At 42.9% G+C, this 123,280-nt stretch overlaps 2 protein-coding genes and 1 long non-coding RNA gene across 3 annotated transcripts; 1 reads left to right on the top strand and 2 right to left on the bottom strand.

Annotated features, from left to right (window-relative positions):
- The first annotated feature begins 22,569 nt into the window (after positions 1 to 22,569).
- Positions 22,570 to 49,583, top strand: LOC115619187. The gene is made up of 5 exons (XR_003994944.1): positions 22,570 to 22,581; positions 29,227 to 29,228; positions 35,536 to 35,546; positions 45,241 to 45,246; positions 49,142 to 49,583. It is a non-coding gene; the product is annotated as an uncharacterized LOC115619187 (long non-coding RNA).
- LOC115619186 (protein arginine N-methyltransferase 7-like) lies at positions 27,687 to 39,786 on the bottom strand. Its single transcript, XM_030511233.1, is given in 9 exon segments — positions 27,687 to 27,696; positions 28,494 to 28,514; positions 36,335 to 36,439; positions 36,726 to 36,811; positions 36,814 to 36,902; positions 37,046 to 37,287; positions 38,338 to 38,450; positions 38,734 to 38,842; positions 39,705 to 39,786. Coding segments are annotated over 7 exon segments (783 nt in total). The 5' UTR covers positions 39,750 to 39,786; the 3' UTR covers positions 27,687 to 27,696; positions 28,494 to 28,514; positions 36,335 to 36,340.
- A 4,188-nt stretch (positions 49,584 to 53,771) lies between the features above and the next one.
- On the bottom strand, positions 53,772 to 111,667 carry LOC115619178 (Y+L amino acid transporter 2-like). Its single transcript, XM_030511225.1, has 9 exons — positions 111,100 to 111,667; positions 91,254 to 91,379; positions 89,253 to 89,397; positions 87,400 to 87,523; positions 62,944 to 63,047; positions 62,189 to 62,285; positions 61,785 to 61,934; positions 61,033 to 61,216; positions 53,772 to 53,866 (listed from the first exon to the last, which is right to left on the bottom strand). Exons 1-9 carry the CDS (start codon positions 111,629 to 111,631, stop codon positions 53,772 to 53,774), a joined length of 1,557 nt encoding a protein of 518 aa, XP_030367085.1. The 5' UTR covers positions 111,632 to 111,667.
- Positions 111,668 to 123,280: the final 11,613 nt, after the last annotated feature.

Below are 123,280 nucleotides of genomic sequence, written 5' to 3'. Positions count from 1 at the left end.
CTGCTCATGCACTCCCACGGCACCTGGTCTCAACATGTTTTATGCCTCATTTTCCAGTCCCAGCATCCCTTCAGCAGAGACTGCCTCTAAACAGTATACCGTGCCAAACCATGGGGTAGTCTGCAAGCATAACCATGGGGACTCCAAAATGGAACCAGACCAAATTCCCCTTTTTGATAAAATTAGGAATTCAAGTTTACAGCATCAGAGACTCGAATGTGCTGTCCCAGTGCACCACCACTTTCCCACTTTGTATGTTTCTCTTTATACAGAGGGTGCACATATGTGCAATGTGTTTTTCCAGTTTCTTATCTCCCCACCCAATTCAGAAAAACTTGTACCTAAAATAATGCTTTTAACCCTATTTTCTACCTTGCTTGTGTTTTATTAACCTTTTTTAAAAAAACAAATGGTATCCATAGCAATGTGTGCTGTCCAGCAGCTATTTCTCAGTAGTAAGATTAAATATAAGGTACAGTATTTTTAATAGCTTTCCTATCAATGTAAATTACAATTTGATATCCACTTCTCTAAGTATCAGTTGCAGGAACTGAATTTGGCACCGTGGGGGATATAATCCTAGAACTACTGCCAAACAATGTTACATTATTTACAGTAAAACTAACATGGTCTAAATTACTTCAAAATCAGTTCTGTGGCTTTGTACTGACTAAAAACCAGGCACTTTTGTCAACTTTTTGAGATATGCTGGGAAATATTTTTTCAAATTTGAACTGTTTTAGATTTTGATGTTCTTAGTTTCTCAGTGATCATGAAATGGATAGTTGTAAAATGTTCTCTCGATACAATACACATACATTTAATCAGTCTAGGTAGTTCTTACTAATTTACTGTCTTAAGGATCAACCTTGTAAGAGCACAATGCTGGGAGGTACAGCATTGTGGCACCACTGTATAGATGCTCCTTGCTTTTGTGCATCAATCCTGTGCCTTCTGACACCTCGGTATGCTTGCAGGAGTCAGAGAGCGTATGTACTGCTAAACTGTAACAAACAGGCTTTCCTTTCCAGAGGAGCAACCTCCTGGAGAAAAGCAAGTTTGTCTACACCACTACTACCACAGTTCCATAGACTGACTGGCAGAGAATGACTAGGATGACGCCTGTACCAGCAGGTATCAATCATTACAAGCCTTAGACAGGTACTATGTAATAGAATATCTGCATTAAAAAAAAAAAGGGGGGGGGGGGAAGTGTCATGGAGAACATGCCCAGGAAATCAAACCCTGGATAGCTTTTTCAAATGTCAATCCCACCTCGCTTAAGGATAGCATAAGCCAATTTATTAGTAGGATGTTATTTATTAGAAGTTTGAGTTAGGCTTACTCAACTATGCTGGCTCCCCTTTGTACAAGAATTTCAGGTATCTTCAAGAAGTGGGTGATAACACTATTCTTGGTTTAATAGCTGCCACTCAACAGGGATACTGTAGATGAAGCATCATCTGTTTTTATGAAAGCTAGGTAACATCTCCTGTTTCTCATGTTCCATTTGCATTTTACAACAGCACTGCTAGAACAAGTGAACAGAATACACAAACAAGGATCGCCGAAAACTAAGAGCTCCCAGAAGTTTCAAGGATGTCAGATCCTTACAAAGTCAGTACCTTTTGGTCACTTCAAAAACACAGCCTACAGAACGTAGCCTCTTGGGCACATCCAGATCCAGTTAATCTGTTCACTATTTGTCTGAGGGACATGTGATCCACCTGCTTTGCAGCCACTGAGGACCAGTAGTAATGCCTAGTGTACTATATCACTATAACCAATTCAAGTGGTGGCCAGCTAGTTTTATTCCATCACAAACTGGATGCTTAATAGCAGCTGTATAAAGCAACCAAACTGTGCCACAGACTGGCTCCAACATGCAGCCCACTGAGCTGTGGCCTGCTGTAGAGAAACCCTGGAGAAATCTGCCTGGTATAATGAGTTTACCTGCCTTGTGCTAGTAGCATGATGAGGTTTTGTCCAGGAAGCATTCAGCCAGTCTGGCTAGACCCTCACTCCTACTTGTTGGGTAAGACAGTAACATTTAAGGAACTTACAATTCCAATAGAGATTTTTTTTTTTTTTTAATGGCTTTTGTTTGGTGTTCCCGATTAAGCAAATTGGCTGTCCCCAGTTTGGTCTCTGAGCTACCCTGGGATCACACAGTAGCACATCAATGTCAGCACATATCATCAGCTCAGAAATGAAGCATTTTTGCCTCCTTTTGACACTACAGGAGAACAGAAATACAGTTCAAGCACTTTGAAAAACTCCCAATTTTATCCATTGCAATGAGGGTCAAATTGTTACTGAAGGTCTCATTTTTCCATGCCATCTTGTTTTAAATATAATCTTGATGCTTTTAAAGACTTGTATTATTGCTGAGGTTTAGAAATCCTATACTACGAATAACCTTTTTTATTTCAATGATTTTTTGGTATCGTATCCTTCTGGAACCTAATGGTTTTATATGGTAAGCGTGCACCTTCTGACATTTTGTTATAAACATATTAAAAAAAGAAAAAAAAATTAAATATTTTCATTGGTTTCTTTACCTGCAAGAAAACCACAATCTCAGACCTGATAAAAACAAGTTATTTTGAACAATAGGGAGAGGTTTTTGTCTTTTATTGGTGCTGAAAGGAATAACTGGTCGATGAAAACAAGATAATAAAATTTCAAGGCTCAAATGATTCTGTGCAGTCCACTTTTTCTGGTTTTGTGATGCGGAGTCTGACATCACTAACAAATCTGACTCTAGGAGTCCAGTCTCCCTGTGCTACACCTGTTGTAGTGAATCTGCAGAAAATAAAGGCTGAAACAAATAAGTGCTTTTAACTCGCCCTCCATGGCTCAAACATCCCCCCTCGCAGACACCCTGCTCAGTGTTTCACACAGGCATTCACAGTGCCTGCTGTTGGCTGCAAACCTGAACCCCCATCTCTCCACCAAGGACAAGGATATCCACTCTGCATTGCATTCTGTTGGTGTTTAATATAAGGCCACTTCACAAGAACAATTTCTTCTTATGCAGTTGTACATCTTGACATCTCAACAGTTATCTAGTCCCTGAACTAATGAGAGCAGGTTTTTATCTTTATACTGTCCAGCCAAAGATAATTAAAAACACACACAGACTCTGTACATTTGTCCTTAATAAATCCAGTAATAAAACAAAAGTCAAGGGAAAGGAATCCATTCTACTGGTTCAGTCTTTCTGAACAGTCCTCAGAGTCCTTTATAAAAGCCAGTAGGAAACCCCACCTTGAAGAATTTATTTTCTCCACAAGCAGAAAGGAGGAAATCAATGCAGTGCGAGTGACAGAGGAAGAGCACAGCAGACATTTCTTGCCATTAGCTCAGGAAGGAATCGCTTTTGAGACAGGATGTTAGAGCTGGATCTCTGCAGCTTTCTCCACTGCTGTACAGGTAATTTTTGTCTGCATTCTGATGCTACCATAGCATTATCCTTTGACAGACTTAATTTTCCAGTGGTAGATTCCTAGCATGTGCCTCTTCTGCAATACCTGACCTGTTTTCCATTGTTGCAGTTTGCATTATCGTGTGAGCAGCTCATGAGTGGCTTCCCCTCTATGAAGTGCTATAAAGCCACAAGGTAAAACACCATTTCTTGGACAGTTGGCGCTGTCCAGACATTTAACTAAGAAGAACAAGTATAGAAAAATCATTACTCCTTCCTGCTCCCCCTGCCCCAGGAGTTGTAGTGTAGTTTACTGTGAACCTGTGCCTGGAGGTCAGCACTGTAACTAACTGAAATGCCGTCTGCCTCAGGCTATTTTACAGATTCTTTTAGCAAAGCACCCATTAAAACAGAAACCTCCCTATCCCACTGAAATTCCTGCTAAGAATGCTGCTGAAACCACTACTCTTCCAGCCCTTTTCTTTGACTGTTTAATACTTTGATGTACCAATCCTCCTTGCTGCAGCAAATCCAAGTTGCTCATCTACATTTTCATGGCCTTTCAGAAGACATGCTCTTACCCTCTACCATCGTTTTTGACTACCCCAAATTTCCCATCTGCCACTCCTAAATCTGCAAGCCCATTTTCTTCCATACTTTCCCTGACATTTAGGGAAGGCTCCAATCAGCCATTTGTGAGATCAGTGAGTGGGGCTTACTAGGAAGACTGGCAGGAAAACAACAATCCTCCTTCTCATCTTTTTTGTAATGGCAGATTTAACAACTGCTCCTTCCAACCATTAGATGTGGACAGGAAGAGATACACATTAATTGCAGGTAAGACTACAAGAAAATGGAAAAAGGAAAAAAAAATATCCGAGGATAGTTACACATTGGGTCTATGTACCCAAAAAGATCCTGGAATCTCCATCAACATTTAACCTGGGCCATATATTCACTCTTTTTCCCTCCTCCCCACAGTCCCCAAAACCCCATTATAGGCCTGTGGGAGAGGATGGAAACTATTTCATTATTGCCAGAGAGAAGTAACTCCTTGGCTGGAGAAGAAAGAGTTAAAGAAGAAGCAAAGTACACTGTGTGATCAAGCAGAGCAACCCAGCTGGACAGAAGTAGGAGAACAGAAAGATAAGGAATTGGTTATTCTGGGACTGTTTGTGAAACAACGAAGAATGTTGAAAAAAACCCAAAACTGTAAACCAGGAACTAAACATGATGTGATAAAATAGTTTGGCATAAGAGTTAGAGCAATAGGCTAAAGATAGCTTTGCTAGAATGGTATAAAAGCTAGAGCAATAGGCAATAAAGTGATTCGCTGCATGAAGATGCTCTGAGTCCGTGCCTTGCATACGCCACATAGGCCTGATGAACATTTTGAACTATTGCAAATCATACAAGCTGCTGAGGTTGTGCTCAGCCCTACAGAGGCTGCAGCACCTACACTGGTACCATTGCCTCTCACACTAATAGACACTTCTCCAACCTGGGAGCCTGGTTCACCCACCTTCACCGTTTGGTATGTCCTCTCACCCTCCTCCTGTCTGACTCACAGATGCCTCAAGGCAGAAGACCATGTCACTGTCCTGTCTCTTACACAGCACCCAGCACTACAACATCAAGGAAAATGGTTCCCAGGCACCAGAACCATCTAAACAGTAAACTACTCAAAAGAGGAGATTAACTGTAGTAGAAAAACGCTACAGCCTTCCTGTGTGCTTTAAAGGATGAGATAATTGAATATAATCACATAAAATACAGGGACATTTTCCCATGTTTCTATTAACACACTAGCTTACAGCTGGCTTTCCTGTCTGTAAATTGCATAATTCTTGCAAAACAGCCCCTGCTTACTCTGTTCCTCTGGAAACGTCCATAAGCTGATGTTTCACCTTCTTTTGCTCCCATCAGCATCTCGTACCCACCATGTGTTTGCACAGTTTCTACCACTGCCAAGCCCCCTCTTTCCCTTTTGTAAGTAAACCTTTGATGTCTCCAAGGCCAAACCAGCAGAACAACTCCAAACTGCCCCACGTGCCACAGTCCCCAGTTGGTAAGCCACATGTGCCAGAATATCCTTTATCTGTATAAACACTGCAACAAAATCCTAATGTTTCACAGTAGTTATTACATCTGTTACAAGTTCTTTTACAAAGCTCTGCTAAAGCTCCTCAACTCATGGCAGCATGTGTCCAAAGCAACCAGGAACCTTAAAAGTCCCATTCCTATTCGCAAGTGTTTTGACTCTTCCAGATCCCAGCAACAAGATGCATCAGTCTGATGAGCTCAACAGAGACCTTAATGTGATCCTGAATGCTGTACTGTCATTAGTGTACTGAATATTGAGATCTCTGACCGCTTTCCACCCTGATAAAATGGAATTTGCTTCACAGATGCACACATTAAACACCGTATTAGCTAGTAACTGATATAAATCCTTCTGCCTCGATACAAAATGGAGGATGATGGCAAAGACATTGCAGTGTTAGACGAGGGGAACAGAGCTGCCTGCAGAAAGAACTGTAGCATGTCTGTAAAGCGTGCACACACAACCTACACATTGAACCTGTGAGCTGCAATGCCACAAATGCCTAGCAGAATGACTCGCACTGAGTTCAGGATGCACCTATAGTAAGAACTGCTCTATTCCACAATGGTGTTTCTATAATTTTTTATATTCTGGATGATGCAGTAAAAACAACTGAAGGGGTTTCCAGTGCTGTTGCAGCAATGCTTACCCTGGTGAGACCCCTCTTGCCCACAGCTGACCTTGAGTGTCCTTCTGCCTCACTGCAAAAACCTCAGCCTCACCATTCTGCAGCTATGTGTTCCAATGTTAGAGCAAATTAGAAGCTGTAAATGTAGCATTTATTATACCCTGACAGAAAGAATCGCTCAGTCTGGTTAAGTGCTGGGCAGTGGCTCCATACACAGTGTAAAAGGTCCTTGTCCAGGCCTGGCTTCCAAGGGACTGACAATTAGAAGAAGGTTTCTGACCACAAGACCAGGCAAGTTCAAAACCAGCTTCCAACTGACCACAATGGAATGTGAAACAACCAACCAAACAAAAATTCCTCTCTGAAAACCCACTGCTTTTAAAAAAGAGTTTGATCTATTTTTAAAGAGAGATTATATGCGTGAGCCCTACTACAGGAAGGGACTATACAGAGCAACCCAGAAGGTCCCACTCAGTCCTGCACTTGGTTTGAGGATGGGGGAAAAGTACAGAATTTCTTCTGCTTCTGAGTAACGATTATTTACAAGCACAAGCCTAATTATCTGTTTGGGACCCTCAATTTCTTCTTTTAAAAAAAGAATTGATATTTCTATTCACTTTTTAAACATGGACAGGACTGGCACTTACTAGCAGAAACTAGCAATGAATAGCTCCCTGTAAGAAGACTATACTTAAAGTGTGGGGGGTAAAGGAGAATGGAAAATAAATGAATGGAATGAGGAGCTACTCAATCTGCAGACATACTATAAAGACACAGGAGCATCTAAAAAGAAAAAAAAGTAAACTGCAATTAAAAAAAGTTAAAAACATTAAGAAAGATTAAATAGCCCTTAGTTATTTGGGAAACATTCCACAGTATGTACATTGCTGACTAGTTTTGTTGGTGACAAGCATGACTACACCTTGCCTTTAGTTTTAGAGATGCTTTTTTATTAAATCTTATTTTAAATATAATTATTTGATTAGCTGTTGCCCAGCCAACCCAGGGAATGCAAATACAGACTGTCTCAAAAAGAGTCTCAGCTTTTAAGGGGAGGTAAACAATGGAGCAGTGTATCTAGCTCCCAGCTAGAGGCAGAGACACAAGTGGAATATTCTCCCCATAAGCAAAGAGATACGGGCAGCAGCATCCAAGAAAGCAGCAGGAAGCTGGCAGTGGATAGAAGGCATTGCATCAATCTGAACAAATGATCTCCTGTGAGAAAATACCTTTATTTATTCAGGCAGACTACATGGCCTGGCTGACTGGCACTGTGACAAGCACAAAAATGACAGCATTCTAAATGGGGACAAGCTCTGCCAACAAGGAAGGCTTCAAAGAAAGAGAATGGGCTAAACAGCACCTGAAAGGGCTGTCACATCCTCACCACAGAACTCCTGTTGATACCTGATGACTGCCACTGTGGAGCAAGGAACATGCTGCAACTACATCTATATGTTAGCCTATCTACAATGGATAATGAGAGGAATTCAGCTCCCTGCAACACAACCCTGACTCTAATCTGGTTTAGGAAGGAAGTGTTTAGATGATCCAAGGTGCTGATTACTCTTTTGGAAGGCAAGTGCTACTTATACCTCTACCCTGCTGTTACATTCATATCACCTATAAACATCAAATAAACCCATAGCCTGGCAGTGCAGGCATTGCACACAGATACAGCAAGAGACTGGCCTTGAAAGGCTTATGGCCCATAACAAGCACAAAAGAAAACCCACAGAAATTTAATGTTTTGTCAGTATATACCCATGAAACCTGTGGAGCAGAGCACCCTGCTACAACAAGCATAAAGCCTATTTTGTATTGAAATATGAAGACACAGTCTTTCCTAGATTTTTCTTTGCCTTCTTCCCTTTTTGGAGACTTTTTTGATGTATATTGCAGGGTACATGCCAAGATAATACAAGAAAAGGTGAAACTGTTACATCTGACATGGAAATTGACCTTACGGTTCATTTATTCTGCTGTGCGACACAGAGGGAACTCCTAGCTTTTGTTGAGCACTAGTCAGTATTACACAAAAACAGAAAGGGAGGATGGGTGGGTGTATCTAAACTCCTGAAATCTAAAAAAAGAATAATTATTTAATGCATGAAGGAGATGCAACTTCCCTGACAGTTTCATATCAAACAGAAACATATACTAAGCCATCAGAATGCAGCTTTCAACACAAGACCATAATATATTAACATACTGCCTCCATCGAGACCTCCATCCTTTGGCTTGCTATGCCTAAAGACTCAGGATTAGTGCTCTCTAATGACACACAGGCTGCATAAGAGAACTTTGTTGTGATCTTACCACACTTCCCCCCCATGCCTCATCACTGCCTTCAGATAAAGTTTTGGTTTTATGCTTCAGTTCCAGAAGCATAAACTTTAGATGATACATTTTTGTAGGCAAAACCACCTCTTGCTAAATAGAAGTTCAGGTCCTTGCCTAATCCTGGAAGACTTCCTGGCTTACTTTTCAGTTAGCCTCTGAAACCTCTGCTCTGCTCTCAGGATAGACTGCCTGGTCAACAGGGTGCAAGGGAGGTTGGAGGAACAAGAGATGGCCATTGATTTAAAGCAAGGCCAAGGCTTAACAAGGAGCAATGCCAAAAGGGTCGCTTAAGGGACCCTCACTTAAATTCTCTTACCAGAATGAAACTACTAGATTTGGAGTCCAAAGACCATTTTAATCACCCAGACGAGAACACACTACCAGAGACACATAGTAACAGAGCAAGCTGTATATGTGGGCAGCTGAAGCTAATCTGTGTCACTTAACACAGAAGGTATGATAAAGCTGCTACAGTTGTTTGCTTTTAAAATGGGGGGGGGGGGGAATGTTTTAAAACAAACCAGGGATGACTAGACTTTAACATAAAGAACCCTTCCCCTGAGTTTTCAGCCTTGCATGTATAGATTACAAAAGAATTAACACTAAATTTAACCCAAAACTGGGCTCTGCAACTACTATTTTCCTTTCATCCCCCACTGGACTCTCCCTTCTTCCCCCTAAGGCAAGGATAGCTATGATATAAATGCTATCCATAACACAGAAAGGTATCTAAAAGGGGGCAGAATCCACAAAAAACTCCTTTGTCTTTTTGTCAGTCAACATGGCTTGAAAAATAGCTCTTTAGATTTATTATTTGTAAAGACATATCTAGAAGAAAAAAAACTAAGTTTACAGCAAATTAGACCTAAAAGCTATTAGCTTTCAGTGATACGAAAACAAACAAATTAAGCATTTTGTTTTATATTGTCACTGAAAGTCAGAAGAATAAAACTCCTTAATACCAATGTAGCATTAAGAAGCAGGCATTATTTATTATGGTGTCGGATGCACAGGGGATATAGCTCCTCCTAATGTGCATGCCGACTCTTACAGGTTTCTTGCTTATAAGCATTCATCTCATACATATACATTATAATTCCCAGAAATCTTATACATATTATAATTTCTTCCCAGAACTAATTAACATAGGTTACTACCCACTAGAGCATGTGCAGTTTATTTTGAGTGAGGGTCCCAAGGGTCTTTGGGACCCCTGGTGGTCGTATCTTTGTTGACCTTTGGCTGAACTCTTGTCTTCCTTTTATGGTCTTAGGTTGGCTTCTCTTCTGACTTTGTGAGGAATGGTTCTCAGTTCAATGAGCTGGATAGGCAAAGAATGTTCTTTACCTGTTGTCTTGTTCCTTCTTGACATATGTATGGTTTTGTTTAGTTAAAGTTCAACTTGGTGGTTTGCTTCAGCTAACAATCAGTAAAACAAATCCTCTCCTATCAATACCTCTTTCTTTAGAGGCCAAGTGCATTCAAGACATTTCTTCCTCTTCATGAGCTTTCCACTAAAAGGCCACAAGACAGAGGCTCCACTCACAGCAACCAGGCTATGAGAAGCATTACAGAGAACTCTTAAACCACATCAGCTGAGACCCTAAATGCTACTGATGTTTCAAAATACCAGGGCACGAACATGCAATTCTACAGCCCCTGCCTTGGTCCTCAGTTTACTCGCTACTTCATACAACATCTCAGCACTCCAGGATACATACACACACGGCAAAACAGCAAGCAAAGATATGTGGTATGAATATTCTTTTCATACCAGTCCGTTACCCATGTTCGTGATTGGTTTACTCAGTCTGAAAAGTCACACAGACACACTCAACAAATGAACTTTTGCTTCAGAAGTCCCACTAAAAAGTTCTAAAAACAGGCCTCTACGCCAAAGTTTCCTCCCTCATGTAAACCAGTGGACTGGAAACAGGTGCCGACACAATTTAATTTTACATCGGAAACAACCAGGCTTGCTGGGAGGCACAGATCCACAGCCACAGCGCAGTACAAAGGGCCACCGCAACGAGATGGGCAAGGGCCCACCTGGCTTGCCTCACAATGGCAGCCCGCGCCGCCATGACTGGAACCACTCTAGCGCTTGGTGCCCCGGCCCCCCCACTGCCGCCACAGCACCGTGCCTCCCCAGCCCAGCTTACAGTAGCCTTCCTGCAACACAGGCACCAGCCAGGGCTCCCTCACCACCTCCTCCGCCGCAGCAAGGCCGAGGGAGACAAGAACATAGCTATCCCCTCCCCTGAGGCAGCAGGAGGACAAAATGGTACCCAGCCGGCCTGAGGAAGGGGCTTGGCCAATCAAGAGCGGACCCCCACACTCCTGGAAGAGGTGACCTCGGGGGTGTGGCGAGTCTGGCCGCGGTGCGGTGGCAGCGGCAGCAGCGGTGGCAGCAGCAGCCGCCGCCGCCCAGCCGCCACTGGGACCGGCAGCCCCGGGAAAAGGAAGCAGAGCAAGGGTCGAGGCACCCTGGAACGAATGGCCACCTTGCTGCCCTCCATCACCTGCAGCGGCAGGCTCCAGGGGAGTCAGTTTATTACTAATTAATTCTGGGTGTACTCATGGCTCTTTCCAGCTGAAGCAAGTGACATGATCGCAAGCCCTTCGTTACAAATGCTTTTGCAGTTGTCTGTGGGGTAGGTGTGAGATTATGCAGGTAGACCTACAGTACAGTCACTTCAACCATTCCTAGAAACACTGCAGTTGAGAAGGAACATGACATTTTCAAGTGCTGCAGCAAAGGCTGTTTGTTTCTCCCTCCCACGCCATTAATTGCCGCAGCTTGACTTATTTACTGACTCTCAGGGTTGTGAGCAACTGGTTTCTTAGATACTCTAGCATGAAGCAGGCAGTCACTTTATGGGAGTACAGATATAGCTGGATCCATCAGCCTTGAGAAGCAGGAGTCCACTCAGTAAGCTGCAGCACCCACTCTTTCTTCCAGAGCACAAGTGTGATGCTTCACCGAGTGATGTGCAAGGCAAGGAAGAGCAGAGGCTGTGGAAAATAACAGGAGTGAGAGACCAAACCCACAGCAAACAAGCTGCTGCTGCAGTACATCATGCAGCTGTACTTCAGCAACACCCTGAGGAAGGAGCAGTGGTTATGTGGCCAGGCTCCTGTGTGTAACTCAAGAGCTAAGATACCCTGGGACTGTGCCCACACCACTGCCAAGAGCATGAGCAGACCTGCAGCTGCAGGGCTTTCCTTTTGTCTACAGGAAGATAATCAGCTCTCATTCTTTCATTAGTCCACAAAAGAGGCATCTTTAGGGCTCTCAAATCCTAGACAGAATCCTGCTAGGAAAAAAAAAAAGTGGGTCATCTTCGCGATAGCCTTTCAAAACAAAACCAAAGCCCTATAGCCTTATAGCCTTATAAATATATACATAATCTATATATAAAAATATAATTTATATATATTATATATAATTTATGTTATTTAAGATATGTTAAAAAAAAGCATGGTTTTAATTACTGAGGTATCCAAGGATTTGCTGCCTCTGAGCCTTTATCTGCTGTATCTCAGTCAAACCTCATAAGGCTGCATTTGAAATCACACTGCGCTAAGAAAACAAATTATTAAAGCAGAGCAAGGGAGCCAGGGGATTAGTTTATTCTGCATGGCCTTGAGCAAATAATTTTTAGCTCTGAGGCCCTAATCTTATAGTGAGCCTGGGGCAGATGAAACATTTGAACACCCACACAAAGCGCACTTAGTTTTTTCTCATCTAAAAAACAGGGATAACAAGACACACCTCTCTCTGAGAAGCTTCTTAATCATTAATCTGCAGTAAATGCTTGGAAATGTCTTGGAAATGTGAAGTTTTAAAATGATTAAGTACCAAACCAAATTAACATTTTGCAATGCCATCAGAGTCAATAAGGTGGACTGACAACACAAGCACCCATTGTATTCAGCCCACAATCGTCACTGGAAAAATCTAACACTAAGAAGCTGTAATAGTCTCTTCCCCTCCTAACAACCAGCTGTAACTACAAAATAGAATACAAAAGAGTGACTAAATGAATTAGTCTTGAACTGCATCCTCTATCTCGTTAAATGCAGGAAGGCAAGACAAAGCAGTTTCAAAGGGACTAATAAAGGAGAAAAGCAAGCTCCAGGATCTCAGTCCTTGAATTGCCCAGCCTTCAGACAAAAAGTACCAGTTCTGCAAATAACAGTCAGCTGTCACAACTTAGAAAACACCCTTAAAATGCAAGACTTGTCATTCATTAGGACCATGACAATTTCACTGTCATAAGAGTACTATTAATTCCCTGTATTCAGCATGAGACACTTTGTTGCCTGCCTGCTTTTTGTGGTCTGTGTATTAGCCTTACTACAGTTTTCATTTTTTGTACTAGTTTTCTACTTCGGTGCATGTATGTACAGTGTATCTCATAACATCACAAGCGTTTTATTTGTGCATAAGATGAGACAGATGCATTACAATCTGTGCACTTTACCTCATTAGAAGTTAACGTGATCTGAAAACACGCTAGAAATGTAAAAGTGGATTCTCAGCACCCTCTCGTGGATTTCTGCTGTGATAACCACCAAGTATTAGTAAAACTTCCATTACAGTTCAGAGCTACAGAAAAGTTACTATTTTTGCAGCAAAACTACAATAGGGAAGTTAAATGTGAATGGCAAAACATGGTAGTTCATGATTATTTTTAATACCTGAATAAAATCTGCATCTTTGGTGCAAGCATCTCTTGTGCCACATTAAAAAATCTGCCAGTGGCACACTGGGTCTCAGGCAATATATGAACTGTAATACTGTTGGTTCAGTGGTGACAGGAGATCCTGTTTCTATTAAAACACGTGTCTATGCCTCCAGGCCCAGTCAAGATCAAAGCTGTTGTCATTTAGAAAAAAAATTGCCTGTGGTGGCTGTACAGAATAAGATCCTTCCAAGAGAAAATAGGATTCTGGCTCTGCTTATTAAGATGCCAGTAGCCAGAAGCTCTTCCAAATCAGCACATCATCGCAATGCTTCTGTCAGGTCTGGGAATAAACAGGGGTCTGAATGCTGCTACTGGGCAGATGTGTTTTTCTGATCAAGTGGCTTTCCTCCCCCATGTGTGCGCTTGCAGTAAAATGCCCTGTGGAGGAGGACAGAGATAGAAGTACTTGTTTTGGTTTTGCATACATGTATCCGGAATGGCTGCTATCTCCCTATAAGCAGCTGTTTTCCACATAATTTACAGATCACACTAGGGTTTTAAGTCTGTGAAGAATTCACAGAAGCCAAGGAAGACTTGATACATACACTAAATACTCCTAATCACAAATGAACAAATCTTTCCCCAAGTCACCCAGATTAGTATCAACACAGCTATGTTTTGTATGTACCGGAATTTAATGAGTGGTGTGACCTTTGCGAAAACATTCAATCCATACATATGGGTAAAGGTTTCCTCCAACGTAACAGCTTCCAGCATGTTTTAACCAAATCCTCCAAGCAGTTTCAGTGCCTGTTAAAATGCCGAAGTATAACCAGCAAGGATTAGTAATGTTGATCACACAGTGAATTAAAACACACACAAGGTTTCTCGAGCACATCCATCAGATTTTGTTCCTGTAAAGAGCCCACAGGTGCTAAAATACACTCAGTGTTCCATCCTTTTTAATTTTTTTTGGCAGCAGCAATACGACTTCCACTCCGGGTATACTGAAATTTAAGATGTTTTTCCTCACATGCAGATAGTATGATCCATATTAATTGCACAGTTCAGTTCTGGAAGCACAGTTCTGCAGATGCTAGCTACTACATTTACCTTATGCCCTTCATTTTCACTCCACCCCCCTCTGAGAATCTCAATAGTCTCAAGTCTCACAATACCAAGAGAGTTCAAAAAGGATACCTCTCAGTCACCATGCCTAGTTTCTACCGCAGTGCCCACACATCTTCAACATACATAACACTGATAATAAAATACAAATTCCCATCAATGTGGATTTCTTCTCCTTGGCATTTTAGCAAATTTATCTGGTTTATTTTTTCTTAGGAAGCATGATTCAGGCCCATACATACACGGTAATCTTTAAGAAAATTAACAGTAGACATTAAAATACTGTAAATTCAGTTGTGGTTTTGTTCTATCTTTTATTTTTCAAACATATAAATTCTAATATATTGCTGTCTATTAGTTCTGTGTTCCCTTTGGAACACTGTATGCTTCTGTTAGGTCCAGAATAATTTGTGCAGTCAAATGCAAAGCATCTTCAGAAGCTATTCCTACTGCAGAACAAGAACAGCAACTCATGCTTTCTGTGTCAGACCACGAGCAAACACAGGAGGCAGCATCTGTGGTTTTTCTGCTGTGTTATCTCCTCCAGGAGAAGAGAAGTTATACAGTGCAGACCTTGCACATTCATACTCACACAACTGTCTCTGTGCCTTTTTTTTTTTTATAAAATAAATTTTAAAAGCCTTTACCATTTAAAAGGCTTGGCCATATTATTGTTCCCTTTACAATTGTACAGCTTATGTTCCCAACATATTAACAAACAGATTTGTGCCACCATACTTTCTGTAGGCTAGGCACAGGATAGCAAAATTAGAAACAATTGTTTAATGAACAGCAACCTACATATTCCAGCAAAGTTTTTAAGAAATGAGAGTCTGAAGTTAAGCATCTTAAAAGTACAGTTTTGAAAAGTGAAATCCACAGATCTCAATAGGAGCTGCAGGGTTCCTGTTCTAGTGAAAAACGTTAGTCACGTATTTCACTGCTTCCTTACATTTATTAAGTATGAAGACCTTCATCAGGAAAATAGTTCTGAGAAATTTAGGAATATTTCAGATGGCTTCCAGGTCTATAAATGTGATCACATGCTTAGGAAGAGAAAGAGGAAAAATTCCTACTCACCAGAATTATGTATCAGGGTGACCAGGAAAGCAAAACTCCTGCTCCCTCATGGCTTCTTTATGGCATTCCTTTCACTTTGCTGAAGTTGCTGCTCAGAGGAAACAGGAGTAGCTTTGGTAAGCAGAGCTATGCCAGTGGCTGGCTGACATAATTTAGGACAAGTAGTACATTGATTTTCTATTTATTTCCCTTAATAGGTTAACATACAAAACAGATCCACCAATTGATTGTTCATCTAAAGTAGAATTAATTGCACACACTCCAACTTCTCCCAACATGATTTGGAATGCAACTAAGTAAACCTCGGTTGTGGACGTGTGCTATAGAACGACATACAACTCAGCTAAACTGGAAGATACTATTTAGACCTCTGGTGGAATGAGTATAAGGCCACATTTTTGACCAGATAATGCATATTACGTATCTCCTAAAGATTTGTAAGTTTTTTTACACTACAGCTTTTTCTTTTGTTTCTGGTCAGACTACCATCAGTTTGTCACTTCCAATTAACCCGGATATGTACATTTTCTAATTTCCAGTTACACTTTTCCTGACATTGGTCACTGTTTGGCAAATGTCACTTCAGAAATGCAGCATCTCAGACTCCAGTAGAACGTCAGTGCATCATACTGAACATTTCAGTTAAATACTAGCCATAAGTGACAGAAGTCCGTGAGCACCCTATTAAGTGCACTAATATACATATGTAGCTTGACCTGGGATTTCTTTTTGTGCACTCCGAAGATTATTTCCCATTTTATAGTGACAAGAACAAAGCCTAGAAATAGATGTAACTCACTTTTATGTCATGTTAGTGTAAGGTTCAGTGTCTTCATCCACTGATATGCCATGCAATAACCAGGAAGTCAACTGTTTTGTAGCTCCATAACAGTAATCAAAACCCAAAAATACCAGTTTCACACTGAAACATATGATAACAAGCATGTGTATATATGTATGTAAACCCTGTCAGGAATATCTGTCCTTATGAAAAGGTTCCTCTCTACCTCCCTATCTATTTTGAAAACAAACCCAAAAGGTTTAAAGTGTATTTCAGAAATTTCAGAACAATCACTTTGCTCTCTGAGCACAACAACAACAAAAAAAACTGCTCTGCTGTACAAAAAAACCCCCAACTGTACAAGTTTATTACAATTTGGGAACATGAGTAAAAGGAAAGTATTTTACAGTAGCTTAAAATCCATGGCAATATCTCATCTGTCTTTGTGTTGAAATTTATAGCATATGTGACAGCACTAGGAAGGTCTGACAGAATTTCTGATTCAATAACAGAACTGAAGAAGTAGACAGCTTGCTCGCAGTGGGGATTCCACTCACAGTTTCCCTATAGGAGAGAGTTAAAAGTGAAAGCAGTCAAAACCTATTATATTATTACTAGATAGTAATATGCAGTAAGAATTCTTGTTCCCAGTCCACTATCCAACGATCAGATAGTGATCACTTCCATTGCCATCCATTCCATTATAGGAACACATAACTTGAAATACCATATGCTACACTACACAGTGAGGTAGTAAAAATATGGATTTCTATTTAGATAGAATACTGAAAATATTATTCTTTCCTCTTAAAAGTTTTGCTTTTGTTAAACTGAGAAAAGGGATTTGTATGAATAAATTCTACTTTGAGCTAGCATCATATTCATGTTCTGAATGTGTTTCAAAACTATGGGAGCATTTGGATTCAATCCAGACTCTCCCATTTCAAGCTACATCTGCTCCCCCAAAAAATACAAACAGATAGTCTTACTGGTTCTGTCTACATTGTATTCAAACAGCGTAACAAAGAGCACTACATAAACCCATTATTCAGCACTGTAATCTTATAGACTTTGGCATAATGAATTAGATATTGAAGAAATAAATACCTTTTCATTTGAGATTTGCATCAGTCCTATACTAATGGAGATAGCAGCAGCAAGATGATATTCCATCCACAGAACTGCTCCATGGCTCTTTCCTTTCCTAGGGAGAGGTGGAGGATCAAAACCTTTTAATTTATACTACTGACAGCTTAAATGCTGCACCCGTTCCTCACATAGCTTAGGTGAGAGCTGTAAAAGCATGACTAACTTGTTTCCTTGAAAAAAAATTCAAGACCTGAATGACTTGGTAAATGGGTAGCAACTTTTAAAGTGTTTGCAGACATGAAATCTAAAAAAGACAAAGAAGAGGAGAACGTCATAACTAACTAAATCTGCTCAAAATCTCATTCATTTAACAGGCATTTGATAACATGGCATAAATTATATGGCATATTTGAAGAATACTTCCTTCAGAGCCCGCAGCATCTATGGTTTCTGAATTGTGAGAAAGTATTTACCACACACACCATCTCACTTCGAGTGTCTGCTCCACAAGAAGCAGAGGTCATGTTAGTGTGTTGCCAGTAAATACAACCAGTGCAAAGGCACAGAGACCCCATGCGGATGGTCCTGGATTTCGTGAAACCTTGAATTTTGTTTCACAAAGAGAAACATATAATTACAGCAGCAGTAGTAGCAGTAGTAGCAGTAGTAGTTTTGTATTATACCTTAGTTACTGGACTGTTCTTATCTCAACCCGTGGGAGTTAGATTCTTTCGATTCTCCTCCCCATCCCTCTGGGAGCGGGAGGGGAAGGAGGGGGGGAGTGAGCAAGCGGCTGTGTGGCTGTGAGGGAGGAGGAGAAGCCGGGAGGAAGCAGAGACAGGACACCTGACCCAAACTAGCCAAAGGGGTATTCCATACCACGGCACGTCATGCCCAGTATATAAACCGGGGGGAGTTACCCGGAAGGCCCAGATCACTGCTTGGGTTGGGCTGGGTATCGGTCAGCGGGTGGTCAGCAACTGTATCCTCTCCCCTTGTTATTTCACTAATCATTATCATCACTGGTGGTAGCAGTAGTGGTTTTGTATTATACCTTAGTTGCAGGACTGCTCTTATCTCAACCCGTGGGAGTTACATTCTTTCGATTCTCCTCCCCATCCCTCCGGGAGCAGGGGGAGGAAGAAGGGGAGGAGTGAGCGAGTGGCTGTGTGGTTCTGAGTTACCGGCTGGGCTCAAAACACGACAGTTCTTTGTGGCGCCCAACGTGGGGCACGAAAGGTTGAGATAACGACAGATCTGACCAGAGTGTGTCTAATCATATTCGTGATAAGCATTCATTGTTACTACTCGTCACAATGGTGATTATTTGGCTCTCAGACATGTTGCGCTTGATTTCAGAGTTTCAGCATGTTGTACCTTACTTACGGCCACTATTTGCTGTTTTAGTGTTTATCGGCTGGGGGGCCTGGGCTAAGGTTATGGTTTCACTGTACTTCATGGTAATGACTTGTATAACAATAGACTCATTGATCATGAAACTGGTCTGGTTTGTGCTTCCAGTGTGGCCATCACCTCTATACTTTGGGAGGTATATAATGAAATATTTTAGCAATTGCATATCTTTTTTTTTCTCCTCGGGGGGTAAACTTATGAAGGAGGCATTCTCTTTCACCCCCTGTTCCCCCACCAGCGTTTCTGCAACAGCATTTGAGAGTTCTGAAGGTTTTGGATGGCCTTTGAATACCCTTGAGACCTGCCTGCTGATTGTGCTGGGGATCAGCATGTTGGCAAACATACGGAGTGTGTTTTACCCACGGCCATCCCACCCTGGGAACACCCTATTTCGTTTAATCTCGAAAGTTAAGCAGTATCGGGTTCAAATCTGGTCTTGGGGTAGACGACGATATAGGAGGACCACCAAGAGATTTTCCCTGAGGCTGGACAGTCATGAGTGGCAGGGTGTGTGGGATAGTATGGGCAAGTACCTAGGCCAGTGGGCCCCTCCAGTGCTTTGGAACTTCACCACTGAACAAGCACAACATCCGGAAAAACTAGTAAAACACTTAAACGAGGTGTGCTGTCGTCCTGGTTGTACCAGAGAGGGACAACACGCTGCAATGTGCTGGGGCTTGCCCTACGCCTACAGAGCCCTGCTCAACACTATCCAGCACCTTCAAAGGGAAAAAAATGTCTCTGGATCTGATGGCAAAGCAATAGACAAGGCAGCTACTCCAACTCCAAGCACAGCAGCTACTCAAACCCTGACCACAACAGTCAACACAGCTACTCCAAGTACAGCAGCTACATCAACCCCAGTGACAAGCACAACAGCTACTCAAACCCTGACCACAACAGACAACGCAACTACTCCAACTTCAAATACAGCAGCTACACCAACCCCAGTGACAAGCACAACAGCTACTCAAACCCCGACAGCAACAGACAATGCGGCTACTCCAAGCACCGCAGCCACACCAACCCCAGTGACAAGCACAGTAGCTACTCAAACCCCGACAGCAAGAGTCTATGTGGCTACTCCAAGAACCGCAGCTACATCAACCCCAGTGACAAGCACAGTAGCTACTCAAACCCCGACAGCAACAGACAATGCAGCTGTTGGCGTTACTCAACTCCCAAGCACAACAGCTGCACCAACCCCAGCAATAGACATTGCAACCACTCCAATCCTAGTGGCAGGCACTGCAGCCACTCCAACCACAGTGACAAACACTGCAGCTAAACCAAATGGCCAGTTTGTGACAATGTCTGTTGCCCCTGTAAGCAAAAGCAGACGAGAGGCACAAAGAGCAACCCGCGAAGTGAAGAAAGATGAAGACCCAATGCCATTACTACACGGAACAGAATCTGAACAAGAGTTACTACTATGTGGATCAGAGGAAGAGGAGGAAGAAGAAGAAGAGGTCACTTCTCGACCCCGGACCTCAACCGAGCTGTGCAATATGCGAAAAGATTTCACCCATCTTCCAGGGGAGCACATTGTCACCTGGTTGCTCCGATGCTGGGACAATGGGGCCGACGGTCACGAACTAGAAGGTAAGGAAGCCAAGCAGCTGGGATCACTTGCTAGGGAAGGAGGAATTGACAAAGCGATTGCAAGAGAGAAGAGAGCCCTCAGTCTTTGGAGGCGGCTCCTGGCAGCTGTGAAGGAAAGGTTTCCCTACAAAGATGATATTACGAGTTGCTCAGCCAACTGGACCACGATAGAGAAAGGCATCCAGTCCCTGAGGGAATCAGCCATTATAGAGATGATCTATCGTAGGCCGGATGCCAGGAACACATCCGTAGATCCAGATGAAGTCGAACGTACACGACCCATGTGGCGGAAACTTACACGGAGTGCGCCATCATCATATGCCCACACATTGTCATCAATGACCTGGAATGATGGAATATCACCAACAGTGGATTGCCTGATTCGTCAACTCTGAGAGTTCGAAGACAATCTCACCCCTTCCATCATTTCAGGTGTGGAAAAACTGTCCCAGGAGTTCAAACAATTGAGAGACGATTTATCTGATATACCCAGCTCCCCACGCGTACCAACCCATGTCTCAGCTATTAACAGAAGGCGCCCTACTGCTCGAGAAAGAAAATATAGGAGGTACACGCCCCGGGCCACCCTATGGTTTTACCTGCGGGATCACGGAGAAGACATGAGAAAGTGGGATGGAAAACCTACTTCAGCTCTGGAGGAACGGGTGCGTAAACTGAAGAGGAGAACAATGGTCAAGGATGATCCTCCCAGGAAAGCTGCTGCTCCAGTCTCTGGTGAGCAGTTTCCCAGATGGAGTGGAAGAGCTGATTTTACTCCAGCTCCTGTGATAAGGAATACTAATCCCTTTCTACAAGACAGAAGTGGAGAATTTTATGATCACTATTAGAGGGGCCCTGCCTCCAGCCAGGTGGAGGAGAGGGATAATCGGGTTTACTGGACTGTGTGGATCAGATGGCCTGGCACATCAATCCCACAGAAGTATAAGGCTCTAGGAGATACCGGTGCACATTGTACTCTGATGCCATCAAGGTATCAAGGGGTGAAACCCATTTATATTTCTGGAGTGACAGGAGGATCCCAAGCGTTAACTATACTGGAAGCTGAAATCAGCCTGACTGGGAGGAAGTGGCAAATGCACCCCATTGTGACTGGTCCAGGGGATCCATGCATCCTTGGCATAGACTCTCTCAGGAGAGGGTACTTCAAAGACCCAAAAGGGTACCAATGGGCTTTTGGTATAGCTGCCTTGGAGACAGAGGAAATTAAGCAGCTGTCCACCTTACCGGGTCTCTCAGAGGATCCTTCTGTTGTGGGGTTGCTGAAGGTCGAAGAACAACAAGTGCCAATCGTGACCACAACAGTGCACCGGCAGCAATATCGTCCCAACCGAGACTCCTTGATTCCCATCCATAAGCTGATCCGTAGATTGGAGAGCCAAGGAGTGATCAGCAGGACCTGCTCACCCTTTAATAGCCCCATATGGCCAGTGCAAAAGTCTAATGGAGAGTGGAGACTAACAGTAGACTATCGTGGCCTGAACGAAGTCACACCACCATTGAGTGCTGCCGTACCGGACATGCTAGAACTTCAATATGAACTGGAGTCAAAGGCAGCCAAGTGGGATGCCACAAGTGATATTGCCAATGCATTTTTCTCAATCCCTTTGGCAGCAGAATGCAGGCCATGGTTTGTTTTCACTTGGAGGGGCGTCCAGTACACTTGGAACCGACTGCCCCAGGGGTGGAAACACAGCCCTACCATCTGCCATGGATTGATCCAGACTGCACTGGAACAGGGGCAAGCTCCAGAACACCTGCAGTACATTGATGGTGCCATCGTGTGGGGTGACACAGTGGAAGAAGTTTTTGAGAAAGGGAGAAAAAGAACCCAAATCCTTCTGAAGAACAGTTTTGCCATAAAACGGAATAAGGTCAAGGGACCTGCACAGGAGATTCAATTTTTGGGAATAAAATGGCAACATGGAGGTCACCAGATCCCCACAGAGGTGACCAAAAAGATAACAGCAGTATCTCCACCAACTAACAAGAAAGAAACACAAGCTTTTTTAGGTGTTGTGGGATTCTGGAGAATGCACATCCCAAATTACAGTCTGATTGTAAGCCCTCTCTATCACGTGACGCAGAAGAAGAATGATTTCAAATGGGGCCCTGAGCAACAACAAGCCTTTGAACAAATTAAACGAGAAATAGTTCATGCAGTAGCCCTTGGACCAGTCCGGGCCGGGCCAGGCGTGAAAAATGTGCTCTATACCGCAGCTGGGGAGAATGGTCCTACCTGGAGCCTCTGGCAGAAAGCTCCAGGGGAGACTCGAGGTCGACCCCTTGGCTTTTGGAGTCGGGGATATAAAGGATCCAAGGCCAGCTACACTCCCACTGAAAAAGAGATACTGGCAGCCTATGAACAGGTTCGAGTTGCTTCAGAAGTGATTGGAACTGAAGCGCAGCTCCTCCTGGCACCCCGGTTGCCTGTGCTGGGCTGGATGTTCAAAGGCAGGGTCTCCTCTACACATCATGCAACTGATGCTACATGGAATAAGTGGGCTGCACTAATTACGCAAGGAGCTCTAACAGGAAATCCCAGTCGTCCAGGAATTCTAGAAATCATCATGGACTGGCCAGAGGGCAAAGATTTTGGGATGTCACCAGAAGAGGAGGTGACGCATGCTGAAGAGGCCCCACCATATAATGAACTGGCAGAGAGTAAAAAGCAATATGCCTTGTTTACTGATGGGTCCTCCCATATTGTGGGAAAGCATCAGAGATGGAAGGCAGCTGTGTGGAGTCCCCTGGGACAAGTTGCAGAAACAGCTGAAGGAGAGGGTGAATTGAGTCACTTTGCAGAGGTGAAAGCCATCCAGCTGGCCTTGGACATTGCTGAACAAGAAAAATGGCCAGTACTTTACCTCTATACTGACTCATGGATGATGGCAAATGCCCTGTGGGGGTGGTTGCAGTAATGGAAGCAGAGCCACTGGCAACACAGAAGTAAACCCATCTGGGCTGCTGCATTGTGGCAAGATATCGCTGCCTGGGTGCAGAACCTGGTGGTGAAGGTATGCCACGTAGATGCTCACATACCCAAGAGTCGGGCCACTGAGGAACACCAGAATAACCAGCAAGTGGATAAAGCTGCTAAGATTGAAGTTCTCAGATGGACCTAGATTGGCAACATAAGGGTGAATTATTTTTAGCCCAGTGGGCCATCAAGGCAGAGATGCAACATATAGATGGGCTCGTGATCGAGGGGTGGACTTAACAATGGACACTATTGCCCAGGTTATTCATGAATGTGAAACGTGCTGCATTTAAGCAAGCCAAGTGGTTAAAGCCTCTCTGGTATGGAGGACGATGGCTGAAGTACAAGTATGGGGAGGCCTGGCAGATTGACTATATCACACTCCCACCGACCTGCCAAGGCAAGCGCTATGTGCTTACCATGGTGGAAGCAACCACCAGATGGCTGGAATCATATGGTGTGCCCCACACCACTGCCCGGAACACTATCCTGGGCCTTGAGAAACAAGTCTTGTGGCAACACTGCACCCCAGAGAGAATCGAGTCAGACAATGGGACTCATTTCCGGAACAACCTTAGAGACACTTGGGCCAAAGAGCATGGCGTTGATTGGGTATATCACATCCCGTACCATGCACCAGCCTCTGGGAAAATCAAACAATACAATGGGCTGTTAAAAAGTACACTGAGAGCAATGGGTGGTGGGACTTTCAAACACTGGGATACACATTTACCAAAAGCCACCTGGTTGGTCAACAGTAGGGGATCTGCCAACAGGGCTGGCCCAGCCCAATCAGAACTTTTACCTACTGTAGAGGGGGATAAAGTTCCTGTGGTGCACATAAAGAATTTGTTGGGGAAGACCGTCTGGGTTATTCCTGCTTCAGGTAAAGGCAAACCCACTCGTGGGGTTGCTTTTGCTCAGGGACCTGGATATACTTGGTGCGTAATGCGGGAAGTCCAATGTGTACCTCAAGGGAATTTGATTTTGGGGGAAAACAGCCAATGAACTCAATTGTACACTGTTGCCTGCTCTATAACACTTTTATAGCCCACCAGCTAGATATCTTCATGTCACCAGCAACTGACCCTGACTTCCCTCCGATCATCACCCCAACAAAGAATGAATTTTGAGGAAACCAGACGAGCTCAGCAGTGACCAGATGAGTTTGGCAGTGTCATCAGCAGGCAACAACCCAACACTACGTACCGTCCCTCCTGCCCTGAAAGACTATTACAAGAGATGGAGCCTGACATCATGGACTGGATGAATTCAGCAACTTTGTAGGGATTGGTCCATGGACTAGGGAATGATATCTTTCTCTTTGTGTGTGGGTGTGGGTGTATATATATGTCTATATATGGGACAGGGACGATGGTGTGTTGAGAGATGTGGGATCTGAGCATGACGTGAATGGTATGGAATAAGGGGTGGATACTGTCCTGGGTTCAGCTATAGCAGTCATTTTTCTCCTTCTTAGTAGCTGTTGCAGTGCTATGTTTTTTTGACTTTCAGCCTGGGAACAATGCTGATAACACTGATGTTTTTAGTTGTTGCTAAGTAATGTTTACTCTGACCAAGGACTTTCTCAGTCTCATGCTCTGCCAGGGAGGAGGGGAAGCCGGGAGGAAGCAGAGACAGGACACCTGACCCAAACTAGCCAAAGGGGTATTCCATACCACAGCACGTCATGCCCAGTGTATAAACTGGGGGGAGTTACCCAGAAGGCCCAGATCACTGCTCGGGTCGAGCTGGGTATCCGTCAGCGGATGGTGAGGAATTGTATCCTCTCCCCTTGTTATTTCACTAATCATTATTATCACTGGTGGTAGCAGTAGTGGTTTTGTATTATACCTTAGTTGCAGGACTGCTCTTATCTCAACCCGTGGGAGTTACATTCTTTCGATTCTCCTCCCCATCCCTCCGCGAGTGGGGGGAGGAAGAAGGGGGGGAGTGAGCGAGTGGCTGTGTGGTTCTGAGTTACCGGCTGGGCTAAAACCACGACAGATGGGTGCTCTCACATTCCACTAACCCTCAGAAACAAACACCTTGGTTTTTATCACTAATGCAATGAGGGCAGCAGAGCAGCAGTTCAAGCAAACAAGCCAACAGGCACCTGCAAGTAGAGATCAAGCAGTGGCAACCATAATTCCCTCTGATCAGCTCAACTTCCCCAGTGGCCTATTCAGCTTGTGGCTAAAGCTGTGAGACTGGATCTATCTCCGACAGGATGTATTCCTCTAAGTATCTGCATAAAGCTCTGTACAAATACCAGGAAAAAATAAGAACTCCCCCTCTCCAACATATCCTACCTCCCACAGTGTTGTCAAACTCTACGATCAAATGCATTCATTAAACTGATTTAACCTCCAAGCAGTTGATGCAAGAAGAATCCAAGGCATCAGCTCTGGCCTTAGAAATGCCATGAGTTCATTTACTGCTTTAACAGAAAACCAAATACTCACTTTTTCCATGACAGAACAGGACACAGCAGAGTTTTCTAATGTAAATACCTGATGTAAAGAAAATACACAAGTTAGTCAAACTAGCTTTATAATTTTTGATTAAAAGAATATGGAAATGAACAATGAAGGAATGATTTTAATGCCGTAGTGAACACAGTTCATAACAACCATGCATCTAATCCACAGCCCACAGTCATGCACCTTTTTAACAGCAAAACCACCCCCAATAACTACAGGCTAAATGTTGTTTTCACAGCCATATGCATTTATTGCTGAACAAACACAAGCATACTGCCAGTGTGCTGAACCACTCTCCAGTGGTGCTTACTCCTTGTAAGCATTGTTTAACACGGTCTGACTGTATCAGCTGGAAGAGCTCAGATGTGCAATGCAGCACACCAGCCTTTTGAAGTAAGAAAAAAAATTAGGTTTTATTCAAAACTGGTAAATAGTTAGGCAACAGGCTGCTACAGGGCTAGGAGAATATTATGGAAATCTATCTATCTGCCCTATTCATTTCCTCTCTCCTTAGTAGTTGTCTGTGACTAGCCACTACTAAGACAAAAATACAGGGGCCATGGATCACTAGTTTAACTCATCATGGTTAGTCATTTCTACGAATTGCCTAGCATCTTTCTCAGGATATTACATTACACATTCCCAAATATTCTGTGCAACTGTAATGTATTTTACTTTGAAGAGCCCCATGAGAGAACACATCAAGTAACATATATACCTAAGTGAGACAGCCAGGCAGCTCTCATTTACACACAGACTCAGTATTCTTATTGCTTCCTATCTTGCTGTTACAAGACCTTCCACTTCAGACTAGATATTAAATGTAATTATGGAATTGCAAACATAAAAAAAACCCCAAACAAACAAAAAAACCCCAAACCTGCCAGACATTTAGGTTGGTAGAAAAAGTATTTCCAAAAGCGCCAAGAGACAAGATGGCAAACAGGAATCAGTGGGCAATGAGAAACACCACTTGCATTCAAGGCTACACAACAGTAAACATCAAAACTGGCAATTATCTCCTCCCTGGACTTCAGCTTGATCAGAGATGAATTTAACCTCCACTTCAACACAGTGGAAGCCTCTTTCTCACTTATCACTGAAGCAGCACTGGAAATAATAATGGGATGGAAATACTGAACTATGAGAGAACTAAAAATACCAAGTGAAAACACAAAGATCAGAAAAACAGGAAGTACTGTACCTGCTTTGCTCCAAGATAGTGAGCCAGCACAGGCAGCAGACTGTCATCACTGATACAAAGGCAAACACTATCTGTTTTCGGAACCTACAGAATATAAACAGTCATTGTTATTCCTACTCTAGATGAAAAAGTTTTAAAATTCTAGACATTTTGGTGGTGCTTTTTCCCACTTTATGCACTTCATATCAAATAAGGACTGTGAGATTCAGTGATTAATATAACCACTTCAAGCAGAACAGAATAGTCTAAGAAATGTTCATGTAATCCACTTGTTTCAGGTCATAAAAAGTTTGCACAAAAATGTACTGGGTGTCTTTATTCAACTACCCATGCTCCTTCTAACAAATATACAGAGCTGCTACAAATTCCTATGCAAAAATGGCTGCTTACAATTAAAAAAAAAAAAGTAGTATCAAAGTTTTCATGGCAAAATATAACTTGCATCTGCTGATATAAATAAAATATACTTTGTGAGCAAAGTCCTTTAGCAGGGGAGAAACAAATTCCATAAATAATTACTGCAAATAAACAATACATGCCTCTATCATAGAAGCCAAAAAACCTATAGGCAACATGCACTCACTTTCATCAGAGACTTGATGTATTGGCATGTTCAGTTCTGATAATTTAATTGCCCAAAGCATGGTCTATTCCAAAGAAAATGAGCCCAACATCCACAAACAGGAGTCTCAACACGAACATCTGCTTTGTTCTCCTCTTCTCCTCTGGAAAAATAATTCAATGAAGTATTAATTGTGGCATCAGTAACACATTTTTGCAAACAGGTACATTTATGAATTTTGTCTGGTATGTACATTAATGCATATGGACTCCACTGTTACATGTTCAAATTTACTAGTCCTCCAGGGACATTTTTATAGCTTTGCATTTCTGAATAAAAATAAGAGAAAGGCCTGATTTTCACATTTTTAAAAGACAAAACCAAGAACCCTCCAACCTTTCCCGCTAATTGTGATGGTTAGGTATTTTAGGCTTTGATTTGGATTCCTAGGTAAAAAAGGCACATAAAATTCAGACATTAATTTTTAAAGCTGACACTGATTTTTAAAAATGTTAGCTGCTATTGTAATCACAGCCAACATGATTAAGCTCTTTTTTAATTTGAGCAAAAGGCATTAATCTCAAAAAGACAGCGCTGACTAGGAAAAGAGAAAATGGAGACAGAATGGCAATTATTTTTCTCATTTACCCATATGCCAGCTCAGCTGAGATGTGTTTTAGGATTTCCAGGAACCAACCATGAGTGTTTTTGGTTTCTGTGTCACAGAATGCTACCAGTTAATTAAAAAAAAAAAAAGCAGGAGCCTGCAGTATAAACCTCAACTGTGATTTTACGTATAACATGGGTTTTTTAGATGTGCATTGCACATGAAGTGGATTTTAATAATTTTCTAATTTTTAGGTTCTTATCTTGCTCTTCTACAAAATAGCTGCTCTAAAAACAGCAAATACTTGATCTTGGAGTAAAATACCACCCTTTTTCACACATATGTATTGTTACCTGGCTTTCTGCAGCTTATACCTGTCCTGGGTTCAGCTGTACAAATCATTTTTCTCCTTCTTAGTAGCTAGTGCAGTGCTGTGTTTTGGCTTTAGTCTGAGAACAACACTGATAACACCGATGTTTTTAGTTGTTGCTAAAAGTAATGTTTACTCCAATCAAGGACTTTCTCAGTCATGCTCTGCCAGTGAGGAGGTGCACAAGAAGCCAGGAAGAAGCAGGGACAGGACACCTGACCCAAACTAGCCAAAGGGGTATTCCATACCACAGCACATCATGCCAACTTTATAAACTGGGGGGAGTTACCTGGAAGGCCAGATTGCTGCTCGGGTCAGTGTCCTGGGTTCAGCTATAGCAGTCATTTTTCTCCTTCTTAGTAGCTGGTGCAGTGCTGTGTTTTTGACTTTCAGCCTGGGAACAACGCTGATAACACCGATGTTTTTAGTTGTTGCTAAGTAATGTTTACTCCGACCAAGGACTTTCTCAGTCTCACTCTCTGCCAGGGAGGAGGGGAAGCCAGGAGGAAGCAGAGACAGGACACCTGACCCAAACTAGCCAAAGGGGTATTCCATACCATGGCACGTCATGCCCAGTATATAAACCTGGGAGAGTTACCCGGAAGGCCCAGATCACTGCTCGGGTCGGGCTGGGTATAGGTTGGTGGATGGTGAGCAATTGTATCCTCTCCCCTTGTTATTTCCCTTATCATTACTATTATTAGTGGTAGAAGTAGCGGTTTTGTATTACACCTTAGGCTTAGTTAATGGACTGCTCTTATCTCAACCCGTGGGAGTTACATTCTTCCGATTCTCCTCCCCATCCCTCTGGGAGCAGGGGGAGGAAGAAGGGGGGGGAGTGAGCAAGCGGCTGCATGGTTCCGAGTTACCGGCTGGGCTCAAACCACGACAGTTCTTTGTGGCACCCAACGTGGGGGCCGAAGGGTTGAGATAACAACAGATCTGACCAGAGTGTGTCTAATCATATTTGTGATAAGCACTAACTGTTACTACTCATCACAATGTTGATTTATTGGCTCTCAGAGTTGTTGCATTTGATCTCAGAGTTTCAGCATGTCATACCTTACGTAGAGCCAGTATTTGCTGTTCTACTGTTTATCGGCTGGGGGGCCTGGGCTAAGGTTCTTGTTTCACTGTATTTCATGGTAATGACTTGTAATACAATAGACTCATTGATCATGAAACTGGTCTGGCTTGCACTCCCGGTGTTGCCATCACCTCTATACTTTGGGAGGTATATAATGAAATTTTTTAGCAATTACATATATTTTTTTTTCTCCTCGGGGGGTCAACCTATGAAGGAGGCATTCCCTTACACCCCCCATTCCCCACCAGCCTATTCGCAACAGCATTTGAGAGTTCTGAAGGTTTTGGATGGCCTTTGAATACCACTGAGACCTGCCTGCTGATTGTGCTGGGGATCAGCATGTTGGAAAACATACGGAGTGTGTTTTACCCACAGCCATCCCACCCTGGGAACATCCTATTTCATCTGATCTTGAAAGTCAAGCAGTAATGGGTTCAAATCTGGTCTAGGGTTAGACAACGATATAGGAGGACCACCAAGCAATTTTCCCTGAGGCTGGACAGTCATGAGTGGCAGGGTGTGTGGGATAGTATGGGCAAATATCTAGGCCAGTGGGCCCCTCCAGTGCTTTGGAACTTCACCCCTGAACAAGCACAACATCCGGAAAAACTAGCAAAACACTTAAACGAGGTGTGCTGTCATCCTGGTTATACCAGAGAGGGACAAATCATGGCAATGTGCTGGGGCTTGGCCTGCGCCTACAGAGCCCTGCTCAACATTATCCAGCACCTTCAAAGGGAAAAAAATGTCTCTGGATCTGATGGCAAAGCAATAGACAATGAAGCTACTCCAACTCCAAGAACAGCAGCTACACCAACCCCAGTGACAAGCACAGCAGCTACTCAAACCCTGACCAGAACAGACAACGCAGCTATTGGTGTTACTCAACCTCTAAGCACAACAGCTGCACCAACCCCGACAACAGACACTGCAGCCACTCCAACCCTAGTGGCAGACGCTACAGCCACTCCAACCCTAGTGGCAGACACTGCAGCCACTCCAATCCTAGTGGCAGACACTGCAGTCAATCCAACCCTAGTGGCAGACACTGCAGTCAATCCAGCTCTAGTGGCAGACACTGCAGCCACTCCAATCCTAGTGGCAGACACTGCAGCCACTCCAACCACAGTGACAAACACTGCAGCTAAACCAAATGGCCAGTTTGTGACAATGTCTGTTGCCCCTGTAAGCAAAAGCAAACGAGAGGCACAAAGAGCAACCCGCGAAGTGAAGAAAGATGAAGTCCCAATGCCATTACTACACGGAACAGCATCTGAACATGAGTTACTACTACGTGGATCAGAAGAAGAGGAAGAAGATGACGAGGTGACTTCTCGACCCTGGACCTCAACCAAGCTGCAGAATATGCGAAAAGATTTCACCCGTCTTCCAGGGGAGCACATTGTCACCTGGTTGCTCCGATGCTAGGACAATGGGGCCGATGGTCACGAACTAGAAGGTAGGGAAGCCAAGCAGCTGGGACCACTTGCTAGGGAAGGAGGAATTGACAAAGCAGTTACAAAAGAGAAGCGAGACCTCAGCCTTTGGAGGCGGCTTTTGGCAGCTGTGAAGGAAAGGTTTCCCTACAAGGACAGTATAATGAGTCGCTCAGGCAAGTGGACCACAATAGAGAGAGACATCCAGTCCCTGAGGGAATCAGCCATTATAGAGATGATCTATCGCAGGCCGGATGCCAGGAACACATCTGTAGATCCAGATGAAGTCGAATGTACACGACCCATGTGGCGGAAACTTACACGGAGTGCGCCATCATCGTATGCCCACACATTGGCATCAATGACCTGGAATGATGGAATATCACCAACAGTGGATTGCCTGATTTGTCAACTAAAAGAGTTCGAAGACAATCTCACCCCTTCCATCATTTCAGCAGTGGAAAAACTGTCCCAGGAGTTCAAACAATTGAGAGACGACTTATCCGGTCTATCCAGCTCCCCACATGTACCAACCCATGTCTCAGCTATTAACAGAAGGCACCCTACTGCTCGAGAGAGAAAATATAGGAGGTACATGCCCTGGGCCACCCTATGGTTTTACCTGCGGGATCACGGAGAAGACATGAGAAAGTGGGATGGAAAACCTACCTCAGTTCTGGAGCAACAGGTGCGTGAACTGAAGAGGAGAACAATGGTCAAGGATGATCCTCCCAGGAAAGCTGCTGCTCCAGTCTCTGGTGAGCAGTTTCCCAGATGGAGTGAAAGAGCTGATTTTACTCCAGCTCCTGTGATGAGGAATACTAATCCCTTTCTACAAGACATAAGAGGACAATCTTGTGTTCACTATAAGAGAGGCCCTGCCTCCAGCCAGGTGGAGGAGAGGGATAATTGGGTTTACTGGACTGTGTGGATCAGATGGCCTGGCACATCAGTCCCACAGAAGTATAAGGCTCTAGTAAATACTGGTGCACAGTGTACCCTGATGCCATCAAGGTATCAAGGGGTGGAACTCATTTATATTTCTGCAGTAACAGGAGGATCCCAAGAGTTGACTGTACTGGAAGCTGAAATCAGCCTGACTGGGAGGAAGTGGCAAAAGCACCCCATTGTGACTGGTCCAGTGGCTCCATGCATCCTTGGCATAGACTATCTCAGGAGAGGGTACTTCAAAGACCCAAAAGGGTATAGATGGGCTTTTGGTATCTCTGCCTTGGAGACAGAGGAAATTAAGCAGCTGTCCACCTTGCCCGGTCTCTCAGAGGATCCTTCTGTTGTGGGGTTGCTGAAGGTCAAAGAACAACAAGTGCCAATTGCGACCACAACAGTGCACCGGCAGCAATATCGGCCCAAGCGAGACTCCTTGATTCCCATCCATAAGCTGATCCGCAGACTGGAGAGCCAAGGAGTGATCAGCAGGACCCGCTCACCCTTTAATAGCCCCATATGGCCAGTGCAAAAGTCTAATGGAGAGTGGAGACTAACAGTAGACTATCGTGGCCTGAACGAAGTCACACCGCCATTGAGTGCTGCCGTACCGGACATGCTAGAACTTCAATATGAACTGGAGTTAAAGGCAGCCAAGGGGGATGCCACAAGTGATATCGCCAATGCATTTTTCTCAATCCCTTTGGCAGCAGAATGCAGGCCACGGTTTGTTTTCACTTGGAGGGGCGTCCAGTACACTTGGAACCGACTGCCCCAGGGGTGGAAACACAGCCCTACCATCTGCCATGGATTGATCCAGACTGCACTGGAACAGGGGCAAACTCCAGAACACCTGCAATACATTGATGATGTCATCGTGTGGGGTGACACAGAGGAAGAAGTTTTTGAGAAAGGGAGGAAGATAATCCAAATCCTGCTGAAGGCCGTTTTGCCATAAAATGGAATAAGGTCAAGGGACCTGCACAGGAGATTCAATTTTTGGGAATAAAATGGCAAGATGGACGTCGCCAGATCCCCACAGATGTGATCAACAAGATAACAGCAATGTCTCCACCAACTAACAAGAAAGAAACACAAGCTTTCTTAGGTGTTGTGGGGTTCTGGAGAATGCACATCCCAAATTACAGTCTGATTGTAAGCCCTCTCTACCACGTGACCCGGAAGAAGAATGTTTTCAAATGGGGCCCTGAGCAACAACAAGCCTTTGAACAAATTAAATGAGAGAGAGTTCATGCAGTAGCCCTTGGACCAGTCCGGACCGGGCCAGATGTGAAAAATGTGCTCTACACCGCAGCTGGGGGAGAAAGCTCCAGGGGGGACTTGATGTCAGCCCCTCAGCTTTTGGAGTTGGGGATACTAAAGGTCCGAGGCCAGCTATGGTCCCACTGAAAAAGAGATACTGGCAGCCTATGAACAGGTTCGAGTTGCTTCAGAAGTGATTGGAACTGAAGCACAGCTCCTCCTGGCACCCCAGTTGCCTGTGCTGGGCTGGATGTTCAAAGGCAGGGTCTCCTCTACACATCATGCAACTGATGCTACATGGAGTAAGTGGGCCGCACTAATTACACAACGAACTTGAATAGGAAATCCCAGTCATCCAGGAATTCTAGAAGTCATCATGGACTGGCCAGAGGGCAAAGATTTCGGGATGTCACCAGAAGAGGAGGTGACGCGTGCTGAAGAGGCCCCACCATATAATGAACTGTCAGAGAGTGAAAAGCAATATGCCTTGTTTACTGATGGGTCCTGCTGTATTGTGGGAAAGCATTGGAGATGGAAGGCAGCTGTGTGGAGTCCCCTGGGGCAAGTTGCAGAAACTGCTGAGGGAGAGGGTGAATCAAGTCAGTTTGCAGAGGTGAAAGCCATCCAGCTGGCCTTGGACATTGCTGAACAAGAAAAATGGCCAGTACTTTACCTCTATACTGACTCATGGATGGTGGCAAATGCCCTGTGGGGGTGGTTGCAGCAATGGAAGCAGAGCAACTGGCAACACAGAAGTAAACCCATCTGGGCTGCTGCATTGTGGCAAGATATCGCTGCCCGGGTGCAGAACCTGGTGGTGAAGGTATGCCACGTAGACGCTCATGTACCCAAGAGTCGGGCCACTGAGGAACACCAGAACAACCAGCAAGTGGATAAAGCTGGTAAGATTGAAGTTCTCAGATGGACTTAGATTGGCAACATAAGGGTGAATTATTTTTAGCCCGGTGGGCCCATGACACCACAGGCCATCAAGGCAGAGACGCACCAAATAGATGGGCTTGTGATCGAGAGGTGGACTTAACAATGGACACTATTGCCCAGGTTATTCATGAATGTGAAACATGTGCTGCAATTAAGCAAGCCAAGTGGTTAAAGCCTCTCTGGTATGGAGGACGATGGCTGAAGTACAAGTATGGGGAGGCCTGGCAGATTGACTATATCACACTCCCACCGACCTGCCAAGGCAAGCGCTATGTACTTACCATGGTGGAAGCAACCACCACATGGCTGGAAACATAAGCTGTGACCCACGCCACTGCCCGGAACACTATCCTGGGCCTTGAGAAACAAGTCTTGTGGCGACACGGCACCCCAGAGAGAATTGAGTCAGACAATGGGACTCATTTCCGGAACAACTTTATAGACACTTGGGCCAAAGAGCATGGCATTGAGTGGGTATATCACTTCCCCTACCATGCACCAGCCTCTGGGAAAATCAAATGGTCCAATGGGCTGTTAAAAACTACACTGAGAGCAATGGGTGGTGGGACTTTCAAACACTGGGATACACATTTACCAAAAGCCACCTGGTTGGTCAACAGTAGGGGATCTGCCAACAGGGCTGGCCCAGCCCAATCAGAACTTTTACGTACTGTAGAGGGGGATAAAGTTCCTGTGGTGCACATAAAGAATTTGTTGGCGAAGACAGTCTGGGTTATTCCTGCTTCAGGGAAAGGCAAACCCACTCGTGGTGTTGCTTTTGCTCAGGGACCTGGATATACTTGGTGGGTGATGCGGGAAGATGGGGAAGTCTGATGTGTACCTCAAGTGGATTTAGATTTGGGGGAAAACAGCCAATGAACTTAACTGTACGCTGTTGCCTTCTCTATAACACTTTTATAGCCCACCAGCTAGATATCTTCAGGTCGCCAGCAACTGACCCTGACTTCCCTCCGATCATCACCCCAACAAAGAATGAATTTTGAGGAAACCAGACGAGCTCAGCAGTGACCAGATGAGTTCGGCGGTGTCATCAGCAGGCAACAACTCAGCACTACACACCATCCCTCCTGCCCTGGAAGACTATTAGAAGAGATGGAGCCTGACATCATGGACTGGATGAATTCAGCAACTTTGTAGGGATTGGTCCATGGACTAGGGAATGATATCTTTCTCTTTGTGTGTGGGTGTGGGTGTATATATATGTCTATATATGGGACAGGGGCGATGGTGTGTTGAGAGATGTGGGATCTGAGCATGACGTGAATGGTATGGAATAAGGGGGTGGATACTGTCCTGGGTTCAGCTATGGCAGTCACTTTTCTCCTTCTTAGTAGCTGATGCAGTGCTGTGTTTTTGACTTTCAGCCTGGGAACAACGCTGATAACACCAATGTTTTTAGTTGTTGCTATGTAACGTTTACTCCAACCAAGGGCTTTCTCAGTCTCATGCTTTGCCAGGGAGGAGGGGAAGCCGGGAGGAAGCAGAGACAGGACACCTGACCCAAACTAGCCAAAGGGGTATTCCATACCATGGCATGTCATGCCCAGTATATAAACTGGGGGGAGTTACCCGGAAGGCCCTGATCACTGCTTGGGTCGGGCTGGGTATCAGTTGGTGGGTGGTGAGCAATTGTATCCTCTCCCCTTGTTATTTCCCTTATCATTATTATTATTATTAGTGGTAGCGGTAGCAGTTTTGTATTATACCTTAGGCTTAGCTACTGGACTGCTCTTATCTCAACCCGTGGGAGTTACATTCTTCCGATTCTCCTCCCCATCCCTCTGGGAGTGAGGGGAGGAAGAAGCGGGGGGAGTGAGCAAGCAGCTGCTTGGTTCCGAGTTACCGGCTGGGCTCAAACCACAACAGTCGGGTTGGGTATTGGTCAGCGGGTGGTGAGCAATTGTATTCTCTCCCCTTGTTATTTCTCTTATCATTATTATTATTGGTGGTAGTAGTAGTACTTTTGTATTATACCTTAGTTACTGGACTGTTCTGACCTCAACCCGTGGGATTTACATTCTTTCGATTCTCCTCCCCGTCCCTCCAGGAGCAGGGGGATGAAGAATGGGGGGAGTGAGTGAGCAGCTGTGTGGTTCTGATTTACTGGCTGGGCTTAAACCGTGACAGTACCACACATTACTCATCACAACAGGCAGTCAGGTACAACTTCTCACCCTGGAGAACTGGCTCATCATTTGCAAGAAAATATACACACTGCATCCAGTGAACTAGCCACTGAAAAGGGTTGATAAACAAAATCCTAGGAAGTAACTCATAAATAGCAATTGGAAAGTAAACAAGTAACAGGAAATTAATTAGTAAGAATGCACACAACTTTGAAGCACTGATGTACTACTAATTGAAAGAATCTTGTTCACGTTAGCAAGACTGAATAAAGAAGAATACTGTAAATTGAATAAACATACTATATATAGATTTCTTACAACACCCAGAATGGCTTTTACTCCACATAGTTACTGACAGTCAGCTGATGATAGTATCTGAAGGCTTGGTATTTTACCTGGAAAGCAGAAGTGGGTTTTACCCAGTATGGAGCCATTGTGCAATTTATCGTCCCAGAGGGGTCCATTTCAATATCCCACCAGAAAGTACAATTTGTGCCTTGCCAGATTTTACAGGCTCCAGCTGTGCTCTATAGTAGGTAGAAGCGCTCCTTACTGGCTTACCGAAATCCATGCTGCAGAGAAGCAGGATAATTGTAAAAAGAAATAGTTCAGCATTCTTCGGAAGTTCTCACTAGCTTCCTAAGTTGAATACAGAACTTTTATATAAGGCATTAACAGGAAAATTCTATTTTGAACAAAACAATGCCTACCTTACCTGAACATTGTCACCACATCACTAAGTATAGTGAAGTCACTTGAAGGCATCTGGTTCAGTTGGATATCACAAACAGAAGGAACACCTGGACAGTTCTCCATTTCTGAAGGGGAGACAATAATTTTTTCACCATCCTCTGCTTCCACATGAACAGGAAACAGTTTGTTCCAGGCCCACATTCTTTTGGATTCCACTAATTGGACATATACTGTTGCTCTGTGAAGCACTGCCTCACATCCTTCCTGTGTGTTCAAAACAAAGAGTAAAAGCATTCAATGTTTGACTTATTAACATGCGTGAGAATTAAATCAATGGAATGTGAACCAATTTAAAGAAAAGTTGTCCTGGGAACTTTGACATCTTACACATAAATTATTTCAGAGACTTCTGTAACATCAGAACATTTTTTTTTTGTGTCTCTATCTGTGAAGTACAATACACGTATCTATCCTGTTCAGTGTGGTTCAGCAAGGCCAGGTTACTTTATTAACCATGCAACATTATCAGTTTACTAGCCTCAGTTAAACTTGCATTTCCATTCTCATTCTGAAACAAGAGATCTATCTTGAGTTTCTCAAGGAAGAAAACTACTAAGATATCAATATTAAAACAGAGTTTGTGATTGCAATGAATAAAAAAGAAAAATGTCTCAAATATTTATGCAGTGACACCTTTGATCCATGTTTAAAGAGTAGAAAAATATAAGTTATTCTAAAGCTAAGAGCTAACCGTGAAGTCCAAGAACAATGCTTTTATAATTACGATTTAGAGTTATATATGGAGACTAGTAAAAAGTTAGAGTGCTATATGTAAACAGGTGAAATGAAACCTAGAAACCTAAATAAAGTTTTGCCATCCACATTTTAATTAAAGGAAAAAATTAGAAAGTGTAAAAGAGAAAACCCTAAAATTATACCAAAATATTATATGTCAAAAAAAAAAAAAGAGGTATTAATTTGATTACAGTGTTTAAAGTATTTCCAGAAGCAAAAAGCATGCAGAGTAGCAAGACCTCCTTAGGAAAAAAAAACAAGAACCAATGCCTGGGAGGTGAAATCCATCACATTTAGGAGGGGAATTTCTTTTTTAAAATATCTTGGGACAATATGAACTCCAACAGCTAGGAATGAATCCAGTAACTTATTCACTGAATATGATATTAGCACAGTTAATGGTGTATTCACAAAGGATACAGAAGCCTAAATCAAGTGCAATCTCTATCCTACTCCAAAAAAGACAGAAGAGGTTCTCTAGGGATAAATGTGACACACTATCAATGTCTGTTTTCTTACCTGTACAAGATACTTGTGTGCATGCTCATAGGTTGGTAAAGCTCCTTCTCCTATCAGCTCTGTATCAAATAGTTCTGTTACCAGGATTTTTGCATGACATTGCATATCTCCATCTAAAAGGCAAAATTTAATATTTTAATATTAAGACTTTGATATAAGTCTTTTAAGGAGATGCTATCCTGAAAACACAAGTAATTAAAAAAATGTATTCCTGTAAGAGAACCTGATGAGGACTATTACAACACTCCCTTTTGAAGTAAATTTCCAATGTTACTTTCTAGAAAGTAAAGGATTTGCTTGTTTTAATAAAAAACATATGGAAAATAAGAATAAGACATATTCCTTCATGGTTTTGAGGTACTTGCCAATTTTTTTTCCCTAGCCTATTTTTCTCACCTGGGCCAACTGTGACTTCAGTAGAGTGCTTGTTGATTATCTTGATCTTGTCACAAAAAACATTTTTCTCCACTATCTTCACAGCAGCATTAGCCATGGGGTTGAAAACCTGTAAACAGCAAGAGCGTAACAAACTGGTAAGCTATGATTAGCTTTCAAAACTGAAAGGACACAAACACAAAATGCAGTAAGGCAAAAACTTCACATCTTCTGTATCTTTAATTATGTTTGAAGTTCATTACCATGAAACAAGACAGCAACAACCCTAGATTAAAAAAAAAAAAGTAGATTTCTGCTTGGGTAAAAATCACACAGCACTCTTTCAGCTATGACCTATAGACAAGTGAATCTTCTCTTTGTTTCTTCAAATGCATTAAAAAAAAAGCTAAACTGGCCAAAATGTTCCTGTTGTTATCCTTGATATAAGTAATGGCTGCTAATGACCATCAGGATGTTTCTTAACTGCCAATAAAAAAGGAGATGCTCTATCTAATCACCAAGAGATGGAAAAATCACTTGATGAAACAGTCTATTACTATGTCGTCCATGGTATGATTAAGTGGTCTGAGAACCCATCTCCAAGAGTTGAAACTTATGAAGATCAGCAATATGGTTAGAGAATACTCATGTTTTTTAAAAGCTTGGTTAAAGTTTTCCATATTACACTTGAGTTTTGAAAAGAAGTAGAGAAAACAGAATACTATAAAACTCAACTTGGTAATTTTAATCTGTACATTTACAGAAATTGTCCCAAAAATGAAAAGTGTGCTATACCTTTTCAACTATATTTTTGTAAGACGTAAGTTGTTTTGACACATAAAAGTATGAAGCTTGCACTTCAGAAGCCACAATACAAAACAGCAAGTGCATCTACTCCACTGATCATGCAGACAGAACAACTGCACCAAAGCTCTAAAAAGAGGCTATGAACACACCTGCAGAAGTATGTGCAACCCACAACAAACACTCACCTCAACTGCATAGCAGAAATCTGCACCTGCTGAAGCTGCCATCATAGACAGGAGTCCTGTGCCAGTCCCTATGTCTAGAACAATTGCTCTATCATCTCTTTCATTTATTCTGCTCACTGCAGCATGAATACCTCGGTAATATTTTTCATTCTGTGGAGAAGAAAATAAATAAATAAATCAACAACCTTTTATCCATTTATACTTTTCACTCAGCTATTTATAGCACACGCATAATTTACAAATGCAATATATTTTCTGGAAAAAATAATAATAAGATCCATGTGAGATACTACTGTTTTTCTGATTACTCTTCCCCTGCAGCACCACTCAAATAGTGCCTATGCCAGCAGAGTAACTAAAGTATCTTGGATTTAGATTCCTTTCTACATCTATGGAAAAAACATTCATACATGAGAAACAACATGCGTAAAAACTGGCTTTTGGTTATGCGCCATTAAGTGGGGCTACAAGCATACCACCATTCACAACAGGAAAATAACCAAATCTTGTCATCTGTCAGCTACAGTATGCATACTGAAATATATGCATATATTTAGTCCATAACAGCCTATTGTAAGACATTGCTTTCCAAATGATTTATTAAGCCTTTCCAAATATGCTATCATTGGACATCACAAATTTGGAAGGTCTGCTGGATCCCTTTTCAAACAACTTTAGTTAACACTTTTGATATATAATTCCAGTAGAGTTGTTTTCATTACTTAGACACAATTTGCTGTCTCTGCATGGCCTATTAAATGCATGATCCCACTGGCATGTTTCAATTCAATATGAATTCAAGACTCATAGTGTAGGCACCATAGAAGTCTTTAAAAAGGTCAATGATGAAATGGTTGCTGAGAAAAATTAGAGGGAGAAAGGAAGCTTATAAAAGGTGGAAGCGAGGACAGGCAGACTGGGAAGAATATAGGGACATTGTCCAGGAAGCTAGGGATCAGGTCAGGAAAGCTAAGGCCCAGATAGAATTGAGTCTGGCAAGGGATGTGAAAGATAACAGGAAGGGCTTCTATAGGTATGTCGCAAACAAAAGACAGACTAGGGATAATGTGGGCCCTCTCTGGAAGCTATCAGGAGAACTGGTTACCCTGGATTTGGAGAAGGCTGAGGTTCTCAATGGCTTCTTTGCCTCAGTCTTCACTGGCAAGTGCTCTGACCATGCCTCCCAAGTCTTGGAAGGCAGATGCAGGGACTGTGAAAATGAAGACTTTAGGCCCACTGTAGGAGAGGATTGGGTTCGAGACCATCTTAAGAACCTGAACGTGCACAAGTCCATGGGACCTGATGAAATCCATCTGCGGGTCCTGAAGGAGCTGGCAAATGAAGTTGCTAAACCACTGTCCATCATATTTGAAAAATCATGGCAGTCAGGTGAAGTTCCTGATGACTGGAAGAAGGGAAATATAACCCCCATTTTCAAGAAGGGGAAAATGGAAGACCCAGGGAATTATAGACCAGTCAGTCTTACCTCTGTGCCTGGTGAAATCTTGGAGCAGATTCTCCTGGAAAGCATGCTAAGGCACATGAAAAACAACAAGGTGGTTGGTGACAGCCAACATGGCTTCACTAAGGGGAAATCCTGCCTGACCAATTTGGTGGCCTTCTATGATGGGGCTACAGAACTGATGGTCAGGGGCAGAGCAGTTGACGTCATCTACCTGGACTTGTGCAAAGCATTCGACACTGTCCTGCAAAACATCCTTGTGTCTAAACAGGAGAGACATCAATTTGATGGATGTACCACTCGGTGGATAAAGAATTGGCCGGATGGCTGCACACAAAGAGTTGTGGTCAATGGCTCAATGTCCAACTGGAGATGGGTAACACATGGTGTCCCTCAGGGGTCAGTGTGGCGACCGATCCTGTTCAACATCTTTGTTGGTGACATGGACAGTGGGATTGCGTGTGCCCTCAGCAAGTTTGCCAATGACACTAAGCTGTGTGCTTCAGTTGATACACTAGAGGGAAGGGATGCAATCCAGAGGGACCTTGACATGCTTGTGAGGTGGGCCAAGGCCAACCTCGCGAAGTTCAACCAAGTGCAAGGTCCTACACCTGGGTCAGGGCAATCCCGGGCACAGTTACAGGTTAGGCAGAGAAGAGATTCAGAGCAGCCCTGCAGAGAAGGACTTGGGGGTGTTGGTTGATGAGAAACTTAATATGAGCTGGCAGTGTGCGCTTGCAGCCCAGAAAGCCAACCATATCCTGGGCTGCATCAAAAGAAGTGTGACCAGCAGGTCAAAGGAGGTGATCCTGCCCCTCTACTCTGCTCTCGTGAGACCTCACTTGGAGTACTGTGCACAGGTCTGGTGTCCTCAACATAAAAAGGACATGGAGCTGTTGGAGCGAGTCCAGAGGAGGGCCATGAGGATGATAAGGGGGCTGGAGCACCTCCCGTATGAAGACAGACTGAGGAAGTTGGGGCTGTTCAGTCTGGTGAAGTGAAGGCTGTGTGGAGACCTCATAGCAGCCTTCCAGTATCTGAAGGGGGCCTATAAGGATGCTGGGGAGGGACTCTTCCTTAGGGACTGTAGTGGTAGGACAAGGTGTAATGGGTTCAAACTTAAACAGGGGAAGTTTAGATTAGATATAAGGAAGAAGTTCTTTACAGTGAGGGTGGTGAAGCACTGGAATGGGTTGCCCAACGAAGTTGTGAATGCTCCATCTCTGGCAGTGTTCAAGGCCAAGTTGGACGGAGCCTTGGGTGACATGGTTTAGTGTGTGGTGCCCCCGCCCATGGCAGGGGGGTTGGAACTAGGTGATCTTAAGGTCCTTTCCAACCCTAACTATTCTATGATTCTATGAAAAAAACCCGAATTTAGTGTCTTCTCATCTACGCAGATGATTAGGAATGTCATCTGTACACACGATTCACTCAAGGAAAAGATATTTTTGAGCATCCCCTTCTCATAATCCTGGTGTAAGGCTTTATTATATATTTTGTTTTTAGGACTCTAGATGTTCGATAGGCTGCTTAAGCTGCTACATCCTGTTTTCCTTAGTATTATGCGTTAAGTCTGTTTTCATTTGGCAGAATATCTGCTTAATATCCATCATAGCTTTAAGTATGAAGAAGCTCTGCCTTCTGTGTAGGGTTGCCCTGTATACAGCGTTAAGAAGATTTTGTATTAGAGACTCATAACCATATGTAAAAGAAGGTCAGATGGCTGTGTGTGCCTTCTGTAGTAGTTCCTTCACTGTATGTAAGTACATGCGGATGCTTTACTTATGCAGCCCATCACAGTTGTGAGGAAAACTTAAACGCTTGATGTTAAAGAAGATAATGAGGGTGAGGAAGAACCTAACCAGCTGTCACCTTTCAGCATTTCTTATAGGTTATTTCAGGGCCTTGCCATCAGTCTTCAGTATGAACTCTCACTTTCTATCAAGCAAGTAGTTCAGACATTTGAGATGTTAGTTAACTGTTATCAATCACTCTGCTGATTAGAAAAACAGAAATTAAACTGAGGTAGTATCAGAATTTTCCTTTTACTCTTTTAGAGCTAGCAGTAGGTGTTGAAAGCAAGAAGTAAGCTTTCTTTTCATTCTGTATTTAAAATGAATGAAAGGCTGGTCTGTGGCTGGTCTGTAGCTGTTCCTCAGAATTACTTAAGTAGTTTAGGAGACACCACTGTGGATTGAACAAAATATTCTGAAAAGATCTAGCAGAGAAAAAGCAGCAAAAACCTGACTGTGTAGACCTTCAAGTGCAAGTCACTAAAGCAAATACATTGCAAATAATTTATTAGGAAGGAGAAAGCATGAATAAATATCTTCTGTGTCAATATTCAAGTGAGGAAAAAAAACACATCTGTAGGGCTGGTCAGCCTTTTCCTGTTAATGTGTCACATTTTCATTTTTTCTCCTGCACACTTTGTACATGTCCTGGATTCAGCTGTAGCAGTCATTTTTCTCCTTCTTAGTAGCTGGTGCAGTGCTGTTTTTGACTTTCAGCCTGGGAATAACGCTGATAACACCAATGTTTTTAGTTCTTGCTAAGTAATGTTTACTCTGACCAAGGACTTTCTCAGTCTCATGCTCTGCCAGGGAGGAGGGGAAGCTGGGAGGAAGCAGAGACAGGACACCTGACCCAAACTAGCCAAAGGGGTATTCCATACCACAGCACATCATGCCCAGTATATAAACCGGGGGGGAGTCACCTGGAAGGCCCAGATTGCTGCTCAGGTCAGGCTGTTTATCGGTCAGCAGGTGGTGAGCAATTGTATCCTCTCCCCTTGTTATTTCCCTTATCTTTATTATTATTGGTGGTAGCAGTAGTAGTTTTGTATTATACCTTAGTTACTGGACTGTTCTGACCTCAACCCGTGGGATTTACATTCTTTTGATTCTCCTCCCCATCCCTCTGGGAGCGGGTGGAGGAAGAAGGGGGGGAGTGAGCGAGCGGCTGCATGGTTCCGAGTTACCAGCTGGGCTTAAGCCACCACAGTCCTTTGTGGTGCCCAACGTGGGGCACAAAGGGTTAACACAATGACAGATCTGACCAGAGTGTGTCTAATCATATGTGTGACAAGCATTCATTGTTTCGGATTAGTAGTCACTGGTCACAATGCTGATTTATTTGCTCTCAGAGTTGTTGTGTTTGATCTCAGAGTTTCAGCACGTCACACCTTACGTAGAGCCAGTATTTGCTGTTCTACTGTTTATCGGCTGGGGGGCCTGGGCTAAGGTTCTTGTTTCACTATATTTCATGGTAATGACTTGTAATGCAATAGACTCATTGATCATGAAACTGGTCTGGCTTGCTTTCCCAGTGTGGTCATCACCTCTATACTTTGGTGGGTATATAATGGAATTTTTTAGCAATTACACATCTTTCTTTTTCCTTTCCTTGGGGGGTCAACCTATGGAGGAGATATTCCCTCACACCCTCCGCTCCCCCACCAGGCTATTTACAGTAGGAGTAGATTCTGGAAAAGTTAAAGATCTTGAATATCCTTCCAATGCCCTTGAAAGCACCCTGCTCCTTTTGCTGGGGATCAGCTTGTTGCTGCATATGCTCTCTCTGTTTTGCCTACGACCACACAACCCTGAAAATGCCCAATCTTGTCTGATCTCAGAAGTTAAGCAGGTTTGGGCTCAAGCCTTGTCTAAGGTTAAATGACTATTTAAGAATACTACCAAAAGATCTTCCCAGGGGCTGGACAGTCATGAATGGCAGGGTGTCAGGGATCGTATGGGTAAGCACTTGAGCCAATGGGACCCTCCAACGCTTTGGAAGCATCAGAGATGGAAGGCAGCTGTGTGGAGTCCCCTACAGAAAGTTGCAGAAACACATGAAGGAAAGGGCGAATTGAGTCACTTTGCAGAGGTGAAAGCCATCCAGCTGGCCTTGGACATTGCTGAACAAGAAAAATGGCCAGTACTTTATGCTGACTCATGGATGGTGGCAAATGCCCTGTGGGGGTGGTTGCAGCAATGGAAGCAGAGCAACTGGCAACACAGAAGTAAACCCATCTGGGCTGCTGCACTGTGGCAAGATATCGCTGCCTGGGTGCAGAACCTGGTGGTGAAGGTACGCCACGTAGACGCTCATGTACCCAAGAGTCGGGCCACTGAGGAACAACCAGCAAGTGGATAAAGCTGCCAAGATTGAAGTGGCTCAGATGGACTTAGATTGGCAACATAAGGGTGAATTATTTTAAGCCCAGTGGGCCCATGACACCTCAGGCCATCAAGGCAGAGATGCAACATATAGATGGGCTCGTGATCGAGGGGTGGACTTAACAATGGACACTATTGCCCAGGTTATTCATGAATGTGAAACATGTGCTGCAATTAAGCAAGCCAAGCAGTTAAAGCCTCTCTGGTATGGAGGACAATGGCTGAAGTACAAGTATGGGGAGGCCTGGCAGATTGACTATATCACACTCCCACCAACCTGCCAAGGCAAGCGCTATGTACTTACCATGGTGGAAGCAACCACCGGATGGCTGCAAACATAAGCTGTGCCCCACGCCACTGCCCGGAACACTATCCTGGGCCTTGAGAAACAAGTTTTGTGGCGACACGGCCCCCCAGAGAGAATTGAGTCAGACAATGGCACTCATTTCCGGAACAACCTTATAGACACTTGGGCCAAAGAGCATGGCATTGAGTGGGTATATCGCATCCCCTACCATGCACCAGCCTCTGGGAAAATCGAACAATACAATGGGCTGTTAAAAAGTACACTGAGAGCAATGAGTGGTGGGACTTTCAAACACTGGGATACACATTTACCAAAAGCCACCTGGTTGGTCAACAGTAGGGGATCTGCCAACAGGGCTGGCCCAGCCCAATCAGAACTTTTACGTACTGTAGAGGGGGATCAAGTTCCTGTGGTGCACATAAAGAATTTGTTGGGGAAGACAGTCTGGGTTATTCCTGCTTCAGGTAAAGGCAAACCCCCTCGTGGGGTTGCTTTTGCTCAGGGACCTGGATATACTTGGTGGGTAATGCGGGAAGATGGGGAAGTCCGATGTGTACCTCAAGGGGATTTAGATTTGGGGGAAAATAGCCAATGAACTTAATTGTACACTGTTGCCTGCTCTATAACACTTTTATAGCCCACCAGCTAGATATCTTCAGGTCGCCAGCAATTGACCCTGACTTCCCTCCGATCATCACCTCAACAAAGAATGAATTTTGAGGAAACCAGATGAGCTCAGCAGTGACCAGATGAGTTTGGCGGTGTCATCAGCAGGCAACAACCCAACACTACACACTGTCCCTCCTGCCCTGAAAGACTATTACAAGAGATGGAGCCTGACATAATGGACTGGATGAATTCAGCAACTTTATAGAGATTGGCCCATGGACAAAGGAATGATATTTTTCTCTTTGTGTGTGGGTGTGGGGGGGTGTGTGTGTATATATATATGAGACAAAAGTGATGGTATACTGAAAAATGTGGGATCTGAGCATGAAGTGAATGGTATGGAATAAGGGATGGATACTGTCCTGGGTTCAGCAGTAGCAGTCATTTTCCTCCTTCCTAGTAGCTGGTGCAGTGCTGTGTTTTTGACTTTCATCCCGGGAACAATGCTTATAACACCAATGTTTTTAGTTGTTGCTAAGTAATGTTTACTCTGACCAAGGACTTTCTCAGTCTCATGCTGTGCCAGGGAGGAGGGGAAGCCGGGAGGAAGCAGAGAAAGGACACCTGACCCAAACTAGCCAAAGGGGTATTCCATACCACAGCACGTCATGCTCAGTGTATAAACTGAGGGGAGTTACCCGGAGGCCTCAAATCACTGCTCGGGTCGGGCTGGGTATCAGTCAGCAGGTGGTGAGCAATTGTATCCTCTCCCCTTGTTATTTCCCTTATCATTATTATCATTGGTGGTAGCAGTAGTAGTTTCGTATTATACCTTAGTTACTGGACTTTTCTTATCTCAACCCGTGGGAGTTATATTCTTTCGATTCTCCTCCCCATCCCTCTGGGAGCAGGGGGAGGAAGAAGGGGGGGAGTGAGCGAGCGGCTGTATGGTTCCGAGTTACTGTCTTGGCTTAAACCACGACAGTACGTTGTGATCTGCTTGCATATTTTTTGTGCTGCTGAATGCACATCTTTCCTGCAGTGTTGCAAGTGTAATACTCTACAAAGCACAGGCTGGCTTAAAAATTATTTTTTCAACCAACCTGTTATTAGAAACAGATGTACAATTCTATGGGATTAGTCGTATCCCCTACGGTAGTTTCTAATGACTTGTCCCAGAACTTTTCTCCAATTATCTGAAAGAAGGCATGGCTGCACAGTACTACAGTACTTGGAAAATTTTTTGCTCTTTCTAAGGGAGCTGAAAATTGAAGCAGCTGCTGCCAAAGTTTTGCATATGTCTGCAGAGAATCCTTCTGACAAATACTTTTTTATCCTGCCTATATGACACATGTTCCCAAAGTGTCCTGTTGCAGACCGCATCATCTGTCAGGGGGTCTTTCACATGATAAGGATAAGCATAAAAGTATTTACATGAATTTTCATCTGGTTTGGGAAATAATTTTGCTTTGGCTGTGGTTTGCTCCCCAATTGCAGTCCATGAAAATTCTGTGTGGACACTGGGTTGGGGAAGACTTTTGGGAGTTGTGAGGGGAGAATTAATTTTTTATTTAGCCAAAAAAATTCCATATTTGTGCCATAAGTAGCCACATTATTCAGTTACAGGACAGAAAAAATGTTGTCTGAGTGACATGACTAATCCCAATAATGATTCCTGATTTATAAGGCAGAATTAGAGGTGTCATGGTTTAAGCCCAGCTGGTAACTCAGAACCATGCAGCCACTTGCTAACTCCCCTCCCTTCTTCCACCCCCCCCGCTCCTGAGGGATGGGGAGGAAAATTGAAAGAATGTAAATCCCACAGGTTGAGATCAGAACAGTCCAGTAACTAAGGTATAATACAAAACTACTACTACTACCAGCAATAATAATAATGATAAGGGAAATAACAAGGGGAGAGAATATAAAACTAAAATGGGAAAAGGAAAATAAAACAATAAGCACAAGTGATGCACAATACAATTGCTCACCACCCACCGACCAATACCCATCCCAACCCGAGCAGCAATCTGGGCCTTCTGGGTAACTCCCTCCAGTTTATATAGTGGGCATGACATGCTGTGATATGGAATACCCTTTTGGCTAGTTTGGGTCAGGTGTCCTGTCTCTGCTTCCTCCTGGCTTCCCGTGCCTCTTCTCACTGGCAGAGCATGAGACTGAAAAGTCCTTGATCAGAGTAAACATTACTTAGCAACAACTAAAAACATCAGTGTGTTATCAGCATTGTTCTCAGACTAAAGCTGAAACACAGCACTGCACCAGCTACTAAGAAGGAGAAAAATGACTGCCACAGCTGAGCCCAGGACAAGAGGTTACGCTTGTTCAAGGGATATGTAAACCCTGCTTTTTGTTTGTAACTCAGGTATGAGTAATTAATGCTTTGCATTAATTCAGTCCTGTACTGACAGCTCTGTGGCTATCTATGGTAGATTTCCACTACCAAATATTTCCCAGGGTTCCAAACAGGATCATGATACCTATGCTCCCACCATAAATTTTTGCTGCAGCCAGAGCTGGTTATTCCACTTCTGACACATCCATACCAGCTGCAATCATGTTCTCCAGTACAACAAAACCTTTAAACATATTTTCTGGTCTAGTGGAAAGTATCCTGTGGCAGGGGGTTGGAACTAGTTGATCTTTAAGGTCCCTTCTAACCCAAACCATTCTATGTTTCTATTTTAGCTTGATAATGTTCTAAATATCAGCATTACAATGGGGAAGTGTTTTGGTCTAAGATTTCAGACTGTCATCCTTAGCTAGCTGTTTGTTGGCTACTGTCTACAATGAAAACTGTTGGCTGTAACTAAGACTGTCTGTGTGGCTTCAGTGGAAATAGCCATTTTTTATTTTTTCTCAGCAGAACACTGATCCAGATGTGATCCTCTGCAATGCAGTAGAGATGATCCGTGAGTGTTTAAATGTTTCTGAAGATAGTAAAAAAGAACACTGTGAGAAAGAAGATGAGTATGTTTATGACATCTACTATATGGAATCATCAGCCCCTGGTTGGATCCAAAATATCCTTTCTGTACAGCCCTACATAGAAGAATATGAACTGGTAAGGTCATGGGAAAACAGCTTTCTTAAATAGAAAGGTCACAAATAAACATGCTTGAAGTCCTATCATTAAAAGTTGCCATGCCAAGAAAGATCCTTTGAGATACTACACCTATGCTCAGGGACTTCTGTGTTGGGCTTTTTCTAACTGCCAATCCTGTGTTCCTGCAGGTTACTGTTGATTCAAGCAAATTATGTTATGACAATGAAAACTAAAGGGATATTGCTCATACTCAGAAGAATGTGTCTGGCTTCAAATTGCCAAATTTTGTCACACAAATGAAATCTTAAGTAATACATGTCTCGTGATTAGGAGACAGTGATTAAAAAGTAGTTGTAAATATGGTTAAGTGAAAAAAAGAGCAAGGGGACACACACAACTTTTTCCAGTATTTGAGGACTTGACTTTAATCTTAATATGAGATACTTTCTTGCAATAGAATTGTCCTTCAGTGGCTGTGGAGTTAGGAAGTTAAATATAAGCTTTAATCTTTCATTGTATAGATACTGTGATCAATAGATTTGCAGGTCGGGAACCTGAAGCTACTTTTTATTTTCCTTGATCTACTGCTGAAGTGAATAGGATTAATTTAGACATTAACCTTAGCATTTAAATGCTGAAGTAAATGCATGACTTAGTTGATTCTATGACTTAACTGATTTTTCACCTAAAGCAGATTGCTGTGTTATGGTGAATATACTGACAACACAAATGTTTCTGCAGTGCCCTTTGTGCAACTGCAGAATTACTTATGCATGCCGTAGACAAGTATCTCTTGGCTCTTTATTATCTGTACAGGGTGGTATAGGTGGATGAAAACCAGCATAATGCCAAGTGTCTGTATTTATAGTGAATGTTATCTTTTGTGTTGACATGCAGGTAGATGATGGCCATGTTCCAGGGGAAATATATGAAGATGAAGATGATGAAAATGACAAAAATAACTGGTGCAATGATTATCCTGATGAAGATGAATTCTTACCTGAGGAAGATGGTGATGGAGAAAAAGGCATGCCTGTCAAACACTGTTTGCTTTCATGCTGTGCATGTATAAATCTCATCCTTTTTACATGCCATCTCTAAAAAAGCAACTAAGTGAGCACTGCTGGGGTAGTGTTTGGCTCTTGTAATGGGTTAAATCTGCTTAGAGAAGGATAATCTGTCTTGGAACTACGAGGGCTCTTAGTGTTTTTGCAAAGTCAAAGTCAAAATTGAGAACTCCATTGCAGGCTGCTGCAATTGCAAAGGATTGCTTGTTTTGAGAAGGAATCGATGACTTGGTTCCCCATGCTTGTGAAATAGTGCCTCTGCTTTCTTAACTCCCAGTGCACTCCATGCACAGTTCAAACCTCACTTAATACAGAAGTCGTTCAGACTTTGTATTTGTTAGTTACTCAAGAAGCTTAAAGTAGTCTGATTGACCTAATTGCTTAACTAAAAAAAAGGAACGATCTAAAAGTGTTGATGCATTTTTTATTTTATTTTTTTTTTAAGAGTCTGAAGACAGCTTCAGTGATGAGGACCAATGCAGTGATGAGGACCAATGTTACAGAAGAACATGGAACAAATACCGACAAGAGGTTCTACAGGAATTTGGTTATGATGAGATCCAGGATTTGGATTCATACTAACAGCCCTTTTTTGAAGATTAAATGCATACTGAAGATGAAATTCTACTGTTGCAGTAGAACTGAAAATCCAGACAGCTGCTGATGATAGATATTTGAAAGAATTTTGAACTAAACTAGAAAAGAAAAAAACCCAACAACAAATCAACCCAAAAACAAAACCAAAAAAACCCCGGAACACCACTTTTCCGTAAAAGTTGTGCTCATTGGTACAGTAGGAAACCAGTCTTTACATGGATGAGTTTTAAGTTAAATTTTTTGCCCATGTGACCTTCTGAAACTGTTGGTGACTAGCATTGTTCAGCCTAACACTTACTGACTAGGCTTGAGATTAGATACAAGACTGGGACTCCAGTAAATGACAAAACCTTTTACTGTCTGAGCAGCCAGCTTCAGCTTCTAGATATTAAACAGATGGGTGTGAATATGGCCACTTGACATTACAAAGTTTTGTACCAAGCAAAAGATACTATATGCTTTAAAATATTTTTTTGCCCATTCTGTGATGCTGAAGTTCTGAAGGAACTTGTTTCTTTTAAAGCTGCATGCCCAAGCATCCACATTATATATGAAAGTACTGTTGGCAGCAGCCCTTCTGGTCATGACTAATGATGTGCCAGGTTTCACAAGAAGATCAACGTGTCTGCCGTGGTGGCAAGTGGAGGTCCTGGAAAAGGGCACTCTGTCCTAGTGCTTTCTATTGTATTTGTTCCTGAGTTTCAAGTTACTTTCCTTGCAAGTGTTTGAGCATATAAAATGCCTTGTGACCTGTCCATTTTATTGCTGGATCTCTCTCCAGTAATTTTGCTATTGGAGTAGAACAACATATGTACATTTAAATTGTAAATAAAGAATTTTTGACTAAGTTTTCTTTACTCATTTAAAGATCATAGGAGTTGGTACAGCTGAAGCAATGTCAGTATTTTAATTTACATTTATACATCTTTAATTTTATCATCTTACCTGTTTGGACACACAAAGTATTTCAGCACTCTCCTACTTGAGTCTGTAAAAAATAGCTAATAGGATGTTAGATCAATGCCGTTCATGAGCTGTAGGTTGCAACAAGGACTTTAGGTAAATTAGTTCTGGCTGGTGATGTCAAGGTAGTGGAGGCAAAATATTTTTTCCTTGGTTTTACAGAAAGCTTAATACTGCTGTTAACCTATGCCACAGCCCTAGCCTGTTAAAGCTATGCTTGCCTACTGGACAGATGTCTCAACTCAGATACTGAATTAATTCTAATCATATGCAAGATTAAAAACTGTATTATAATAAGTAAATGCTAATTTTCATTAAATACTGAAAGACCCTACATGTTTACATGCCAACTAGGCACAAAGTTCCTCAGCTAGAATTTTAACTTATAGGGATTTACAATCCCTATGCTGCTTCATGAAGACTGCCCAAGACCCTGTTTTATGTTAGTCCTCACCATCTACTACGATTTGCCATTATCTGTAGCTTTTTGTTTAAGACAACCTTGATCAGGGAGTCAGTGCAAGAATCCAAATACCCTCACTATTATTCAAGTGGCTGATGCAAATGTGGTGCAGCATTTGAAGTGTGCATTGCTTCATCCATAATCTTGTGATTAAAAGATTTAGTTCAACTTAAATGCACAAAAAACTTCACATATGGACAAACTCAGGTAAACCGAGGTAAACATTCTGAACTAAGGTAAGAATTCCAGGTATAGTTTTGAAGTGTACCTCGCTCTGCTAGCCAAACAGGCTGGCTTCATCTTCTCTTTTGCTGCAACAAAATTCAGTATCAAAGTGTCCTGATATTAGACTTACGGCTTTGGAATTACAAATACTACTAATTAGCATCAGTCTGTATTGCGATAATACTTTTTATTTCTGTTTTATTCCTATTTTCTCTCCTTGTGTCCTAGGTTCAGCTTTCAAGATACAGTTGCTGCCACAGAACTTCTGCTGTAGAAGAAAAAAAGAAAGTGGTTTATTCTGTGAAATTTAGAAAGGGAGTTTTGTGACTGCTGAGGTAACACTGCTGATATGTGCTCACTGAAAAAGTTCAGAAACAAATGCTTACAAGCTTCAAACACCATTTTAATTTTGAAATTTTCATAAAGCCTATCAGAAGTTGACCAAGTGCTAAGAAGCTAACAGGAAAGAATCATCAAACGTTAATCAAATCTTTGGTGCCAAGGTGCTTTCTTGATTAAATCCTTGCCAGTCAGATAGCATGCTTCCACATAGTGTATAGAATAAAATACTTATCTTTAAGGGAGAAAGGTTGGTTCAGTCTTTAAATAATGTAGCACAACTTTATTTCATTTTTCTGCTAATAATGACTAATAAGGTAGTTTGTTGTAACCAGTTGTCTTCTATGATCAGAAGTGAGATAGCACAGCAAATAATTTCATGCAAGCATCCAATCACAATTAAGCTGGAAATGACTTTTGGTCTTCTGAGTCAAAGGGGTTTTCAGTCTAACTTACAAATGCATTACTTCACCACCTGGTTCTGAAGAAATCTAATTTGATCCATTAACTCTTACAATTCTGAATAAGGAACAGTACTGACGAATAGCTTGTGTGCCTGAAATGAGCAGGTAATCAATATCCAATGAAAACATGCCCTGAAAATATGCCACAGTTTAGAAGGGTGAGGCGAGGGCATGATCTGTGTGGAATCCAACTGCAAGTAAGTACATTTTCAGTGTTTCTGAAAGACCAATGGAAACGGTTTTCCTATTTTTTTTTCAGTTTCACCTCTTCCCTTTTGTTGTCATAATTACATTAGCCTCCCTCCTGTTCTTGTAATGGCTTGGAAATTTTAGTTGGATTTGATTTGTAACTTCTTTCCTTCACTTGGGTCCATCTCTGTTAGAACACAGTAACAGAGCAGCTGCACGCTTAGTGTGACTGTACCTGCATAGAAAATTTGAGATAAATCAGAACAGCCACGTAACTAAACTTGAACTACACAACATGCATCTGACTAAGGAAAACTAATTGTCAAGAATGCTGCCACACCACTTAAGAAAAACAAATGATAAAAGTTAATACAGAATATTGTCTTTGTCGTGGTTTAAGCCCAGCTGGTAACTCAGACCCATGCAGCTGCTTGCTCACTCCCCATCCTTCTTACCCCTCTGCTACTCCCGCAGGGATGGGGAGGAGAATCGAAAGAATGTAAATCCCACGGGTTCAGAAAAGAACAGTCCAGTAACTAAGGTATAATACAAAACTACTACTACTACAACCAATAATAATAATGATAAAGGAAACAAGGGAGAGAATACAGAACTAAAAGGGGAAAAGGAAAAAAAAACAATAAACATGAGTGATGCACAATACAATTGCTCACTGCCCACCGACAAATACCCAGACCCACCCAAGCAGCAATCTGAGCCTTCTGGGTAACTCCCCCCAGTTAAGATACTGGGCATGACGTGCAGTACTATGGCTAGTTTGGGTCACGTGTTCTGTCTCTGCTTCCTCCCGGCTTCCCATGCCCCTCCTCACTGGCAGGGCATGAGACTGAAAAGTCCTTGTCCAGAGTAAATATTACTTAGCAAGAACTAAAAACATTGCTGTGCTACCAGCACTGTTCTCAGACTAAAGCCAAAACACAGCACTGCACCAGCTACTAAGAAGGAGAAAAATAACTGCTACAGCTGAACCCAGGACTGTATCCACCCCTTATTCCATAACATTAACATCGTGCTCAGATCCCACATTTTTCAATATACCATTGCTTCTTGTCTCATATATATATATATACACACAGACACACACAGAGAGATAGCATTCTTTAGTCCATGCACCAACCCTATAAAGTTTGCTGAATTCATTCAGTCCATGACGTCTGGCTCCATCTCTTGTAATGGTCTCTCAGGGCAGGAGAGACAGTGTGTAGTGTTGGATTGCTGCCTGCTGATGACACCACTGAACTCGTCTGGTTTCATAAGTTTATCGTTTGTTGGTATGATAATTGGAGAGAAGTCAGGGTCAGTCAATGGTGACCTGAGGACAGTTCAGCTGCTGCTGTCAGGTTTCTCATGACTTTTATTATCTGCTAATGGTCATGACAGCACGTATCTTCTCTTCAAAGCCCAGAGTAGTGGAGATGGGCATTTAGCTGATGGGCTATGGAAGTGTTATATAGCAAGCAACAGCATACAATTGAGTTCATTGGCTGTTTTCCCCCACAATTAAATCCCCTTGAGGTACACATTGGACTTCCCCATCTTCCCGCATTACCCACCAAGTATATCCAAGTCCCTGAGCAAAAGCAACCCCACGAGTGGGTTTGCCTTTACCTGAAGCAGGAATAAGCCACACTGTCTTCCCCAACAAATTCTTTATGTGCACCACAGGAACTTGATCCCCCTCTACAGTAAGTAAAAGTTCTGATTGGGCTGGGCCAGCCCTGTTGGCAGATCCCCTACTGTTGACCAACCAGGTGGCTTTTGGTAAATGTGTATCCCAGTGTTTGAAAGTCCCACCACCCATTGCTCTCAGTGTACTTTTTAACAGCCCATTGTACCATTCGATTTTCCCAGAGGCTGATGCATGATAGGGGATGTGATATACCCACTCAATGCCATGCTCTTTGGCCCAAGTGTCTATAAAGTTGTTCCGGAAATGAGTCCCATTGTCTGACTCAATTCTCTCTGGGGTGCCATGTTGACACAAAATTTGTTTCTCAAGGCCCAGGATAGTGTTCCGGGCAGTGGCGTGGGGCACAGCGTACGTTTCCAGCCATCCACCATTGTAAGCACATGGCACTAGCCTTGGTGGGTCGGTGGGAGTGTGATATAGTCAATCTGCCATCGTCCTCCATCCCAGAGAGGCTTTAACTGCTTGGCTTGCTTAATTGCAGCACATGTTTCACAGTCATGAATAACCTGGGCAATAGTGTCCATTGTTAAGTCCACCCCTCGATCACGAGCCCATCTATATGTTGCATCTCTGCCTTGATGGCCTGAGGCGTCATGGGCCCACCGGGCTAAAAATAATTCACCTTTATGTTGCCAATCTAAGTCCATCTGAGTCTTAGCACCTTTATCCACTTGTTAGTTGTTCTGGTGTTCCTCAGTGGCCGGACTCTTGGGTACATGAGCATCTACGTGGCGTACCTTCACCACCAGGTTCTGCACCCGGGCAGCGATATCTTGCCACAATGCAGCAGCCCAGATGGGTTTCCCTCTGCTTTGCCAGTTGCTCTGCTTCCACTGCTGCAACCACCCCCACAGGGCATTTGCCACCATCCATGAGTCAATATAGACATCAAGTACTGGCCATATCTCTCTTTCAGCAATGTCCAAGGCCAGCTGGTTGGCTTTCACCTCTGCAAAGTGACTTGATTCACCCTTTCCTTCACCTGTTTCTGCAACTTTTTGTAGGGGACTCCATACAGCTGCCTTCCATCTCCAATGCTTTCCCACAATATGGCAGGACCCATCAGTAAACAAGGCATATTGCTTTCCACTCTCTGACAGTTTAATATATGGTGGGGCCTCTTCACCACACATCACCTCCTCCTCTGGTCACATTCCAAACTCTCTGCCCTCTGGCCAGTCCATGATGACTTCTAGAATTCCTGGATGACTGGCATTTCCTGTTCGAGCTCGTTGTGCAATTAGTGCGGCCCACTTACTCCATGTAGCATCGGTTGCATGATGTGTAGAGGAGACCCTGCCTTTGAACATCCAGCCCAGCACAGGCAACCGGGGTGCCAGGAGGAGCTATGCTTCAGCAACAATCAGTTCTGAAGCAGCTCGAGCCATTTCATAGGCTGCCAGTATCTCTTTTTCAGTGGGAGCAGAGCTGGCTTTGGATCCTCTGGATCCCCGACTCCAAAAGCTGAGGGGTTGACCTTGAGTCTCCCCTGAAGCCTTCTGCCAGAGGCTCCAGGTACGACCATTCCCCCCTCTGCAATATTGTCCTGGGTTCAGGAGTAGCAGTCATTTTTTTCCTTAGGAACTGGTGCAGCACTGTGTTTTGTACTTTATTCTGGGAACAGTGGTGATAAAACACTGATGTTTTTAGTTCTTGCTAAGTAATGTTTACTCTGATCAAGGACATTTCAGTCTCATGCTCTGCCAGTGAGGAGGGGCACAGGAAGCCGGGAGGAAGCAGAGACAGGACACGTGACCCAAACTAGCCAAAGGGGTATTCTATACCACAGCACGACATGCCGCTATATAAACTGCGGTGAGTTACCCAGATGGCCAGATTGCTGCTCGGGTCAGGCTGGATATTGCTCGGCAGGTGGTGAGCAATTGTATTCTCTCCCCTTCTTATTTCCCTTATCACTATTATTATTGGTTGAGGTGGTAGTAGTTTTGTATTATACCTTAGTTACTGGACTGTTCTTTTCTGAACCCGTGGGAGTTAGATTCTTTCAGTTCTCCTCCCCATCCCTCTGGGAGCGGGGGGAGTGAGCAAGCAGCTGCGTGGTTCTGAGTTACCTGCTCGCCCTAAACCACGACAGGTTTAAAGCACATTTTTCACATTTTGCCTGGTCCAGACTCGTCCAAAGGCTACTGCATGAACTATCATTTAATTTGTTCAAAGGCTTGTTGTTGCTCAGGGCCCCATTTGAAATCATTCTTCTTCCGGGTCACGTGATAGAGAGGGCTTACAATGAGACTGTAATTTGGGATGTGCATTCTCCAGAACCCCACAACACCTAAGAAAGCTTGTGTTTCTTTCTTGTTAGTTGGTGGAGACATTGCTGTTATCTTGTTGATCACATCTGTGGGGATCTGGCGACGTCCATCTTGCCATTTTATTCCCAAAAATTGAATCTCCTGTGCAGGTCCCTTGACCTTACTCCGTTTTATGGCAAAACGGCCTTCAGCAGGATTTGGATTATCTTCCTCCCTTTCTCAAAAACTTCTTCTGCTGTATCACCCCACACGATGATGTCATCAATGTACTGCAGGTGTTCTGGAGCTTGCCCCTGTTCCAGTGCAGTCTGGATCAATCCATGGCAGATGGTAGGGCTGTGTTTCCACCCCTGGGGCAGTCGGTTCCAAGTGTACTGGACGCCCCTCCAAGTGAAAGCAAACTGTGGTCTGCATTCTGCTGCCAAAGGGATTGAGAAAAATGCATTGGCAATATCAGTTGTGGCATCCCACTTGGCTGCCTTTGACTCCAGTTCATACTGGAGTTCTAGCATGTCCAGTATGGCAGCACTCAATAGTGGTGTGACTTCGTTCAGGCCACGATAGTCTACTGTTAGTCTCCACTCTCCATTAGACTTTTGCACTGGCCATATGGGGCTATTAAAGGGTGAGCGGGTCCTGCTGATCACTCCTTGGCTCTCCAATCTACGGATCAGCTTATGGATGGGAATCAGGGAGTCTCGGTTGTTGTGATATTGCTGCCGGTGCACTGTTGTGGTCGCGATTGACACTTGTTGTCACTGGCCTAGATACTTGCCCATACTATCCCACACACCCTGCCACTCATAACTGTCCAGCCTCAGGGAAAATCTCTTGGTGGCCCTCTTAGATCGTCGTCTAAACCTAGACCAGACTGGAACCCGACCGTGCTTAAGTTTTGAGATCAGACAAAATAGAGCGTTCTCAAGGTGGTATGGCCGTGGGTAAAACACATGGTGTACTTGTGGCAAAATGCTGATCCCCAGCAAAAGTAGGAGACAGGTTTCAGTGGTATCCAAAGTCCATCCAAAACCTTTAGAACTCTCAAATGCTACTGTAAATAGCCTGGTGGGGGAGCGGAGGGTGTGAGGGAATGTCTCCTTCATAGGCTGACACTCCGAGGAGAAAAAAAAAAAGATGTATAATTGCTAAAAATTCCCATTATATGCCTCCCAAAGTATAGAGGTGATGACCACACTGAGAACGCATGCTAGACCAGGTTCATGATCAACGATTCTATTGTATTATACGTCCTTACCATAAAGTACAGTGAAACAAGAACCTTAGCCCAGGCCCCAAAGCCGATAAACACTAAAACAGCAAATACTGGCTGCAAGTAAGATATGACATGCTGAAACTCTGAGATCAAACACAACAACTCTGAGAGCAAATAAATCAACATTGTGACTAATGACTATTAATCCGAAACAATGAATGCTTATCACAAATACGATTAGACACACTCTGGTCAGATCTGTCATTATCTCAACCCTTCGTGCCCCACGTTGGGTGCCAAAAAAGGACTGTCATGGTTTAAGCCCAGCCAGTAACTCAGAACCTCGCTCACTCCTCCCCTTCTTTCCCCTGGCTCCCAGAGGGATGGGAAGGAGAATCGAAAGAATCTAAATCACACGGGTTCAGATAAGAACAGTCCAGTAACTAAGGTATAATACAAAACTACTACTGCTACCACCAGTAATAATAATGATAAGGGAAATAACAAGGGGAGAGGATACAATTGCTCTCCACCTGCCGACCGATACCCATCCCGACCCAAGCAGCGATCTGGGCCTTCCAGCTAACTCCCCTCAGTTTATATACTGGGCATGACGTGCTGTGGTATGGAATACCCCTTTGGCTAGTTTGGGTCAGGTGTCCTGTCTCTGCTTCCTCCCGGCTTCCCGTGCCCCTCCTCACTGGCGGAGCATGAGAGATTGAAAAGTCCTTAATCAGGGTAAGCATTACTTAGCAACAACTATAACATCGGTGTGTTATCAGCACTGCTCTCAGACTAAAGCCAAAACACAGCACTGCACCAGCTACTAAGAAGGAGAAAAATAACTTTTATAGCTGGACCCAGGACAGTATCCACCCCTTATTCCATACCATTCACGTCATACTCAGATCCCACATTTTTCAATATACCATTGCTTTTTGTCTCATATATATATATAGACACACACAGAGAGATATCATTCCTTAGTCCATGAGTAACTGAAGTAAAATCTTTTTTCTCTACAATTAAGAGTGTAAAATTGGTAGAACGAAAAAATAAAACGTATAGTACACAGGAAAGTGACAAGAGTACTGAGTATTTACATATTCACTAGCTGCAGCAGCACCACATCCTGTTGCATTCTAGCATTATGCTATAAACCCTCCTTTCCACATCCCTCATCATAGTTTTCTCACATAGTAACAATACCAACTGTGCACTGCTGGAGAAAAATGTATAATTTAACTTCAGCAATTCAGTAGAAAGTAAAATTCCATCTGACTGATGTAAAACCTCTATGTCTTCAAACAACAAATTCAGTAAAGACAGACATCTTGCATTACCCATGTCCAGCCCTTTTACAACTTTGCTTAAGAAAAAGACTTTTAATGTACTTGATTAAAGAGAAATGTATAAAAAATGAGGACAAAATCTGTACAAAGTGGATGGTCTTTTAAATATACAGCAAATAAAATCTGTGTGTAAAAACATATACATATATATATAAAAAATCACTATACCCCTTTACTGGGTCTGGCTGGGATGCAGTTAACATTCTTCATAGTGGCCCATATGGTGCTGTGCTTTGGATCTGTGGCTCAAACAGGGTTGTAACACATCAATGTTTTGGCTATGGCTGAACAGTGCTTGCACAGTATCAAGGCTTTTTATATTTTTCCCCTCCCACTCTGCCCTCCCTGCAACCAGCAGGATGGGGATGGGCAGGAAGTTCAATGGGGAAATGGCCAGAACAGCTGACCCAAACTAGGCAAAGAGATATTTCAGGCCATATATTGTCATGCTCAGATATAAAAACGGGTAGAGGAAGAATTGGGAGGATGTCCTCCAAGGTGACTATTGCTTGGAGTCTGGTTGCATATCCATCTGCTTGTGGGAAGTGGTAAGTGATTGCCTTTGCAGCAGCAGGTTTTCTTCCCCTCTTTCCTTTACTTACTAAACTGTCATTATCTCAACTAACAAGTCTTCTCACCTTTGTTCTTCCTATTCTTTCCCTCATCCTGCTGGGGGGGTGGTGGTGGTGGTGGTGCTGGTGAGCAAGTGGCTCTGTGGGTAATTAGCTGCTGTTAGCTGCTGGTTGGGGTCATCTGACCACAGGCTTTTTCATCAACAAACTGAGATTCACTTATTTAATATTTTCCCTCTTTTCTCTCTTTCCTAACACCTCTGTCTACAAAGAAACTTACCTAAAATCTTGTTGATAAACTGAGGTCTCCTTGATGCGGGTAAATAGACTCCCAAGAAAAAGGCTGGAATTCCAGATAAAGCAATGGCAATTCCAGTCAATGAATTTATAGTATCTCTATAGAGTGGCACTACCACCAGAAATACTGTGCATATACAGAATATTATTGGGAAAGCCACACTCAGCTGGAGAGAGAAAACAACAGAATGTTATTGCAGAAGTAATCAAGTATGATAACTCTGCTCTGTTGACAGAAACTGTATAGCAGCATGAATTTTTTAGAAAAATCCAATAAAACTCAGGAAACAAGAATGACTTTTTCGTGCAGAGTATCAAGTTAAAGTATGAGAAGGTGGTAAGAGGATCAGATATTGAACTGAAACACCAGAGCTAAATGTGGTCCACATTGACAGAATTAACTTTAGCATTTCTAATTAGAGATTACAAATACAAGAAAAAAGGCTAACAACTGCTACATTAGCCTATTGAGACATTCTCCAGTTGACAAGAGAGAAGGGCTACTGATTGAACCAATGGTCAATAAGAGTACATACACTATCACAACAATCACTTATTTTTATCTATCTAGCGGACAAGCTAGCTTTCATGGCAAAATATGAAATGGAAGTCGTTTTATGTCCTGTTCAATTTGTAATCTTTAGACATAACATGTATGGTCTAGATTTTAGACAGTACTTTTACATTATGTGGAAGACAGGTATTTTAAACAATTCTGTAATAAATGAATACTACCTTAAGAGGCCTGGGTCGATCTGGTTCCTTCCAACGTATATATAATTGCCCAGCAATAGACAGACCAACAAAAAACCAGTAACTGAAACTGAAGTAATTAATAAGCTTGAAGACATCTTCCACAGCCAGGTAAATAAGGGTCATAGCACACTGTCAGAAAAGAACAAGAGTGAGATGAACATCAGAAGTTTGAAACTTATTGTTTATGCTGCTTTTTGCATTAAAGTATCACCTTACACAATTTGGTGTTTGGCATGATTTTATGCCTCAAAAAATCACTCTCTCAGAAATCACCTCGATGACAGTAAATCTGAAGTTCTCTCATGATTTTTTTTTAAGTTTTCTTTTAAATAATTCCTATAGTCACATCTGAACAGCTGAAAAGAAAAGCAATAGTAACTTACATTAAAGAGCAGTGCAGGCACAGGTGTGAACCTGCCTATGTGGATCATAGACAACAGATCAGGAAGGTGACCTTCTCGAGATCCTACAAAAAATAGCCTGGGGAAAAAAAACCCAAAACAGAAAACAGATGTTGAGGCCACAGATGAGAGACAATGTATTGCAAAAAATCAAAAGGACAATACCAGTCAAAATCATACATACATTCAATGGACAGGAAGGATCTTAAAATGCCTGAATTAATCTATTTAAAACTCTCATTAGTCACATCCATAATCAGTGCTCAGAGGCAAGCTTCTATACTGTATCATAAGCTTTTTGGCTGCAGCTTAATAACAGCAGCAACTTTTAAAATCTTTTACTTGGAAAAAACCTTAAAGATACTGATTTTTAAAAGTTAGTAAGTTTTAAGTAAATACATTTGAAAACAAGAACTTGCAGGAATTACTGTATAAAGTAAAATGGAAGATAGCTCAATCCAAATAATCAGAAGGCCTGAGGACTCACCACACAGACAATATTCATTTGATCTTTAATTGTACTCTGCATACAGTTAGGAATGCTTTGGGGAAGTAAGGCAGTGTTATGGGTGTATGTACACATGCACAGAGGTTTATTTAGGTCTGTTATTTTATTGTGGCTATTCATTATAGTTTCAGTTACAAAACTATTTTTGCCACTCATAAATAGATGAGCATAACAGTAACATGTAAAAATACTTGCAAACGTTTGTCAAACAGAAAGAGGTATGCACTACCTTGATGATGCTAGAATTGAAGCATTAAGTCCACCAAAACAAGAAAAGGCTACAGCAATGGGAATTGTCCAGCTGAAGATACCAAATACCTGGTTTGCAAATGTCTGATGAAAGGGAAAAGAGAAAGGAAACATGAAAATATCTGCAACAAAGCATACATAAAATAATGACATCGGAGCTTTTGTAATAAGTTTGTATGGAAAAATAGTATTATTGTAAGGACAATCCATAATGCAGTACAAAGAATCACACAGCTTTTTTATTTATTTATGGATTCTAAATAAGCACAAACTTCTTTAGCCAACCACCTGAACTCACATTTTCTGCTCAAAAAGGAAAACAAAATGGTTTTAGAATTTTCTCACCAAACCTAGTATGTTTTATTATCTAACTGAACTACAGATCTCAAGTGGAACATAGTGACTACAGAGAATAAAGGACAAAAATATTCTTACATATTCAAAAAGTGCCATACTGCAGATGACAAACATAGCCACCATCACACCTACTGTTTATTCCTAATGTAGATTCTATATTGTAGATTCCTAGATTCTAGGAATCTATTTTATTTTCCTTCTTTCTCAATTTCCTAAGCAACATCTTTTCCTTTAGCTCCACCAGCAGGGCCTCTGGGCTCCGTCTCACAACATGGCAAATGACAGAGCAAGTATCTGATTAGCAGTCATTTGTTAGCGTTGCTAGACAATACTGCAGGCCAACTGCAGTGACCTTCCACCATAGAGCTCTGAAACCAAGATGCCAGGAGCATCAAAGTTTCACAGTGTCCTGGGTTCACCTATAGCAGTCATTTTTCTCCTTCTTAGTAGCTGGTGCAGTGCTGTGTTTTTTAACTTTCAGCCTGGGAACAACGCCGATAACACCGATGTTTTTAGTTGTTGCTAAGTAATGTTTATTCCAACCAAGGACTTTCTCAGTCTCATGCTTTGCCAGGGAGGAGAGAAAGCCGGGAGGAAGCAGAGACAGGACACCTGACCCAAACTAGCCAAAGGGGTATTCCATACCACAGCACGTCATGCCCAGTATATAAACCGGGAGGAGTTACCCATAAGGCCCAGATCACTGCTCGGGTCGGGCTGGGTATCGGTTGGCAGGTGGTGAGCAATTGTATCCTCTCCCCTTGTTATTTCACTAATCATTATTAACATTGGTGGTAGCAGTAGTGGTTTTGTATTATACCTTAGATGCGGGACTGCTCTTATCTCAACCCGTGGGAGTTACATTCTTCCGATTCTCCTCGCCATCCCTCCGGGAGTGGGGGGAGGAAGAAGAGGAGGAGTGAGTGAGCGGCTGTGTGGTTCTGAGTTACCGGCTGGGCTCAAACCACGACAGTTCTTTTACTCATCCAGTCCATGATGTCAGGCTCCATCTCTTGTAATAGTCTTTCAGGGCAGGAGGGACGGTATGTAGTGTTGGGTTGTTGCCTGCTGATTACACCGCCAAACTCGTCTGGTCACTGCTGAGCTCATCTGGTTTCCTCAAAATTCATTCTTTGTTGAGGTGATGATCGGAGGGAAGTCAGGGTCAATTGCTGGCGACCTGAAGATATCTAGCTGGTGGGCTATAAAAGTGTTATAGAGAAGGCAACAGTGTACAATTGAGTTCATTGGCGGTTTTCCCCCAAAATCAAATCCCCTTGAGGTACACATCGAGTGGGTTTGCCTTTAGCTGAAGCAGGAATAAGCCACACTGTCTTCCCCAACAAATTCTTTATGTGCACCACAGGAACTTTATCCCCCTCTACAGTACGTAAAAGTTCTGATTGGGCTGGGCCAGCCCTGTTGGCAGATCCCCTACTGTTGACCAACCAGGTGGCTTTTGGTAAATGTGTATCCCAGTGTTTGAAAGTCCCACCACCCATTGCTCTCAGGGTAGTTTTTAACAGCCCATTGTACCGTTCGATTTTCCCAGAGGCTGGTGCATGGTAGGGGATGTGATATACCCACTCAATGCCATGCTCTTTGGCCCAAGTGTCTATGAGGTTGTTCCGGAAATGAGTCCCATCTTGCCACAATGCAGCAGCCCAGATGGGTTTCCCTCTGCTTTGCCAGTTGCTCTGCTTCCACTGCTGCAACCACCCCCACAGGGCATTTGCCACCATCCATGAGTCAATATAGACATCAAGTACTGGCCATATCTCTCTTTCAGCAATGTCCAAGGCCAGCTGGTTGGCTTTCACCTCTGCAAAGTGACTTGATTCACCCTTTCCTTCACCTGTTTCTGCAACTTTTTGTAGGGGACTCCATACAGCTGCCTTCCATCTCCAATGCTTTCCCACAATATGGCAGGACCCATCAGTAAACAAGGCATATTGCTTTCCACTCTCTGACAGTTTAATATATGGTGGGGCCTCTTCACCACACATCACCTCCTCCTCTGGTCACATTCCAAACTCTCTGCCCTCTGGCCAGTCCATGATGACTTCTAGAATTCCTGGATGACTGGCATTTCCTGTTCGAGCTCGTTGTGCAATTAGTGCGGCCCACTTACTCCATGTAGCATCGGTTGCATGATGTGTAGAGGAGACCCTGCCTTTGAACATCCAGCCCAGCACAGGCAACCGGGGTGCCAGGAGGAGCTGCGCTTCAGTTCCGATCACTTCTGAGGCAGCTCGAACCCCTTCATAGGCTGCCAGTATCTCTTTTTCAGTGGGAGGGTAGCTGGCCTCGGATCCTTTATATCCCTGACTCCAAAAGCCGAGGGGTCAACCTCGAGTCTCCCCTGGAGCTTTCTGCCAGAGGCTCCAGGTAGGACCATTCTCCCCAGCTGCGGTATAGAGCACATTTTTCACATCTGGCCCGGCCCGGACTGGTCCAAGGGCTACTGCATGAACTATTTCTCGTTTAATTTGTTCAAAGGCTTGTTGTTGCTCAGGGCCCCATTTGAAATAATTCTTCTTCCGGGTCGCATGATAGAGAGGGCTTACAATCAGACTGTAATTTGGGATGTGCATTCTCCAGAACCCCACAACACCTAAGAAAGCTTGTGTTTCTTTCTTGTTAGTTGGTGGAGACATTGCTGTTATCTTGTTGATCACATCTGTGGGGATCTGGCGACATCCATCTTGCCATTTTATTCCCAAAAATTGAATCTCCTGTGCAGGTCCCTTGACCTTATTCCGTTTTATGGCAAAACCGGCCTTCAGCAGGATTTGGATTATCTTCAGCCCTTTCTCAAAAACTTCTTCTGCTGTATCACCCCACACGATGATGTCATCAATGTATTGCAGGTGTTCTGGAGCTTGCCCCTGTTCCAGTGCAGTCTGGTAGGGCTGTGTTTCCACCCCTGGGGCAGTCGGTTCCAAGTGTACTGGACGCCCCTCCAAGTGAAAGCAAACTGTGGCCTGCATTCTGCTGCCAAAGGGATTGAGAAAAATGCATTGGCAATGTCAGTTGTGGCATACCACTTGGCTGCCTTTGACTCCAGTTCATATTGAAGTTCTAACATGTCCGGTACGGCAGCACTCAATGGTGGTGTGACTTCGTTCAGGCCACGATAGTCTACTGTTAATCTCCACTCTCCATTAGACTTTTGCACTGGCCATATGGGGCTATTAAAGGGTGAGCGGGTCCTGCTGATCACTCCTTGGCTCTCCAGTCTACGGATCAGCTTATGGATAGGAATCAAGGAGTCTCGGTTGGTGCGATATTGTCGCCGGTGCACTGTTGTGGTTGCAATTGGCACTTGTTGTTCTTCGACCTTCAGCAACCCCACAACAGAAGGATCCTCTGAGAGACCGGGCAAGGGGGACAGCTGCTTCATTTCCTCTGTCTCCAAGGCAGCGATACCAAAAGCCCATCTATACCCTTTTGGGTCTTTGAAGTACCCTCTCCTGAGATAGTCTATGCCAAGGATGCATGGAGCCCCTGGACCAGTCACAATGGGGTGCTTTTGCCACTTCCTCCCAGTCAGGCTGATTTCAGCTTCCAGCATAGTTAACGCTTGGGATCCTCCTGTCACTCCAGAAATATAAATGGGTTTCACCCCTTGATACCTTGATGGCATCAGAGTACACTGTGCACCGGTATCTACTAGAGCCTTATACTTCTGTGGGACTGATGTGCCAGGCCATCTGATCCACACAGTCCAGTAAACCCGATTATCCCTCTCCTCCACCTGGCTGGAGGCAGGGCCCCTCTAATAGTGAACAAAATTCTCCACTTCTGTCTTGTAGAAAGGGATTAGTATTCCTTATCACAGGAGCTGGAGTAAAATCAGCTCTTTCGCTCCATCTGGGAAACTGCTCACCAGAGACTGGAGCAGCAGCTTTCCTGGGAGGATCATCCTTGACCATTGTTCTCCTCTTCAGTTCACGCACCCGTTGCTCCAGAGCTGAGGTAGGTTTTCCATCCCACTTTCTCATGTCTTCTCCGTGATCCCGCAGGTAAAACCATAGGGTGGCCCGTGGCGTGTACCTCCTATATTTTCTCTCTCGAGCAGTAGGGCGCCTTCTGTTAATAGCTGAGACATGGGTTGGTACGCGTGGGGAGCTGGATAGATCGGATAAATCGTCTCTCAATTGTTTGAACTCCTGGGACAGTTTTTCCACAGCTGAAATGATGGAAGGGGTGAGATTGTCTTCGAACTCTCGGAGTTGACGAATCAGGCAATCCACTGTTGGTGATATTCCGTCATTCCAGGTCATTGATGCCAATCTGTGGGCATATGATGATGGCGCACTCCGTGTAAGTTTCCGCCACATGGGTCGTGTACATTCGACTTCATCTGGATCTACAGATGTGTTCCTGGCATCTGTCCTACGATAGATCATCTCTATAATGGCTGATTCCCTCAGGGACTGAATGCCTTTGTCTATCGTGGTCCAGTTGGCTGAGCGATTCGTAATATCGTCTTTGTAGGGAAACCTTTCCTTCACAGCTGCCAGGAGCCGCCTCCAAAGACTGAGGGCTCGCTTCTCTCTTGCAATCGCTTTGTCAATTCCTCCTTCCTTAGCAAGTGATCCCAGCTGCTTGGCTTCCCTACCTTCTAGTTCGTGACCGTCGGCCCCATTGTCCCAGCATCGGAGCAACCAGGTGACAATGTGCTCCCCTGGAAGATTGGTGAAATCTTTTCGCATATTCTGCAGTTCGGTTGAGGTCCGGGGTCGAGAAGTGACCTCTTCTTCTTCTTCCTCCTCTTCCTCTGATCCACGTAGTAGTAACTCTTGTTCAGATGCTGTTCCGTGTAGTAATGGCATTGGGTCTTCATCTTTCTTCACTTTGCGGGTTGCTCTTTGTGCCTCTCCTCTGCTTTTGCTTACAGGGGCAACAGACATTGTCACAAACTAGACATTTGGTTTAGCTGCAGTGTTTCTCACTGTGGTTGGAGTGGCTGCAGTGTCTGCCACTAGGATTGGAGTGGTTGCAATGTCGATTGCTGGGGTTGGTGCAGCTGTTGTGCTTGGGAGTTGAGTAACACCAACAGCTGCATTGTCTGTTGCTGTCGGGGTTTGAATAGCTACTGTGCATGTCACTGGGGTTGGTGTAGCTGCGGTGCTTGGAGTAGCTATATTGTCTGTTGCTGTCGGGGTTTGAGTAGCTACTGTGCTTGTCACTGGGGTTGGTGTGGCTGCGGTGCTTGGAGTAGCCACATTGTTGCTGTCGGGGTTTGAGTAGCTTCTGTGCTTGTCACTGGGGTTGGTGTGGCTGTGGTGCTTGGAGTAGCCACATTGTCTGTTGCTGTCGGGGTTTGAGTAGCTGTTGTGCTTGTCACTGGGGTTGGTGTAACTGCTGTATTTGAAGTTGGAGTAGTTGCGTTGTCTGTTGTGGTCAGGGTTTGAGCAGCTGTTGTGCTTGTCACTGGGGTTGGTGTAGGTGCTGTACTTGGAGTAGCTGTGTTGTCTGTTGTGGTCAGGGTCTGAGTAGCTGCTGTGCTTGTAGTTGGCATAGCTGCGTTGTCTGTTGCTTTGCCATCAGACCCAGGGACATTTTTTTCCCTTTGAAGGTGCTGGATAGTGTTGAGCAGGGCTCTGTAGGCATAGGCCAAGCCCCAGCACGTTGCCAAAATTTGTCCCTCTCTGGTATAACCAGGACGACAGCACACCTCGTTTAAGTGTTTTACTAGTTTTTCCGGATGTTGCACTTGTTCAGGGGTGAAGTTCCAAAGCACTGGAGGGGCCCACTGGCCTAGATACTTGCCCATACTATCCCACACACCCTGCCACTCATAACTGTCCAGCCTCAGGGAAAATCTCCTGGTGGTCCTCCTATATCGTCGTCTAACCCTAGACCAGATTCGAACCTGATACTGCTGAATTTTTGACATTAAACGAAATAGGATGTTCCTACGACGGGATGGCCGTGGGTAAAACACACTCCGTATGTGTGCCAACATGCTGATCCCCAGCACAATCAGCAGGCAGGTTTCAAGGGTACTCAAAGGCCATCTAAAACCTTCAGAACTCTCAACTGCTGTTGCAAATAGGCTGGTGGGGGAACGGGGGGTGAAAGAGAATGCTTCCTTCGTAAGTTTACCCCCCGAGGAGAAAAAAAAAGATATGCAATTGCTAAAATATTTCATTATATACCTCCCAATGTATAGAGGTGATGGCCACGCTGGAAGCACAAACCAGACCAGTTTCATGATCAATGAGTCTATTGTATTACAAGTCATTACCATGAAGTACAGTGAAACAAGAACCTTAGCCCAGGCCCCCCAGCCGATAAACACTAAAACAGCAAATAGTGGCTGTAAGTAAGGTACAACATGCTGAAACTCTGAGATCAAGTGCAAGAAGTCTGAGAGCCAAATAATCACCATTGTGACGAGTAGTAACAATGAATGCTTATCACAAATATGATTAGACACACTCTGGTCAGATCTGTCGTTATCTCAACCTTTCGGGCCCCACGTTGGGTGCCAAAAAGAACTGTCATGGTTTAAGCCCAGCCGGTAACTCAGAACCACACAGCCGCTCGCTCACTCCCCCCCTTCTTCCTCCCCCCGCTCCCGGAGGGATGGGGAGGAGAATCGGAAGAATGTAACTCCCACGGGTTGAGATAAGAGCAGTCCCGCAACTAAGGTATAATACAAAACCACTACTGCTACCACCAATGATAATAATGATTAGTGAAATAACAAGGGGAGAGGATACAATTGCTCACCACCCGCTGACCGATACCCAGCCCCACCCGAGCAGTGATCTGGGCCTTCCGGGTAACTCCTCCCGGTTTATATACTGGGCATGACGTGCTGTGGTATGGAATACCCCTTTGGCTAGTTTGGGTCAGGTGTCCTGTCTCTGCTTCCTCCCGGCTTCCCCTCCTCCCTGGCAAAGCATGAGACTGAGAAAGTCCTTGGTTGGAATAAACATTACTTAGCAACAACTAAAAACATCGGTGTTATCAGCGTTGTTCCCAGGCTGAAAGTTAAAAAACACAGCACTGCACCAGCTATTAAGAAGGAGAAAAATGACTGCTATAGCTGAACCCAGGACACACAGCAAGTGGTAGGAGTCATCGATTGCCAGTGACCTGGGACCTATAATGAAAATAGGTAATAATTTGCAAGATATTGTCCTGGTCAATTCTGTTCAGCCTCCTGGGTGGAGAAAAAAAGGAAGAGAGACTTAGAACATCAGATAAAATGTTTGAAAAATCAAGAAATTTAATACATGAAGATTGGCAGCTATTCCAAATCCCATCCTGGTCTGAGCAGGTCTGAGTACATGGTCTGAGTACATGTCTGAATATTAGCATGTTTGGAATTAAGCAGAAATCTGCTCATGCTGTGTCCAAAGGACGTGGATGGAAGCCTACCTATCCCTATTCTTCCTACTGATAGCTTAATTACATGATTTCTTTTACAGATGCAAAGTAACAGTCATGGTAGCAAAAGGATCGTGTCTACATTAGACAGCATGAAATAACTATTTATAGAAACAGAAAGGTATATACTTATGTATAAATGATATTCAAACAAACCCCAAAGGTTTTGTGGGTATGAGAACATTTTACACCTCAGCAGGTAGTAGTAATCTAATATTTTTTATGAACCTTTCTCTAATCACTTTCTTGGTTTTCTCTTTTTTTTTCAATTTCAAGATCCTCAGACATAAAAAGCATATATATTAGTTCAGCTTTCTGCAGGCCTGTCTTTTCTATTACAAAAATTTTCTTCAGTTTTTAATATTTTAGTATTTCCAAACACCTCCCCCTTGACCTCCCTACCCTTTAAACTACTAGTCTTCATCATAAGATTTATGAGCTAAGTGTGGCGTATTGAAAGCACGAACTCAGGTCGGTGAGGATACTGAGACAAACTTTATTACAATCAAGCCCCTTTTATTCCCTCATTCAGTACCTTCTCAACATGCCCGGGCATGCCATGCTTTTCCCGTCTTTCAACATCCTGGCTTATCTGTCTCTCAACATCCTGGCCCATCAGCCCAAGGCTTGTTAGGTATCAGGACCTCATAGCTTGCATTCAGAGTGTTGCTCAAGCTCATCATGCAGATCCTGTAGCTTTCACCTCCCACAGCTAAGGAGTTCAGTTAAAGTGAATTAACATTCAGAACCAGCCTCTGTTTGTATCATATAAAGTTATCTGGATTTAACAGTGGTCAAATTTTTATTTCATTACTCCAGGAACAAGATCACTAAGAGCAGTGCATTATGATCTGTTTTCTGAATGTTTTTGTAGGTCAAAAAAGACAAAATGACTTAATAAAGTGGGGTGATTTTTTTGTGAAATGAGTGATTGATTTTCATGAGGCAACACTCTTCATATAATGTCAATCTTTAAACCATAAAATGCAGAAAAATTTACCAATGTAAAACAAAGCTTGGCCAGCTAAAGTTCCCTGTTCTTTATCTGGGCTGACAAAAAGTGCTTTGTTCAGCACATTATCCAGGTTCAGAATCCAACTCTGCTTAGCTATATACCATCATCTCCACTAAAAAGCAAAACTTGCTCCATCCTTTTGTGTGGATCAGCAAAGGCAGATAGGATTTCCTGCTGCTAAAGGACAATGTAAAAGCATATAATCACTTCAATGGGAACCCTGCCAAAGGTTCATCAGAACATCGATTTAGCAAAAGACCATGCCATAAGAAATGTGTTCTGTATACCATGAATTACTCATTTTCAGTCAATTGAAACTGAATAAGCAACTCCTAAGTTTACATTACTGTATATAAAAGATTTCTGCTGCTCAAGAATAAATAATTACTAGAACCCACAGTGCTTCCTTCAGATCCTTGTTGGATCTAAAGACAGCTCTGAGAAACCCAGTCTCCCAAAACAGAATGTAATTCATAATGATTCAGTGAATGAATTAAGACAACTTCTCCAGAACAATGAGGACAAGATGAAAATTTTAATAGGCAATTGTTGCAATGCTTTAAAGGATGATTTAAACCTGTACTGCTGATTTCCAAAGTCAAATAGCAAGTGAAATTACTAGACACCAAACTTCAAACTTCCAGAGCTTTTTTTTTTTAATATACAAAACTAAGATGCAGAACTCACTCAAGATGTTAGAGAATTAAGATGCTTAGTAAGGTTGCCTAAAGGATAAGCATTTAGATAAGTAAAATTAACAATTAAAGTTAAAAAAGAGAGAAAATGTATGAATGTAATCTTATGCTGCACGATGCAAATTAGCTATTATGTCCTTTGGAGAAACTTTTTCCCCCCAAAGGCAGGTTTTCTTTGCAAGCATTTCCCATCTCCTTTTGAAACATCTAGTAACAGGCCACTATGGAATGCCAGATGTGGGACTAACTTAAAGGCCACTTCCATGCTATAATGTATGCCCAATCTTTCCAAGATATGCTAATACTGTTACACACATCCTGGAAAGCAGCAATCACTCAGATAAGAAGTTAAAACCACAAAGAGTTAAGACAAAGCAATGATATCATTGCCAAAAATTATACACAGATCAACATGTTAAAGATTCAATGTAGAATCATAGAATCATAGAATAGATAGGGTTGGAAAGGACCTTAAGATAATGTAGTTACATCCCCCCTGCCATGGGCAGGGATGCCTCACACTAAACCATGTCACCCAAGGCTCTGTCCAACCTGGGATTGCCCCGACCCAGGTGTAAGACCTTGCACTTGGCTTGGTTGAACTTCATGAGGTTGGCACTGGCCACCTCTCAAGCATGTCAAGGTCCCTCTGGATGGCAACCCTTCCCTCTAGTGTATCAACTGAAGCACACAGCTTAGTGTCATCGGGACGCTCAATCCCACTGTCTATGTCGCTGACAAAGATGTTGAACAGGATCGGTCGCCACACCGACCCCTGAGGGACACCATGTGTTACCCATCTCCAGTTGGACATTGAGCCATTGACCACAACTCTTTGTGTGCAGCCACCCAGCCAATTCTTTATCCACCGAGTGGTACATCCATCAAATTGATGTCTTTCCAATTTAGAGACAAGGTTGTCATGCGGGACAGTGTCAAACGCTTTGCACAAGTCCAGGTAGATGATGTCGACTGCTCTGCCCCTGACCATCAGTTCTGTAGCCCCATCATAGAAGGCCACCAAATTGGTCAGGCAGGATTTCCCCTTAGTGAAGCCATGCTGGCTGTCACCAACCACCTTGTTGTTTTTCATGTGCCTTAGCATGCTTTCCAGGAGAATCTGCTCCAAGATTTTGCCAGGCACAAAGGCGAGACTGACTGGTCTATAATTCCCTGGGTCTTCCATTTTCCCCTTCTTGAAAATGGGGGTTATATTTCCCTTTTTCCAGTCATCAGGAACTTCACCTGACTGCCATGATTTTTCAAATATGATGGACAGTGGTTTAGCAACTTCATCCACCAGCTCCTTCAGGACCCGTGGATGGATTTCATCAGGTTCCATGGACTTGTGCACATTCAGGTTCTTAAGATGATCTCAAACCTGATCCTCTCCTACAGCGGGCCTAAGGTCTTCATTCTCACAGTCCCTGCATCTGCCTTCCAAGACTTGGGAGGCATGGTCAGAGCACTTGCCAGTGAAGACTGAGGCAAAGAAGCCATTGAGAACCTCAGCCTTCTCCAAATCCAGGGTAACCAGTTCTCCCGTTAGCTTCCAGAGAGGGTCCACATTATCCCTAGTCTGTCTTTTGCTTGCGACATACCTATAGAAGCCCTTCCTGTTATCTTTCACATCCCTTGCCAGACTCAATTCTATCTGGGCCTTAGCTTTCCTGACCTGATCCCTAGCTTCCTGGACAATGTCCCTATATTCTTCCCAGTCTGCCTGTCTTTTTTCTCCCTCTAAGTTTTCTCAGCTGCTCCTTATCCATCCATGGAGGCCTCCTGGCCTTCCTGCCCCATTTCCTTCTTATTGGGATGCAACCCTCCTGAGCTTGGAGCAGGTGATCCTTGAATATCAACCAGCAGTCTTGGGCCCCCCTGCCCTCCAGGGCTTTATCCCATGGAACCTTACTGAGCAGGTTCCTGAAGAGGCCAAAATATGCTCTCTTGAAGTCCAGGGTAGTGAGTTTGCTGCATGCCCTTCTCACTGTCCTGAGGATCTCGAACTCCATCATCTCATGATCGCTGCAGCCAAGGCTGCCTTGGATGTATTCTGGATGCAAGTTATATGATGTATAGCAACTGTTAATCCAGCTCAAAGTCTTAATAAATACTTTCCCTAGATCTGTACAAGTCAGACTCCTCAGAAGAGAGAATAACCTAGTGACAACCTTTACCAAACAATGTCATTTCAAATGTACTTTCTAATGTTGTGGTTAGACTACCTGGGAGCAAGGGGTGGAGCATTAACTTCAGGAGCTTAACTTTTCCCTAATGAAGTAATGCAAAAGAGTATTTTAATTGAGAATGTTCTAAAAATTTCAGCTTGGTTTCCCAAGTAGATCTGCTTGCAAAATGATCTTTCAGCAAAACAAAATTGAAAGGTACTTAAGTTTAGATAACCTTTCTGGTGATATTAAATAACTTAACATGACAAATATAGACCCACCAGCCTTCATGCAGGTGTTTTCTGACATGGTTTCACCCTCATGTCTAACACAAAAATCAGACAAGTTCATGTATTACTACTCAGACAATAAACACACCTTTGTACTTCAGAGTACACATTTATAAATCCTTCAACACCTCCATTTTAACAGATGCCAAGAAATGTCTTCTCCAAAGCTGAGCTACACTCTCTTGTGAACAGTGAGAAAACCAAAGATCTCTACAGTGTTTCTTGCAGGAGATCTCTACAGTGTTTCTTGCAGGAAGCGTTACTGAAGTGTAAGTAGAACTGGCCACAATAACCACTCAACTGTGTGGATATGTGAGAAGGTTATTTTGTATATGAAGGAAGACCAGAGAAAAGTACAAAGAGCAATTAAATTATGAAGCACATTGTCGTGGTTTAAGCCCAGCCGGTAGCTGGGAAGCATGCAGCCGCTTGCTCACTCCCTCTCTTCTTCCTGCCCCCGCTCCCAGAGGGATGGGGAGGAGAATCAAAAGAATGTAAATCCCACGCGTTGAGATAAGAACAGTCCAGTAACTAAGGTATAATACAAAACTACTACTGCTACCACCAATAATAATAATGATAAGGGAAATAACAAGGGGAGAGGATACAATTGCTCACCATCCACCAACCTATACCCAGCCCAACCCGAGCAGCGATCTGGGCCTTCCGGGTAACTCCCCCTGGTTTATATACTGGGCATGACGTGCTGTGGTATGGAATACCCCTTTGGCCAGTTTGGGTCAGGTGTCCTGTCTCTGCTTCCTCCCAGCTTCCCCTCCTCCCTGGCAGAGCATGAGACTGAGAAAGTCCTTGGTCAGAGTAAACATTACTTAGCAACAACGAAAAACATTGGTGTTATCAGCATTGTTCCCAGGCTGAAAGTCAAAAACACAGCACTGCACCAGCTACTAAGAAGGAGAAAAAATGACTGCTACTGCTGAACCCAGGACACACATACACCAGGTGCACCGTACCAAGGGGAAAATAAAAAGGAGGAGGGAGAAGATTTAGTGGCTGCTTTCTGCTAAAACCGCAAGTGTACAATCATAGACCCTCCACAAATGAGGAAGACCTGGGCTCTGAACTGAGCACCTGACCAAATCCACTTTAACTACTACTACTTCTGGGAGTAATGAAGTGCATTTATAAAAACAAATGTGCTGGCAATAGGATTAAGACTGGAGGATTTGCAAGGGTGTGCAGAGGATGACAGAGGAGCCTACCTGGAGGTAGATATAGCAGAAGCATTTAGTCCACCATAACAGGAGAAAGCCACCACTATGGGGATGGATTTCTTCTCAGGTTTCTTCTAAGAAAGTCTAAAGAGCAAGAAGGATTAAGAGATTAAATTGTCATCTCTGATACAGTCCGACAAGTCCTGTAGTTCAGACTTGAACTATAACTGCTTCTAACAGCTAGGAAACAGAGAATTCAGTGGATGATAAAGCACCTGCAATTACAGATTGAAGTGGATTAAGCCCAGCCGGTAACTCAGAACCACGCAGCCACTCGCTCACTCCCCCCCTTCTTCCTCCCCGCGCCCCCGGAGGGATGGGGAGGAGAATCAAAAGGATGTAACTCCCACGGGTTGAGGTCAGAACAGTCCAGTAACTAAGGCATAATACAAAACTACTACAGCTACCACCAATAATAATAATGATAAGGGAAATAACAAGGGGAGAGAATACAATTGCTCACCACCCGCCGAGCGATACCCAGCCCGACAAGAGCAGTGATCTGGGCCTTCTGAGTAAATCCCCCAGTTTATACAGTGGGCATGATGCGCTGTGGCATGGAATACCTCTTTGGCTAGTTTCGGTCAGGTGTCCTGTCTCTGCTTCCTCCTGGCTTCCCCTCCTCCCTGGCAAAGCATGAGACTGAGAAAGTCCTTGGTCGGAGTAAACATTACCTAGCAACAACTAAAAACATTGGTGTTATCAGTGTTGTTCCCAGGCTGAAAGTCAAAAACACAGCACTGCACCAGCTACTAAGAAGGAGACAAAAAGACTGCTGTAGCTGAACCCAGGACTGTATCCACCCCTTATTCCATACCATTTACGTCATGCTCAGATCCCGCATTTTCAATATACCATCACTTTTGTCTCATATATATATATATACACCCACACCCACACACAAAAAGAGTGATATCATTCCTTAGTCCATGGACCAATCCCTATAAAGTTGCTGAATTCATCCAGTCCATGATGTCAGGCTCCATCTTTTGCAACAGTCTTTCAGGCCAGAATGGACAGTGTGTAGTGTTGGGTTGTTGTCTGCTGATGACACCGCCAAACTCGTCTGGTCACTGCTGAGCTCGTCTGGTTTCCTCAAAATTGATTCTTTGTTGGGGTGATGATTGGAGGGAAGTCAGGGTCAGTTGCTGGTGACCTGAAGATATCTAGCTGGAGGGCTATGAAAGTGTTATAGAGCAGGCAACAGTGTACAATTGAGTTCATTGGCTGTTTTCCCCCAAAATTAAGTCCCCTTGAGGTACACATTGGACTTCCCCATCTTCCTGCATTACTCGCCAAGGATATCCATGTCCCTGAGCAAAAGCAACCCCACGAGTGGGTTTACCTTTACCTGAAGCAGGAATAAGCCACACTGTCTTCCGAAACAAATTCTTTATGTGCACCACAGGAAATTTATCCCCCTCTACAGTATGTAAAAGTTCTGATTGGGCTGGGCCAGCCCTGTTGGCAGATCCCCTACTGTTGACCAACCAGGTGGCTTTTGGTAAATGTGTATCCCAGTGTTTGAAAGTCCCACCACCCATTGCTCTCAGGGTAGTTTTTAACAGCCCATTGTACCGTTCGATTTTCCCAGAGGCTGGTGCATGGTAGGGGATGTGATATACCCACTCAATGCCATGCTCTTTGGCCCAAGTGTCTATGAGGTTGTTCCGGAAATGAGTCCCATTGTCTGACTCAATTCTCTCTGGAGTGCCATGTCGCCATAAGACTTGTTTCTCAAGGCCCAGGATAGTGTTCCGGGCAGTGGCGTGGGGCACAGCGCATGTCTCCAGCCAGCCGGTGGTTGCTTCCACCATGGTAAGTACATAGCGCTTGCCTTGGCAGGTCGGTGGGAGCGTGATATAGTCAGTCTGCCAAGTCTCCCAATATTTGTACTTCAGCCATCGTCCTCCATCCCAGAGAGGCTTTAACTGCTTGGCTTGATTAATTGCAGCACATGTTTCACATACGTGAATAACCTGGGCAATAGTGTCCATTGTTAAGTCCACCCCTCGAATGTGAGCCCATCTACATGTTACAAGTCTGCCATGATGGCCTGAGGTGTAATGGGCCCACCGGGCTAAAAATAATTCACCCTTATGTTGCCAGTCTAAGTCCATCTGAGCCACTTCAATCTTAGCAGCTTTATCCACTTGCTGGTTGTTCTGGTGTTCCTCAGCGGCCTGACTCTTGGGTACATGAGCATCTACGTGGCGTACCTTCACCACCAGGTTCTGCACCCGAGCAGCGATATCTTGCCACAATGCAGCAGCCCAGATGGGTTTACCTCTGCGTTGCCAGTTGCACTGCTTCCATTGCTGCAACCACCCCCACAGGGCATTTGCCACCATCCATGAGTCAGTATAGAGATAAAATACTGGCCATTTTTCTTGTTCAGCAATGTCCAAGGCCAGCTGGACGGCTTTCACCTCTGCAAACTGACTTGATTCACCCTCTCCCTCAGCAGTTTCTGCACCTTGTCCCAGGGGACTCCACACAGCTGCCTTCCATCTCCAATGCTTTCCCACAATACAGCAGGACCCATCAGTAAACAAGGCATATTGCTTTTCACTCTCTGACAGTTCATTATATGGTGGGGCCTCTTCAGCACGCGTCACCTCCTCTTCTGGTGACATCCCGAAATCTTTGCCCTCTGGCCAGTCCATGATGACTTCCAGAATTCCTGGATGACTGGGATTTCCTATTTGAGCTCGTTGTGTAATTAGTGCAGCCCACTTATTCCATGTGGCATCAGTTGCATGATGTGTAGAGGAGAACCTGCCTTTGAACATCCAGCCCAGCACAGGCAACCGGGGTGCCAGGAGGAGCTGTGCTTCAGTTCCAATCACTTCTGAAGCAACTCGAACCTGTTCATAGGCTGCCAGTATCTCTTTTTCAGTGGGAGTGTAGCTGGCCTCGGATCCTTTATATCCCCGACTCCAAAAGCCGAGGGGTCAACCTTGAGTCTCCCCTGGAGCTTTCTGCCAGAGGCTCCAGGTAGGACCATTCTCCCCAGCTGCGGTATGGAGCACATTTTTCACATCTGGCCCGCTCCGGACTGGTCCAAGGGCTACTGCATGAACTATCTCTCATTTAATTTGTTCAAAGGCTTGTTGTTGCTCAGGGCCCCATTTGAAATCATTCTTCTTCTGCGTCATGTGATAGAGAGGGCTTACAATCAGACTGTAATTTGGGATGTGCATTCTCCAGAACCCCACAACACCTAAGAAAGCTTGTGTTTCTTTCTTATTTGTTGGTGGAGGCATTGCTGTTATCTTGTTGATCATGTCTGTGGGGATCTGGCAACGTCCACATTGCCATTTTATTCCCAAAAATTGAATCTCCTGTGCTGTCCCTTGACCTTACTCTGTTTTATGGCAAAACTGGCCTTCAGAAAGATTCGGATTATTTTCCTCCCATTCTCAAAAACTTCGTCCACTGTATCGCCCCACATGATGACATCATCAAAGTATTGCAGGTGTTCTGGAGCTTGCCCCTGTTCCAGTGCAGTCTGGATCAATCCATGGCAGATGGTAGGGCTGTGTTTCCACCCCTGGGGCAGTCGGTTCCAAGTGTACTGGATGCCCCTCCAACTAAAATTGAACTGTGGCCTGCACTCTGCTGCCAAAGGGATTGAGAAAAATGCATTGGCAATATTAGTTGTGGCATCCCACTTGGCTGCCTTTGACTCCAGTTCATATTGAAGTTCTAGCATGTCCGGTACGGCAGCACTCAATGGTGGTGTGACTTCGTTCAGGCCATGATAGTCTACTGTTAATCTCCACTCTCCTTTAGACTTCCACACTGACCATATGGGGCTATTAAAGGGTGAGCGGGTCCTGCTGATCACTCCTTGGCTCTCCAGTCTACAGATCAGCTTATGGATGGGAATCAAGGAGTCTCGGTTGGTGCGATATTGCCACCGGTGCACTGTTGCGGTCGCGAATGGCACTTGTTGTTCTTCGACCTTCAGCAACCCCACAACAGAAGGATCCTCTGAGAGACTGGGCAAGGTGGACAACTGCTTAATTTCCTCTGTTTCCAAGGCAGCAATACCAAAAGCCCATCTATACCCTTTTGCGTCTTTGAACTACTCTCTCGTGAGATATAGTCTATGCCAAGGATGCATGGATCCCCTGGACCAGTCACAATGGGGTGCTTTTGCTACTTCCTCCCAGTCAGGCTGATTTCAGCTTCCAGTACAGTTAACTCTTGGGATCCTCCTGTCACTGCGGAAGCACTGCTCTGCTTGTCACTGGGGTTGGTGTAGCTGCTGTGCTTGGAGTTGGAGTAGCTGCGTTGTCTGTTGCTTTGCCATAGCATCCAGAGACATCTTTTTCCCTTTGAAGGTTCTGGATAGTGTTGAGCAGGGCTCTGTAGGTGTAGGCCAAGCTCCAGCACGTTGCCATGATTTTTCCCTCTCTGGTATTACCAGGACAACAGCACACCTCGTTTAAGTGTTTTACTTGTTTTTCTGGATTTTGCACTTGTTCAGGGGTGAAGTTCCAAAGCACTGGAGGGGCCCACTGGCCTAGATACTTGCCCATACTATCCCACGCACCCTGCCACTCATGACTGTCCAGCCTCGGGGAAAATCTCTTGGTGGTCCTCCTATATCGTCGTCTAAACCTAGACCAGACTTGAACCCGATACTGCTTAACTTTTGAGATCAGACGAAATAGGATGTTCCTAGGGTGGGATGGCCGTTGGTTAACAAATAGCGTTGTTCCCAGGCTGAAAGGCAAAAACACAGCACTGCACCAGCTACTAAGAAGGAGAAAAAATATCTGCTGTAGCTAAACCCAGGACACAGATAAAGACCTTTTATGCCCTCCCATCCATTGGACATGTAAGATATTGTCATGGTTTAAGCCCAGCCGGTAACTCAGAACCACGCAGCTGCTTGCTCACTGCCCCCACTCCCAGTGGGATGGGGAGGAGAATTGAAAGAATGTAACTAACTCCCACGGGTTGAGATAAGAACAGTCCAGTAACTAAAGTATAATACAAAACTACTACAACTACTACCTATAATAATAATGACAAGGGAAATAACAAGGGGAGAGAATACAGTTGCTCACCACCCGCCGACCAATACCCAGCCTGACCTCAGCAGCAATCTGGGCCTTCCGGGTAACTCCCCCCACTTTATATACTGGGCATGACATGCTGTGGTATGGAATACCCCTTTGGCTAGTTTGGGTCAGGTGTCCTGTCTCTGCTTCCTCCCGGCTTCCCCTCCTCCCTGGCAGAGCATGAGACTGAGAAAGTCCTTGGTCGGAGTAAACATTACTTAGCAAGAACTAAAAACATTGGTGTGTTATCAGCATTGTTCTCAGGCCGAAAGTCAAAAACACAGCAGGTTGGAGTGGCTACAGTGTCTGCCACTAGGGTTGGAGTGGCTGCAATATCTCTTGTCGGGGTTGGTACAGCTGCTGTGCTTAGGGGTTGAGTAGCACTAGCAGCTGCACTGTCTATTGCTGTCAGGGTTTGAGTAGCTGCGTTGTCTGTTGCTTTGCCATCAAATCCAGAGACATCTTCTTCCCTTCGAAGGTGCTGGATAGTGTTGAGCAGGGCTCTGTAAGCTTAGGCCAAGCCCTCACATGTTGCAGCAAGTTGTCCCTCTCTGGTATTGCCAGAACGACAGCACACCTCGTTTAAGTGTTGTACTTGTTTTTCTGGATGTTGCACTTGTTCAGGGGTGAAGTTCCAAAGCACTGGAGGGGCCCACTGGCCTAGATACTTGCCCATAATATCCCACACGCCCTGCCACTCATGACTGTCCAGCGTCATGGAAAATCTCTTGGTGGTCCTCCTATATTGTCGCCTAACCCTAGACCAGACTGGAACCCGATACTGCTTAACTTTTGAGATCAGACAAAATAGAATGTTCTCAGGGTGGGATGGCCGTGGGTAAAACACACTCCATATGTGTTCCAACATGCTTATCCCCAGCACAATCAGCAGGCAGGTCTCAGTGGTATTCAAAGGCCATCCAAAACCTTTAGAACTCTCAAATGCTGCTGTAAATAGCCTGGTGGGGTAGCAGAAAGTGTGAGAGAAGGTGTGAGGGAATGTCTCCTTCATAGGTTGACCCCTCCCCCAAGGAGAAAAAAAAGATGTGTAAATGCTATAAAATTCCATTATATGCCTCCCAAAGTACAGAGGTGATGACCACGCTGGGAACACAAGGCAGACCAGTTTCATGATCATGAGTCTACTGTATTACAAGTCATTACCATGAAGTACAGTGAAACAATAACCTTAGCCCAGGCCCCCAGCCGATAAACACTAAAACAGCAAATAGTGGCTGTAAGTAAGGTACAACATGCTGAAACTCTGAGATCAAGCGCAACAAGTCTGAGAGCCAAATAATCACCATTGTGACGAGTGACTATTAATTTGAAACAATGAATGCTTATCACAAATATGATTAGACACGCTCTGGTCAGATCTGTCGTTATCTCAACCCTTCAAGCCCTATGTTGGGCGCCACAAACAACTGTCGTGTTTTAAGCCCAGGTGGTAACTCAGAACCATGCACCGCTTGTAGGTGAGGTCTTTGAAGTCACTGCAAGATGGTCCAGCTTTTATATAGTTGAATAAACATGGGCAAAACTTCAAGTGTGGAAGCATCTGGTGTCACACCCCCCCCCCCCCCGTTGGATTCTGTCCAAAGCCTGGCCAGGGTTTAAAGAGAAGCCCAAGGGACTATATTCATCTATTTTAGCTTTGACCCCGCATTTCTCAATAAGGGAGTACCTCTATCTATTTTCTCAACACAGCCAGACACCTGATTTCACAGCCTTGCAGTACGTCTCTAAATAAAGAAGGATTATTTTGTGGTTACTCTTACACAGTGATTTGCTTTATTGTACTTATTCACTATATATAGAGATATTTACCTAATTCACATTAGTGTGCTTATTTGCTTTAGTGTACTTGTTTAATAAACTCTGCATATTATACAGCTAGTGTGTGATCACTTTGTTGCATACCCTGTCTGTCAGCAGAACACCTTGACATAGACAGTAAAATAAGCCTACTCTTTTGTTGGTGTCTGTGTCTTTTCTGTTGACTCCATCAATTGGTAAAACATACAAACATACGCTTACCCTGAAAGCTGTACAGAGCAGTGAACATATATAAGCAATCTGACTATTATCTTGGAAGTGCAATGAATTCTGCTTTGACTTTTCTCTTGAGGCAGAGTATAAATACATTCCCACATAATAGGAAGATTTGGCAGTCAGAACTATGGTCTGTTTTCTCAATTTTTAGCTTCTCAGGCCTTTAAGGAGCTACTTCCTAAAGGAAACAAAGCAGCTCTGATTTATGCCAGTCAGGAAGCCACACATACAAAAAAGCCACTGAGTAGATGAAGGTTCCTTCTGCTGCCATAATTACATTTGTTAAGATACTGTATGACATCAGTTCAGTTTGACCAAACTGGATTTAACATCACATATATTAAAGAAAGGAAAGAGTGCACATCAACTGAAACAGAGTCAGGCGGCTGTAAAGGTGCAAAAGAAAGCAATTTAAATGCTCAGGTTTCCTGCAATTCTTGTTTCAACCACTGTTCTGTTGATTGATTCTACTCAGACATAATTCTCTCCTCGTATTATTGGCAATGCCTTTTCTTGAAGAAAAAGGTACCAGAGCAGTGCAAGGTCCAGTCTCTTCATCTTTAGGTCACTCAATACAATGTTATGGTAAGAGAAAAAGCACTACTTTACTCCATTAATATACTGCATGCACACTGCATGTAACATATCTCTTCTGCATGGCCCACATTAAGATTACAGATGCCAGCTCCAACAGTAAAACAGTTTCTTTTATGTCTCCATGGAGGTGCTGAAGATCTAAGCCTTCTCAGGTGTTCATGCTGTTCTTAGCATTTTCAATAGCTAGCTGTAGAATAAGAGTTCAGTGTTTTCCAAAGTCTCTTACCTTCCTCATATTGAAAATATTATGTATCACTCTTTTGAGTTCTAGCTCAGGTTTTCAGCTTGGCCTCCAAAGCCAGAGAACTTAATATAACTGGCAACAGAAGTGCTAGCTCCAAGAAAGAAGGCAAATGACTCACTAACCAGCTCTCTTCTAAATGCAACTGCCTGGCCCAATGAAGAGTTCTTCCATGATAAGGTATAGAATGTGCATTTCATCCAAAGGAACCTTACTGGAAGGTGCCAGTGTGAGCAAAGAAGGGGGACATGACACTGGCAGCCAAAGACAAGCAGATTTTCCTCTTCAGAAAAGAAACCAGTGATTGGCCAAATGAAGTAAGAGAGTATCCAAAAGATCCAAGAGTAACTTAAGAATTTCTGGCTGAATTCAGTTAGAAAACAGACACTCATCATCTGTTAAACTATATGCCAAAGAAGAATAAAACAGCTAAAACACAGCCTTCCACATTCCTGGTTTAGTGAGGAAGAGGGCATGTTGAAGCAAAGCAAGTCTGCTCTCCAATATGAGTACACTAGGGTAAATTGGATTGATCAAATGGTACTCAAAGATGCAACTGAAGTCGTCACCTTTATCCCAAATCTCCTGACAAAGCTGTACAGCTCCAAGAAAGATGACAGCCAGTTATGAAGGACAACCGTTTGCTTCAACCAGGAATCATTTTTAGCTTTTCCAAGTAAAAGACCTTCCATTCTAGAACAGGCTAAATTGGAAGATGAACTTTGAGAACATACCTATGGCACTCCCTTACTGCAATCCAACCACACATAAGCATTCAGTGCACAGGACCTCATTAGAGATAGTGCAAAGCAAAATACTGCTGAAGTATGTATAGTGCACGTGTCAGATCCTGAGTGTCAACTGTTCTGCTCTACAGACATCCTGTCAGAAGTCCACACTACTTGCTAATGTATTAGTAGACCAAGCTTAAAGTTGGCTTCATAAAAGTGGATAATTAATTTCATATCAGGAATGAAAAGGAATCTTTAATGAATCATGTGTTAAGTATTAAACTTCAGCTGCACTTTCACCTTACCATTCTAAAAGCGATATAAGTAGTGATAATCAGAAGACCATTGTTTGCCAGCTGATGAGACGTCTCAGCAAAATGCTTTACATAGAACAGTAGTGCAGGTATTTGGCAATCATCTTGAGATCTAATGAAAAAGCACAGTTCTAGAATTCCAAAGCCATTCACTTGATTGAGTTCCATTAAAACTAGCACAAGAAGCGAATCCCCTAATAACTTTAGAAATCGCAAACATATTTTTTCATTCTTATCCTGGTTGCCCAATATCTTTGCATGTAATTAGATTGACTAAAGACTATATCATTCTTAAGTCTTCCTTTTTTCTCCTCAATATCCAAATGCATTCTTTACTAGAGAGGAAGACCTGATCTATCCAGTTCTGAGTATTACAATTTCATGTAAAATTACATAGCACGTGTATATACATAAATGTATATACACAAACAAAAATAAATATATACTCACTTCTGGTCAAGATCAATGTCAAAGAACTAAATGAAGTGTACATAAAATAATAAACATTTAGGTCTGGGTTTCACATGTGTAGTAAGGTTCAGGCATCCGTCATCCCTCCTTCATCTGGCCACCAATTGCTGCTGCAGAGCTACCACTTGCTGTGTATGGTAACATAGATTGGACAGGCCCACAGTGAATCATTCCCCCAGTCTCCCAGGGTGGATCAGTTTTCTTGATCCCATTTGCCATATGGGTGTATAAACCTCTGTGATGACAAAGGGCAGGAGCAGCAGAGTAGACACAGAATACTCTGAGAGGATAGGCTGGATAGAATTTCATTGCTGCCAAAGGAGTGGATTTTCCAAGTCTTTGTTAGCAAAAACCAGTAGCATGTTGCTTTACAGAAGTCAGGATGGACAAGGGACTGTGTATTGGCTTTTAGTTTTGTCTAGATTAAGTAATTATAGGCAAGAATTAAAAATTCCATTATCAGTCACTGGAAGGTATTTTATATGGGATACTGTAGCCAACAACAGAAATAAATATTCCTGGAGATTTTATTACCCCTTAGCATATGCTTATTCAAAATTAAATATTCTCTGTCCTTGTCTTGTTTTATTTCCCTCTGAAGTGTTTTACCAAGTTTTTCACAATATATTTTATGACAACTTTGTATTTCCATATTCCAGCTAAAAAGAGGCAAAGAATTCAAGTTTATTTACTTTCAATATATTTTGAAATAAACATCTGCATAATTACATTTGAAATAACAAGATATAGCCCACATTTACCATAAGCTATTTTGAAATCTTACATTAAATATAAATGTTTCTCAAGTTTGAAAGAAAGTCAAATAAGTGCTTTTGCAGAACCATCTGCCTAAAATCTGCAACAAGACTTTGCTGATTTGCTAAGCCAGTTTTTAATCATGATAAACCTCGGTGGGAACAGAGTGAATACTTCCTTCATTTTGATGTATTTAAAACTCTCTGTCCATTGTCTAACTACTTATATTTTAGAAGCCAGTTAGGAATGTATAATGGAGGAAAGCTATTTTTTTCCTCCAATTTAAATAACCAGAAGATGATGAAATTTACTATGTCCTTTAGAGTTGAGACTTGGAAATCAGAACTACCCAATTAATTCACTAGCTGCAGGGCAAAAAACCCCTTCACTTCTGTTTAATAATTAGCTTTAAGTTTAAAACATGTTTTGACCAGCTTTTACTTTAAGAAGCTTATATATTTTAATCAGATTCAAACTTCCATCCATATAAAAAATAATGACTCTCTTAATATTAAAAGCTGTTAGAATCAATACATCATTTGGCAGACAGTGATTTAAGTTAAAAGGAGATACAAAGCTAAACCTTGTCATAGCTGAGCTGTAACACATCCATGTACAGATATGCATTGCACCAATTATTAGCTCAATAGAATTCAGCTCAGTGCAACTCTGTTCTGCTTACTGCTCCAGCTTCCTAAACACTGCATCATGAAGGAACAGAGAAGACAACTATGTACTAACGAGTCTAACTTACAATCAGCTCAACGTACACAAGTTTAATTAGTATCTTTGCAAAATACACCAACAAGATGCATCTGTGCTTGTTTTAATAAATCTGTTAATATATTATTGTTATATGTGATTTCATTAACTGCTTTTCTATTAAAGATTAAATTATTCATGAGGAGTTGTTTTGCCCTCCTGTAATCAGGAAACTAGGGATTTTTCCTGGTTTGTTCCTCAAAATGAAATGCATCCCTAAAAGGCAAAAAGTGCATAATATAGTGAAACATCACATGGTCAACTTACCACTGCCACAGCATCACTGGAAAGAACAGCTTTGACATCCAGCACTGTATAGTAAGCTATATTGGTCATAATATAGATAACAGTCACAATTGGCATAGACACTGCAATAGCCAGTGGCAAGTTCCTGTAAAATAAAAAAAAACCAACCAACCAACCAAAACCTGAAACAACAAAACAAAACTCACAACCCAGTGGGAAAAAAATAATCTATTAATAACGGAATAAACTTATTTATTTGCATCCTTTACATTAGAGATAAAAAGATATAAAGACAGAATAAAGATTTCAAAATAGGTATCTCTGGCAGAGTTTCGTTTCTTTTAAAACTAGAAATTCTAATATATAATACTGGAAAAGAAATCTAATATTTTGCAGTAACTTAAAACCTAAATTAAGTCTAAAAATGGATTCTGTGCAATTGCTCTTCAAGTACCCTAACCTGAGGTTTTCCAGATCCATAATATCCTTCAAATTTACATGCTTTAAATTATTTCCTACTGGCCATGTTAATTACCACTAGAACCCAAAGGGCAGAGCTCTGAGTCACTGCATTCATTCTCCCTGGGGAATGCTGCTGTTCTTCTAGCATCTACTTCTACAAATGATGCAGGGAGGTCCACTAAACCAAACCCCCAATTTTCTCATCTGCACTCATCACTGCAGAGAACAAACTAACTGGGCAGTGCAACTGCAGAAAAGAGAGATGCAGAAGGCAGATCTAAAATTGCTACACAGCCGTGAATCTCAGGATGTGGTGTTCCTTACTAGCAATCACATCTAGAAAGTAATACAAAAAAAGTCTAGCATAACATGAAAACACTGCAAACCTCTAGATCTAAACAGATAAGATTTAAATTAAAACTGAGATAAACTCACAGCTCTGAGTCTGCAGCGACACAGGGATAAACTGCAGAGCAGAAGCAAACTTTTAGTTTTAGGCTTTGGCTTTTCTCAGCCTTATTCTTTCCCCAAAGCTCATGGGGATATTCAAATGTCTTAAAAGGGGAAGCAGAACTGAGAGTGTTACTCTCGCATTTGCCCAGTTTGAAATCAAACACGGGATGGTGACATGGATGAGCATTTGCCATGAAAATGGTTTTCAACAACAACAAACTAACAAAGCAGAAAAATGAAATGCACTTTGGAAGTTTCCTCAAAAATTTCAAGAGGCCCAAAACTCCAGCTGGGTCTGTCTGATGCCGTGGAAGTAGAAAAACACACACACACACAACAACCCTCCATATAAATCAGTAAATTAGTAACTGGGAGTTCTGACTCTGCTTCCAGGTTGTATACTCACAGTAAGAGACCTGTGAACCTCAGCAAAGAGAAGAAACAGAATTAGAAAAACACTTAGAAATTAACTCAGAAATGTTACATAATGTAACAAAAAGCTGAAATGGCATTTTAAGGACTTTGCATCACCCAAGATTAAAGCCAAGGGACTTTTTCAAATTTGATTTGTGGATTTAACTTTTGACTGGACAAGCATGAGGGTACTATGAATCAAGTGAATATGAAAAGTAAGTAATTCTTGGAGTAATTTTATAGAAGTCTGGAACATCTCATTATTCCCAAGAATTGACAATGTAGAAAGCTGAAATTTTAAGTTCACTTTATCAGCTCCAACTGTTACAAGAATGATGTAGGTACTGATGCCTATAAATAGCAAATGTTCTTACCTTCCCCCCTCCCCTGCCTTCTTTTTAATGGAGTTTAATAAATCTTTGCTAGTGGCTGTGAACAGCCTTACCAAGTATAGAGAAGTTCTACTCATTTCTGTATAAGCTCAGAACAGCCACAAAACGAGTAACTTGGGAACTATCCAGGTTTAGAAAGCTCAAATCACTTACCTTTCTGGGTTTTTTATTTCCTCTGTTACAAAATTGAGCATATCCCAACCAGAGTAAGAGAACAAGGCAGAATAGAGTGCAAGGGAAATGTCTCCGATATCAAAAGAGGATCCCTCAAAAGAGTTCTCAAAGTGCGATGAATGTCCTGTGTGTGGAAAAGATGCAATGAGGTACAGGATAATAAAATACAGCAAGTAATTTTTTTTTATTCATTTTGGCATACAAATACAAAAAACCTCAGAAACACTAATTCCTTCAAAGCTGCTTATTAAGCTTTTTTCCAATTCTGCTCTGTGCTTCAGCCATGACAATAAGCATGGCATTTAAACTACTAAAAATTATGCTCTGTGGATGATACTGTTCTATAATTAAACACTTTGTCCACAATGGCACAAAAAGTTCAGGAACATTAAGTACAGACTAAGTTACAAACAACTGGCAATGACTCAGGCTACGGGTATTTTATATAACATATATATTTATAATCTACTCTATCCTTCTACACCCTTTTAAATTTTCAATTGTTTAGCCTACTCAGAAAACAAGTATTACAGTTGATTTTGGATAACTGTAACAAAAAAACCAAACAAAAACAAAAAAACAAACAAAAAACCAACCAACCAAAAAAACCCACTAAATGGATTTTTAAGTTTTAGCTATGAAAAATAGAAAACCAAGAGCAATTAAAAGAACATAAAATATTATTGTTACATGATAAAATTTTCCCAAGCACCAGTATTTGTGAGAACTTGTGCCATCTTTTGCCTTTAAGCAAGTCAAGACAAACTCATCAATAGCATTTTTTATATATTCAGACTATTTTACATATACAGGCACACATGAACAAAACCAAATACAGAAAGGTGAGTTACTATGTAATTTCAAAACGTGCCCTGTACTGTGCATCCTGAAATATTTAGACTTCATCAAAACCAGCCAAGCAAATATTTCAGGCCTCTAAAATATCTTCACTTATTTCTCTTCCCCACTTTTTATCCTCATCAGACATTGCTATTCCCTTGGCACAGATATAGGCAGAGTAACTGCTGAGTTAGAAACAGAGAAGGGAGACAATGTCAAGGAAATTAGTAGTGAACAAGCTCAGTATCTACAAAACAAGGGATGGGCAGATGTGCTAAGGATTAAACACCACAGCATGGTGCTCACATGTTCTTGTTCCATTCAGAATAATTACCTTGCTCATGGACTTTCAACAATGACTGTTTAGAGCAAAGGATACAAACTGCCAGGGAAGACCTTTATGGAAGCTTTGAAAGCAGAGTAGCTTTGTTTGTTTTTTTTTTAAGCTAACACACCAATTCTCCCTAAAGGAAGGGCTAAGAACAAAACTAAGTTCAGAATTCCTCTAACTTGAAGGCTTAATGCCCAACATACACATAAATTAAAAATAAAATAAATTTTAAAAAATCCAAAACCCCATCAACTTTCTAATTCTCAACAGCTATAACAGAACTCAAGATATGAACAAAAAAGAGCTATAGTTTCACAGACCTACTTGCATGTTCTTACAAATCTATTTTTGCTTTAAGTTAGTCACTTTCAGACTTGCACAAAATTCATTTTGGAAACAAAAAAAAGACAAAAACAAACAAAATAAATTCAGTTGATCTCACTGTAAAGCACTATGTTCCTTACAGAAATCTACAGCTTTCTCTGCTCCCATTGTATTTTGCTAGCTCTGTATTTTGCTGTTTTCATTTCCTTTATTATTCCATACTGCAAGCTGTAAATTCCACAACATTGCTGAGCAATCAGTTACCTTCTTTTACCCAGTTCAAAGTCAACTGAGATAGGATAGCTTCTCATGATATAATATCATGATAATGCCTAACATTGGTATTACTGGTGTTTTCAAAGTAGCTATATTATGCTTGTACCAAGGCATTTGAGAATACATACAGAGGTATTTTACAGTCTTTAGACTAGTTACTTAGTTAAACTGAAAAAATACAAACCTTTGCTTTAATTTTATAAGCTTACCCTGGCATATTTTAACAAGTCCAGTTATGATGATGACAATAAGAGCAGTAACTTTAGCATAAGTAAATATATCCTGTACCCATGTTCCCCATTTAACGTAGGCACAATTTATAAATGTTAGAAGACCTGAGAGAGGGGGGAGAAAAAAAAAAAGAAATGAAAAGACTATCTGAACAATATTCAGTTTAATTCATTATTCAAAGATTTTAAATTGCAATCTAAATATGCACTTACATGTTATACTAATACTTAGGTTAAACTCAGCAAAATACACCGGTACTGAAAACAAAGTTCTTAAACAAAACAGCAGGAAACAGATGTTCTAAACACACTATTTTGAAAGATGGAAGGAAAGAACTTCCCCTTCTCTGATTATATGCCCATTTTATTAACACTACCCCTCATCAGCTGCACTCCGCAACTATCTTGAAGCTAAAGAAACCACTAAATGAAATAATTAAATTCAATATATCGATATTGTTCTGTGGGACAGGATTTGGATACTCTCAGCAGGACTCCCAGTGCTGTTCAGCTGATAGAAGGAGACGTGTTGGAGCTTGTTGGTCGTAAACCATGGGAGGAATAAGATAAGGATAAAAGCTTGGCTGAAAAAGAATGGCCCAGTGTTTATTTATCAATCACGGGTTGGAAAGGTTGAGAGAGAAGGGAGTAGCCGACCTTGATGAAGAGGAGCTAACTCTTTGTGTAAGAAAAGATGTTGCTGGGGGAAGGTAAATGCTTGATTAATAGTTTGTCTTATGCTAGCCAATCAGTGTGTGCCTTCTGTAAAAGATAGACCAATCAGTATGAGACACGCTAGGTAGGAACAAGTATAAATGTGTATGGATAACTGTAATAAAACGACATCTTGCTTGCATCAAGCTGCGTCCCGTCTCTCAATCACGGCAAATTGGTGACCCCGACGTGATGGGTCGATGAACCGCCTAGCTGAGCGGCTTGCTGCAAGTCCCACAGAACTTTGAATGAACTGCTGAAAGGAAGCAGGAGCTGGCCAGCACTAATCCCTCCGGAGTAGAGAGGTGAGCTGTGGGAAACATGGGAAATCAAGAATCTTCCCCAGAGAGAGATGTATATGAGCTTATGAAAGCTCTCCTGCGAAAGCATGGGAAAAATGTTCTTGGTCATGACCTTAAAGCAATGCTTAAATGGGTGCAGGTGAAAATACCCACTGTGACTGCATCTAGTATTTTTACGAAGGAACTTTGGGACGATGCGGGGGTGAAATTATGGGATGCAGCGACAACTGGGAACGCCGAGGTGCAGCGCATGCTCCCTTGGTGGAGAAGCATTTTTGAGGCTTTGAAAGTCCAGGAAAAAAGCCACAAAGATGTAGCGGAGAGAGAAGCAGACTCTCCCACGATACCTCCGCTGTCATCGGAGGACTGAAAAAACCCCAGGCCTTTGGAGGTCTGTGCCGCGGGTTACTCCCCAGAGGAATATCCCTTTGATCCGGGACCAATGGACCCTGAAAAAGAGCCAGACCTCTACCCCCCTGACCCACGCGATGTATGGGTTAACATAAGACAACAAGCCTTGAAGGAGGGAGATCTGGAAATTGCCAAGACAATTGTAGCCCCCGTAATATATCAAGGCCGGGGGGCACAGTGGGAGGCTTTGTCTTTTCCAGTAGTTAAGGAGCTGCGCCGCACTGTTACCGAACATGGGCTTTCTTCCCCGTATTTTGCGAGCTTACTATCTTCTGTCTTTGATACTTATGTTATGGCTCCACATGATCTAAAATCCCTGGCGCAATTGTTATTGGCTCCGATCATCCTCCAGACCACCCTTTCGAGCAACAAATCGGTGAACCTCCTGAGAAGAGCCAGGACAACATGAATTGAACACCGCAAGCAAGGAAGGACTATATGAATCAGTGTAAAGAAATATCAACTGCAGAAATCGTTTGTATTTTATGTAAAACTTGTGACTTTAGAAAAGAAAATTGATGTAGCAAAAGTCTTAGTTGTCACAGGGCACGAATTGTTAGGAAATAGCCGTTATTTACATAGTTGTGTAGACTGGTCTCATTTAGTGTATAAAAGGTCGAAGGAGGTGTTAGCTTGTGGTTTAGAGTGTAGTAGAACAAACCTAGTTCCTGCTATATGGCCTGTCCTTAAACAAGATTGGGCTCGAACAAAAGAAAAATGCAGAAAACGATTTGCGTGGAAGCTAAAGGCGGGCAAAAAACTGTTTTTAAAGTAGTGCTTATCCTTATAGCAGCAGTAAGGACTGAGCAGAGCTATCCATTTCTTCCTGCGCTTCCTAAGGTTAATGTATGGGTCACGCTAGCAAACATAACTGGTCAGGACACTTTGTGTCTTGCAACCGCCTCGCCTAATAACCCTTTCTCCACATGTCTCGTGGGCCTGCCGCTAGATAAGTGGCCGATACCTGCGGGATTGAAAACCGTTTTTCCAGCTCTATCACGAAATCTGACGGATTATTGGGATGCGTGGGTCCCCTTTCTCCCACAGGCTACCCTAGAACCACAAGAGATTGAACTCCTCAGATCGGTAAAAATGGATTTTTGTGTTAAGTTTAACTATACAGGAAAAAATCAGTCTAGGGCATGGGATGTCTCTCCTGCCCATCCTGTTTTCAAAAATGCTAGTGTTTGGTGTAATTACACAGCAACAAACTTATCTAGATCTAGCAATGTTCCTCTTCTACTACCGTTGGGAATATTTTTTATCTGTGGAGATAGGGCGTGGCCCGTTATCCCTTCTCATATAAAAGGAGGTCCATGTAGCCTCGGACGCCTTTCTGTCCTAACTCCTAATACATCTATGATTTTACAACACCGTCTTTCTCACAGAGCAAAATGTGGCATTCATGCATATACCCCTGATTGCGATGATAGCGCGGAGTTTTGGTCTTTTAGTCAACGCTTTGTTACCTCTGTTCTGATACCTGGGCTTGCCGCTGGGAGAGCATTAGCGACTCTAGATAAACTTGGCTGCTGGCTTGCTAAACAGACTAATGCTACTAGCAATGCATTATCTGGTCTTTTATTAGATGTAGATAGTGTTCGCCATGCTACATTGCAGAATAGAGCTGCTATAGACTTTTTGCTTTTAGCGCAAGGCCATGGCTGTGAAGATTTTGAAGGCGTGTTGTATGAATCTCTCCGATCACTCAGAATCAATCCATGCCAGTATTCAACAGCTTAAAAAAGGAGTCTTTAAACTCCGACAAGACGATAGTTGGGATTGGTTAGATAAACTCCTTGGGGGATGGGGGCTATCAGGATGGTTAAGGAGTTTGGTAAAGACAATTGTTTACGCCTTGGCTGTCTTTGTTCTCCTGTTAATCCTTTTACCCTGTTTGTTGCAGTGTCTACAGAGATTGATAGAGCGTTCCATGAAAAAAATTCTTTTTGTGCAACAGGAAGGGGGAGATGTGGGACAGGATTTGGATACTCTCAGCAGGACTCCCAGTGCTGTTCAGCTGATAGAAGGAGACGTGTTGGAGCTTGTCCGTCGTAAACCATGGGAGGAATAAGATAAGGATAAAAGCTTGGCTGAAAAAGAATGGCCCAGTGTTTATTTATCAATCACGGGTTGGAAAGGTTGAGAGAGAAGGGAGTAGCCGACCTTGATGAAGAGGAGCTAACTCTTTGTGTAAGAAAAGATGTTGCTGGGGGAAGGTAAATGCTTGATTAATAGTTTGTCTTCTGCTAGCCAATCAGTGTGTGCCTTCTGTAAAAGATAGACCAATCAGTATGAGACACGCTAGGTAGGAACAAGTATAAATGTGTATGGATAACTGTAATAAAACGACATCTTGCTTGCATCAAGCTGCGTCCCGTCTCTCAATCGCGGCATTGTTCTGATAAATGAAAGATTACCTAGAAATTCCTTTAGGCAAACATATTAAAATAGTGTTTAAGAATTTTTTTTATCCTCCCTTGTTAGGCTGAGTTCAACATCCGTGGAGTTTTTGCAATACTGAATATGGTCACAGGTAATTCAATAATCTTTTCCAGTTGTATTAAACTGCATTAAGTGAGGTTAGAACAGATCTGACCAAATAACATTACAGCTAATGCAATATTAATCTGGATTTTTAAGAACTGGTAGTAAGTAATGAGTATTCTGAGTATATTTCTCCCTCTATCCCAAAATAGTGTCAGACCTATTTCACAAGATTGTAATGGAACTTGAAATGAGACTCCTTTCAACAGATTTCACAAATATTTTAGTAACAGTAGCTGATTAAACTTACTCATATGATCAACTTCCCCAAAAAACGCTTTTCAAACTATTGTTTGAATATGTTGTTCTCATAGCTTTCAACAGTTTGCTTTTGCATTTATTACTTTTTCCTCAAATGGAGAGCCAGCCAACCTCTGCCTGAACTCAAATGCTGAATATTGAATATGATTCAGTATCTTCAATATTCTTTACTGAACAAAATACATGTTTTTGTTATCCAGATTATCATTACATTATTCATTCTAATCAGGAAATTTAAGTATTACCCCCAAATCTCAGGTTTTTCTCTAGCTAGTAAAAACATGGTTATATTCTACTGTACTTTTTATCTTCAAACAGTTTTCTTGTACTATGTATTTTAAATATGCATCTAAATGAAAGTTGTGAGGAACATAGGAGTGATTCGTGTCAACAAATAGGAAATCTTAGTGATCATTATGTGTAAAAGAATATGATAAATGTCCCTGTCGACATCACAGTAAGAGGGAAGAAGGGATAAGGGAATAATTCCTTGGTTAATCACACAATTGCTAAAATAAATGTTTTGTTCCTTGTTTGGTTGCTTAGATGCTTTTAGGGGGTTAGGAATGTGTTCTGTTGTTGAATGTTGTGGAACCTAACCATATAAAAATGGAATGTGTGAGGGCTAAGATGGTGATAAGACTTGTGATGGACATCTGTAATGTATGTAGTTCCTATGTTTGCAAGGTCGTCTAACAGGCATTGCAGCATACCAGCCTAAAACCGGTTGGGCCGGTTTTGCTGCTAGCCGACGCGGGAAAAGCTGGAGACACGCCTATCCCTGGAAGGTCGCTGCTAGCCGAGGCGGGAAAAGTCCGAAGCGGGAAAGTTTGAGACACGCCTATCCCTGAAAGATATATAAACCAGGGGCGGGAACTGTGGGGTGTGCGTCTTGGTGGGCAGAGACTCCCGGTGCACTCAGCGCTGTTTGCTTGCCTTTATTCGTTTAATAAATTCTAAAATTCCTATTTGGGACTCGACTAATTTATCACAAAGCTAAACTTGATTGTTTAAGGAGTAAGGAAGTAGCAATCAAAAGTAAATGAAAATGTGATAAATTATTTCCTTTCCCATAATCCAAGAATAATGCAATACTATTAAGATAGAAAAGTAATAATTTATAAAAGATAACATAAGAAAGGTAATTATCTCAAAAGCATGGCACTATTATACCAGACAATCTGGCCAAGTGGAATAGCTGAACGAGATTCCACTGAGCTTGGCATGATGAGAAGAAAAAACAGTTGTATCAAATTTCAAAAGTCAGGACTGCTGCAGCTGACAGAGCCCTCAGGAAAAAAACAACTCTGCTTGGTCTCTGCTCTTCAGTTTTCATGATTGGTAATATCTATGGAGTATTTGCTCACAGGGTTTATTTCAGCCATTAATTTATTTTTTTAAAGCAACTTTCATTAGGAGTAACACTGTTAGAAATCATAACGTTTGATTAACAGAAGTTTAATCAAGTTTTAATCTATATATATATATAGTATTTAGCCTTACTGATTTGGTTGATTTGTGTTTTGTTAAGTTTGTTACTAGGTCAGAAAGGCCTAGTACCTAGGATGTGGATGTAGATTTATGAGACTATTCAAGCGATATCCTTATGGGGTGGTGGTTTGGTAGGAACAGTACTTTAAAGATTATTCAAGTAGAACTTTTAATTGTGTTAAGAAACAGAGTTGTATACTAAGAACCAGTCAAGGAGAGAGAGAAGAATACTGGTGCAAGCACAATCATTGGGACTTATCCAGGACTCTAAAAGGTAAAAAGGACATAGCGAGGAAGACGTCTTACTTCAACTGAGGAAGACTACTTACTTCATCCTGACGACCACCAGAAGGGGGCTGCGCAAGCGCAGAAACAACTGATGATGTAATCAGGAGATGATGCAATTTATAAATACATATGTATGAGAGGAGGATGTAACCTGTTGAATATACATTAGATTGTGAAATCTCAATAGGATAAATTGCGGGCGCGTTGTGACGGTCTTTGGAACCAGATTTGGGTGCGTACCCCTGGTTCCCGGGGCCTCGAAATAAAGCACCACATATAACCTCCTTAGAGTGGTTATGTGTTCTTCTCTCGGCTAACAGTTTTGGCGACCCAGATGGGACCTCGCGAGCATTGTTGAGGCGGCTCGGGCATCGATCCAGCTCCAGCCGGCACCGAGTGATTCTCGGGGAGCCATCGACCGCGACCGACCTCCGGTGCTCTCGACGGACCAACGGCATTGGTAAGAGACGATGCTTTATTATCTGGTATTGGTACCATTTTCTGGTCTGGTAAAAGCCTGCCTGTTAGACACGGCGAAAGCCGTGCGTGGTTGGGCTACGGAGCTCCAAGGAAAGCCTAGGCGCCGTCCGTCAGACAGTGGCGAAAGCCCTGCAGGTTCGGCAACAGTGGTCTGGTCTGGTAAATCGGTTCGGCAACAGTGGTCTGGTCTGGTAAATTATTCGGTATATTTTTTTATATTTTGTAATTTAATTTGTCTGTATTTAAATAAGCTCAGAATGCCACCGATACCAAAGTCGTCGCCGTTAGGGTGTATTTTGAGTCATTGGAAGGAGAGACGGTTTGGACAAGAGATGCAAAAAGGGAAATTAATTGACTACTGTAATGTGTGGTGGACGCAATATAAATTAGAGGATCAAGTCCGCTGGCCGGAGAATGAAACTTTAGACTATGATACGATTATGCAATTAATGTTATTTTGCAAACGGGAAGGAAAATGGGACGAGGTCCCATATGTGGAACTATTCTTTATGTTAAGAAACAATGATGAATGGAGAAAGGCGTGTGGAATAATGGTTGTTAGTACAAAATCGAGTGAACAATGTAAGGGCTGTGTGGGTGAGAAGAAATGCATGGGATGCATGGCTGTGAATAATGTTTTGCAACATCAGAGAGAGGATGATGATTTTGATTTGTTGATAGCCCCATCAGCTCCGTCAGCCCCACCTGCTCTAAAAAGCGGGGAAGTAAGGGATGACGTTGATGATGAGAACCTAGAAGTAGATAAAGGATGTGAATGTAGAGAAGAACAGGAATATCCCGTCACCCCAATTTCACATCGGACCCGACAGCGAGATATGCAGGGTAAAGAGGCAAGGATTCAAACGTCCAGTGACTAGAATCGGAAAAGGGTGAACCACTAGTAAAAATAAGGCTGGGGGAAGAGGAGGTACAATTTTTAGTTGATACTGGTGCAGCTTATTCTGTGTTAAATGACCTGTATGGGAAAACAGGGAATAAGACTGCCACAATAATAGGGGCTACAGGGAGAGAGGAAGTGCGGCCATTCATGCGACCCCTGGAATTACGGTTTGGGGGAAAGGAATTGATACATGAGTTTCTATACATGCCAGACTGTCCTGTTTCCCTGTTGGGACGAGATTTATTATCAAAATTAAATGCCAAAATTATTTTTGAAAATGGGGAATTGATTATGCAGGTACCGGAATCACAATCCGGACAGATACTAGTGTTAAAGGACAGTCCAAAGGCCCGAATACCTAGGGAAGTAGAGGAAGCAGTGATTCCCACAGTTTGGGAAACAGAAATTCCAGGAAAATCAAAGATAGCTCAGCCGGTAGTAGTGGAATTGAAAGAAGGGGCAAGACAGGTACAGATGAAACAATATCCCATAAAATTAGAAGCACGATATGAGATAGTAAAAACAATTGAGAAATTTTTAAAATTTGGAATTTTAGAAGAATGTGAATCAGAATATAATACACAAATTTTTCCAGTAAAGAAACCGAATGGTGAATACAGGTTAGTACAGGACCTAAGAGCAATAAATGAAATAACAAAGGATATCTATCCAGTAGTGGCTAATCCATATACATTGCTGACATCTGTAAAAGAGAAATATAAATGGTTTACAGTAATCGATTTGAAAGATGCTTTCTTCTGCATTCCCCTCGACAAAAGCAGTAGGAAACTCTTTGCCTTTGAATGGGAAAACCCACACAATGGACTTAAGACTCAGTTAACCTGGACGAGACTTCCACAAGGATTCAAGAATAGCCCGACGCTTTTTGGAAATCAGCTGGCAAAAGAATTGGAACTCTGGGTAACTCAAGGAAAAATTCAGGTACCAAGGACACAATATCTCTTGTTGCAATATGTAGATGACATATTTATTGCGACTGAACAAGAATCACTGTGCATACGAATAACAATAGAGATTCTGAATCAATTGGGACTAAATGGGTATAAGGTTTCGAGGGAGAAAGCCCAGATTGCCTGCACTACTGTAATGTATTTGGGCTGTGAAATCTCCCAGGGACAACGGAGGTTGGGAATTGATTGTATAAAGGCAATTTGTGCTATTCCAGAGCCTCAGAATTTACATGAACTGAGAACATTCCTTGGAATGGCGGGTTGGTGCAGGTTATGGATATCGGACTATGGACTGATAGCTAAACCTTTATATGAGGCACAGAAATCTCAGCTCCTTAAAAGCTTCCTTTTGGGACCCTTCCCAAACGAAGGTCTAAAAGAAGCGTTAATAAAAGCACCCGCCCTGGGATTACCGGATTTAACCAAGGACTTCCAGCTGTTTGTGCACGAGAGACAAAGATTGGCATTGGGAGTCCTGACGCAGAGACTGGGAAGCTGGAAGCGACCAGTGGGATACTTCTCCAAACAGCTGAATCCGCTTTTCTAGGTACAACTACAGAGGACGGCATATTAGAACACGATTGTGTGGAGACGATTGAATATACATATGCGACGAGGACCAATTCGAAGGATACCCCACTTGAGCAACCTGATCGGGAACTTTTTACTGATGGAAGCAGTTTTGTGGAAGGTGGGGTCCATTATGCTGGGTATGCAGTAACCACACAAAACGCCCTAATAGAAGCAAAAGCTCTGCCCCCAGGGACTTCAGCACAATGGGCAGAGATAATAGCTCTCATCAGAGCTTTAGAACTGAGCAAAAGAAAGCGGGTAAATATATGGACAGATTCGAAATATGCATTCGGTGTGGTCCATATACATGGAGCTCTATGGAAGGAACAAGGGCTCCTATCCTCACAAGGGACAGATATAAAATACCAAGAGGAAATTCTGAATTTAATAACTGCTGTGCAATTACCAGAACAGGTGGCTATCATGCACTGTAAAGCACATCAAGGAGGAAATTCTAAGATAGCCGAAGGAAATACATTTGCGGATCGGATGGCTAGACGAATTGCACGACAGGTACAGACTGTTATGGCCCTGGTACCAACGAAGGTAAGCCCATTACAGAATTATATGAATCAAAGACCAAGATACTCAGAAGAAGATGTTAAATTAGCTGAAGTAGTAAAGGCTCGATTAAATCCGGAAGGATGGTACGTAACCACTACTGGACAAGTGATGGTACCACCTGCCATCATGCGGACAATTTTACAAACCGAACATCAAAAATGTCACTGGGGGGCAGAGGCATTGGTAACATATTTAAAACGAGGAATAATCTATACACAGATGTTAACAATGGCAAAATCCATAGGATCTAAATGCAAAATTTGTTTGAGAAACAATCCAGTAGTCAGAAGGAAAGTAGAAATGGGACATATCAGAGCAGGTATGGAGCCGGGTGACTATTGGCAAATTGATTTTGTGGAATTACCCAAGACACATGGTGTCGTGGTTTGAGCCCAGCGGGTAACTCAGAACCACACAGCCGCTCGCTCACTCCCTCCCTTCCTCCCCCCGCTCCCGGAGGGATGGGGAGGAGAATCGGAAGAATGTAACTCCCACGGGTTGAGATAAGAGCAGTCCCACAACTAAGGTATAATACAAACCACTACTGCTACCACCAATGATAATAATGATTAGTGAAATAACAAGGGGAGAGGATACAATTGCTCACCACCCGCCGACCGATACCCAGCCCCACCCGAGCAGTGATCTGGGCCTTCCGGGAAACTCCCCTCTGGTTTATATACTGGGCATGACGTGCTGTGGTATGGAATACCCCTTTGGCTAGTTTGGGTCAGGTGTCCTGTCTCTGCTTCCTCCCGGCTTCCCCTCCTCCCTGGCAAAGCATGAGACTGAGAAAGTCCTTGGTTGGAATAAACATGACTTAGCAACAACTAAAAACATCAGTGTTATTAGCGTTGTTCCCAGGCTGAAAATTAAAAAACACAGCACTGCACCAGCTACTAAGGAGAAAAATGACTGCTATAGCTGAACCCAGGACAGTATCCACCCCTTATTCCACACCATTCACGTCATGCTCAGATCCCACATCTCTCAGCACACCATCACCCCTGTCTCATACATACACATATATATACAACCACACCCACACACAGAGAAAGATATCATTCCCTAGTCCATGGACCAATCCCTGTAAAATTGCTGAACTCATCCAGTCCATGATGTCAGGCTCCATCTCTTGTAATAGTCTTTCAGGGCAGGAGGGACGGTACGTAGTGTTGGGTTGCTGCCTGCTGATGATACCGCCAAATTCGTCTGGTCACTGCTGAGCTTGTCTGGTTTTCTCAAAATTCATTCTTTGTTGAGGTGATGATCGGAGGGAAGTCAGGGTCAATTGCTGGCGACCTGAAGATATCTAGCTGGTGGGCTATAAAAGTGTTATAGAGCAGGCAACAGCATACAATTGAGTTCATTGGCTGTTTCCCCCAAAATCAAATCCCCTTGAGGTACACATCGGACTTCCCCATCTTCCCGCATTACCCACCAAGTATATCCAGGTCCCTGAGCAAAAGCAACCCCACGAGTGGGTTTGCCTTTACCTGAAGCAGGAATAACCCAGACTGTCTTCCCCAACAAATTCTTTATGTGCACCACAGGAACTTTATCCCCCTCTACAGTACGTAAAAGTTCTGACTGGGCTGGGCCAGCCCTGTTGGCAGATCCCCTACTGTTGACCAACCAGGTGGCTTTTGGTAAATGTGTATCCCAGTGTTTGAAAGTCCCACCACCCATTGCTCTCAGTGTACTTTTTAACAGCCCATTGTACCATTCGATTTTCCCAGAGGCTGGTGCATGGTAGGGGATGTGATATACCTACTCAATGCCATGCTCTTTGGCCCAAGTGTCTATGAGGTTGTTCCGGAAATGAGTCCCATTGTCTGACTCAATTCTCTCTGGGGTGCCGTGTCGCCACAAGACTTGTTTCTCAAGGCCCAGGATAGTGTTCCGGGCAGTGGCATGGGACACAGCGTATGTTTCCAGCCATGCGGTGGTTGCTTCCACCATGGTAAGCACATAGCGCTTGCCTTGGCGGGTTGGTGGGAGTGTGATATAGTCAATCTGCCAGGCCTCCCCATACTTGTACTTCAGCCATCGTCCTCCATACCAGAGAGGCTTTAACCGCTTGGCTTGCTTAATTGCAGCACATGTTTCACATTCGTGAATAACCTGGGCAATAGTGTCCATCGTTAAGTCCACCCCTCGATCATGAGCCCATCTATATGTTGCATCTCTGCCTTGATGGCCTGAGGTGTCATGGGCCCACCGGGCTAAAAATAATTCACCCTTATGTTGCCAATCCAAGTCCATCTGAGCCACTTCAATCTTAGCAGCTTTATCCACTTGCTGGTTATTCTGGTGTTCCTCAGTGGCCCGACTCTTGGGTACATGAGCATCTACGTGGAGTACCTTCACCACCAGGTTCTGCACCCGAGCAGCGATATCTTGCCACAATGCAGCAGCCCAGATGGGTTTACTTCTGTGTTGCCAGTTGCTCTGCTTCCATTGCTGCAACCACCCCCACAGGGCATTTGCCACCATCCATGAGTCAGTATAGAGATAAAGTACTGGCCATTTTTCTCGTTCAGCAATGTCCAAGGCCAGCTGGATGGCTTTCACCTCTGCAAACTGACTCGATTCACCCTCTCCTTCAGCAGTTTCTGCAACTTGTCCCAGGGGACTCCACACAGCTGCCTTCCATCTCCAATGCTTTCCCACAGTACGGCAGGACCCATCAGTAAACAAGGCATATTGCTTTTCACTCTCTGACAGTTCATTATATGGTGGGGCCTCTTCAGCACGCGTCACCTCCTCTTCTGGTGACATCCCAAAATCTTTGCCCTCTGGCCAGTCCATGATGACTCCTAGAATTCCTGGACGACTGGGATTTCCTATTCGAGCTCATTGTGTAATTAGTGCGGCCCACTTACTCCATGTAGCATCAGTTGCATGATGTGTAGAGGAGACCCTGCCTTTGAACATCCAGCCCAGCACAGGCAACCGGGGTGCCAGGAGGAGCTGTGCTTCAGTTCCAATCACTTCTGAGGCAGCTCGAACCCCTTCATAGGCTGCCAGTATCTCTTTTTCAGTGGGAGGGTAGCTGGCCTCGGATCCTTTATATCCCCGACTCCAAAAGCCAAGGGGTCGACCTCGAGTCTCCCCTGGAGCTTTCTGCCAGAGGCTCCAGGTAGGACCATTCTCCCCAGCTGCGGTATAGAGCACATTTTTCACATCTGGCCCGGCCCGGACTGGTCCAAGGGCTACTGCATGAACTATTTCTCGTTTAATTTGTTCAAAGGCTTGTTGTTGCTCAGGGCCCCATTTGAAATCATTCTTCTTCCGGGTCACGTGGTAGAGAGGGCTTACAATCAGACTGTAATTTGGGATGTGCATTCTCCAGAACCCCACAACACCTAAGAAAGCTTGTGTTTCTTTCTTGTTAGTTGGTGGAGACATTGCTGTTATCTTGTTGATCACGTCTGTGGGGATCTGGCAGCGTCCATCTTGCCATTTTATTCCCAAAAATTGAATCTCCTGTGCAGGTCCCTTGACCTTATTCCATTTTATGGCAAAACCGGCCTTGAGCAGGATTTGGATTATCTTCCTCCCTTTCTCAAAAACTTCTTCCGCTGTATCACCCCACACGATGATGTCATCAATGTATTGCAGGTGTTCTGGAGCTTGCCCCTGTTCCAGTGCAGTCTGGATCAATCCATGGCAGATGGTAGGGCTGTGTTTCCACCCCTGGGGCAGCTGGTTCCAAGTGTACTGGATGCCCCTCCAAGTGAAAGCAAACTGTGGCCTGCATTCTGCTGCCAAAGGCATGGAGAAAAATGCATTGGCAATGTCAATTGTGGCATACCACTTGGCTGCCTTTGACTCCAGTTCATATTGAAGTTCTAACAAGTCCGGTACGGCAGCACTCAATGGTGGTGTGACTTCGTTCAGGCCACGATAGTCTACTGTTAATCTCCACTCTCCATTAGACTTTTGCACTGGCCATATGGGGCTATTAAAGGGTGAGCAGGTCCTGCTGATCACTCCTTGGCTCTCCAGTCTGCGGATCAGCTTATGGGTAGGAATCAAGGAGTCTCGGTTGGTGCGATATTGCCGCCGGTGCACTGTTGTGGTCGCAATTGGCACTTGTTGTTCTTCGACCTTCAGCAACCCCACAACAGAAGGATCCTCTGAGAGACCAGGTAAGGTGGACAGCTGCTTAATTTCCTCTTTCTCCAAGGCAGCGATACCAAAAGCCCATCTACACCCTTTTGGGTCTTTGAAGTACCCTCTCCTGAGATAGTCTATGCCAAGGATGCATGGAGCCCCTGGACCAGTTACAATGGGGTGCTTTTGCCACTTCCTCCCAGTCAGGCTGATTTCAGCTTCCAGCATAGTTAACGCTTGGGATCCTCCTGTCACTCCAGAAATATAAATGGGTTTCACCCCTTGATACCTTGATGGCATCAGAGTACACCGTGCACCAGTATCTACTAGAGCCTTATACTTCTGTGGGACTGATGTGCCAGGCCATCTGATCCACACAGTCCAGTAAACCCCATTATCCCTCTCCTCCACCTGGCTGGAGGCAGGGCCCCTCTAATAGTGATCACAAAATTCTCCACTTCTGTCTTGTAGAAAGGGATTAGTATTCCTTATCACAGGAGCTGGAGTAAAATCAGCTCTTTCGCTCCATCTGGGAAACTGCTCACCAGAGACTGGAGCAGCAGCTTTCCTGGGAGGATCATCCTTGACCATTGTTCTCCTCTTCAGTTCACGCACCCGTTGCTCCAGAGCAGAAGTAGGTTTTCCATCCCACTTTCTCATGTCTTCTCCGTGATCCCGCAGGTAAAACCATAGGGTGGCCCGTGGCGTGTACCTCCTATATTTTCTTTCTCGAGTAGTAGGGTGCCTTCTGTTAATAGCTGAGACATGGGTTGGTACGCGTGGGGAGCTGGATAGATCGGATAAATCGTCTCTCAATTGTTTGAACTCCTGGGACAGTTTTTCCACAGCTGAAATGATGAAAGGGGTGAGATTGTCTTCGAACTCTCGGAGTTGACGAATCAGGCAATCCACTGTTGGTGATATTCCGTCATTCCAGGTCATTGATGCCAATGTGTGGGCATATGATGATGGCGCACTCCGTGTAAGTTTCCGCCACATGGGTCGTGTACATTCGACTTCATCTGGATCTACGGATGTGTTCCTGGCATCCGGCCTATGATAGATCATCTCTAGAATGGCTGATTCCCTCAGGGACTGGATGCCTTTGTCTATCGTGGTCCAGTTGGCTGAGCGATTCGTAATATCGTCTTTGTAGGGAAACCTTTCCTTCACAGTTGTCAGGAGCCGCCTCCAAAGACTGAGGGCTCGCTTCTCTCTTGCAATCGCTTTGTCAATTCCTCCTTCCTTAGCAAGTGATCCCAGCTGCTTGGCTTCCCTACCTTCTAGTTCGTGACCGTCGGCCCCATTGTCCCAGCATCGGAGCAACCAGGTGACAATGTGCTCCCCTAGAAAACAGGTGAAATCTTTTCGCATATTCCGCAGTTCGGTTGATGTCCGGGGTCGAGAAGTGACCTCTTCTTCTTCTTCTTCTTCCTCCTCTTCCTCTGACCCACGTAGTAGTAACTCTTGTTCAGATGCTGTTGCATGTAGTAATGGCATTGGGTCTTCATCTTTCTTCACTTCGCGGGTTGCTCTTTGTGCCTCTCCTCTGCTTTTGCTTACAGGGGCAACAGACATTGTCACAAACTGAACATTTGGTTTAGGTGCAGTGTTTGCCACTGTGGTTGGAGTGGCTGCAGTGTCTGCCACTAGGATTGGAGTGGTTGCAATGTCTATTGCTGGGGTTGGTGCAGCTGTTGTGCTTGGGAGTTGAGTAACACCAACAGCTGCATTTTCTGTTGCTGTCGGGGTTTGAATAGCTACTGTGCTTGTCACTGCGGTTGGTGTGGCTGCGGTGCTTGGAGTAGCCACATTGTCTGTTGCTGTCGGGGTTTGAGTAGCTGTTGTGCTTGTCACTGGCGTTGGTGTAACTGCTGTATTTGAAGTTAGAGTAGTTGCGTTGTCTGTTGTGGTCAGGGTTTGAGCAGCTGTTGTGCTTGTCACTGGGGTTGATGTAGCTGCCGTACTTGGAGTAGCTGTGTTGTCTGTTGTGGTCAGGGTCTGAGTAGATGCTGTGCTTGTAGTTGGCATAGCTGCATTGTCTGTTGCTTTGCCATCAGATCCAGAGACATTTTTTTCCCTTTGAAGGTGCTGGATAGTGTTGAGCAGGGCTCTGTAGGCATAGGCCAAGCCCCAGCACGTTGCCAAAATTTGTCCCTCTCTGGTATAACCAGGACGACAGCACACCTCGTTTAAGTGTTTTACTAGTTTTTCCGGATGTTGCACTTGTTCAGTGGTGAAGTTCCAAAGCACTGGAGGGGCCCACTGGCCTAGGTACTTGCCCATACTATCCCACACACCCTGCCACTCATAACTGTCCAGCCTCAGGGAAAATCTCCTGGTGGTCCTCCTATATCGTCGTCTAACCCTAGACCAGATTCGAACCTGATACTGCTGAATTTTTGACATTAAACGAAATAGGATGTTCCTACGACGGGATGGCCGTGGGTAAAACACACTCCGTATGTGTGCCAACATGCTGATCCCCAGCACAATCAGCAGGCAGGTTTCAAGGGTACTCAAAGGCCATCTAAAACCTTCAGAACTCTCAACTGCTGTTGCAAATAGGCTGGTGGGGGAACGGGGGGTGAAAGAGAATGCTTCCTTCGTAAGTTTACCCCCCGAGGAGAAAAAAAAAGATATGCAATTGCTAAAATATTTCATTATATACCTCCCAATGTATAGAGGTGATGGCCACGCTGGAAGCACAAACCAGACCAGTTTCATGATCAATGAGTCTATTGTATTACAAGTCATTACCATGAAGTACAGTGAAACAAGAACCTTAGCCCAGGCCCCCCAGCCGATAAACACTAAAACAGCAAATAGTGGCTGTAAGTAAGGTACAACATGCTGAAACTCTGAGATCAAGCGCAACAAGTCTGAGAGCCAAATAATCACCATTGTGACGAGTAGTAACAATGAATGCTTATCACAAATATGATTAGACACACTCTGGTCAGATCTGTCGTTATCTCAACCTTTTGGGCCCCACGTTGGGTGCCAAAAAGAACTGTCGTGGTTTGAGCCCAGCCGGTAACTCAGAACCACACAGCTGCTCGCTCACTCCCCCCCTTCCTCCCCCCACTCCTGGAGGGATGGGGAGGAGAATCGGAAGAATTTAACTCCCACGGGTTGAGATAAGAGCAGTCCCGCAACTAAGGTATAATACAAAACCACTACTGCTACCACCAATGATAATAATGATTAGTGAAATAACAAGGGGAGAGGATACAATTGCTCACCACCCGCCGACCGATACCCAGCCCGACCCGAGCAGTGATCTGGGCCTTCTAGGTAACTCCCCTCTGGTTTATATACTGGGCATGACGTGCCGTGGTATGGAATACCCCTTTGGCTAGTTTGGGTCAGGTGTCCTGTCTCTGCTTCCTCCCGGCTTCCCCTCCTCCCTGGCAAAGCATGAGACTGAGAAAGTCCTTGGTTGGAATAAACATTACTTAGCAACAACTAAAAACATCAGTGTTATCAGCGTTGTTCCCAGGCTGAAAGTTAAAAAACACAGCACTGCACCAGCTACTAAGAAGGAGAAAAATGACTGCTATAGCTGAACCCAGGACACAGGGATATCGATACTTGTTAGTAGGGGTTGACACTTTTTCTGGATGGCCAGAAGCCTCTCCCTGTCGCACCAATCAGGCTAAAGAAACAGTGAAATGGTTGTTGAAAGAACATGGTATTTGTGGATATCTCAAGGATAGAGCCGATCACTGCTGTGTGCATATACCAAACGTAACTGCAGATATAGAATATGACATTACTCAGTTGGGAAAAATTGAAAAGGAAGCTGAAAAGGGAAAACGAAGAAATAAATCATAATTGGGTAGGACCATTATTTGATGGATTGGGAATCCACCTTACTGGATGGATTCATTCCCTCATAGAGACAGTGTTTATTACTTGTATTCCTTGTAATCTATTTGGTATATTTTTGTATTCGAAAAGAGATAACCCGGAATACCAATTGGACACACAAAATCATTGGAGCAGTGACTCAACAATATCCACGACACCCAACACCTCCACCTCCTACCTATCAGTAAACAACTACATGAGTGAAAATACTTGCAGAAGATGAAGTATTTTCAAAGGGGGGAAATGTTAGAAATCATAACGTTTGATTAACAGAAGTTTAATCAAGTTTTAATCTATATATATATATATAGTATTTAGCCTTACTGATTTGGTTGATTTGTGTTTTGTTAAGTTTGTTACTAGGTCAGAAAGGCCTAGTACCTAGGATGTGGACGTAGATTTATGAGACTATTCAAGCGATATCCTTATGGGGTGGTGGTTTGGTAGGAACAGTACTTTAAAGATTATTCAAGTAGAACTTTTAATTGTGTTAAGAAACAGAGTTGTATACTAAGAACCAGTCAAGGAGAGAGAGAAGAATACTGGTGCAAGCACAATCATTGGGACTTATCCAGGACTCTAAAAGGTAAAAAGGACATAGCGAGGAAGACGTCTTACTTCATCTGAGGAAGACTACTTACTTCATCCTGACGACCACCAGAAGGGGGCTGCGCAAGCGCAGAAACAACTGATGATGTAATCAGGAGATGATGCAATTTATAAATACATATGTATGAGAGGAGGATGTAACCTGTTGAATATACATTAGATTGTGAAATCTCAATAGGATAAATTGCGGGTGCGTTGTGACGGTCTTTGGAACCAGATTTGGGTGCGTACCCCTGGTTCCCGGGGCCTCGAAATAAAGCACCACATATAACCTCCTTAGAGTGGTTATGTGTTCTTCTCTCGGCTAACAACACTATTAACTCCTTATTTTAGTGAGTTAGGGCTTGGTCTCGGTCTCTTCTTCAGATGAAATGCTACTCTGTCTCCGATTTCTTAAAAAAGATAATAAAAAAATCTGAATAAGCCACATCCCCTCCCTCTTTCTTTTATTAAAATTATTCTCTCATGTTTTCCTCAACTTAATTATTGTTTAGCTACTTAAAGTTCCTGATAACTGTCTAGTTCTGTAACACCAGATGCCACCCCCATTGCCAAAATGAGTGTTATACAGCATTACTTGTCAGTAATGTTGATCTCACACTAGATCTAGTATTGTTATTGCTACAGTTTAAAAAAGAACAAAAAGAAACCCCACAACAAACCCACCAATTCTCACATATAATCTGTAACCTAACCAATGTTCAGCCTTCCACTCCCAGCAACTTAATAAATTACTAATCATATCCAGAGCTAAGGATTTGACACACAACATCAGCCCTGTCAGGCCAGGGAGAAGCACAGGCCTTAACAGAACAGCTAAATGAAGTCATAGAGCAGGGGTAAGTCTCAGCACTGACACCTATAGCAGGGCAGAACAAGCAGTTAAACCATAAAATGGACTGTTAAAGAAAGTTGTTCCACCTATATGAGAGTAATCTTGCCATCGCATGTCTCCACTAAAGAGAAAGGTGCTAAATCCCCTCTCTGAGGAAGTGTAGAGGACATCACATTGTCTTTCTACATCTACACAGGAAATGTAAAATACGTATACAAACACTTTTAATAGGAAATACCTAAATATTAAATAAGACACACACAGTACAATCATACAGTTTCATTCTTTTGATACAGCAGAACAGTCCTGATTTGAAGCAGGTGGACAGTTGTTCCTCTATACTGACTAACAGAGCTGGCTGATTAAAAACATTTCAATGTTTTATGTGCACACAAAATGCTGCTTTTCAAAACAGCTTTACAACAGGTACAGTTAATCATGAGCATAAAGAATAATCTTGAATAAATGATCTTTTGAAATCCTACCACAGTATTTACGCATGTCTAAATTGAGAAGCTATTGTAAAATATTTTACACCAGAATTTATAGCACAAGAGCTATTCTATAGCAACCGTTAGACCACACCGAGTATCTTGAGGTTTGGTTTAATATACCTCTGAGGGAAAACAAACTTTTTCTCCCATTTTTGCCATGTAAGTAAACCTGGAAGAGTTAAATATCTTGTTCTGTTTCTGAATGAGAAAACATTAATTCGCTGACTGAATACCTGCAAGTTATTCATGTGCTGGAAACTGTTCTTTTCCCACTGTAACTCAAACCATTGCAGATTCAGTATGCAACAACTCTGAGACTGGGTAGGATTTGTTTTAATAAAACTTAACCCTGAATAAAAAAGTTACCATAGTAAATTTCAGGAAATACTTACATTCACAAGCAGCTGCTATGAGACGGCAAGCCAAATACGGAGGATCACAAGAAGGGAAGAAAGGTTGAACTATGTAGTTAGCAAAGGTGATGGCAATAATTGCCTGACTGGTTGGTTCAACAATTAGGAGTGAGGTCCACAAACGAATAAAAGCAATGAAGCTCCCAAAAGATTCCAAAATATATGCATAGCTGGCTCCTGACTTTGTAATAGTGGTTCCAAGTTCAGCATAGCAGAGAGCTCCAAAGACTGAAAAAATCCCTCCAATTGCCCAAATTACTAGAGACAATCCATAAGATTTGCCATAGATGAGAACACCTTTGGGAGAGATAAAGATACCTGAATCAATCATGTTGCCTACTATAAGGCTTATCCCATTTATCAAAGAGATTTCTTTCTTCAGTTGCATTGGATTTTGGTTTCCATCCTGCATTTCATAGCTGTCTCTTAGATCTGTCCTGTCCGATTTATTTACTGGGCTGTATTCAGCCACTGAACTATGCGACTGCATACAATCTGTCCTTTCTCCCATTCTGGATAAAACGTGAATTCTCCACGACTCCAAATCACAATCTAAAACAAAACATAGACAGCTGAAATAATTATTTTTTTATTTTTTTTTTATCCCAGGACTTCTTTGCCAAGTCTTCTTTACACCTTTTTACCTTATAATTTACAAAGATAAATTGAGAAATTCCCTTTTGTTGCTTCATGTATGTTCTTACACAATGGTAAATTCATGCATAGTTAAACAAAAAACACACACAGAGCAAGAGACAAATTCCAATATAACTTAAGCTGAGAAAGGAACTTGCACCTTTAGGAAAAAACAAAATGAAACAAAACACCCAGACAACCAAAACCATAGGAAGGACAGAATTAAGGGATTACAATGTTGAAAAGAAAGAAAGAACAGATGGAAGCAAAGAGAGGTGATGTAAAAAAGCAAGCACTGTAAGATCAAGCTGGAAGTTCTAAGCATGAACATAGATTTATTGCAGTACTAAAAAATGAATCGAATTATTGTACTTACACATGTAAATTATGAGTGATCCAATAACAGGGTTGTACATGTTATTAATGCAGTGTGGGCTCTCGCTAAGTGCAATGTGAAGAGATACTTATGCCAGAATGCCCTTGATCCAACTCTTGATTTTAACTAATTCTATAGTTCACTCCCTCCCCAAAACTGTTCCCAGTTCCCACTGCCTCATTTCTTGGAGTTATCTAAGAGTGCATGTGAAAAAACCCACAGTAGTTTCAATCCAAATTCCTCCATTAGCAACTGTATTTAACAGTACTTGAGAACACAGAAATTAGAAATTAAATGAACTTTTTCCTCTGCTTCAGAATTGACCATTTAGAAAAGAGCCAGGAAATTCTCCCATGCCTTCCAAAAGCAAGTTACTGCTAATGACATTTATTAACACAAAAATATACTGATAATTAGCTGCAATTCTAAATAAGGCCCATTTTATAGAAGTTCAAGAAAGGAACAACCAATTCAAGGAACAGTCTTGTATGGGAACCAGCTTAAATTGCAGATGTACCTTTGCTTACTAAGTTATGAGCTGCATAAAGAACAGGCCCAACATAATTACCAGGATGTACTACCAGTCATTTGCCCTGCCCCTCACTAAACCCTCAGTATATACTTTAGCCATTTACTATAGACAGAAAAGGTAAAAAGTTGGGGTCAGTTAGAATAAAGTAGCTGATCTCCCAGGGAGGAAGGGAGGAGGAAAAAAAAAAAAAAAAAAAAGGTTTTGCAGCTTTTTTGGGTAGCACTAATTTTACAAAAAGTTTTGTTATTCCAACAATAAACTTAACTAAGGGAATGACATGTAAGTATGGGGACTTTGAAAGGTCGGTATGGAATCACCCAAACTACGGATATATCCATGTATCTAGTAATATATGAACATACAAGGTTTTGCTCATGCAGTTAGAGGCACACCTTTCTGCAGGGAAATCTTAATAATCGTACTCTTCCTTTATGATAAAGCAACACCTGTACACTACAGTATAGAAAATCTGACTTGACATCCCTGAACCTTTAAAGATGTGGAAATGATAGATTATTTTCAATCTATAAAAAAGTAACTTATACAGAAATGAAGTACACATCATTTACTGAAACGTATTACATCATTCATCTCCAACTCATGAATCTAGCTTTTTCCACATTAAAATGGAGGCTGTGTTCTACTAAATAATGTAAATCCTCAGTCTGTTTAGTGGGATGCCTTTCTTCCCCTCAATATTTAAAAAAAAAAAAAAAAAACACAACCCAACAAAAAAACAAAACAACCCAGTTTAAAGGTGGTTGATTACTAAACACATATTTTATCACTTGTACATGAGTCAACATCTTATCTAGTGTCATACATACAAGCAAACAAATTTCATGCTTTTAATTAGACTAAAAATTTTCAAACTTCTAGAAACTAAATTCTGCTATTTCAGAACCTAAAAGCTTGAATGTTATCATGAAGCATCTCTAACAAAATTAAACTAATTAGGAGAGAGGGATCCACACAGTTTCTACAGATAACTGCTCAAAACTGCAAAGGAAGACAAAAGCAAATTCATCTCACCAGTTACCAGTTCTCCTTGTTATTTACTCTTCCGCCTATCTTGTGCCAAATTAATTTGCAACAACATACTGGTTGATTTCCTCTTACTGGTATAGTAGAGCTAAGTCTTCAAAAAGGCATGTGGCCTGTGAGCTTGTAAGATTATTTGGTTTGCTTTACAAGAGAAAGTTCAGTTATTACTGTGTAACTGAATATAAATTATTATACTAATCAATTGAAAATATGATGCAGTCATCAGAAAGCATAGATGTGTAAAACTGCAGGACAACTAATCAAAGCAGATGTCTTCATGACTAATTTGAAAGAAGTGGATGTAAAGAACAATCGTGACCCATAAATTCAAGTCCAAATTGAGTCTTTTCATTTCTATTTTGACTTGGACAGGATATTATTTGCAAATGTATTTCAGAAGGTAAATCACTCTGAACAGATGTCAGCAGAAAAAACAAGATTACAGCTATTATTATGACATCTGACTGACAGTTTGAAAATATGCCATGTTCATTCTCAGCCCTTCCAGCTAAAGAATAAAACTGAGTAATATGTTAAGAATTGACTCATGGATGCAAAACATCATTTTGGTGATATCTACACAGCTTTATGATTTCTTACTTCACAAAGCCTAATCATCATTCCCAGTTGTCCTGGTTTCAACTGGGATAGAGTTAGTTTTCTGCTGAGTGGTACTTAGTTGCCAGTCAGGGTTAAGCCACAACACCATTTCTTCCTACAACAGTTTTCAAAGAATTACTTGTTCAGAAGCATAAACATTATTACTTTGAATACTCAGACATTTTGATGATTTTATTCAAATCAGTTGAATCATTCAAATCAAATCTGTTGTGTTCACACACAGGCAGTTTTACACTAAGAGTCAACGTGATTTACCTCATGGTCTGAAGTTCACAGGTACATTTAATTACCTATAACTACAGACCCTATCACTGTTCAAATGCCTCCACCTCAATTACCAGCACATGACTGCAGTTCTGTACAGTTTTGTTACTGATGACTTTGCTTCTTGCCCTACTCTACCTGGGAAAAAACAACCACAGTATTGCTCAACCTAACTTGTTTTGTCCCCCAATATTCTTTCCTCCTCTCCAAGTCTGCTTTTGTTATTCCCAATTTCAGGTATCTGCTGACAACTAGGATTTGCATGAAGGTGTGTGCAACAGCTCACTCAAGATTTGGCATTTCATTCTCTTCTCTAACCTTGTTTGTTTTATATCCTTAAAGCCTTCAGGGCAGGAATTACTTACTTGCCCGAGTCGTGTGTCTTACTATACCACCTCTATGACAGAAACAAAACTATTGGCAGGTTTTTTCCTGCAAACACTTCACTTAATCTTAACTGGAACTAAACTCAGCAGCTTTGACCAACTGGAAAAAAAAACAACCAAACAAAACCAACCAAACAAACAAAAAAAACCAAACAAAAACAAAAAACCCAAACAAACAAAACCACCTACAAAGGAAAAGAGAGAGCAGAGACCAGAGAAAACTGAAGCTATGTCAAGATTAGCAATATAGAGAGAAAAAACACATATATTAAAATACACGATTCAGACAAAATGTCTTGTGGAAACATAAAAGATGCTTGGAAGAGAAGAACCAGAAACAAATAGTATATATTTTCTAACATACAACAATCCTGTAATACTGCAGCTAATATAAGTTAGAAGGATTTCTAATGTTGTCAAAACCTTGCCACAGGACTGCTATGGCTAACGCAGGCTTATGCCTTCACACAAGCTAACACATGGATTTCTTCATTGTTCACCCTTGTGCAATACAAAGTCTTAAACTCTTCTTTTTTTTTTTTTTTCCCTGATCATTGCAGCTGTGAGGAATCTTTTTGCTGGTACGTTCAAGATTTTCTTACTGAAATGACACTGTTGTTGATATAGAAAGCTTTGATATGAAATCAGGACAGAATGACCTGAAACTAAGATCACTTCATTGTCTCACCAAAAATATACATTCTGATAAGGCCTATCACACTTTGGCCGTGTACCAAAGGAGCTAATAAAGATTAATGTGCAGTTAGCAAAGTACTAACAACCGTGGTTACAGGGTGGCTCTCCTTTAAGAGAAGAGAAAGAGGAACCATCTGCCAAGATCCTCTCTCTCCCACTGAGCAGGACAGCAGCTGACCTGTCATTTTTTCAACTTGGGGTGAACCTGCAAGTGGGTTAATGACCAATGAGAAATACCAAACTGCTAAAAGCTTACTATGGTTTGTTGTACTCTTATACAGTACCTGCTCATTAGCAAAGATTTCCAGTGTTCTTGCCTCTGTCTTAGGCAGTTGTCTTGATTGCATAAAACACCTCTTGTAACATAGCTTTACATATATACTTTGCTCATATTCACATATACCAGCTGTAAAACTCCTATTTTTGAACACAAAGATCAGCCCTTTGGGTAAGAGTCAAGATTGCCCTACACAGGCAAACAGCAAGAAAATCTTCAGAGAGATAAGCACCAACAGAGCAAAGGTTGTAAGTCCTAGAAATGCCTATTCCTTGCAGTGTATATATTTAGGCACCTAACAGTCTGAACACTGAAGTGGAAAAGGCTTAGAGCATAAGAGATGTTCAGCAAATGCACATAGTATCCACATGTTCAGACAAATCCTGAATAAGGCTATGAACATTCAACGAGGGAAAGACCTATAATCAGCTCACAAAGAGTTATAATGTCTCAGAAACTTTCAAAATTTCCTAAAGTACCAATCCTAGACAAATCCACCTCAGTAATATTAACCTAGATTTTAAACCAAGTCACTTCAAAGTTAGAGAACTGTGCTAGCTACAAGTGGAAAATAACATGCCACTATATCCTTCACACTTGTAATTTATATTTCCAAGGGAAAAAATAGAAGCAAGCTTACAACAGGGGACTCTGGTAGCCAGTCTTGGTTTAGACAGAAGTGAGGTTGGGAATTCATGAAGCAGCTGCAATGAGAGGAACATCTGGTGAAATTTGTACAATAAACCCCAGGTAAAGACAGAAGGGTCAATAACAGAATTTGTTAAAATATTTCATCATATTTTTTATGCTGGGGCACAGAAGTGGAAACCTCTCAAAAAGGAGAAAAGCAATGTCAGAAGGCACATGCTTACCTACAAATCTATACCCATGTGCACTCTTCAGCTGTAACTTAGTCATACCTAATTATGTTGTATTTAATGTGTCACTTAGAAAGTCCATAAACAATCAAAATCACTACCAAATGACAGTAAGCAAAGGAATGCTTGCCTGAGGGTACTGCTAAACCCACTTCAGCTCCCTGAAATAGCTAATTAACAGAACATTTATAATTACACGCACCCGCCACCAAAAAAACCATCCTGTTATAAACCGAGGGGAGAACCAACCCTTATAACCCGCCTGCTGCCAAACTAAATAAAACACATGGCTCCAGAAAAGCCACCCTCAAGCCGACATGTGCACGACATGACCGGCTGTCACCGGCGGGACCGGCCAACAGGGTTGTGTCACGGGAGGGAAGATTTGGGGTCATTTCACCCCAAGGTGGCCGCTCCTTCCCTCCACAGATGGCGGTTACCCTGTTTTCCTTATAAAATAAGCGAGGTTTAGACATATTTCACGCCTCCTGAACAGCCCCGGGCGGCAAGCCTGTCAAGGTTGATACACCCCCAGGTGCTGAAGCACCCTGAAGCACCCTTAAAAAAAAATAGAATTAAATAAAATATACACGGCATTTGTCGCACTGCCACCCCGTACACCTGCAGCCAGCCCTGGTCGTCGAGGCCGCCCGGATGCTGCAGGGGAAGGCAGCGGAAACGACTGGACTGGACAGGATACGATACGATACGATACGACACGACACGACACCCAACCCCCCCAAAGTGGGGCGGAGACCACGCCTCACTGCTGCGCCGGTCCCCGGAATCACCCCGGCGGCTATGGCGGCGCAACCACCCGCATTAACTCTGCTCCTACCGGCTACACCGCTGATATCCTGAGGATGCTCACTCATTGCCACAGCGAAACGTGATGGCGGCCGCCCCGCCCCGCGGCCTCCCCGGCAGGAGGAGGAGGAGCGGGCGCTGCACGCTACCTCCCCCCTCGTTTGCCCGGCGACCCCCACTGCACTTGCCTCTGTGGGTGAAGACGACGGGAGTTCTCACCTCCGCGCAGAATGGTCTATCGCTTCCACCCCTCATGCCGGAGCTGAGAACCATCCTTCCTCTTTTCCTCAAGCACAAGATGGAGAAGTGGCTTATCGATGACGGTATGAAAACGGTGCCTATCCTCACCCCAGGCACACTGGAGGAGCCGAGGGCCCGCGGCCTGCCCTGGGGCTGCCTCAGGTGGAGATGGGCCCTGAGGTGAGAGCTTGTGTGAAACCCCGGGGGGCGGCATCGCACAAAGATACATGCGAGTTTGTTCCTAGAACAGGGGCAAATAAAAATTTACAAGGCTGTAAAATGTTATAAATTAGTCGAGTCCCAAATAGGATTTTTAGAATTTATTAAACAAATAAAGGCAAGCAAACAGCGCTGGGTACGCCGGGAGTCTCTGCCCACCAAGACGCACACTCCACAGTTCCCGCCCCTGGTTTATATATCTTTCAGGGATAGGCGGGTCTCAAACTTTCCCGCTTCGGACTTTTCCCGCCTCGGCTAGCAGCGACCTTCCAGGGATAGGCGTGTCCTGAACTTCTCCTGCTTCGGCTAGCAACAAAACCGGCCCGACCGGTTTTAGGCTGGTATGCTGCAATGCCTGCCAAACGACCTTGCAAAAAACCTTACAAACAGAGGAACTATATACATTACAGATGTCCATCACGAGTCTTATCACCGTCTTAGCCCTCACACATTCCATTTTTATATGGTTAGGTTCCACAACATTCAACAACAGAACACATTCCTAACCCCCTAAAAGCATTTAAGCAACCAAACAAGGAACAAAACACTTCTTTCAGCAATTGTGTAATTAACCAAGGAATTATTCCCTTATCCCTTCTTCCCTCTTACTGCGATGTCGACAGGGACATTTATCATATTCTTTTACACATAATAATCACTAAGATTTCCTATTTGTTGACACGAATCACTCCTATGTTCCTCACAATTCCCCCCTTTGTTTTTGTGTAAATTATTGATTCGTGTCTTGGCTTCCAATTCAATAACTGCTTTACGAGCTGCGGATAACATCGGAGTCGTTTTAGTTTTTAATGTCATTAATGGGTAAGTTTCTTCCTTGTTTGGTTCCAACGGCATGACAGTTAATTGCATGTTTTGTACAACCGCATGTATTAGCTTAGTGAAACACGGAATCATACATGGAATAATTAACAATCCTCCAAATATTCCCAATATCACTATAGCAACTTTAGTTATCCAGCTCCCAGTAAAAAATTGTTCCCAGGATCCCATTCCCCCAAGATTGATTCCATCCCATGTTTGCACTGGAACATGGGCTATCTTTTTCATTTCTTTTACAAGTTCATTTACAGCTTTTCCTTCATCATCAATTTCTAAACAACAATTACTAAGGTTAAATTTTCCATAGACTCCTCCACAGACATAACAGTTATATATAATGACTTAACAATGTTTTTAGCAAGATTTACAAATAGATTCTTAGCAACTGTGGGAATTTCATATTTCACTCCTGTTTCTATTTCATGATAAAATGAGTTGAATAACAGTCTATGTTGAACAGATTCTTTTGTCCTTTCTTTGATTTCAATATTAATGACCACACCTGGGTCTTCTCCAGCTCCATAAATTAGTAGTCCAATTTTACTTCCTCTTACAAAGTCCATATTGGGTTTAGTTATGTATACAGTAGCCAATTATTGTTCCTTTACATTCATATACAGTGTGATAAACCAGTGCCTGAGAGGCCACTCTCCCTCGTCTTGTTGTAATAACGCATTCACTGCAGTTATTGGGGATGTTCTTGGAAGCCACGGCATTCTCTCCTATGGTTCCCATCAGAACCCACACCAAAAGAGGTCCGGTCAGGATCATAGCGCTCAGCGGTCACAGCCCCAGGGGTTGCAGCCCTCGGCAGACCTTTCCAGCTGCAGCACCGATTCCCTCCGGTCTTGCCCTCTCTGGTAGATCAAGGGTATATTTCCCGTTGGCTATTATGATAAATAATATTCGTCCCACAACAACTGCTCCAACAAGGTTGTGGTCTCACACTGAATGCAAGGAATTATGATTAATTTATTTTAAAAAAATTGTTCTTAGTCTTTCCCACAAGCAATAATATATTTTCAACTATACCTGCGTTCCTATATCATATTTACAGGAGTCAATATGAATTCCCTCAGTTACCTTTAGGTTCTTTTAAGCGTTATCTTAGCGTCTCCCGGCTCGGTCATGACCTTCCACTCTTTCACAGGTCCTTTCACTCGCGACGCATGAGTCCAACCCTTTTCGGCGGTCCTTACAGCTGTCTCTGTAGTTAGAAGAACAAGAAACGGTCCTTCCCAATGAGGGGACAAACTTTCTTCTTTCCAGCTTTTTACCAATACCCTGTCCCCGGGCTGAATTTTATGTATTGAGAATTCCAAAGGAGTGCTTTGAGCTAGCATTCCTTTGGCTCTGAGTTCTTGTATGTTTTTATTCAAAATAGTGATATATCGTTGGATAGTCTCATCTTCCAATTTGGGGTGACTTATTGGTAGCCCTTGAGTGTAGGGCATCCCATATAACATCTCAAAAGGTGAGATTCCAGTTATCGAATTTGGCATAGTTCTAATATTCAATAGGGCTAGAGGAAGGCATTTTGTCCAAGGCATTTTAGTTTCTATTATTAATTTTGACAATTGATGTTTTAGGGTCTGATTTACTCTTTCTACCCTCCCAGAACTTTGGGGATGCCAAGGAGTATGATAATCCCATTGGATTCCCAAAGCTGATATAACATCTTTAAGGACTTTAGAGGTAAAATGAGACCCCTGATCCGAATCTATTATTTCGATCATCCCATATCTGGGAATTATTTCCTCCAATAATTGCTTCGCCACCACCTGAGCCGTTGCCCTTGCAGTGGGGATGGCCTCAACCCAATGTGTTAATTGGTCTATTATTACTAACAGGTATTTATACCGTCCTACTTCTGGCAATTCGGTAAAATCGACCTGTATTCTTTCAAAAGGTCGATGGGCCAAAGGCCTCCCCCCCTTTGGGGCCTGTCTCATTTGTTTCTTATTAATTTTCTGACATATTAAGCATCCTTGTACTTCTTGTTTTGCCATTTCAAAAAGTCCAATACACCCATAGAATTTTAAAAATTGATCAACAAGTGCTCTTGTTCCCCAATGTGTTTGCTGATGTAATCTGCGTAATATTCTCCTAGCAAAACCCTTAGGTAACATTTCTGTCCCATCTGGTAATACCCATTTATTGTTTTCGAATTTGGCCCCCAATTTTTCATATTCCTTTAACTCATTTTGAGAGTATATTTTAGGTTCGTTTATCTGTTCTTCCTCTTTTTCTAGATGTTCACCAGTGGTTAAGGTTAAAAGAGCTGCCCGCCTGGCTTCCTCATCTGCCAGATTGTTTCCTCTGATTCTAAAATGGAGCCCCTTCTGGTGTCCTTTAACATGGGTTACAGCTATTGCTTCAGGTTCCCTTATAGCTCGTAATATTTGTTTTATTAATTCCCCATGTACTAACCCTTTTCCTTGGGTATTTATCAAGCCTCTTTCCTCCCATATTTTTCCAAAAGTATGAACTATACCAAAAGCATATTTTGAATCTGTGAATGTAGTCCCTTTTTTGTTTCGTAGCCTTTTTAGTGCTCTCAACAGGGCATATAATTCACATGCCTGTGCTGACCAGCTTGCACTCAATGGTCCGGATTCTATTACTTCCCATTTTCCTCCATCCACAATTGCATATCCTGACTTTCGTTTCCCATTAATTACTCGCGAAGATCCATCCACAAACAATTTTTCTCCCTCTTCCAATTCTTCTTCCTCTAAATCTGGCCTAATTTTTGTCTGTAACTCCACCATGTCTATGCAACCGTGAAAAGGAGCTAAAGTTTCCCCCCGCTCTCCAAATAAAAACTGAGCTGGGTTTTGAGCTGTTGTTGATTTTAATTCCAAATCAGGGGAATGTATTAGGATGGCCTCATATTTTAACAATCGACTATCAGTAAGCCATTTATCTGCTTTCTGTTGGAGGATTCCCCTTACGTCATGAGGAGTATAAACTACTAGGGATCCCCCAAAAGTGACTTTCCGGGCTTCCTCGACCAACAAGGCCACCGCCACCACGGCTTGTAAGCAGGTTGGCCAAGGCTTACTCACAGGGTCTAATAATTTTGAGAAATATCCCACGGGTTTCTTGCTCCCTGCCCAATCTTGGGTCAATACCCCATATGCGGTTTGATTGCTCGTATTTACGAATAATTGAAATGGCTTTCCTAGGTCTGGTAAGCTTAACACCGGAGCCCTCATTAAGGTTTCCTTTATATATTGAAATTTCTCTTCATCCTCCAAAGACCATTTCATAACATTCAAAGTGAGTTTCTCATATAAAAATTTTACTTTTTCACTAAATCCTTCTATCCACTGTCTACAGTATCCTAATAATCCTAGTAGCTGTCTAACTTGTCTTTTGGTTTTTGGTGCTGGTAAAGCTATAATTCCTGCGACCCGATCTGGGTCTAATCGTTTTTTTCCTTTACTCAGCCAATGACCCAAATACTTAACCTCTGGTTCCGTGAATTGTAATTTTGACTTTGAAACTTTTAGTCCCTTAGCTCCAAGAAAATTTAATAACGCTATCGTATTCTCCCGAACCTCCTCTTCTGATTTCCCAGCTATTAATAAATCGTCAACGTATTGAAGGAGTTTCACACTTCCTTCAGTCTCAAAGGACATTAACAGTTTCTCTAGAGCTTGCCCAAACAGGTTAGGTGATTCAGTAAAACCCTGGGGCAATACTGTCCATCGTAATTGTTGTTTCCTGCCTGTTTCTGGATCTTCCCATTCAAAGCAAAATAATCCCTGCTTTTTTCGGCTAAAGGACAGGCCCAAAATGCATCTTTTAAATCAATTACACTATACCATGTGTGTTCAGGGGACAACTTATTTAGCAATGTATATGGGTTCGCCACCACTGGAAACCGGGTAACAGTTCTCTCTGATTGACTGCCCTCAAATCTTGAACTAACCGATAACTCCCATCTGGTTTCCGGACTGGTAGTATCGGAGTATTATGTGGTGACATACAGGGCTCCAAAGTCCCTTTCTGTATTAATTCTTCAATTATTGGTTTCAATCCTTTTCTTCCTTCCAAGGAAATCGGGTACTGTCTGACCCTAATGGGTTCTTTTGGATTAGTTACTTCCACCTCCAAAGGTTCAATGTCCAATTTTCCTATTTCCCCCTTATTGTGCCAGACTTCTAAATTAATCCGCTCCTCATCCTTTTCCGTTAATTGATATAAGTTTACAGCAATCATTCCCTTTTCCACCTCTAAATTTATTCCTAAGTTTATAATTAAATCTCGTCCTAATAGGTTACTCTCTGCTTCTTCCACTAATAGAAAATCCCCTATACAAATTTTCTTTTCAGATTC

Source organism: Strigops habroptila, chromosome W, assembly GCF_004027225.2.
Source record: "Strigops habroptila isolate Jane chromosome W, bStrHab1.2.pri, whole genome shotgun sequence".
NCBI classification, from domain to species: domain Eukaryota; kingdom Metazoa; phylum Chordata; class Aves; order Psittaciformes; family Psittacidae; genus Strigops; species Strigops habroptila.
The sequence above is the reverse complement of the archived record's forward strand: the minus strand, read 5'-3'. Positions and strand labels throughout refer to the sequence as shown.

Coding starts and splice junctions, on each gene's coding strand:
- LOC115619178 (XM_030511225.1), bottom strand. CDS start 111,631: ATGGGAGAAAGGACAGATTGTATGCAGTCGCATAGTTCAGTGGCTGAA. Junction 87,524..89,252: donor GAAATAAAAAACCCAGAAAG/GTAAGTGATTTG, acceptor TTTATTTTACAG/GAACTTGCCACTGGCTATTG. Junction 61,935..62,188: donor TGCCTGCACTGCTCTTTAAT/GTAAGTTACTAT, acceptor CTTTTCTGACAG/TGTGCTATGACCCTTATTTA.